Consider the following 123,330-nt stretch of genomic DNA (forward strand, 5'->3'; position numbering starts at 1 on the left):
GAAGCGAACGCAGCTCGTAAATTTAAGTTCTCTTTTTTTTAGTGTGTTTTTTTAAAGATTTTTTTGGAGTGAGTGTGTGTGTGTGTGTGTGTGTGTGTGTATGTGTTTTGTGTGTGATACAGCTGCGCACTCTGGTGGCGGGCGGGTGGTGTTACAGCGTGACACACACACAGACAGACAGACAGACATGTTCTGCTAGGTCTGATAGTTAGTGCTCACTGCATTCGCAATCACTGCGTTCGCAATAATACTTCTATCTTCACCGGGACCTTTTAAACATGTATGACAAACATTCTCCATCCATAAAGGAACAGAAAAACAGCTAAACTGAATGGAAAGCTGTTTGCCTCATAGCAATAGGTCAGCAATAGGTGTGGTTGAGTCCACAGACGGATAGTGATCATGTGGATTAAACTGTATTTAGCCACACTTGTCTCCTGGGGTTTTCCTTGGCTACGTGCGAGGCAGACAGCGAAGCCAAAGCCCTGCTTGCTATTTTGACAGCAGAGCCAGAAAAAACAAAAGCGTTTTTGCTTTTCCATTGAAAAAAAAAGTGAGAGAGAAAGAAATGAAGATGTAGTGAAGAGAAACGGTAGTCCCTCAGCCACTGCCTTACTCGATCCATATGCGAGGCTTAGAGGCAGGAAATACCCACAATTCAGTGTAATCAGGGTAGAGGCCAGCCTACCCCATTGGAGCAGACCTGGTGGAACTGATTGGGTGCCATTAGGGCCGGCAGGAGCAGAACACACAGCACACTCAGAAAAGTTAATTTTTTTAATACGTCCATAGACACAATCACGGTAATGTAAAGGAGCAAGTTCGATCTCCCATGAAAGTTTAAGTGGGAATGGATTTGTGAAGGTATTTACCGTATGAATTTTATGTTCACCTCTAATCTCTAATCTCTAAGCTATACGTGTTTTAAAACTACTACAAATTGCTGCTCGATGTTTTGTGGGGTTGCCTTATCAACACGCAATTGTGTTGGTGTGGAATGACACATTTCAAAATGTCAATGTTTGATCACTTCAAATAAAAATGTCCCAGAGTCTCATGCTGCACATTGTCAATTCATTTGAATCACAAAGGAACATTTGTACTTTGCTTGGTTCCCTTTACTTATTCACAAACTTGCACTTTTCTGCGGTCGCAACATTCAACCACAAGTACAGTAAGACTTCAACAGTGCAAACGACAATGTGCTTCCCAAAAGAAGGCAACGGTTGTTTGACAGGCCAGCGGCTTGGTTTCATGATGAGGGAGAACTGTTGGCATGTTAAACCATAATAACACTTCCACCAAAACTAGCGTGCTAGCTGTACCCCTGTGTCGAAAACCAGAGAGGGGTTTCCCAGTTATACAAACAGAGGCTGGTTGTCTTGTTGTCTGCTGCTTGATGTTTATAGAGTTTGAGAGGTCTGCTTGTTTACTGATAGTTGGTTTTGGTGTGTCCCCTTAGAAAAAAGAAGTAGGGAGGTGGAAAGAAGCAAGAAGAAGCAAGAAGAGTGACAGCTAAGTGGTTTGGTCAAAGGGAGAGCATCTGCCATTGATTTAAAGTGTGGCCCAATAAAGACCTGTGGCAATGGTGTAAACCCTCTTTCTGTTTGTCTCTCTATCAGCCTGTCTCTCTCATTCCTTCTTTCTCTCAGGCTCCTTCTCTCTCAGACACACACAGGGTTCAAATACTACTGTACATGTCTTATATATATTGTATATATTGAATTGAAATTGAATTGTATTAATTTTGAAGGACATTTAAGGATACATACAGACTGCTTAAAGCTACACTAGACTGAAAAGAGTGCGGTTTCCTTTTGTTGGATAGACCTGCAGCCTGTAAGCGTCTATCAACGTGTATTTGCATGTGCGTGCATGGCGCACGCACGAACACGCACGCGCACGCACACGCACACGCACACACGCACACGCACGCGCAAACGCACACGCATGCACGCACGCACACACAGTTTGTGAGTAGGAGAGAGAAGTGGTATAGTTAAATTCTTGATTTGTACCTCTCTAAACTCTCACAAGTCCCCTGTGCCCCTCCACCCCCGCTCTCCGCCTCCCACACAATTCCCAGGTCAACAGAGCGCTCAATATGAGGCGCGTCTGCGTGGTCTACTGTGACAGCATATGGTTATCCACTTAAGGTGTCCAGAGACACTTGTGCTTCATACATTTCCAATAAACAATCGACTTTAAGGGGCTTATCCAATCAAAGTGGGCACAAGATCGAGCTCTCCTCTTCTCTCAGGAAAAAAAATTAAAAAGATTTCACTCTTCACAGGAAATTCGGAAACAGTAACAGTCAACAGACTTTCTTTGATTTGTTTAGAAATGTATACATGTACGGTGATATAGTTGTTAGTGCCTAATTTGCATAGAATAATCTCTCTTTGTCTGTCTGTCTGTCTCTCTCTCTCTGTGTCTCTCTCTCTGTGAAAGTATCAGCGCTTAACAGTATTCTGTACATGCCTGGCAAAAAAATACTGTTTACACTCGCTCGCTCGCGCGCGCGCGCACGCACGCACGCACGCACGCACGCACGCACGCACGCACGCACGCACGCACGCACGCACGCACGCACGCACGCACGCACGCACGCACGCACGCACGCACGCACGCACGCACGCACGCACGCACGCACGCACGCACGCACGCACGCACGCACGCACGCACGCACGCACGCACGCACGCACGCACGCACGCACGCACGCACGCACGCACGCACACACACACACACACACACACACACACACACACACACACACACACACACACACACACACACACACACACACACACACACACACACACAGTCTGCAAGTGAAGCATAAAGACTCTATTAGATGGTGATTACATCATATTTTAATCATGCCCTAGAATTGTATCATATGATTGTTTTTCAGTTACATTTCAAATGGCACTACATTCACCATGGAGATTATGTTCACGTAGGCACAAAAAAAAGTCCCCCCATTCTGGTTTCCTAGAACTGTAATTATGAAAAGAATCACACCCGTGTGAACTGAGTGGTGCAAGGTCTTATATAGCCTGATCAGCTGTGGTCTGACGTAATGTCAGTGACCATAGTAACCATGCTCATTTTTTTGGTACGAACAAACACGGGTACAAAGCCAGTTGTTGGAGTGGTTTGCACCACTCAAAAATCATTAACATGGTGAAACACATCTTGATGACATCATCAAGATGTGTTTCACCATGTTAATGATTTTTTTCAGACCTCTAGTTCTAGGAAACACAGAATGGGGGAACTTTTTTATTATTTCCACACAACAGCTCTAATGTACATTAATGACATGTTGAAAATGAGTGGAATGCCCCTTTAAGTGCACAATGGTTTTGTACTGTAAACATATAGGGGAAATTTTGAACGATATGAACCCAGGGATGTAGCCATAATCCAGACGTCTGCAGACGATTACCACATCAACTACTTCGACCTCTGTGTGCAACAATAAGAAAAGGCGTCCATCCTTCTTTCCCAGATGTTGATATATAGAACAAAACTCTCTGACGTTATCATCAACCCCTCAGTCCTTTATCATACAGAATGCGCTCACCATCAGGCTCAGCTGTATGTTTCCATATTGCCAGAGTGTTTATGATATAGACAGATGCTCTCGCTCTCTAAGTTCCTGACCAGTGCGTGTATTGGCGTTGCATGGCGACAGGGCGGCAGGCGTGATGGGAGACGACTGTTCAGATTGATAGTATCTCTGAGAGGGGTTCTCCCCTGGGAGAGCAAGGGAGTTATCCCATTAGAGCTCCTCCTTTCCTATACACTCCTCCCTTCTGTCTGTACTCCACACCATGAGAGAGCGACCATCGTTGCCTGGTCTCTCTCTCTCTCTTGCAAGCGGAAAAGGCTAATGGCCCTCATTGCAGAATGCACAGCCTTCTCCTCGCAGTTGCTGGACTGTCTGACTCCTCCTGTCTTTCTACTGTGTCTCTCTCTCTCTCTCTCTCTCTCTCGCTCTCTCTCCGAGACAACTCTCTCCCCCTCGCTTCTTCCTCCACAACCTCTCCACACTGCAGCCTCACGACTGATTCCCAGGATCGATAGTGCTCAGTGTGTGACCCTACACCCCCTCCCCCACACCCCCAGCCCACCCCTCCAGCATAATAAATTACCTCCATGTTCCTCTTGCAGGAAGGATGCCTCAGCTAGACTGTACCATCTCCACCAGGCTCAGGTCGGGCGTAAAGGTGAGGACAGTTTAACTGGCTCTCCCCACAAAAACATGCGCTCATGGCATGCACCCCTACAAAGGAGATGGACCCTAATAGTTGTTGTTTCTTTGGCGCGGTGACTCGGGGGATGGAGTGCTGGAGGAATAAATAAGGCTGTAACATTAAGCTGTCACCCAGGGCCTTGAACAACACAGACGGACTCCCAACATGTGACGATCATTTAGAAACCGCACTGTGGAGCTCTTTCAGCCAACGGCAATGTTTTTGTTTTTTTTGTTTTTTTAAAGCAAAGCGTTACGGAGTCTCAATGAATGGAGCCCACTGGAACTTTCAAACTTCCTTGTTTTCATAAAATATTAAATCCCCTTTACTTTTAAGCATAAGGCATTGTTTATTTTGTTTCTAGATTTGATCTATCAGCAGATTGAAAATGTTTGGTCCTATGAATCTTATTTAACGTTCCGATGGTTTGTGACATTATGTATTGTTGGAATAGCTCTGTTTTCACTCTGGTGCAGTCACTTGGGGGGCTGCAACAGAGGAAACAACTAAACCGCCCTATTTTTTTAATACCATCACTTTTACCACTGGCATATGTAGACAGGCTGACATTCAAGCCGTGCTATCTCATTGTTTAAACCTCAAACCCTGCTGTTATGTCACTCGCGCTCCAAGTAGTCCTTCCACTGCATATCAGAAAAAACATTTCCTTTAACAGATCTGACTGTCAAATAAAACATTCTAACTGCACATATGTTTGATACTGAAAGTTGGGGGAAGAATCTTTGAAGATTTCAGGAGTGTGCATCTGGGCCCTCTCAGACTGTTGAACGCCTCCAGCAGAACGGAGCGTTATTTCCCCACGGCGTCTGACGGCAGCAGAAAGACATTGACCTAGGCCTCCATAAGGGCCCCCAGGCGACCATCGCTTCTCCCGGTGTCCATCTCCAGGCATGAGCGAGCACCGAAGTACCAGACATTTTTACACCCTAACTTATGCAACTCAACCATATCGGCAAGGGTGCGCTTTTCAGATGTTACAATAACGGACGTGAGGAGAGAACCATAAAAGAGGGTACAGCTGAAAAGGGGCTATAGTTCTTTTTAAGATCAGGGGGCCTACTGTAAGTTTGTCGACTGGGGCCTGCGTGAGGCTGAGGCTGCCCCATAGGTGGACTCAACAGTGGTTACACAGTGTTCCAGGGTTTTGAAGACATCAAAGGTGGTATGGAGAAGGCGAGTCACCCTCGGCGGGGGAGGCTGATATATGGGGCGAAGAGACGGCGAGCTGGGAGACAATAAGAGGCTCATTGAGGGACTTGTACGGAAACCTCCTGCACAAACTCTCAGTGCTCCTCTTGTGACCCATGCTCCTGAGTGCGCTAGGTACAAATCTTGTCAGTACAGGGGGAAAAATATTATTCTATGGGTTTTCCCTACAGAATAATGGTTAGAAACCATTTGCGATACAAGGTCAGACGATGGCGGCGGTTAACTCGAAGCATGAGTGCAACACATTAGACTGGGATCACATTCATTAAATCTTTCACTGTTCCACTGTGTAACCACATGTTTAAAAAGTCATCATTTTCAATGGGGCATGCACCAATTCTTGGAGCTTAAATCAACTTCTCTGCTATTATGTTGGTTTAGGAGATGAAGAGGGGAAGACCAGAGCAGAAACACGGGAGCGGCCCATAAGCGTGTGAGGTTTTCTTTCCGTATAGACAAATTATGTTTGAGTTAAAGGTATTTCTGGGAGAAGACTAATTACTGATAAGAACTCCATCCACAACAAAAGAGGCACTTTTAGTTTTAACTCTAAGAGATAGTCGCTCGAGACTATCATAGCACAGGTAGTCCATTATGTTTGCACATTGCGTTAAAGAATACACAGATAAGTGGAGACCCTTACCCAACAATGGCTTTCCTATTGCAAGTGTGGGTAATCGTCTTGTGGGGGGTGAGCAGGGGAGGGGGTTCGGGGGTTACTGTGTTTTGGCAAATTGCACCAGATTCATTTGGCTATAGGCGTCCCCCTTTCCTGAGCTCTCCTCGGGTTTCCTCCTCCCCCCGCCACAGTGCAGGCCCTTATCGTGCTGCCCACTCTCAATAGGCAGGGCCAACGCTAAGATTTCAGCATGCTGGCCCACCTCTCCGGAGGAACAGGTGTCCCTTCTGTCTGCCCGTGGTCGAGGTCCCGCAGTGGAAGCATGGGAAAGGGCAGACACCGCGGTGGTTCTACCCCAGCAGACAGGTAACAGTAGGCCTTTCAGCTCAGCCCTGAATTCAGCTAAATTGGCATCCTTTAAAGTAAGGAACCGGTGGAAGTCGTTGGAAGTGGAAAATAAAGAACGGAAATTCTCCCAACGATTCCCTGTTGGCTTGGGAGTATGGTGGACTAACAATGGGGAAAGGAGAGAAACTATTTTGATGTGTAAATGAGATAAGAAAAAAGAGAAAATACCTCAGCCAGGGCTTTTTGAGTGGTGTAAACCACTCCTACAACTGGCTTTGTTAGTCTGTCTGTCTGTGCTCAAAGAATGAGCACGGTTGCTATGGTCACCCAGTTCACACGGGTGTGATTTCATCGTGAGACCACAGCTGATCAGTCTATATAAGACCTTACACGACTCAGTTCACACGGGTGTGATTTTTTTACACAACGGACACACACGGTAACAGAATAACTCTAACCAGAAACTCTTAACGTATCCATTATATAAAAAAAAGATCTGAAAGATCTGAAACTATAAATATTGATAGGCCATTTATCCCTGTAAACAGTGATAAATATCCTTAAATACTAACAACGCTGATATTCATGAATTTCACTGCACATAAAAGGAGCTGTTCCTATAGAACAGTGGTTCCCAAAGTGGGGTCCGGGGACCCCCGGGGGTACTTGAGGGAGTTCCAGGGGGGACCCATGCTAAATGATAACCCTTATGGGTCTGTAACTCTGAGAGTGTACAGATGGAACCAAATGGGTCCATTTGGTTCCATTTGTACGCTCTCATAGTTAAATTAGCATTGATTTTACAATATAGATTGGGGGTCCCAGAGATAGAAATGTCATTAAATGGGGGTCCGTAGACTAATGCAGGTCATACTGAGGGGTCCTTGAAATTAAACAGGTTGAAAATCACTGCTAGAGCCATACAAATCTTCTCTTATGGGGGTCCCTGGCATATCTTTTCAAATGGGGGTCCGCGGGATAATTAGTGTCAATTTGGGGGTCCTTGACATGAAAAAGTTTGGGAACCACTGCTATAGAAGAACCAGATACAATTTCCTAATGAAATAACCTGTGATGGTAAGATCCAGAAACAAGGCAGGGAGGCGTGTGGCCCTGGTGATGAGCTGGTACTTCTTGTGACAGATCTTAATGAGTGTTACCCCTGGAGCATCCACCCTGTCAGCTCCAGCTCTGATCAATGGCGCAGGTGTGGAGGAGTAGACCAGGGCAAGTAAATATCTCCGAGGCTAACACCTTTAACTACTCTCTCTCTAGATGCAAACTAATTCGTATGAGATACGTCACTGGTCCAGGTTCAGGATAGCCAAACGTTAAACCATAAATCCAAATGATACCATGAGCCGGGCCCTGTCACAGAAAGGGTAATTTGAGGTCTTTCTATAATGTATTGAAGCAATTAATGGTAATACATTTTGCAATGTCGCCACAATTATGGATGTTCTTTTAAATGTTAACTCTCACTAAACTCTCCATACAGCATGCACTCTGATCCCTATACATTCATAAACCTCCAGCTAAATCATCCAGAGTCTATCTGTGCCTCTGGGAAGCTCAAGGGTCAGGAACAAAGACATTTTCAAATGTCATTATTAGTGACCTCTACTCTCGAAATGGATGTAGAGTGATAATATATTGATGGCTTTGTCATTTAAAAACAGTTTCAGGCTCCTCGTGGATTCATTTGCACTGACCCAGAATGCAGTATTTTCTTAACACAAGCAGCAGGCGGCTTTGATGTTATCTGCTTATCCAAACAGTGGAGGGCCGGGCCGCCCCTGCCCAGCCTGTGGCCGCCTCGGTCCCGCGGAGGACGGCTACGATTAATCATCGTGAAGCCTGCGAGAGCGCGCTCATAAATCGCCCCGCCGCTCCTTAAACAGGAGAGTCCCAGGGCGGACGCCGTCATTTATCAACACTCTCACACTCCGGATGCGGAGTAAATAAAACTCTGAATATGGAGGAGGAAAAGGGGGGGGGGGGGGGTCCTGTGATGTTGTTGAGCATATCAAGGGGGAACATAATGGCTTTATTCTGTGAGCGATGCATTTCTCTCCCAGCTTTGCCCTGCACTGAAATAAATACAGCCTATGCCATACTGTAGCTGCCCAACGTTTCCCTCAAGTGGAGATGGAAGTAAAATACATTTGCCTGGTCTTGTAGATGTGGTCCTGAACTTTAATCATCAACAATAGATGACGGGTCAAAGATGAATATTGCTGGTCAGATCCCAAAAGCACAGCTGGACGTGCTCGAGCGTGTCGTCTGGTCCCTTTTTGAGTGGTGCAACCACTCCAAGGAACAGCAATGTCCGTGACGTTCAACTATGTGTGTGACTATGTTTGTGTGTGTGTGTGAGACGTTAATGAGCACCAGTACCAATGAGTACCAAAAGTGGCGCTGTTGTGCCAGAAACAGAGAGAGAGAGATAGTGCTGCACTGTTGCCTGCTAATGAGAGAGAGAGAGAGAGAGAGAGAGAGAGAGAGAGAGAGAGAGAGAGAGGTGGGGGGGGGGGGATTTGCACCACTCAGTTCACACAGGTGTGATTTTTTAAGTAACAATGAAGACGAACACGATGGCCGAGAGAGATGAGAGAGCATGGATGAACTTTGACTTTTCTCTATCCAAGGCAGTCCGGTTCTCCAACACTTTACTACCTCATCATCTCTTCTATACGTCCTCATCTCCTCCGTCCAGAGCGGAGGAGTCTTCTAGAAAGGCCTGTGGTTCTTTTCAGATCCAGACGATGAGTCTTTCAAGTCTGCCAGGCAGCAAAGGCCAGTAGTGACAGATTTGAGTGGCTCCTCAGGACTGGAACAATAGAGCTGAACTGAATCAGGTTACACACACACACCTACACATGAGTTAGTTTTAGCTGCCTTGAGGTCTTCATGAGCTGGACCTCCCAAGGTCAGGGCAGTATCTTTGAACTGCCTTCAACTTTAACCTTTTGTGTGGATTATGTCTGTGTATATGCTCTTGTCTCTCGTCTCTCTTTGTCTCCAACGATTGCCAGTATACGATACAACAGTGCTGGAAGCCACAGTGACACAAGGACACGAGCGCGACATGAAGGAACGTACAACCCGTCCCGTGGCTCTGTAATATACTGCAGCATGTAGACAATCATTCACACGACGTCGCCATGAAAGGCCCCGGCAGTAATGAGGCAGGACGTTTGACATGCCGGGACATCTGAAGGCTCTCACGGCAGAACCGATGAGACATGGTCAGCTACGTCATCATTTTTCCCAGGATTTTCAGGGGTTGATGAGGGGGTTAACGAGGCTCCTTGTGTCTGGCAACATTGGAGTCCTGTGAGGTTCTGGGGAGAAGCAGGGGGCAGAAAGCAGTATCTCCATCATCAGTGCTCGCCGGGCCTGTCCTCACACTGGCAACCCCACAAAGCCTGCCCGGAGACAGATGACAGCGCCACAAAGACAACACAGGTGGCTGGCTGCAGACCACCTGGAGCAGAAAAGCCCCTGCCACACTAAGGCCTGTGGGAGACACATGGGAGAGGAGAGGATGGAAGCGGGGGATGGGATGTTGGGATGTTTTGAAGAGGGGAGAGAAATGGACGGACTGAAAAGAAGGTTGCTCCAGGCAACATTTCGCATATTGTCTATCATTTTGTTCTGAAATAATTAGGTTTAAGATGTAAAATCGTCTTCATAGCTTTAGTTTGATGCAATATTCCACATTCAATAATGTATCTTGTCAAGGGCAAGAATACATTACATTGTAATGATTTAATTTGACTGATAGCACATTTTTCACATGTTGCAAATGAAAAATATAATAAATAGAAGATATCTTATATTTGCTATAACAATAATTACAGCTTGATGGAATTGAAATAATAATAACAACCATGATAATAATTGATTTCAGCCTTTTTTGACATTTGATTTAATGATGGATAAGCTCATCAAAGCTTACTCTATCTATCACCAGCAACAGTTAAATCCTAGTCTCACGTTTCACAATAACACTGCTCAGTCCAGATTTGACCTCTCTGCCCCATTTCTTTTAACATTAACCGTTTAATAACGATATGGTTCGTTCCGCTCCAAAATACAATTTCATGCCCTCCTCTCAAAAGGTTTTCCTCTGACCAAGATGGATCTCTCCTCAGGACTCACATTTATGTCCACCTTTGAACTGGGAGAGATGCTTTAAGTGCCATGACCTCAATCCATTGCCATTAAAGCGAAGTGAACTTTTATCCAGACAGGACAATCCCTGGATCGAATTCTTCGACATGATGGAGAATTTCTGGAGCCAGTTGATCTTTACTGCAAAGATGGACTTCCAATGAGGTGGAGTGGACTTCACAGCCTCTTCAAACCTATCAGGTTTTCTTGTTGGACTCTGCAGGACCAGTAGTCAGTCTTTGGAAGAAAGAGAGCGAGAGAGAGCGGTGGGGTGGGGTGCAGCATCGGAGTGGGACTGATTGAAATCACAGGAGAGGCCTGTATTCCCAGCAGTGGGCCTAGTTCATTTTTTAACATACTGCTATTGTCTGTGCTTTAACATGGCAGTAACACCAGATTATGGCCATACCTGATGCTGCAAGGGCGGCCGTGAGCCATCATTAAAAGACAAGATACTGCAGATAAGCCCCCATTCTGTCACTGTGCTGAAAGCTGTGCTGGTAAAACAATGCCGAACACAGGTTTCCATGAAATAAACACTCACTCACAGGCCTGTTATTCCCCTATGGCTGTCAGATTTTAAAAAGAGGTATTCTAGTCCTCTTGGCATCCTTTCCACACATTCTTTCTCTTGCTCCACCATTTTCTACTCACTTTCTTTCTCTTTCTTCTCTCCCTTGTCATAGTCTTCCTCTGCCTCTTTCAATATGTGTTGTCTCATGAGTGTCTGTTTGTCCTTCCCCTGGGTCCTGACTGAGTTGAGTATGAGCCCTTCACGTCCAGTAGAAGGCCTGCCTGCCTGTCTGTCTGTCTGCAAGCCTCTTCAACAGCTGTCATAAAAGAAAACAGACATTCATAATTGGTGTTCCAGACCTGAGGAAACTGGACTAAAAATATTTGCATAATTTCACAGAGAATGGAGGAAATTGTTAAAACATGTGAGCCGGAGAGCTGCCCGCCCGTAACTCTACCCCTTGACCGAGTGGCTCTTGGGTGCCACCCAGCGCCAACCGTGCCAGGAGGGAGCTCACGGGGAGGGTGGGGTAGAGCGACCGAGGAGAGGGAGGCGAGGAGTGAAAAGGTCATTCTGACAGATCTTATCAGGGTGTCTCACCTTCTTACAGCGCTCAGAGCCAGAGAGGACCTGACACAGGCACAGCCAAGGCTCACAGTATCGTATGAACCCAACGCTGGGTGTTTCTACTTAGTCCAGACTACCACCCCCACCAACCCCTCGCCCCCCTTTTCTGAGGGGCGCTAGCCTATAAATGGACAGGTATCAGTCAAAAGGGAGACATTGAAGAGGAATGGATGGGGAAGGATCAACATAAGGAATGTCATAACAGGTCAGCTATGGAGATCTAAGGGTTTGAGGTCAGATGTAGAGTTGCTGGCCGGCTCAATATATGCAGATCTAGGTGAGGATCCAGTCTTCTCCATGACTGGATAGCCGTATGCGGCTATCCAGGGTTTGATGAGGTCAATGTGGTGATCTTCATATATGGAGATGGCCATATATGGTGGCGTGACGTGTCACGAGGCGTGATGTCATGAGGCGTGACCATATATGGAGGCGTGAGTGTCACAAGGTGTGACCATATATGGAGGCGTGATGTCACGAGAAGTAACCATATATGGAGGCGTGATGTCACGGGGCGTTACCATATTATGGAGGTCTGACTGACCAAACGACTTGGCGGGAAATACAGGTTTTTATAGTAAACTGCGACCTACAGTCGCAATAATACAAAGTGCTATTGCATCAAAGTTCCCAGCACCTCCAAAGCATTGAAGCGAGTGCAGTACTTAGTTTAGACAGTACTTGGTTTAGACTAGTCATTGGTTAGACCAGTCATTAGTCCTACAACTACAACCTCTCAAACCCTCACCCTAACCCTAACCTCCCACGGGGCAGCACACCGAAACCTAACCTTAACCCATGTCTAACCAATGACTAGTCTAAACTAAGTATGCACCCCATTGAAGCAGCACTATACTACATGGGGAGTTGAGCAGTTACTTCTGCCTCTGTCCTCTGCTCTCCTCCGCCCCGTTTCCCACACCACGAGAGAGAGTGGTGGGCGTCCGCAGCACGGCACCACAGCTGAAGGCAGTGTAATTAAACAGACTCTGGCCATGTGGAAAAGACATAGAAGCTTTGAAAGGAACCTCGTTGGAGATAACGTGAGTGCAGAGCTGATAGGTCACATGGGAGCACTCTGTTTATTGGGGATGCCAGCTGCAACAGAGACGCTGCCGGAGAGCTTTGTCACCTTGTAAATCAGCGGTTCCCAAACTTTTTAGCTTGAGAAATGTGATTGTCTCCCCGCCCCCGGGACCCAAACTATAGTGAAAATAGTCGATCTACAAGCTCCCGAGTTGCAATGTGACGCGTTGTGAGCTTGTAGATCTGCTATTTTCACTACTTTTTTAAAGGGCCACTTCACCCCTCTTCAACCAGATCTTATTTTAATGATGTTTAGTTTAGGACACAAGAAACACTTTCCTGTGGTTTTCATGTGTAATATGTGTTTTTCGATATTTTAGTAGTTCACAGGCACTCGTCTCACTTCCTTCCTGGACGACATGTTGTCTCAGTAAGACATAACTACCCCTCTCCACAACTTGGAGGAGCAGTACACCAAATTCCTACAATGACCATAATGCTATGGTCATTGTTGGAATTCAGCAATCCAGTCAAACCAAGGCCCCAGTGAGGCTCTCCAACGTTGAGGCGCTCGGCCCTAGTGGTAAGAGGAGGGACTGCAGGCGGACCTGTGGAGTTATGACGAGGAAACCCCGTGCAGCTGGGCTTTAACGTTGAGCGTGTTTGCACTTCCGCATTTTTGTGGGAAACCAGACCAGAGGGACAGGGAGCCGAGGGAACTGCGCTTAACCTACTGTAGTTGTGAGCCTGTGCTGTGCTCAGTAAGCAGATCTACAAGCTCACAACGCGTCCTGAGTGTTGTGAGCTTTTATATAAGTAAGTAAAAATAGTAAGTAATAGTAAGTAAGTATAAATCAGGCTGTAAAGGGAGGGATTGCGTGAGATTGTGCTGGTGCGTTATAAACTTATAATAACATGTAGGTGAGCCTTGACGCTTGAAGTTGGTTGTCGCCGCATAGGGAGTCGCTGGGTCGCTTTGGTGGCGCAAAAAGTACATTTTAAAACAGTTTAAAATATTTTCCATGTCTAGGACGTCCAAATTCATAGCTTGCGAATCCCCATGTGAAAATGTATATTATACCAGTGATCGAGTGACCCCATATAAGGGAGGATTTTTATGGTGTGGGTCTATCTGCAGTGATTCTGAACCCTTTTAATTTCAAGGAACCCCACTTTGATATGCATTATGATTAGAGCATCAACCCCCATTTGATGTTTTTGAGGGGTGTCCAGCTTTGAGTGTTTGTGTAAACACAAACCTTGTGTAAACACAAACATTGAAGACAAAAGTGAGGACGCATATTGTGACTGATTGGCCGGAATGACATTTGTGATGATTTGATTGGTTGAGCACGGAATGTGATCTATGATGATAAGAGCACCCCTCACTTCACACGGGTGTGATTTTAGTTTATCTCTGGAACCTATCTATTCTACATTCTCTACATTCCCAGTGTTAATTTAACCAATTAATTTGTACACTCTCCGAGTTACAAGGGTTAATTTGGTTAACTACTGTATGAATCTGGAACTCCCCTCCCCCCACCCCCACTGTTTACGTTGAACATTTGTCATGTTGTTGTTTTTTCATCCCACTGGTTTCATAACGTAGATGCAAATGAGCCGTCACCTCAGCCTAGAGGAGGAGACGGTTCATTAGAAATTCACTGAGCTACAACTAATTAAGTATTATTAAAAACAACTGTGTATTAGGGGGGGGGGGGAGTGATTAGATCTAATCAACTCTGGAGATAAAGTGGGTAAACAGATGATTAAACATCCGTTTCTTTATGAATACAACATAATTATTAAATCATTACGGTGATCATACACCCACCAGTACAGGGTTGCTGTGTGTTTCTATTATCCCACAAATGAATCAATGCCACAGGCCCCAAACAGTGGGCTGTGTGGAGCACTGACAGCAGAGGAATACGCAGTGGTGGAAAGTACATTTACTCAAGTACTATACTTAAAGCTGCTATAAGCAATACTATGTCAACATTTTAATTACCTTTTTATTTTTTTGGTATTCAGACAGCCAGCAATGGGTAGAACGCTCCCAAAAAGAATTTAGTCTCTGTGACACATCTAGGGGCCACAATCTGCATTCAAAGATGTTCCTAGAAGCTTTGTCATTGGTCGAAAAAAACCTGGTCGCAGTGACTAACCAATCAGGAAGCTGACAGGCAAATCGACCAATGACAAAGCTTCTAGGAATTATTTTTAATGCAGATTGCGGCCCCTAGATGTGTCACAGAGACTAAATCTTTTTTGGGAGCGTTCTACCCATTGCTGGCTGTCTGAATACCAAGTGGTATAAGGCAGTGTTTCCCAACCAAACGGCACTTTACTGTGCCGTTTGATGTGTCCAGGTGTTCCGCCTGATTTGACCGAAAATAACACTAACCCTCCCCCGAAAGCAATATTATAGCTACTGGGCTGCAGGCTTCCTATTGTTGCGTCGTTGTTGTTGTCACACGTCTAACCATTAGACGTGCGATAACGACGGAACAATAGACTCTAACGACCCTCGGCCATTGAAATGTTAATGCAAAAGAGATGCATCCAGAAGACGCTACATTTCGCGCATATGCACGTAGACAGAAGACACATACAGTCCTACATGTCCCGACCCAAACACTGAGGAGGTAAAGTAAACGTGACGTTGTTGTGATTAAACATAATGTGCCACGAAAAATAGCTGTCCATACATGATCGCCTCGTTCGGCCAACACAATATATCTCCCTCCCTCCACAGAAGCGCAGTGATGCCTGATTTATTCTTCGTCGTACACGTGTTCCATGCTGAAAATGGCTGATTTACAAGCTCACAACGCGTTGCGACGCAACGCGTTGTGAGCTTGTCGATCAGCTATTTTCACTTTTCAGCACGTGGAAATATGCAGGCTGTGAGAACTGAGACCCTTCACAATAAAAGCATGCAGCTTTCACAAGTTGGCCCATAATAAAGACAAGGAAAAGGATTAAGAATTAGGTGGAATTTCACATTGCATATGAGCAATTTTTTCTCCAAAATGTATTTTTTTAAAGGAATTAATTAATTAAATCCCCCAAAGTTTTTTTATTCAATAAAGTCTGAGGTTCTATATGGCTATGGGCTGTGGTACTGTGGTAATAGTAATAATTCAAAAAAGAAAGAACGAAACAGAACTAAAATTGTTCATTTTTTGGAACCATGAACTTTAGTTCAAAATATTGAATGATGAATATATATATATATATATATATATATATACTGTATATATTATACACACATACATACACATATGTATGTATATGTATATAGATAGGCCTATACACCGTATATCTAGGTGTGCCCTGAGATTTTTAGGCTATGAAAAGTGTGCCCTGGGACAAAAAAGTTGGGAAACACTGATGTAAGGTATTATATAGCCTGATCAGCTGTGGTCTGACGTAATGTCTGACGTAATGAAATCACACCAGTGTGAACTGAGTGACCATAGCAACCATTCTCATTTTTTTGGTACGAACAAACACGTGGACACGTGGACACGTAAACTAACAAAGCCAGTTGTTGGAGTGGTTTACACCACTCAAAAAATAAAAAAATTAAAAGGTCATTCAAATGTTGACATATTATTGCTTATAGCAGCTTTAAAGGACGACTTCACCCATTTTCAACCTATCTTCATATAATGTCCTCACTAAAGCCCAAACCCCACCGGTAGGGACTCCTTGGGACAAAACCGTTTTAAGGTCAACCACACCGATGCAACTCATTGCAACTCAATGAGTTGCATTGGTGTGGTTGACCTTAACAAAAGAAACTTCGACATGAGCGCAGATGGGGCGGTCTTTGTGTTTGTTCGAAGGGGGATTTAGTATAGAGACTGGGATCTGTAAAGGCCCTGTGAGGCCTGCTATAGAGCGTTGCAGTCGCGTATTTATTTAAAGACGCGGACAAAGCCAACTCGAGTCGTGACAACTCATGACAACAAACACATTTTTTTGGGCCGAACAAATAATTAGACAGAAGAAAAAAACGGCAGGTTACAACACTTTTTTGGTTGTTTTTCTTCTTTGTAATTATTTGTTTGGTTGTTTGTTGTCATGAGTTGTCACGACTCGAGTTGGCTTTGTCCGCGGCGTAACCGTCTTTAAATAAATACTTTTTGAAATGTCTATGGGAAAAATGCATTGGGAATTATTTCCTGGACCTGGCGTCGTCATGAAAGGGGGCGGGACTGCGACGCTCTATAGCGCTTCGAACACTGTTTTCATCAGCAGGAGCCTTGGATTAAAGATTTATTACACACCGATCATGCCTATTTTATCTCGTTTTGATCCATAATGCCAATAAAGACAGCGTGCGTGCGTGCACGCTGGGATTTTGGATGTTTTTAGGTGGACGCTAATGGTGGTTAGCTAAACATGCTAAAAAGTGCTGTTTTATTTATTTATTTTTCAGATTAACGCAAATTACTCAAAAGCCGTCTGCACGTCTGTGGATACCTGGACAAAGGAAGATATACCTTGGCTATACTGTATGTCTTAGGCATCTAAGACGTACATCCAATAAAAGGCTTTCGCCTTTTATTTTTTACTAGTCCTTACCCGTTCTGAATATATGAACAGCAAATGATGTTCAGTGTGGTGTCGAAACAGCGCGTGTGTTCACGTTAACATGCCCCGTCCGAGTTGTTTTCTCCGTGTGGGTCTGTTACGCGGAATTTCCCAGTGTGGGTCTGTTACGCGGAAAACTGTGTCCCAGTATTAATCTGTGTCCGTCCCAACATGCATTTCACTGGTGACCCGGAAGCCGTCCCAACATGCATTTCACTGGTGACCCGGAATAGGACAGACACACAGCGATCAGTGAATTTAGTAATGATAGAGGGATATAGGTATACAGTAGGCTGACAGGAAATGGGGAGAGAGATGGGGGGGTGGCACGCAGAAAAGGCCCGATACACATTTACACAGCATTTGTTTTTTCACAATACAGTGGGGCGGCTGTGGCTCAGGAGGTAGAGCAGGTCGTCCAATGATCCATGGGTCGGCGGTTCGAATCCCGGCTCCTCCTGTCTACATGTCGAAGTGTCCTTGGGCAAGACACTGAAACCCAAATTGCTCCCGATGTGCTGGTTGGTACCTTGCATGGCTTCCGCTGCAATCGGTGTATGAATGTGTGTGTGAATGGGTGAATGTAATGCACAATCTATGTAAAGCGCCTTGGATAAAGGCGCTATATAAATGCACCATTTACCATTTTATGACATACTTAACTTTACCTATAATGTAAAGTGTTTCCAGTCAAATTGAGGGAATATTTGAACTACTGTGCTTCTAGCATGGACCAAACTTGGATCGTGGCCACTGGGCAATACATCAGTATTAAATTATCGTGAATGTGATATAACATTTCACGTAAAAGATATGATCCCACTTCACAATGTGTAGTATCATGGGAGTTGAACTACTTTCAATTTGGCACGGTAATACACATTTCAGAGCATCCAAATATCATCCAGATATTCAGGTTCGCTTCGTTATTAAAACGGTTTGCCACTTTAACAGTTCTACAGTTTCAGTATAGTTTATCCAACACTGGTTTTGCCGCCACTAGGGCTCATGGTTTTAGAACAGTGGTTCGATCTCAAGCTTGTACATCTGCATTTTTTAAATTTTTTCTAAGAATCTGTGTGTTGATTTTTTTAAACACAAATCTTCTCTTCTGGGGTCCCTGGCACAAAACATCCACTGGTCCGCTGCCAAATAAATCTAAATTTGAGTTCTTTGGCACGGAAAAGTTTGAGAACCACTGATTTAGAAGTCATTACAAGTAAGAGGCGCGAACGCGGGAAGCGAACACAGCTCGTAAATTGCAATAACAACAATTAGAATAAATTACGTACTTTAAGGTTATTTTTAAGTTCTCTTTTTTAGTGTAATTTTTTTAGTGTGTGTGCGTGTGTGATACAGCTGCGCCCTCTGGTGGCGGGCCGGTGGTGTTACAGCGTGACACACACACACACACACACAGACAGACAGTCAGTTTCGGCCAGCTTCTATAGTTAGTGCTCACTGCGTTCGCAATAATAAGGCTTCAGGTCTTAATAAGGCTTCAGGTCTTAATGGGTTTAAGACCAGGAAAATACAACACTGATGCCATATCACAATATTACGATATCCCAAATCCCATAAGATATACAATATTGCTATAATATTGATATGCTGCTTGATTGATTGAATGAATACTTTGACAGTTTGCAAAAGGTACAGAGGTACAGTTACACAATAATGCTAAAAAGGATAACACAAAAATCATTGAGGGCTTGTTTCCATTGTGTGCTGCTCAGCCCTACGAGTGATGTTGACAAAAGAGAGACAGTGTGAGAGAGACAGCAAGGAAGAGAGAGTATACTTGTATATATGTGTGATAGAATGTGACATATGTGACTGTAAGTTTTTCTCTGATAAAAAAGAGAGAGCTGTGTTTGTGCGTGTGTGCGTGCGTGCGTGCGTGCGTGCGTGTCTGTGAGTGTCTATGTTGACAGAACAAACGACCTTACTCTGTCATGCATGGCCTTGAGAAACCTCCATGGATTTAGGACCCGTCGGCCCAGGGGCTCTCGGGGCGTCCTTGGAGCTGCCCGTTTGTCTCTTTCCACACCACCGACTGGCCAAACAGCGGGGTCCTTCGCCTCTCCCACGGGTCACGTCCCCCTCAACCCCCGGCAAGCTTTGATCTGATGGACGAGAGAAAGAAGGACTTTGGGAACTTTGAGCTGTGTGCGCGTGTGTGTGTGTGTGTGTGTGCGTGCGTGTGTGTGTGTGTGTTCAGTTGAAGGATGGCTGCAGTAGGCTGAAAGGGGGATGGTCATAGGGTCAGGTGGGGTCAAAGGCCTGCGTCCATCCCTCCTGTTCACCGTTTACGCGAGAGCTGCTACCGCACACCGCACGCACGCAAGCATATAAGAATATACTAGACACATTCCACCATTAAATTGATTGAGATATATTAATTACATTAGAATTATTATGTTATACCTCAACATGCCTCTACGAATAATCAAAACCCATTTAACCACATAAACCCTAGTGTCCCTATGTTGGACATGTCAACACAAATAGGCAAACATTTTCAAAAAGCAGCAAAAATAATATTTCACTAACTGTTGTATGAAGCGACGTTATTCGAAAATAGCTGATCTAGAAGCTCACAATACATTGCGATGCAACACATTATGAGCTCTCTCTCTTTAGCGCGACCCACAAAACGTCAAAACATTTTGAAATTTCTTGAAAATAAAGTGAGTGTGAAAAATCACACTCGTGTGAATTGAGGGGCGCTCTTATCTTACATCATCATACAGTACATCATCACATTCCGGCCACTCACTTTTATCCTCACATTCCGTGTTCACTGTTCAGCTAATCAAATCATCGCTATGTGTTACACAGAAACACACAAAGCTGTGCATAGGAGGGACTAGCGCCCCTCATAAATGGTGGGACACCAGGGTGAAAGTGGTTCCAGCAATGTGTCACAATCAAATGTATTATTATTATTATTATTAGTGTTTTGTCAAATGATTGAAGAGCATAGTACCCAGGGGCTAATTCATATATATATATATGTGTGTGTGTGTGTGTGTGTGTGTGTGTGTGTGTGTGTGTGTGTGTGTGTGTGTGTGACCCATGTGCGTGCCCGTGCATGTACTACTAGACCTCCACGTGGGTCTCAGCTCTCCACGCCTCTTCCCCACAGACAGCTTCTCTCTGACCACCATAGAGCCATCAGCTCTCTCTCAGCCCTGCCCAGGACAGCCCATCTTCTGAAGGCTGAGTAATTAACGTGCCATCTGATACGCCATCCGGCCAAAGAGGCTCTCCACAGGGACATATACGCACATGCACGCATGCTCGTACAAATGCACGGACGCACACATGTCCACGTACCCTGCACCCCACGCACACACACCCACACGGTCTCTTACACACGCGCGCAGACACACAGGTGATCCATCAAACGGCGTTAACTGGCCCAGCATCGCTGTCAGCTGTCTCTCTGTGTATGGTGGTGACCCCAAGGCTTGCCCAAAGAGACCATAATGTGCCATAATGACAATCCCCACTTCAGCTAAGCTAAAGTAGAGGATCTACTGTGGAATTTGGATACTGTATATGTCAAGGCTTTCTCTATAAACGTGATGTCTGGTCGCACACAGCATAATTACCCTGAAGCAAGTTTTCTCCCGAGGTGCAAATAAAAGAAGAGGTGCAGAGGAAAAAACATTTAGTAGTATATTGGAATCTAGTTTTAAATGAACATCCTTACTTAGTTTGTGCTGTTTATCCGTATCCCTATACTCCGGTCAACTCTACCAAGTTGTAGTAATTTAGAAAACTATGAGATACCCATTGAAACAGGGAAAGCATCTGTGTGTTTTAGAGTTGGCTATTCGAAAATAGCACTGCTATTTTGGAAAAATCTTGAAAGTGTGAGAACTACTGATTTAGAAGGCATTTGTAGAATCAGCCTCAGGTCTCGAGTTAATACAAGATTAAAACTGATGAACATTATTTCACTGTCATGTGAAAGAATAGTTGATGTTGTGTGATTTAACATGGTAAGGTGTGGTTTCTCATATTCTACGATGCCTGACTCAGACTGGCAGTATTTAGTTATTCATGAAGGAGTGTAAATTAGACATGAGGGTTCACCTGAGTAACAAAAGTCTGCCGTGACTCAGAGACGAACGTTTGCCAGTAAAACAAATTAGTAACTGGGGTGACTGGGGTTTTTTTGTTCTCCAAGCATGCAGTTTGCAATATGGACTTACAGGAAGCATTCAACTGAAGTTACCATAAATAATACATTATTAAAGATTAACCCATTAAAACCGGGAAAGCATCTGTCATTTTAGTTAATATAGCATCACAATCATTTGAACAACTTGCTTTACACTAAAAAAAAAAAAAAGAGTAATCATGAAACATTTTGAATATATATTTTTAAAACAAACATTTTTAACTCAAATTCTTGCTTCTGGGGGTCCCTGGAACAAAATATTTTGAGATGGACTGAGATGAGGCCAGAAAACTGATTTAGAACACAATTTTAGAATGAATGGGTTAACATGAAGACATCGTTGTTAGTTGTAACTTGTTACATATTGTATTTTTATTCATATTGTATATTTTGACTATCTCTTTCAAAGGCCAAGACTTTCTTGTTGCACCTGTAGAGACCCGACCCCCAGTCTCAAGAAGCAATAAACAAAAAAAAGAGACCACATCTCAATAACTTTCTCCTTTCCACCAAACATTTTTAAAGACATCACGTTCAGCGTGATAGGCATGAAATCGCTCTGCTTTCTGATGTGGTCATAAGGAGTTCAAGCCTCTTAGAAAAACACCAGAGCGGGATTTCAGTTTTAGTTCTTTGTACGTGGCCATCAGAACCCCCTGGCAGACCATTTTTTTTCTCCACAAGGTTAAAGGTGATGCAGGCCTGTCAAAATAAGACTGATGTTTTGCACAGAAATACTTTCTGACATTTAGTTGGGATGTTGTGGTTCCCAACATCTCCAACATGAAATTGGATTGATTGAAATGAAGGATCTCTGTAAAATAGCATTAGCAGTTTAAATACTGGTAGAAAATAATTTGTTGTTCAATCATGAATTTGTTTCCTTAACCATATGAACCCACTTCTGGGTTGAACATTCAGCGGAAATAGCTGATCTACAGCTCACAACGTTTTGAACCACGACACATTGACACTTTGCAGATTGGCTATTTTCAGCAAAAATATTTGGTGTAGAGTTATAGAGCCCTGAGGACCCTGGACAGAAACGTATACTGTAGGGTTTAAATGGTTAAATGTAATGTCATGATTTTGTTGACTTTTTTTTGTCTTTACAGCTTCAGATTTTGGGTAGACCAGTAGGATACACTATCACAGGTAAACCTCTCTCTACACACTTACACACGCATGCACGCACGCACACACGCACGCACGCACGCACGCACGCACACACACCTTACAACTTCACAAGGTAAAACCACAACAGTGGTCTAAATGTATTCCTCACATTTCTCATTATAATATAATATGGCTCTGGGTGTTGGCCAGGAGAATCTACGTTTTTTTCTCTTCTTCTCCTTCTTCTTCTTTTTTAAGAACGCTCCTTTTGATGTGGTGGACACTGCCATGGGCCATGTGTCAGAAAGACACAAAGACGTAGACACAGAGGAGGAAAAAAAGAAAGAAAAAAAAAAGAGAGAAAAAACAGGTCAAAAAAGAAGAAGCAAGAAAAAAAAAGTTCTAATCCATAGTTGCAGGTGTGTTACACCTTTCTTACCCCAGAAGAAGTTCACAACAGAGTTGATGACAAAGGGCCGGGCCCCATGCAAGCCCATTGTGGCCTGGAGAACAATACGCAAGCCATGAATGGCTAATCCCTCTGGACTGCTGACAGGTTGGGCCTTTAAGCAACGTGGGGACTCATTTCTCTCACTGGGCCGGGCCCACTGGCTGACAGGGCTGGGAAAACCCAGGCGACGACTTACAGCGACTGAGCCCTTCGCCCAGAGCGGGGACTGGGAGCCATTGTGAAAGGGAAAATATTATCTCCATTGTCAGGCTGTGACCATCTTTGTAAAGTCAGATGATGATGAATTAGGGAAGAATATGCCACTGTGGGGCGGGGGGGAATGAAAGTGACTCAGACTGTGTGAAAATTCTTCTGACAGGGTCAGAAGAATTCACTTTTTACTGCTAAACAAATTCTTCTGACCTCACTGGTATAGGTATTGGGGCGGTGTCTGGCATCACCCTAGAAAATAATGCCTAATTTATACATCAGAAAATGTGTGCAACATCACTCTACAAATATATGGTATTAATATATTTACTGGTACTATATTTTTCAGTTGAAAATAAGATGTTTTCCACTTTTTCTCTAAAGTATGAATTAGAATTAGAAATGCTTTCATTCTAGGAAAAAAAAAAGGACTTTGTCACTGTACGACACCCCAACTTAGAACAATGAACAATGTCAATTATTTTAGAAATTTAAGCTTATTTAAATCTCACAAAATTGCTGTTATGTATTTCATCCAACACCAATCATCATGATCTTCAAGAAATGATTGTCAGAGAAATATATTACACAAACACTGTGTAATTAACTGTCACCTGGGCTTTTGTAGGTGTATATAAATGAATATGGTGTTTGGCGTACGTTTTGTGTTTGCAGGTATGTGTGTGTGTGTCTGTCTGTCTGTCTGTCTGTGTGTGTGTCTGTGTGTGTGTGTGCTCATGCGCGTGCGCTTCTGTGCGCATGCGCGCGCGTGTGTGCGAACATGTCCATGGACACACTTTTCCCCAGAAACTCGGGAGACAATAGAGAAATATGCAGTCAGCGTGGAGGAAAGACAAGCCTATTGAGAGAGCCTGTTGGTGTAAATCCCTTTGTTGAGGGAGACGGAATGGTTAGGGGAGGATAATGGGCCAGAGGCCGACGCCCATTGCTTGTAAACAGGGCGAGGATACCTCCGCATGCCCCGAGAGCAAAAACTAATATCTGTTTCTCCCAGGTTCTCCACTCGTTGGCAGCGTCGACACTGGGACACCACCCAGGCAGCGGCAGAGTGGCTGCTCAAGCAGCCAGCCAGCCAACACTGACATTCACCTCCTGTTCTGGTCTGTTCCAGCGCCTGGCTGGGGAAACAATGGGAAAGAGAGAGAGAGACGAGGGAGGCGAGAGAGAGAGAGAGAGAGAGGGAGGGAGGGAGGCGAGAGAGAGAGGGAGGGAGAGAGAGAGAGAGAGGACTGCAGGGCTTGGGATGGATGTTGTTTTGTCAACCTCTGACCCCCACCCTCCGTACCCAAAGCATCCTCACCCAACATAGCCCTCCTCAACAATTTATGCACCCTACCCTCTTGCCTCTTCTCTCTTTCTCTCTCTCCCCCCGCTATCTATCTCTCTCTCTCTCTCTCTCTCTCTCTGACTCGACCTTCCCCTTCAGAGCTTCCAGCTCATCCCGCCACAAAGAGGCTCCATTCTCTCCTGAGAGGAGGCTGCCACTCCCGCGCTGTAACCCAATCACCTGCCTAACAGAGGAGTGTGTCATCTCCACAGAGTAACAGGAAGTCTCACATACAAGTCAGATATCTCTCTCTCTCTCTGTCTCTCTCTCTCTCTCTCTCTCTGTCTCTGTCTCTGTCTCTCTCTCTCTCTCTATCGTTCATTTACAGTATACTACAGTATACTGAGTGAAAGTCACTCAACTGCTGTTTCTTTCTTAGCGTTTTTATATTTTGTAACCCATTTTTCACCCCGTGCCAATTGCCTAAGCTATTAATCCTGGGCGCTATACTCTCCCTCTGCCAACCTGGGGAGAGCCCCGAACTGACCTTATGCTTCCTTCAATGCATGAGGAGTGAGCAGGCCGCTTCTTACAACCTGACAGCTAGGGGGGAGTTTCCACGGTAGGACGTAGTGTGTGGAAGGAACACATTATTCCAACCAGTTCCTTTCCCCTCCTCCAGGGAGAGTCAGTATAGAGACCAGGATTACTGCATGTTTATGTGAGGGTATACGCTAGGGGACACAGGGACCCTCTGCGAATCGAACCCAGGACCTTCTAGCTGTGAGGCCACAGCGCTATACCGACACAAACATATTGCGAATTGCTAAAAATATACAGAATGATTGTGAATGCAGAGAGAAAGTTGCCTTGTTATGTTGCACACAAATCCACCTCTCAAACTCATGTCATGTAGGCCTAAGTGACCTTCTGTCAGGTCACACTCCTAAACTTTCCTCCGGCCCAAGCCCGGCTATGAGGCTCTCACAATTGGCTAAATTCTGCGGCTCCTGGCTTAGTTCATAGGGCACATTCTTGGAGATGTTCATTCTGGACGTCGTACGCATCAGCAAGTCGACCAAGTGTGTGTGACTATACAGCCAGTTTTCAAGAGAACACACATCCACATCCATACTATACTATACTCCAATACCACAGCAATAATGATATAATAACTGCAATTCAAAAAGGGGGAAAGCACAACTTTTAAATATGATTTTCTATTTTAGGATGACAGCCTCGACGGGTTCAAAGGTTAGAATTTTCATACCTGGAAAGAATGTAGTTGATAAACAAAGCCTGAGTACAGGACGGGAACTGATCTCCCCAGAGGGACGTGTATACATTAGCCAAACGTGATTGAAATAGTTTGGGATTTACATATCCCTTTTCTCATTAGTGCTATTGAGTGACTGGATATTGAATAACAAACATGCTGAAAGTGGGTTTGGAAAGCTCAAAGAATCCAGGCTGGACTCTTGCCGGCAGTAATGCCTAAAGTTAGTGCTTTTGGGGAAGCAACAAAGACAGCCTCAGTGAACCCCAATGTTGGCTTTGGACCTGTAGTTCCTTCCTGTTCATGGAAATTTTTCTACAAACGAAATATGTTTCAGTTGTAACAAAAATGTTGGATTGTGCTGAGCCTTGACGGCTGAGAGAGAATGCTCGTTCATATGAAAGGAAATGTATTCCACCTGAATAAAGTTAAGGTAAAAACACTTGGGAGTATCTCAAACTCTAATTAAAAGTAGGCATTAAAATAATTAGCAAAAACAATAAAAAGAAAATATTTCTGAAAGCGAAACACAATTAGGCGGAAAAGGTCCAGGTCATGGTTTATCCAGAAACCTCTGAACAATTCTATTTAATTTGAGTTGGAATGTAATCAGATCTATTCATAGCTGGTCACCAAATTAGGTAAGAAGACTGAGAATAAAAATGTTTAAGACCCAGACCTCCAAAATGATCCGGGCAGAGAATAGTTTGCCCTGCATATCATCATCATCACCAATTGTTTATATAAACCTATGCTGACCTCTGCTGGACAGACTCAGTCATAGCTACTGAAAATCCAGCAGTCACACAGCAGGAGCTAATCAATACTATGGCAGGAAGTGGGGATCAAAACCAAAGCGTGAGAAAAACAAAACAAAAATAAAATCAACAAGCTACTACAACAGGCTACTACACTAAATTATAATAGTTTAGCTGGCCTACTTACATTACGGAGTCGGACCCCACTCCAATGGCACTCCATGCTGATAAGAACTAGTGTTTGTAGTTTTGTAACTTACGCACAGCAGCATCATTCGTTATTTTACTGTAGCCTCGATATAATCAGTCGGTGAAACGGTGACATCCTCTTCATGCGCCACGCCCACATGCCCGTTTTCTTTCCCTTTCAGCTCCAGCTAGTCCACACCTCCACTCCTCTTTCTATGAGAATTCTGAATGACACGGTTTTGGTTTTGATTTGATAAAGATGACATGACGTTACGTTACTAGTTGCTTATTAGCTCTAGCTGGTCCATAGCTCTATGCCTTTGCAAAGGCATGATGTGTGTGATGGTTATTGGCGACGCTGGTCTTGGGCCAATGGGGGCGCGGACCGTGGGAATCAAAACAAACCAATCAAGTTCATAAAAAGTGACAACTGACAATTTTGACCAATGCTTAATTTGTGTCAGCTGACAAGTCAGTGAAGTCACAAGTCAAGTGCCACCTGTCTCTAGAAACTCTACCCCCCCTTCTACCCTTTTCTCTTCGCAGATGACTCAGTAAGCCTGGGACAGAGGCTACCTTTTCTACCACGGTAAGTTTGAGAAAAAATAAGCATTGCTTTTAGGCCTATATTAACCTGACTCCGCCAGATGGGGCAGCAGAGAGTACACTGGGTTCCCCCCCTCCCCAGTGTATTCTCTGCTGCCCCATCTGGCGGAGTCAGGTTAGGCCTATATGGCCCCCAAATTAATTTGGCCAGGAACCCCCATCTGAAAATATTTAGTATCGAGTATGGGCCCTTATATGTTTTTTTGTTGTTAAAATATTCAAAAATGTTCACCACATGGAAATTCAGTCAGAGTTGTCAGTGAGCGAAAACAAAAGATTTAGGCTAATTATCGTCGTGATGAAGTGCCTTAGGTCATCTTTCTTTATTTTCCAAAACTGATTGGATGAGTTAGCTACCTAAAGACAGCTTAGCATTAACATTTATGTGTGTGTGTGTGTGTGTGTGTGTGTGTGTGTGTGTGTGTGTGTGTGTGTGTGTGTGTGTGTGTGTGTGTGTGTGTGTGTGTGTGTGTGTGTGTGTGTGTGTGTGTGTGTGTGTGTGTGTGTGTGTGTGTGTGTGTGTGTGTGTGTGTGTTTTATGTAGATCTGCAGTTGAATTTTCTTTCTTTCTTTGCTTCACTACTTTCACCAGACCTAGACTATGCTGACGACATCTGACAACTGCTGATGACACCTGGTGCTCCTGACCAGAGTTTGTGTGCCATGGTTGGTCAGTGAAGGTTATCACCTATAACTCCCTCACAGACCATCCAACTGACTTTAAATCGTGGGACCGTGGGTCAACGCGACCTTAAAGTGAGGAAATCAAATGACTTTCATGGAGGGCTCTGAAGGGCATGTCCACTGTCTGTGTGGAAGTCCAACCTCCCGGAGTTCTTGAAAAGATGGTCCAGATGATATAGAGGCAAGCTACAGCCAGACTCGAGCCAAGGTCCAAACCTGCGACGGTGACACCAAAGAATTTGAGATTCTAGCGGGCGTCCTACAGGGTGACACTCTGGCCCCCTTCCTGTTCATTGTAGCGATGGACCAGGCACTAAGAATGCTACGAATGGCACTAGCTAGGTGTCACATGGATAATGGATGGACCGCATCAGTACCGGGAGCTCCCAGCAGGGGAATGTACTGGCGAAGCTAGCTAGCCAGATGTATGGAGGATGGTGATTACTGACACACAGCTGGAGGGCTCATCCGAAGATGAACTAGAGAGAGGGAGTTCTATCTCTCTATGATGAGTTCCAAAGTTTGACCCTGGCATCACTTATCCAACTGAGGAAGTCAAGTAGAAGACTGCTCAAGGTACTGTAGAACCTTGTTTTTGAGCTGTCTGTCTGTCTGAACACGGAATGTCTGTCTGTACCACAACCTATTGCCCGCTGCTGGCAGCTGCTGCTGATTGACTCCTGATTGACACACAGTCACACACACACACACACACACACACACACACACACACACACAGCACCTCTCAGTTCGCATGGGTGTGTTTTTTGTTTGTTTGCTGCTGCTGCTGCTGCTTGTGTTGTATGCTATGCTGTGTGTTACGGATGTAAGAGTCTAGGGATCGGGGATGGTTGTCTGTGTGTTGTATGTGTGTTGTATGTGTGCGCACAGCGCATGCTTCAGTAATATGTCTGTGTGTTGTCTGTGTGTTGTCTGTGTGTTGTATGTGTGCGCACAGCGCATGCTTCAGTAATATGCAGATGAATCATCCTCCAATCACCGTTCTGCCCGTCCCTTTAAAGTCAACCTGGATCCTTCATTCACGTCAGTTTTGGTGTGACTCTAGAGTAGAGTAGTGACGGCGTTCTTGTGTGTTCTTGCCTTAAAGGTATATTCAGTGATTTCGCTTCATTCAAATATCACTTATTTCTTCTTTTTTTTTTTGGATAATCCTCCCTACTATAGAGTGTGCTGACCATATAAGGAGTTCCTCCCTGTCCCCAGTGAGCCCCTGGGGTCAAAAAAATCCTAGTTTCAGTTTTGGTGGCGGGTGGCAAAGCCTTCATCCAATCAGGATGAGAGGGGACTTCCTCCAATCATGTGTGGGGGCGGGCCTTGGTGCACATGCTGTTGCACTTCCCCCCACTGTAGAGCGTGTGCATGTGCACATTTTGTTACCGGGCGGACTGGGTGGTTTTCCAAATCACCCAAATCACTGAATGCTCCTTTAAAGCCTGTCTTTTGAAGTTTTGTAAAGGTTGCTACTTATCCTTAAGTGCTAATTGTGTAATATCCAGGGCAGGTAGTATTGTAAGTATTTATTATATATTTATTCGTCACTTTGTTAGTTCACCAGGTAGAGGGCAGAATACAAAATACAGAGTAGTGGGACACTACTCTGGATTTTTGTTTGATTCCGGTAAGAATAGAGTAGAACAGCTTTCCTTTTATTGCTACTTTCGGGTATTAAGGAAAGGCACAGGGAGGATACTCGCTCAGAACGAGCTACTTCCGGTCGCCATTTTCCAGCCTCACTGTCACTGTGGCGACAGATAACGCGCACAACAACATTGACAGTTCTAGACTCACGACGTGAAATGAACGCAAACGCTACAACGGATTTATCGGGTTCATGATCCAATACAGCCACTCATCTAGCTTGACCTTACAAGGAAATGGCAAAAGAGCCACATTCAAATATATTAACTGTGTATTCACATCAGCATTCAATTAATTTCAGAAACAATTACAATTGAAACATGTTTCAATTGCAACCAGTTATTGGGTATCAGTTACAACAGCTTAAATCACATTACACACATGTTACGACCCACCGGTTCTAGTGGTGTAAAGGCGCAACAAAGTTAAGATGGTTTGTGCCAATAACGTAAGCTTGATTACAGAAATAGTTTGTACAATAGAGAGTATGTGCATGCTTAAAGTGAATGGCACATCGAGTGGCAAATCGAGTGGCAAAGCAACAGGCAAAGTGAGTTTAACATTGTTTAATGCAATCAGATATTACTTTTCTGTGTGGATGTATGGGCTGTCAAGGCCAGAAAGTAGTTTTTTGCCACTCAGTAGGCGTTCCTGCATAACTACCTGGTTTGATGATGATGTCACGCGCATACCCTCTATTTCAATTTGTGCAAAACAATGAATAGCAAGGTGCTACAAGTGCAAAAGGGAAACAGGGCTGAGCAGGAACCAAATCAGAGAAACTATCAAAATCACATAACACTTACCAAGACACTAGAAGCCCCCCCCCCCCCCCCCCCCCACATGGCTGGCTTGGTGGCAAAACCTATGTCTATGTATGCCTGTCATGACCATTTCTTTCTTAGTTTCTTTCCTTTTAGATCAGGAACCTATAGTATCTGTCTCTGCCAGGCCGACCGTCTGTGTACGCCTAATCTCTGGTACCTTTGGCCTGGCTCTTGGCTCTGCGTGAAACTGTACATGTAACACAAGGCCAGAGCAGAACCTGAGCCCCAATATGGCCTGTGTTAGATTTTGTCCAAACATCACACACATCGGTACACATAACTCTATAGTCATGTGATCAACACACATCTGTCATATTCCATCCTGATGGTCTAAGATTGTCTTTCAAAGTTTGCAGGAGTGGCTCATTTGGACCAAAATGCCTCAAATCATGAACCCAGACTTAGATTGCTGTGAAACTTTGCACGCACATTCACACTGGCTTATTATAGCGCCACCAGCATGCCAATTTTTGCAAACTTTTTTTTGTTTTGTTGCTCAAATCGGTACCCATTATATCTATAGTCATGTTCGATTTTCATATTTTATCCTGATTGGCTAAGATTGAGCTCTACTACCTGGCCTGGTGAAGACCTCTGCTCCAAAACTAAGAGCAAATGTTTCTACCTGTAGTTTATTTATTTGCTCAGCTGCTGCTTGTGTATACAATATCTATAGATGATTTAAGATTCTGTCCCTAATGGTACATAACTCGGACAGCGCTGAGTCGACTGAAAGTGACTTCGCAACTCTCGACACGGCTCGCTCCCGTAAGCTCGCTCGGCAGTGCCTCTCGTGGCTCAAGTCAACTTCAGTCGGTGCCTCCGTAGGTGAAACCGAGTGCACCTTTTTCAATCTGACTGGTTTATCAATCGTACTGTGACATATACGTTAGGGCATTAAGCAACTAGTCGACTAGTTTACTAGTCGACTAGTAAATCCACTAGTCGACCTTGCTGGTACTAGTCGACTAGTTGAAAAAAAAAAGTTCATATATTTTTTTTTTCCCCCGATTTTGTAGGCCTCAATATCAGGTAGATTATAGTTATAGTCACCAATGTACACAGTTTTTAAATGTACAAATATTTATTTCCAAAAAAGGTGGTTTAACAACTTGTCGACTAGGCAACTAGTCAACTAGTAAAAATGACTAGAAGTGAATGCCCTAATATACGTATATATATATCAAAAAGAGGACTCACTGCACATCCAAAATACCATGTGGGAGGTGCAAGTCTAGTTAGCAGTCTAGTTAACAGGCATATAAACTGTAAAAAAGTGATGGACCTTCCATAAGAAAGGGACTGCATTTTTTCTGACCATCTCTTTCCTCGCCACTAGATGTCAGTGATGGAACAAAAAGCAACTGATAGACACCAAATACAACTTGCCACCAACTGCTGTCATGTACTTTGTACATCATCGCTGTGGTTTGGCATTGGTTACATCATCTCTCTCTAGCAAAGCATAATTAATAAACAAATACCTTGTTAGGCTACCTTTGAAATGGGTGGTGCAAGAAATAAGAATCTTAGCTGAACTAGTGTGAGAAGCTGGCTCATTAGCTGGGCAGGACCTACAGTGGCTTGTTTCTCCCAAGAGAGCCTTTGAGAGTCCTGGGAAACTCACCAACAACCCAACAGCTGCAACTCTCCAGGAACCTGATGAAAAGTCTTCCATAAGTTCCTTCCCTCTGTTCTCCTCCGTCTACTCTATCAGTCTGTCCCACTGAACTTCCCAGACCAGGGGCTCTATCCATCTGTACGCACATCATTTTGGGGATTATTATGAATAAAACTTAAAAGTAATCACACATGAAGAGATCACTGCCATTGATTGTAACTTTCTTTGCTCATGTCATGTGTGCATAATGCACTTCCATTAACCCATTTTGGGCGGGAACCCTTTTTGGTGTTTTAAACATTGTTATAATTTAGCTATTGAAAAATAGCAGATCTACAAGCTCGCCACTCGGCTTGTAGGTCTGCTATTTTTGAAAAACCGTGAAATGTGCCTCAAATTTGGAATATTTTTTAACGTTTTTAACTCAAATCTTTGCTTCTGGAGGGTCCCTGGAACAACATATTTTCAGATAGGGGTCTCGGAGGCCAATTACAGATCATTTTTGGGGTCCTTGACATTAAATATTGAGTGATATAGGCCTAGAAACGGGTATTTCAGAAAACTGTCAGGATTTAGAAGACACCTTTTTCAGGCCTAAATGGGTTAATTCCTGAACCTTTGACCCATGCTTTGTGAAAAGCATATTGTCTCAAATGTACTGTAGGACAAACATCATTCTGTGTGGTAATGTCTGCAGGAATCCTTATACAGTTCTTGCCAGCGGATTAGATCTGTGACAACATGGCACAAATCTGATGTTTTGTGAAGAGGTTTTACTACAGTAGCTCCCTCACATTTTGAACTTGTGCCTAGTTTATGACATAAACCATGTTTCACTGTGGGCGGGAACCCCTTTTGGTGTTAGCATTATGTTATGCTTTAGCTATTGAAAAATAGCAGATCTACAAGCTCATAGCGCGCCACCGAGTGGCGTGCTACGAGCTTGTAGGTCTGCTATTTTTGAAAAATCGAAGAACGACTGACAGAAACATAGCTTTTTCAGAAAACTGTCAGGATGTAGAAGACATTTTTAGAATCTGATCTCAGGTCAAAATGGGTTAAACCAAAATGATCTACAGTAGTTTTTTCTTTTTTTGTATCATACATTCAGCTTTGTGGGTGCTGTGAAGTGAGAGGTTCGAGGACCCTGTAAATCAGATATGATTGCCTCACCATATAAAATACTCAACATAGAGAACATGATGTATATTGCATCCAATCCAATCCATCCATCACAAGGGAAGTACCTTAGTTGGCCAGTCATTTTGAAATACATTTTCAACCAAGCTACTGTAAATTAACAGAAGTCAGACGTGCGACCCATAAAAACCTTGGAACAAGTTCTCTTCATTAAAAGTTACACTCTAAATCAATATTGGAAATGTGAAAGGCTTATACTTTTGCTACAGTCAGGACATTTCTTCTGTACATTTCTATACAGTTCTATACGTTAACCCTGCATCTCATTCTCTGCATTTGATTTCACCTTTAAGGGGATGTTTAGTGATATTTTCCATTGTTAAAAAATGTTAAATAGCTCTATATCCCCCATCATAATCATTGCTATTTGTGACCAGATGTGACTGAGGGCCTGTCATCGTGCAACCTCCAGCATTTCACCAGAGGAGACAAACTGAATGTATTTATTTTTTATCCAAAATGTGTTAATAGCACAGGCAGGCTCTTACTAGAGCATGTCTGAAATAAATGAAGCTGAAATCGACATGTAAATATGACATAAATGCTTTAACATGTAGTAGTTAGGTGTAATGTTAGAGTCCACAGAAGTGAACCTTTCAAGCCTGTTTTCTCAACTCGCTGTTTTCTGCAAGACATTACTCTATAAGCCATATCTCCAAAACTGGTGGGTAAAACTGAACAAACAATATGTCAATTTGAATCTATGATTCCCTGCTTCCATAGGACGTGAAAAAACAAAAATGAATAATAATCCAATGACAGGCTCTCATTCACGGTGGGTCACATTTGTTCAGTAACAGGGCTCTCCCTGTCTCCTGTGCTCATTAGTAAACAATTACATCCAGTTAGGTGAGAACCCATAAACAATACAGTTGGAACGTTTGGAAGTGATGAAACAAAGAAATGAGCAGACACAATTATTTAGAATTGGATCAAACAAAATTGAAGCTGATAAACATGGGCTCTCTTTCCTGATTGGATGAAATTGGTGATCCACCTGAAAATGAAACTCAACTGCTGGAGATGGAGAGACCCCTGTTACTAAACAAACACTGATTACTATCAAAATATAGAGCTTTAATTGTTTAACAAATGTTTTTTTTAACAAATAAAATATCATATTTTAAGGTGACAAAATGCCCCACTTTACCTACATAAAACTCGCCCCCAAATACATCATATTATGTTGCAAACAATAAATGTGTCTTGCATATCCATATACAATGCTGTATATATTGGAAGATTAAATAAATGAAAGACAAACATATAGGGTGGCAACTAGTTCTTTGATAACAGTATACTATTGACACAAATGTATTCAGTCCATATAAAGTAATCTATACTAACAGACTCGCAGGAATCATAAAGATACAGTCATCAAAATAAATAATTGTACAAAATGTAGGCTAGAACTTTACACATATGGCCTATGGGTGATAGATTATGTCCAGGTGACATTAGATAACATTACTGCTGTGAGGTGATTATTAGGTACACTCAAAATTCACAGCTTTACATGGCCATTCAAGGGAAACGGTATTTCTAGAGCTTAAAAAATCTAATGCAGACAAACAAACAAAAATGCCTAATACCCACATCTCTCTCGATTTGAGTCATGATGATGGGACACTTAGTTTTCATCATACATTGTCAAATAATGGCACACACACAACTGGTAGTTCACAATGCCCAAAACAAAAATAATTAAACCGAAGAACCACAAATAGCCAAAGACAAGGCACTGATTCCAGTGTAAACATAGCGTCAAAGTTGCACAAATAAAAAAATCTCAATAGCTACAAGACAAACTTTAAAAACAGGTCTCTCTGCTCCTTGTAACTTGGAGTAGCCAATAGACTACACAGCAGGATGATAGGAGTTCATGTTAGACATTTAGAGGAAGAGATGGGGCCGGAGCAAGTCGGGCCGGGGCAATGTTCTGGACAGGGATTTAAAGGTCAACATCGGCAGACCTTTTGTCTGCACCAAACTTCAGAAAACAATTGTCTACAACATTGTTTCTCAAACTGTGGTCCGAGTTCCAGGGGGTCTCCAGTTAAAGTAGTTAATGTAGCAATCGCAATCATTTTAACCACTTTACTTCATCCATTTATTATACATTTGCTATTAAAAAAATCGCAGATCTAAAAGCACACAGAGCATTGCCTCGTGCTGCCCTGCGAGCTTGTACATCTGCTATTTTTGAAATGTTTTGAACAATATCGAAAATGTTTTGAAATTTTGATAAATAAACACAAATCTTCTCTTCTGGAGGTCCCTGGCAAACCGTTTTAAGATGAGGGTCTGCGGCCACATACACACAGACAGTATATCGGTTTGGGGGTTTCTTGACATATAAAAGTTTGAGAACCACATGGTCATGTGGATCCATGAGAGGAGTCCTATGCGGTTGCTCCACAAAGTCTGGCCGTTGAGGAGATGTCCTGGTTGTCCTCCGATCGCCCTGACATCACAAATGGCCACGTCTGGAATGAAAGACCGACATTGGTTTATGATTAACAGATTTCGAATTCGGAATCGGCATTACATGGAAGTATAGCCTAGTAATTAGTGAACGGTTTGTTGCAGGCCAAGTCAAATTTGAAAACAGTCACTTAATTTAACCCATTTTGACCTGAGATCAGATTCTAAAAATGTCTTCTACATCCTGACAGTTTTCTGAAAAAGCTATGTTTCTATGTCAGTCGTTCTTCGATTTTTCAAAAATAGCAGACCTACAAGCTCGTAGCGCGCCACTCGGTGGCACGCTATGAGCTTGTAGATCTGCTATTTTTAAATAGCTAAAGCATAACATAATGCTAACACCAAAATGGGTTAACAGATTTCGAGTTCGGAATCGGCATTACATGGAAGTAGCCTAGTAATTGGTGAACTGTTTGTTGCAGGCCAAGTCAAATTTAAGATAAGTGATTGTGCATTTTCCATTTTAGCGCATTAAACACCTTTTCCATGCATCACAGTCATTTGAAACACATTTTATTAACTTACCGTGGTGCAACATACAGTACATATTACATGACAAGCTAAAATGTAGTTCCTACCAGATTAACAGGGTGAACGAAGCTGTGCTCAAGTCTGTCATCCTGTAGAAGTTGCTTGAGGTGAGAGATATAGCTTGTGGCGAGTCTCAGCGTGTCCAGTTTAGATAGTTTGGTGTCTGCCGGTACCCACGGCAGGGTGGTTTTGAGTCTGGAGAAAGCTTTGCTCAGCACTCTCATCCGCGCCCTCTCCCGCGAGTTGGCCGCGTTCCTTGACGACGTCGTCTGCGTATCCTTCTGATGGGACCTGCTGGACATTTTGCGCTCTTGTTTGCTCTTCCCTTCGACGCTATCACAGAACTCCTCATCTGAATACTCGTTTGAATGGTAACAGGCAATACTCCGCCTGGTCTTCTCCAACGGGGCGGATGTCCTCCTGTGATAGATCTCAAAGTCTTCCGTGTCGCTTGCTACTGAACCAGTGGACATAACTGTTGCTGAGCAGCACCCAGGTGGCGTATCCTTTCTGGAAGTCTGTTACCACAAAAAACTGTCTTATCTTTTAGTCACAAATGATAGCCAAGGCCTCCTACATACATTACTTAAATTGATCCCCAAAGTACTGCTAGAACTACAGTAGTACAAGAACTGCAAGAATATATTCCAGTCCACTGCCTTTAAGATTTCATCCCTTGAATAATGGAATTAAGACAAATCCTTGAGGCTGACATAAGGCTGCTGCTCCCTCTAGAAGCTGAAAACTGCCCTCCTGCCGCCTAATTTAAGTGTTCTGGACTTGGCACGACCACTGCTCCCCATCCCCCCAGAACTTTTCCCCACCCACTTTTCTGCAGCCCACCGTGACCTCAGAACACGACCTCGACACACTGCCTCTGTTTGGACTTTGTTAATAACTCTGACAGGCACATAATCTGCAGCCTGATCGTGGCCACATTCAACACACGAGAGATTGTTTAGAAGAGCTAAGCCGGGGGATGTTAGTTCAAAACCAATAGGTGGACACTGACTCTACAAATGTAGTCCTTCCATGAAATTGAAATATTGGGATAATTATCAGCATGCACTGCCCCAGTAACCTGACTACAGTTGGCCTATATATGGCATACACTTCTGAAGTGTGTCTCTCTCACAGATGTGTCTTGGTAATAGAAATGTCTTGAGGACCTTATCAAAAGTGGCTAATCCTCTGCCAGTTTCACAGAGGGATAGGGTTTCTGCAGATGTAGCCGCCTTTCACACGCAGCCTGTGTGCATCAGCCCCAGCTGTTATCGTTTCCCACGACATCTGGAGGCGCTGGCATGGGCGTGGTGGGGCAGGGGGTGGTGGGGGGGGGGGGGGGGGGGGGCGCATCATCTTTATTCCCAGGGTGCCACAGTACTTCTCTTTCCATCGATCCTTTCCTTGTTTAATTTCCTCCCTCTTTTTTTTACTGACTTGAGAGCATCCCTTCCATATCTGATTTTGCTCTTATACCATGATAGGCTGTAGGGCCTCCCAAAGTGGGGTCCGGGGACCCCTAGGGGTACTTGAGGGAGTTCCAGGGTGTACCTAGCTCAATTAGAGATATAAGGAACTAAATGGACCCTTATGGGTCTGTAACTCTACAAGCTCATAGCGCGCCACCGAGTGGCGCGCTATGAGCTTGTAGATCTGCTATTTTTCAATAGCTAAAGCATAACATAATGCTAACACCAAAAGGGGTTCCCGCCCAAAATGGGTTAAATTCTTTATTAGGATTAATGATGACATGTCACTGACAGTAGCTCTCGTTCTGTAGACCTCTTTCTTCATGTTTCATTTACATGATAATTTCAACCAAAAATGCGGCAAAATGTATACCTGTTTGTGTTCATATACAGTATCATATGTTTGTGAACACACACACACACACACACACACACATTTGAAATGTTTATTAAGGAATACCTTGTACAAAGGACACAAACACTGCCAGTGCAGTTTGACAGTGGGAGAGCAGCCAGTTACAACGTGCATGGACGGCAAAGCATTGTTACATACAGTACAGCTGACATGTCGGACACAGGACAGCAGACATAAATCATGGATAAAGGACACACACACACACACACACACACACACACACACACACACACACACACACACTAGTTTTGCTATTTTTCCTAGTCTCATTATTTATGTAACTGCAAATTGAAGGTAGCTTGTGCAAAACATCATTTCAAACTCTTCTTTATAGCTGTAAACTTGTGGTGTATGTGTGATGTGACAAATGAAGGGAAGTTGAACAGGAGGCTGTCAACAGCCTCCTCCCAGGGCAGAGGGCAGGATATCATGGTGTGAGAACGGAGCAAGAAAAAAATAATGACGTTACCCAGTGAGGGAAACGGCTTCAGGTTGTTTGAAAGCTTCTTACAGTCTCTGCCACTGCAGGGTGAAGAGTGTTTGCTGAGATACAAGCATTCCTGGCACCTTTCACAGTGGAGGTTGATGCTTCTCATCCAGTCTGCTGCTGCTGCTTGTGAAGCCTGAATTATCCTTAGTTGCACGCCCGTGGCTGTGTTGCACACCAACTATAGCCGATCTACAAGCTCACAATGTGCAGCATGCATGATGTGCTGTGAGCTTGTAGATCTTCTGTTTTTGTTGTTGTGTGACACAAGATAATTTTTCAGCATTACAAATACAGTACAAATATTGCAAATACAGTTTAGGAGACACTAGGCTTCCACACCGTTCAGCAGCTGTCATGACACCTATACAGTATAGCTCTCACTTTAGATCTCTTTCCTCATGTTTCATTTACATGCTAAACTGTCAAATTTGGGGCAAAATGTATTTAATAAGTTAATAACCTGTCACTGTCACATACAGTATCTGAATCCAAACTCCAAATCGTGTGCTTAGAGTCTGTTGGAGCCAGTTGACAGTTTTATTTTTACCCATCTCTCTCTTTGCTGCTTTCTGTGAGAGGGACACACCCTGCAGTCTTCCTCAGCTCCGTATTTCTCAGATTTCCCTCCGTCATGGACCAGGAATGCTCCCTAATCCAAGGGCACATTCCCATGTGTCCCATAATCCTGTTCTTCCAAGTCCACTTTCACGAGAAAATCTGGCATCAGCTGAGCCATGGAGGGACCGCTCTGTTCCCGACACATCCTTGGAAGTGTCATCAGGCTGAGGTATTGAGCCTTCAGGCACAATGCTGTCGCATCCGTTGTCAGTGCATCTGTCAGGTCAGTGTATGGGGATGACTTGACAGTCTGAAAGGTGCGAGCTCTGGCATTGTGTTTGTTTGGCTTTATGCTTTATTTGAAAAGCTGTCATAATTTTTCATGTAAACATTAAACGGCTCTTGACACAATTCAAGCTGGTGCAATATTTGCTGTCAGAAAGAAGTGGGCTGAGAAAAACAAGTGTGTGTACAGTACATTCATTGTGTACATAATGGAAGTTGATTGATCAAGTATAAGCTGAGAGAACTGTCCAAAACATCCGTCTAATGGATGGGTTACATGCTTGTTGTATTTGCCACGGCAGTAATTACATTTGGGGCCGACGGTAATAAATATCAATTAAACCTTGACTTTGAAGGAACAACTTAGCATTTGTCTATCAGCATAGACTCTCAGGGGTCATGACCCCTATCAGTGCCCTTTCCTGGTTCACTAGTGTGCTGGAGAAACATTGGGACAGGTGCAAGCCCATGATGTCAGGGGACATTTCTTTGTTTCCCTCCCAGCATCCACCCTTTGGTTCCCATGGTCACCATGCACTGTGCCAGCTGCAGTACAACAACTAAAACATTTATCACTTTATTCCTCTCTTTATTGAGAGGAATTCCATGCGGTTTAATAGCCTCCTCTGTATCTATAGATACAAAAATATCTTTTTTTAAAATTGTACCTTAATCCATCTCGACCTTTCATTTTTAAATAATGAACCGTAGCAGTTTCATTGGACATGCATGCTCTCGGCACTGTTCTGCATGCCTGTAGCACTGCTGCCCATAGGCCCATACCTGGAAGCTGGCAAACAAAGAGAGTGACCAGCAGGGAGGCATTGGGTCCCATTTTTATAGTCTTTCGTATGACCTAGCTGGGAGATTGAACTCCGATCTCCCAATCTCAGGGCGGACACGCTAAACCACAAGGCCACTGACCTGGTATGGGTCACAGGCAAATCCTCAAAAAATAGTTAAAGAGGAGTCTTCCTATCTCCATATTTACCCCTCAACTTTACAGCATTTGATTTTTGTCTGATAGGATTGCATATTCAGCCAACACTACTTAGATTGGCACTTATCAATTCAAAAGGATATCCTGTACCACCATATAATCCAGTCCAAACCCATTACCAACACACAATGCCCATGGAGCACTATACTATACGTGCATTAAATAGCCAGGCTGACTGTGAGAAACCATAGTTTGACTACAGCGCCTGAGAGCCAGTTGTTTCAAGTTTGTCAAAGACCTCAGGGTGAGACGTTCTTGTTAGCCTGTTGTTTAATTACCTCTGGGACATAATGGCATGGTTCTCTGTACTGATCTCTGACAGATGTGGACCCTCTTCTTTTTATATAATTTGATTTAAAAGACAGTATTGTGAGCTGTTTCACATCCATGTGTATCTGCCCAAATACCTGCATCATGATTTGCTGACATACTGTAGTGATGCATGTGCTACAGAATAATGACCCTATTAAGATGACGACTTCCAGAGGCCAGTTTGAATTTACATGCTCATTCTTCCAGAGAGAGCGAGAGAGAGATGTATCTGAGGTCTTTGCAGTTGGGTTGGAGTTGTAAATTATCGTCAGCACCATTACTTAGTGTTGGAGAGTTGAAGGCTTTGCCATTTGAAATTTCCTGGAGATGAGTCATTTGTGTATTCAATCACTCCTTAATATCACTCCTTAATATTCATGTCCACCCTCTCATTAGAAACGGATACAGGTTTGCATGCTTGAGACCACAGACATAATGCAGCTACACACACACTGAGGTCATTGTATGTAGTTTTATATTGTAATAATCATTTCAGATAACTTATGCCTTCATTTTAGCTGAAGTTAAAAAAGACAAATGGCACAATTCCCCACACAACTGCACAAAGTACATGTATTCCATTTTACAGAAGATAGTGAACTGGAACAACAGAAATGGTGAGATGGGGATGTGTGCTACTGCAGTACAGAGATTCGACATGGGAGGCACAAACACAGTAGATACAGGTTAGTTAATTATACCGTAGTTACCCAACACAGTCTTAACAGTTAGTATGTCTGTCAATATGCCACAGACAAGTGTACAGTACACACAGTGCCACAGGATATACTGTGAGTATCACCTTTTTACTCAGCAGCCTGATAAATGTAAAGGTAAATACTGCACATCAACCAAACAATGGAACAGGAGCGCACAGCAGTAGTGAGGAGGAGGTGCCGACCATGGGAGAAATATAACTGTTGTAAAGAAAAGAGGTCGCACAGCTTGTAGCATTAGCAACGATGCAATAAGCCTTTTCATTTTATTTTACTGCTCATACAGTAGCTAACCTATTTTATTTTGTTCTTCTTCAGTGGGTGAAGAAGACCTATATTGTGTCGAAATTATGGTAAAATATTGTTTTTTTTAAAAGTTGCATTGTCGCTACGATCTGTGCGGTCTGTTTTCTTTTCAACAAACGCATCAACCAAACCTGACATGTTTCTGAAGCTGGATTTGTGCCAGTATCAATATATGTAATTACTTGTATTGTAATTACATGTTACATTCTCTTTCAGACTGTTTCTTGGCCTCAATAGCCTTCAACAACTTCCACTTAAATGAACTCTGTCCCCTTAATTGACTTTGCCATATTTGACTTTGTCTAAGTTCTGTCCACTTGCTACCTTTGACATCTGTGGGGCCGTCATACTCGTCTACCTCTGATGATATCTCCATCTTCTGGATGATCAGCTTAAGGAGATTGTGCTGTTTCTCGATCATGCTGGACATCTCCTTCAGTCTGGAAAAGAGGATGTAAGACTGTATGCCACTAATAATTTATGCCACTGAACATAATATTTAGCCATTTCTCAAGTCTTACCCAGGCGGTGGACTCCCTGAGTAAGGGCAAAACGGCCATATGTGAATATGGTGAATTTGGCTCAGATCCTGACTTATTCATAACCTGAGTAACCTCGGTACTCAGCCTTTTATTTTCATTCGCATTCAGCTATGTTTGTATAGTCCTGGTGTGTTGTATTGGATATATAGTGTTTACAATATGGATTATAATAATATGCTTACTTCATTTTATGTGAGCTTGGTAAGAAAACTGGCTCTTTTGTGCTTGCTTTGTATCCACTAGAGGCTGCTCACACATAAGAAAACACTGCTATTTATACGCTGTGTTTGACAATCAATCCTAACAGTACTTCTTAGACATTTATGCAGTGTGCCGTGTTTGTCAGAAAGACAGACTACTTTCTATTGCATTTACATGTTTACCCACATTTCTGATTTAAGGGAACATTAAAATGGTTATTATTACTGTATATCAAATGTGTATTTCAAAGTTACCAGTGTTCCATCTTGTCATTTAACCGCAAGTTTGTTTACCTGTATTTTTGCTTTTGGAGTTCCTTTTCCATCGGAGTGGTGGCCTGTGAACTGATCTGTATACGAGGTGCTTCATTCATGTCATCACACAAGTACGCGAATAGCCTGTAAAAGATCTGTATTCATAAGAATAAGATTAGAAGTGAAACAACTAACAATTGACTGGTTACTAAATGAGACTGATGGCCTGCAGAGTCAAATGCTTAACCATAAAGATACATCAGTAGCCTACTTTATTTTTCAGCATCAGTCCCGTTTTCTGTTGCAAAACACATAGAGTCTGTGCATACAGTACCTTAGAACACTTTCGGTTGGGGTAGACGATGACGGAGTCTTTGTCCACTCGTTTTATGAACCAATAAGGCAGTTTTTCTTCCAGGCCGGTGTGGAGCTCAATCTGAAGAGAGTGAGAGAATTTCTTATTCAAAGTTATAGGAACATTTGGAGAACAAACTTGTACAAATTACTATGTTGTAACAAGGACTGAGGATAAATATTTGGTGTCTATATCAATCAAACTATGCAAACTATGCATTTAAAATATACTAGGGCCTTACCCATTCTAATATATGAACAGGAAATTATGTATAGTGTGGGTAATGCGATATAATAGATCACATTGTTTGGGAGGGAATTATTAACGGATGATCTTGGGAAGTTGGGTTGAACTTGGGCACAAAATTAATGTTATTATATAAGATCGATATATTGTCATAGATAGATATCTGTAATTAACTGTCATTGCATCTCTGTATGTATTTATCATTTTATTTTACCGACGGCACGGGATGGTGGTCACAGTAATGTAACTTTGGGAGTGTAGCCAAATGGACCCGCTCATTCCATGTTGAAACACCGCATGGTGTGTTGGCGATAACGCACGTAACGTTGTGGCTGCTAATTCCCCCGCCCGGGCTGAATGGGACTCGAAAAACACTGTTGTATTTGTCTGGCACGGTGAACGAGGTGGTGGAGGAGAGGAGTGTTGTCACCCGCGTAGTTGAAAGTTAAATTGAGTGACGTGCGAGCAGTTTAAACTTTGCAAATAACTTTGGAGAGGAGTGTGTCACCCGCGTGTAGTTAAAAGTTTTGTCGAGTGACGTTCGAGCAGTTTAAACGTTGCAAAGAACGTTGGCATGGCTTTGTAGATTGCGGTGGTGGTAGAAAGAAGCAGGAGAGAAGTGGTAGGCTGCCTGTCTGCCACACACCCCCCAGAAATGTTCCCCGTGTGGCTCTGCTGCGAGATGCTGTCTAATTCCAAAAGTGGAGGTGTCAGGCAAGGGGAGTGTTGCACCGAACACGGTGACCCATACATTAATCTGTGTCCCTCCCAACATGCATTTCACTTGACGCGTGATCTGCTGGAAGATGGCGGGTGTAGGTGTTGTTTTTAGACTAAAATTAAAATAGTGGAAGCAAATGGTTGGTGCTTGCAAGCAGTGCTCATTGAGGCTGGAGGACAAGGCTGTGCAGCGCTAGGTTCCTTGAGGCTGTCCATGTGCTGTGGCGTCAGGGGCGATGTGAGTTGCAGGGCCCCAAAGCGAGCAGCAGTCTTGCTCTGTGCTATAGAAGTTTTTAGACACTTTTCGACACTTTTTTGTGACAGATTTTCATAGATTTAGAATAGATATCACCATCTGCATTGTTTAGAGGCCCCTCAATGTGTGATTTAGCCTCTCTCTCTCTCTCTCTTTCTCTCTCTCTCTCTGAGCTAATATTTCAAAACTATAATAACTCTGCTCTGCATGCCATTGGTTCAAACCACTTTGGTATGGGTGGGTGCAAGGAGCAACAAGGCTGCTAGAGCCCGCTAGCAGTGCTTTCAGAGTCTTGTTTGATGAGAAATTGGGCATTCTACGGACACAACATTGGGCAAGTGGTCCATATGATCTTTTTTTTTTTTAATCAAATCAAATTTCAGACACATATGCACATACCCACCTGCATTGCAATTCTTTTCAGGGATGCATTTCTTTGTACTTCAGCAATGTCTCCAACCACCAAACCAATCTGCAACATATTGCCAAAGTAACAATAAAAGCATACATTTTCACTGTGTTCACTGTTCAGCAAGTATCATAAAGTACCATTGACACCCCTCTTTCTGTAAAAGTGTAGGCGGCATCAACAATGAATCAGTTGATGGAGACAAAGCACTGAAATAACGTTCTTTCCTAATATGCCTTATTGAAATAATAATTAAATATGCATTTAGAAAACCATATGGTAGAACTATAGAATGAAAACATGCTTACCATTAGGTTCATCAGCAATATTGGTATGATAAAAATGAAGTTCACAAGAAGCAGATATGTCAATGGAGCAAATGCAAGCTCAACATCTAGGAAGTTGCTTTGGTAGTTCAGTTCCCCGACCATCATCACAAAGGTTTGCATCACTGAGAGAGGCAAAGTCGAAAATTCTTTCTGCCATGATAAAATAATAATAGTTAATTAAAAGATAATTTCTTAATAAAGCAATTTATTACATTCATACATTTAAAGAATGCAGTTGTCCTTCATGTGACCACCGCGCTCTGACTTTAGGTGCGTTACCCGAAGAATGCAGTTGTCAAAATCCAAAGAGCCATAACAATAATATACACACTGAGAATTCTTGGAATACTTTCCAAATAGTTGTGATCCCCTTGCACTTGTAATTGATTAATCAAATACCTAAAAACAGACTTGTCTGATATTATTCAAGTGTTTGTGTCTGGTCATGAAGCCTCTTGGTATTACTCCAAGGTCATTTCTCATGCAACAGCGATCACATGTACACTAAAATGTGTGTGCTTCTGAGTGAAAGGGAACTGAGACAAGATTTGTCACAATAAAACATAAGTCATGTCAAGGTATAGTAATTGAGAATCAGGCTAATTTTAAATTCTCAACTGTTTCTAATAGACAGTATTAGACACCTGGAAGAGGGACCAGAGCATCAAAGTTAGCACAAGCAGACTGAAGAAAGAATTTCTCTCACAGGCTGAAAAACTGCTATTAAACAAGCCTAAATGAACAATGAACATGTCCGTGGTATTACGGCCTTGTATGCTGATCTGAGTTCTTTTTTTTCTTTTCTTTTTTTTTAATGTTTTTTTTTGTGGCTTTCGCCTTTATTTTATATATTTTATGGAGGGACAGACAGTAGACTGACAGGAAATGGGGAGAGAGATGGGGGGGAAGACATGCAGTAAAGGCCGTCGGGATCGGGAGTCGAACCCGCGGCACACTGCCAGACTGGATTACCAGCCAAGGTGCCTGGACCGCTGAGCCATGGCCCAGGCGATCTAAGTTCTTTTAAACTTTTTTAAACCTTTTAGATAAGTTTAGTATTGTTATTTATTTACATGCATTTCACAATGCATGTACTTATCTCCCACCCTATCTTGCCTAACTTTTCTGCCCATTTCATTCTGATTTCCCCTTTTTCTATTCTGCCCTGTCTTGTCTTGCCCAGACCCAAACTGTCCATTACTTTCATTCTGTCCGTTTCCGTCTTACCCTTCCCTGTCCACCACCAATTTTTACCCTGTGTTGTTCTGCCCTAAGCCTGTCCAGTACTCTTGTTTTGCTAGTTTCTGTCCTGTCCTGCCCTGTTAGTCCAGTGTTCTGTCCTGTGCCCCAGTTTACCCCCTTGCCCGGCCTTTCCTTCTCCAGTCCCTGGACTGTCCTTGAACCTTGACCCAGCTGTGGCGAGACAACTAACGAGAAGCTCACTTGTGGTCTGGACTATACGTGAACAAGGCAAACTGTACTAAAGAGAAAGGTCATGTGGATGTCTCAGACGTTTCATACCCAGCCAGAACAAAAGCTAACTATCGCTGTTGGTATACGAACAGAATCTGCTTGGATTTTCATCTCTTACCTCTTTGAGCATCAGTGCATAGAAAAGCAAACCATAGGCTAACATCAGAATCCCAAACAGTAGTAAAATGTGGAACATTGTCTTCATGATCTCAAAGAGCATCACTACGTAAATCCCTGAATGTTCAAACCTGTGGAAACAGTAGAGGATACCTGTTAGTAGCCTAGCAATCCTGACAAATGAATCATGTCAGTTCATGGACCTGTTTCATGCATGGAAGTAAGAAACATAAAACTTGATTGTGTGCATTTAGGTGTTGCTGTACAGAAATTAAACGTACCCAGAATTTATACAAAAGAGTATACTGATAAGTTACTGTAATTTGATGGACTTTACCTCCGGAAATAAAAGACAAAGGTACCCCAGGATTGGAGAACTGCCACTGCCCCGAATTGCCAGTGAATGGAACCTTCAACATTTAAGAAGAGTGGAATGATGAAGCAAAGCGATCCGATAGCTGCCATCCAGTGAATCGGCCAAGGATCCTTGAAGTAATTCCAACGCTTTTACATGGAGGGTTTTTACAGAAAAAGAAAAGAAGACACAATTAGGCTCCTGGACTTCAGCACTATTAGACTGCATTTCTAATGAATAGTACTCAATATGCCACGTCTCTAACACAATTTCTTTGCCTTTAGTATCAGACTATCAGGTACCAGGTAATAGGATGTCATTTTTCTCTCGAATTTCCAGCAGGGCCAAGCAAGGCATGTGTTGTGTTGTGTTGTGTTAAAGAAAACCCCAATAAAAAAAGAAATTCTCACTGGCAACACACGGACGCATCCACTCCATCTGTGGAAGCCCGTGAGTTGTGTTGTTATGGACACCCATTATTGTTTTATATTTAAGGTACCAAGCCCAAAGGGACTTCTTGGTCCCTTATTGTATTTGTTTGCTTTTTTCTTCCTCCTCTTCTCCTTCCGCCAAAAATAGCAGTTCTGGCTTAACCGTGCAGTCGGGTTTTTACAAAACTTGGCAATATGGTAGAGGCCTACGCCAAACACAGAGACACTCAGATTTTGAGATACCCCTACCTAGTCTTTGCTATGACCTAGCTGGGAGATTGAACTCCGATCTCCCAATCTCAGGGCAGACACGCTAACCACAAGGACACTGACCTAGAAGTATGGGTCACAGGCAAATCCTCACAAATAATTAAAGAGGAGTCTTCCTATCTCCTACTCCTCAACTTTACAGCATTTGATTTTTATCTGATAGGATTGCATATTCACCCAACACTACTTACTGTAGATTGGCACTCAATTCAAAAGGATATCCTCTACCACCATATAACCCAGTCCAAACCCATTACCAACACACAATGCCCATGGAGCACTATATGTGCGTTAAATAATCAAGTCTGACTGAGATTGATGTGTGAGAAACCTGAGAATAGTTGTTAAGAGTTTGTCAAAGACCTCAGGGTGAGACTTTCCTATTAGCCTGTTGTTAACTTTACCTCTGGGACATAATGGCATGGTTCTCTGTACAGATCTCTGACAGATGTGGACCCTCATTTTTATATCATTTGACTCAAAAGACAGTATTGTGAGCTGTTTTACATCAGTGTGTCTCAGGTAATACAGAATGTCTGCATCATTGCTGACATAGTAATGCATGTGCTACAGAATAATGACCTTTATCGATATTCAGATGAAGACTTCCAGGGGCCAGTTTGAATTTACATGCTCATTCTTCCAGAGAGAGAGAGAGATGTGATGTATTCCCATGCTTTTCTTTACAGTTGGGTTGGAGTTGAAATGTCCTGGAGATGAGTCATCTGTGTATTATCCTCCTTAATATTCATGTCCACCCTCTCATTAAAAACCGATACATGTTTGCATGCTTGACCACAGACATAATGCAGGTACACAAACACTGAGGTCATTGTACAACACAGTGTGTAGTTTTATATTGTAATAATCATTTCAGATAACTATGCCTTTATTTTAGCTGAAGTTAAAAGACAAATGGCACAATTCCCCACACAACTGCACAAAGTACATGCATTCCATTTTCAGAAGATTGTGACTTGGGGATATGTGTGCTACTGCAGTACAGAGATTCGACATGGAGGCACAAATAGATACAGGTATCACAAGACAATGAATAAAGCAATGAATTATACCGTAGTTACCCAACACAGTCTTAATAGTTAGTATGCCAATATGCCACAGACAAGCGTATAGAACAGGGGTTCTCAACGTTTTTGGCCGGGGACCCCCGGAAATGCTTTGGCTATGTCTCGCGACCCCCGCCCTGCCCCCTCCCGACCCCCAATATAAAATAATTTTGATTATTAGTGATTTTAGTGATTTAGTTAATCTGTGATTAGCGCTCCTCTACTGTTCTATATGTACCATTTTCTGTCCTCTTTTTTACGTGGTTGCCTAAGTGGGGTTTCATATTATGTGTATTTAGTGATTAGTGATTTTTAGTGATTTAGTGATTTGTAGTGATTTGTAGTTATTTTAGTGATTTTTAGTGATTTAGTGATTTTTAGTGATTTAGTGATTTTAGTGATTTAGTGATTTAGTTAATCTGTGATTAGCGCTCTACTGTTCTTTATGTACCATTTTCTGTCCTCTCTTTTTTACGTGGTTTCATATTATGTGTATTTAGTGATTCGTGATTTAGTGATTAGTGATTTTTTTGTGATTTTACTGATTTAGTGATTTTTAGTGATTTTTAGTGATTAGTGATTTTAGTGATTTAGTTAATCTGTGATTAGCGCTCCTCTACTGTTCTATATGTACCATTTTCTGTCCTCTCTTTTTACGTGGTTGCCTAAGTGGGGTTTCATATTAAGTGTATTTAGTGATTAGTGATTTAGTGATTTTAGTGATTAGTGATTTTAGTGATTTAGTTAATCTGTGATTAGCGCTCCTCTACTGTTCTATATGTACCATTTTCTGTCCTCTCTTTTTTACGTGGTTGCCTAAGTGGGGTTTCATATTATGTGTATTTAGTGATTAGTGATTTAGTGATTTAGTGATTTCTTAGTGATTTTTGTGATTAGTGATTTTAGTGATTTGGTTAATCTGTGATTAGCGCTCCTCTACTGTTCTATATGTACCATTTTCTGTCCTCTCTTTTTTACGTGGTTGCCTAAGTGGGGTTGCATATTATGTGTATTTAGTGATTAGTGATTTTAGTGATTTAGTGATTTTTAGTGATTTAGTGATTTTTAGTGATTTTAGTGATTTTAGTGATTAGTGATTTAGTTAATCTGTGATTAGCGCTCCTCTACTGTTCTATAGGTACCATTTTCTGTCCTCTCTTTTTTACGTGGTTGCCTAAGTGGGGTTTCATATTATGTGTATTTAGTGATTTAGTGATTTTAGTGATTTAGTGATTTTTTTGTGATTTAGTGATTTTTTGGTGATTTTTGTGATTTAGTGATTTTTTTTGGTGATTTTAGTGATTAGTGATTTAGTTAATCTGTGATTAGCGCTCCTCTACTGTTCTATTTGTACCATTTTCTGTCCTCTCTTTTTTACGTGGTTGTCTAAGTGGGGTTTCATATTATGTGTATTTAGTGATTAGTGATTTTTTGTGATTTAGTGATTTTAGTGATTTTAGTGATTTTTTAAAAAAATAATAATTTGGGGACCCCCAAAAATAATTTGGCGACCCCCCGAGGGGTCGCGACCCATGGGTTGAGAACCCCTGGTATAGAACACAGTGCCACAGGATATACTGTGAGTATCATCTTTGTACTCAGCACCCTAAAGGTAAATACCAAACAATGGAACAGGAGCACACAGCAGTAGTGAGGAGGAGGTGCTGACCATGGGAGAAAATAGAAATATAACTGTTGTAAAGAAATGAGGTCGCACATATCATAGCCACGATCCAATAACCCTTTTTATTTTATTTTACCGCACAACTCGTAGCTAACCTTTTTTCTTTTCTTTTTAACCAACGTTTCGACACAATATAGGTCTTCTTGACTTCAGGGTGTGAAGAAGACCTATATTGTGTCAAAATGTTGGTAAAATACTTGCATTGTCGATCGCTATGATCTGTGTGATCTCTTTTCTTTGCAACAAACGCATCAACCAAACCTGACATGTTTCAAAAGCTGGACTGTCCTCATGCAGCTACATTCATATAGTGGAAAATACAGTACAGTAAACATTGTAAATGAATGTGTTCCACTGGCAGCTATATTTTTCATTGCATTGTTTTAGTAAGTAATATCAATGCATGTGCCATCAATATAAGTAATTCATTGTATTGTAATTACATGTTACATTCTCTTTCAGACTGTTTCTTGGCCTCAATAGCCTTCAACAACTTCCACTTAAATGAACTCGGTCCCCTTAATTGACTTTGCCATATTTGACTTTGTCTAAGTTCTGTCCACTTGCTACCTTTGACATCTGTGGGGCCGTCATACTCGTCTACCTCTGATGATATCTCCATCTTCTGGATGATCAGCTTAAGGAGATTGTGCTGTTTCTCGATCACGCTGGACATCTCCTTCAGTCTGGACAAGAGTATGTAAGACAGAATGTATGTCACTGAACATAATATTCAGCCATTTCTCAAGTCTTACCCATGCGGTGGGTGGACTCTCTGAGTAAGGGCAAAACGGCCATATGTGAATATGGTGAATTTTGCTCAGATCCTGACTTATTCATATCCTCCTGAGTAGTATTTTTATCCCCTTCCTTTTTTTGTATAGTCCTGGTGTGTTGTACTGGATAAATAGTGATTAAAGTAATATGCTTATTTCATTTTATGTGAGCCTGCTAAGAAAGCTCTTTGTTGTGCTTGCTTTGTATCCACTATACTAGAGGCTGCTGTGTTTGTCCGTCCTACCAGTACTTCTTAGACAATTATGCAGTGTGCCGTTTTTGTCAGAAAGACAGACTACTTTGTATTGTATTGTTTACACACATTTCTGATTTAAGGGAACATTAAAATGGTTATTATTACTGTATATCAAATGTGTATTTCAAAGTTACCAGTGTTCCATCTTGTCATTTAACCGCAAGTTTGTTTACCTGTATTTTTGCTTTTGGAGTTCCTTTTCCATTGGAGTGGTGGCCTGTGAACTGATCTGTATACGAGGTGCTTCATTCATGTCATCAAACAAGTACGCGAATAGCCTGTAATAGATCTGTATTCATAAGAATAAGATTAGAAGTGAAACAACTAACAATTATCTGGTTACTAAATGAGACTGATGGCCTGCAGAGTCAAATGCTGAACCCAAATGAGTATTAAAGATACATCATACTTTATTTTTCAGCATCAGTACAGTTTTCTGTTGCAAAACACATAGAGTCTGTGCATACAGTACCTTAGAACACTTGCGGTTGGGGTAGACGATGACGGAGTCTTTGTCCACTCGTTTTATGAACCAATAAGGCAGTTTTTCTTCCAGGCCGGTGTGGAGCTCAATCTGAAGAGAGCGAGAGAATTTCTTATTCAAAGTTACAGGAACATTTTGAGAACAAAAAATGAACAATCAAACTATGCAATTAAAATATATATCACCATCTGCATTGTTGTGAGGCCCCTCAGTGTGTGATTTAGCCTCTCTCTCTCTCTCTCTCTCTCTGTCTGTGTCTTTCTCTCTCTCTCTCTCTCTCTCTCTCTCTCTCTCTCTCTCTCTCTCTCTCTCTCTCTCTCTCTCTCTGAGATAATGAATATTTCAAAACTATAACAAGTAAGACGCGCGAACGCAGCTCGTAAATTGCAATAACAACAATTAGAATAAATTACGTACCTTTTTAAGGTTTTTTTTAAGTTCTATTTTTTTTTGTTTAAGATTTTTTTTAAGATTTTTTTTTAAGTTAAGTTTTTAACTTTTTTTTTGTTTTTTTTAAAGTTTTTTCTTTTTAACTTTTTTTTTAAGTTAAGTTTTTTTTAAGTTAAGTTGTGTGTGTGTGTGTGTGTGTGTGTGTGTGCGTGCATGTGTGTGTGTGTGTTTTTGTGTGCGATACAGCTGCGCCCTCTGGTGGTGGGCGGGTGGTGTTACAGCGTGACACACACAGACACACAGACATGATCTGCTGGGTCTCATAGTAAATGCTCACTGCATTCGCAATAACTGGGTGCAAGGAGCAACATGGCCATGTTTTTATTTTATTTTAAATAAGACATAATTTCAGACAGTTAATTTGCCACATACCCACCTGCATGGCAATTACTTGCACTGCTGCATTTCTTTGTACTTCAGCAATGTCTCCAACCGCCAAACCAACCTGCAACATATTGCCCAAGTGACAATAAAACCATACATTTTCACTGTTCACTGTTCAGCAAGTATCATAAAGTACCATTGACACCCCTCTTTCTGTAAAAGTGTAGGCATCAACAAGGAATCAGTTGATGGAGACAAAGCACTGAAATAACGTTCTTTCCTAATATGCTGTATTGAAATAACATAATTAAATATGCATTTAGAAAACCATATGGTAGAACTATAGAATGAAGACATGCTTACCATTAGGTTCATCACCAATATTGGCATGATAAAAATGAAGTGCACAAGCATCAGATATGTCAACGGAGCAAATGCAAGATCATTGGTGAAATAATCATCTAGGAAGTTGCTTTGGTAGTTCAGTTCCCCGACCATCATCACATAGGTTTGCATCACTGAGAGAGGCAAAGTCGAAAATTCCCTCTGCCATGATAAAAATAATAATTCTAATTCATAAATCATTTCTTAACAAAGCAATGTATTACAGTCATACATTTAAACAATGCAGTTATCAAAATCCAAACGGCCATAACAATAATATACACACTGAGAATTATTGGAATAATTGCCAAATATTGTAATTGATTAATCAATATTATACGTTGTACGTTCTTAAGATGTGAGGTTGTCTGATATTATTCAAGTGTTTGTGTCTGGTCATAAAGCCTCTTGGTATTACTCCAAGGTAATTTCTCATGCAACAGCGATCACCTGTACACTAAATTGTATGTGCCTCTGAGTGAAAGGGAACTGAGACAAGATTTGTTACAATAAAAAATAAATCATGTCAAGGTAATTGAGAATCAGTCTAATTTAAAATTCTCAACTGTTTCTAATGGACACCTGTTATACTGAAATGATAGGATTGAAGGACACAGCAGACTGCCAAGACGCCAATATACTGACCATACTGTTGCCCCCTCATGGAAGAGGTACCAGAGCATCAAAGCCAGCACAAGCAGACTGAAGAACAATTTTCTCCCCCAGGCTGTTAGACTGCTAAACAAGCCTAAATGAACAATGAACTTTTCTGTGGCATGTATTACGGCCTTGTATGCTGATCTGAGCCTTTTAGATAAGTTTTGTATTGTTTGTACTTTTATCTGGGACAAAATATTGAATCTTGAAAAATGTAATCTGTTTTTCCTGCCATGCAGTTAGCTGGCTCCCTTCCTATCTCGTCTAACTTTCCTGCCTGTTTCATGTCCACTATTCCCAGACGAGCCCGTTCGGATTTCCCCAGTCATTTTTCTATCCTGCCCTGTCTTGCCCAGACCTAAACTGTCCATTACTTTCGTTCTGTCCGTTTCCGTCTTACCCTTCCCTGCCGGCCAGTTCATTGTTTTTAACCTGACTTGTTCTGTCCTGTCCTGTCCTGTCAATCCAGTGTTCTGTCCTGTGCACTGGTTTACCCCTTGCCCAGCCATTCCTTCTCCAGTCCCTGGACTGTCCTTGAACCAGCTGTGGCGAGACAACTAACCAGAAGCTCACTTATGGTCTGAACTATACGTGAACCATAGGCATACTGTACTACTGTACACACAAAGGTCATGTCTCAGACGATTCACGCCCAGCCAGAACAAAAGCTAACTATCGCTGTTGGTATACGAACAGAGTCTGCTTCTCTTACCTCTTTGAGCATCAGTGCATAGAAAATCAAACCATAGGCCAACATCAGAAGCCCAAACAGTAGTAAGATTTTCCGCGCTGTCTTCATGATCCCAGCGAGCATCACTATGTAAATCCCTGAATGTTCAAACCTGTGGAAACACAGGAGGATACCTGTTAGTAGCCTAGCAATCCTGACAAATGAATCATGTACTGACATGATTCATGTGTGGTTCATGGACCCGTTTCATGCATGGAAGTAAAGAAACATAAAACTTGATTGTGTGCATTTAGGCGTTGCTGTACAGAAATTAAACATACCTAGAATTTATACAAAAGAGTACTGTATACTGATAAGTTACTGTAATTTGATGGACTTTACCTCCGGAAATAAAAGAGAAAGGCAATCCAGGAGTAGAAAACTGACACAGCCCCGACTTGCCAGTGAATGGAACCTTCAACATTTAAGAAGAGTGGAATGATGAAGCAAAGCGATCCGATAGCTGCACCCCAGACCGTCGGGTTGTAAGGATCCTTGAAGTAATTCCAACGCTTTTACATGGAGGGTTTTTACAGAAAAAGAAATGAAAATAGACACAATTAGGGTCCTGACTTCAGCACTATTTATTAGACTATTGCTGCCTTTCTAGTGAATAGTGCTCAAGATACACAATTTCTTTGCCTTTAGTATCAGGTACCATGCAGGTAATAGGATGTACTTTTCCCCTCGAAGTTCCAGCAGGGCCAAGCAAGTCAATGGCAAATGGTGATTTCTCTTTGTAAGAATTTTTTCACTGGCAACGTATCCACTCCATCCGTGGACGCCTGTGAGTTGAGTTGTTATGAACCACCATTATTGTTTTATATTTAAGGTCCCAAGCCCGAAGGGACTTCTTGGTCCCTTATTGTATTTGTCTGTTTTTTTCTTCCTCTTCTTCTCCTTCCGCCAAAAATAGCAGTTCTGGCTTAACCGTGCAGTCGGTTTTCGCGAAACTTGGCAATATAGAGGGCTACTGTATGCCAAAACGGTGTAGTCTAGCTTCAGAGGCAATCATATTTTGAGATACCCCATACCTGAGTTAGAATTAAACACAACCATGTTTTTTCTTATCTTTAGGGTCTCCCATTAATGAAATGGATTTTTGTGAAATTTTATTTTGGGGACAAATTCAGCTCTTTTGGCTATTTTTTCCAATCACTGAAAAAAGGACAGCCGAATAGGGCAAAAGGGACAAAAAAAGCCTATAACTTGAGAATGCCCACTCTTATCTTCATAACCTTAGCTGAGGTATGACCCAGGTGTCTACCCTACTTCACTAAAGAGTCAGAATGTAATTTACCTAAATATTGTCCTTTAAACATGGCACTTATCAATTCAAAAGGATATCCTGTATCACCATATAATCCAGTTACCCATTACCAACACATAATCCCCATGGAGCACTATGCTATATGTGCATTAAATAGCCAGGCTGACTGTGAGATTGATGTGTGAGAAACCATAGTAGTCTAGTAGCCAAAATGTGAAGCCGGACATGTTGAGTACACCAACGTTTTATGTTAGAAATGTTTAGTATGGGTCCCCAGCATGTAGAAACTGCCGGATGCTAACTTGCATATGTTGAGCAATTTTTGTCACATGCTTTATGTAGCATGTGACATGTCAATTTAGGGGGTTTTCATGATGCTGAATCCATTCCAAGCATTAGTTTTGCACAAAAAACACTCCTTTGGCTAAAACGGCCATAGCCGTCATCACAAATGTGATGATGTCAGCACATTTGGCAAGTGGCTATAGCCGTTTTAGCCCAATGAGTGTTTTTTTTGGCAAAACTAATGCTTGGAATGGATTCAGCATCATGAAAACCCCCTAGATTGACATGTTACATGCTACATAAAGCATGATGAATTTTTTTGCCTTCTATAGGTTGTTAATGGTATGGTCACATATTAGGCCAATTATGAAAATTGCTCAACATATGCAAGTTAGCATCCGGCAGTTTCTACATGCTGGGGACCCATACTCAACATTTCTAACATAAAACGTTGGTGTACTCAACATGTCCGGGTTCACAATGGGGCTCTATGGGCTGGCTACTAGACTATAGTGTGACTACAGAGCCTGAGAACAGTTGGAAGGAAGACACTGGAGCAAACTCGGACAGTCAAAGCCTTTATTCAACAGGGTGCAGGTAAAAACCACAACGTTTCGATGTAACCATAACATCTTACTCAGAGAACAGAGCTTGTCAAAGACCTCAGGGTGAGACTTTCCTGTTAGCCTGTTGTTTATACCTCTGGGACATAATGGCATGGTTCTCTGTACAGATCTCTGACAGATGTGGACCCTCTTTTTGAGTGGTGCAACCACTCAAAGGAACAGCAATGTCCGTGTTAACCTATGTGACAATGTCCGTGTTAACCTATGTGACTATGAGTACCAGTAGGGGCAAAAGTGGCGCTGTTGTGCCAGACACAGAGAGAGAGAGAGAGAGATAGTGCTGCACTGTTGCCTGATAATGAGAGAGAGAGAGGAGGGGGGAGAGGGGAGTTGCACCACTCAGTTCACACGGGTGTGATTTTTTACATCATTTGATTCAAAAGACAGTATTGTGAGCTGTTTTACATCAGTGTGTCTCAAGTACTATCTGCCCAAATTCAGAATGTCTGCATCATGATTTGCTGACATAGTAATGCATGTGCTGCAGAATAATGACCTTTATCAATATTCAGATGACTACTTCCAGGGGCCAGTTTGAATTTACATGCTCATTCTTCCAGAGAGAGCGAGAGAGAGAGAGAGATCAATGTATCTGAGGTCTTTACAGTTGGGTTGGAGTTGTAAATTTAGCGTTGGAGAGTTGAAGGCCTTGCCATTTGAAATGTCCTGGAGATGAGTAATTTGTGAATTGAATCACTCCTTAATATTCATGTCCACCCTCTCATTAGAATCTGATACACGTTTGCATGCTTGACCACGGATATAATGCATGAGGTACACAAACACTGAGATCATTGTACAGCACGGTATGTAGTTTTATATTGCAATAGTCATTTCAGATAACTATGCCTTCATTTTATCTGAAGTTAAAAGACAAATGGCACAATTCCCCACACAACTGCACAAAGTACTGTACATGTATTCCATTTTACAGATGGAACAACAGAACAGGTGAGATGAGGTTAGTTATATGTGACTTGAGTGAGGGACTGCCATTGGATTTTTTTGAATTTTCGTTTTTTTCATGTCATATGAAAGTAGGGAATCATAGCTTCAAATTGACATATTGGTTGTTCAGTTTGGCCCACCAGTTTTGGAGATATGGCTTATAGAGTAGGCTAATGTCTTGCAGAAAACAGCGAGTTGAGAAAACAGGCTTGAAAGGTTCACTTCTGTGGTCTCTAACATTACACCTAGCTACATGTTTAAGCATTTATTTCATATTCACATGTCGATTTCAGCTCTGACACTTATTTCAGACATGCTCTAGTATGTGAAGAGTCTGCCTGTGCTATTAACTCATTTTGAAAAAAAAAAAAAAGTTTTTCTCCTCTGGTGAAAAGCTGTAATTTGCGCGATGGCAGTCTCTCAGTCAAATCTGGTCACATATGTGTGCTACTGCAGTACAGAGATTCGACATGGAGGCACAAATAGATACAGGTATCACAAGACAATGAATGAAGCAATTATACCGTAGTTACCCAACACAGTCTTAACAGTTAGTATGCCAATATACCACAGACAAGCGTATAGAACACAGTGCCACAGGATATACTGTGAGTATCATCTTTTTACTTAGCCCTAATAAATATAAAGGTATACTGTACATCATATAGCCACAATCCAATAAAGCCTTTTATTTTATTTTACCGCACATCTCGTAGCTAACCTTTTTTATTTTATTTTTAACCAATGTTTTGACACAATAGGCCTATAGGTCTTCTTCAGGGTGTGAAGAAGTGTTGGTAAAATCATTTTAAAAGAAGTTGCATTGTCACTGTGATCTGTGCGATCTCTTTTCTTTGCAACAAATACATCAACCAAATCTGACATGTTTCAAAAGCCGGACTGACTAAATGTCCTCATGCAGCTACATTCATATAGTGGAACATACAGTAAACATTGTAAATGAATGTATTTTTCATTGCATTGTTTTAGTAAGTAATATCAATGCATGTGCCATCAATATATGTAATTCATTGTATTTGTAACTACATGTTACATTCTATTTTAGAATTCTTTTCATTTTTCTTGCCCTCAATAGCCTTCAACACAGGGGTCCACTTCGATGTACTCTGTCCCCGTAATCTGTCCCCGTAACTTTGTCTAAGTTCTGTCCACTTGCTACATTTGACATCTGTGGGGCCGTCGTACTCGTCTACCTCTGATGATATCTCCATCTTCTGGATGATCAGCTTCAGGAGATTGTGCTGTTTCTCGATCACGCTGGACATCTCCTTCAGTCTGGACAAGAGAATGTAAGACAGAATGTATGCCACTGAACATTAGCCTTGCATAGCCAGCCTTCATCTGCCTTTGCAATGCATATTGCCCCAGACAGATTAAAGTCCCCTCTCAATTGTGGGAGGACTTCACGGCTGAAATGGTGACGAGCCAAGCAGATTAGTCTGGAACCAGGCTATAACCAACCAGGGCCCAGTATGTAAATATGGGGCAGGACATTGCAGGAGAAACATCTAACACTGAGAGGGACGAGACTAATATCATTATATTAGTATCGCTACACCAGGCTAGCTGAACATAATATGGTCTCTCTGAGTAAGGGCAAAACGGCCATATGTGAATATGGTGAATTTGGCTCAGATCCTGACTTTGATTCATATCCTGGGTAGTATTTGTTAACCTGACTCCGCCAGATGGGGCAGCAGAGAGTACACTGGGTTCCCCCCTCCTGCTCCCATCTGGGAACTCTCAGGCAGACTTGATGACCGGCCACAAAACGGCATGGCCAATCAGCAGCAGCTCTCCCACCTCTAGCTGCTGCTGATTGGAACCCAGTGTACTCTCTGCTGCCCCATCTGGCGGAGTCAGGTTAAGTATTTGTATCCCCTTCATTCTTTTTGTATAGTCCTGGTGTGTTGTATTGGATATATATAGTGTTTACAATATGGATTACAATAATATGCTTATTTCATTTTATGTGAGCCTGGTAAGAAAACAGGCTCTTGGTGTGCTTGCTTTGTATCCACTAGAGGCTGCTCACACATAAGAAAACACTGTTTGTCCATCCATCCTAGGGTTATTAGTATATCAAATGATTTTGTAACCCATTTTTCACCCCTGTGTCAATTATCTAATGTGATCCTGGGCTCTACACACCCTCCGCCAACCTAGTCCCCATATATGGGGCACATGGGGAGAGCAACGGACTTGAACTCATGCTTCCTTCATGCCTGAGTGTCCAAGTTGCTCCTTTACACCTGACAGGGGGGAGTTTCCCTGGTTGGACGTGTGGAAGGAACACGTTATTCCAACCAGTTTCTTTTTCCCTCCATCAGGCGCCCTGGCTGGCCAGGGGGAGGCAGTTTAGAGACCAGGATTACTGCCTGTTTTTTGTTAGGGTACCTACCCTAGGGGACACGGGGAGAACATGCAAACTCCACACTGAATGTGTGTTCTATCATTTAACCCCACGTTTGTTTACCTGTATTTTTGCTTTTGGAGTTCCTTTTCCATCGGAGTGGTGGCCAGTGAACTGATCTGTATACGAGGTGCTTCATTCATGTCATCACTCGTGAATAGCCTGTAGTATGTGAATACCTTACCTAAGATCTGTATTCATAAGAATAAGATTAGAAGTGAAACAACAATTAACTGGTTACTAAATGAGACTGATGGCCTGCAGAGTCAAATGCTGAACCCAAATGAGTATTAAAGATACATCAGTAGCCTACTTTATTTTTCAGCATCAGTACAGTTTTTTGTTGCAAAACACATAGAGTCTGTGCATACAGTACCTTAGAAGACTTGCGGTTGGGGTAGACGATGACGGAGTCTTTGTCCACTCGTTTTATGAACCAATAAGGCAGTTTTTCTTCCAGGCCGGTGTGGAGCTCAATCTGAAGAGAGCAAGATAATTTCTTATTCAAAGTATAGGAACATTTGGAGAACAAAACTCATACAAATTAGTACTATGTTACAAGGACTGAGGATACATATTTAGTGTCTATATCAATCAAACTATGCCATTTAAAATATATATCACCATCTGCATCTGCACTGAGGCCCCTCAGTGTGTGATTTAGCCTCTCTCTCTCTCTCTCTCGTCTCTCTCTCATCACCTCTCTCCTCTCTCTCTTCTGTGTCTCTCTGTCTCTCTCTCTCTCTCTCTCTCTCTCTCTCTCTCCTCTCTTCTCTCTCTCTCTCTCTCTCTCTCTCTCTGTCTGTGTCTTTCTCTCTCTCTCTCTCTCTCTCTCTGTCCTGTCTTTCTCTCTCTCTCTATCTCTCCTCTCATCTCTCTCTCTGTCTCGTGTCTCTCTCTCTCTCTCTCTCTCTCTTCCTCTCTCTCTCTCTCTCTCTCTCTCTCTGTCTGTGTCTCTCTCTCTCTCTCTCTCTCCTCTCTCTCTCTCTCTCTCTCTCTCTCTCTCTCTGTCTGTGTCATCTCTCTCTCTCTCTCTCTGTCTGTGTCTCTCTCTCTCTCTCTCTCTCTGTCTGTCTGTCTGTCTGTGTCTCTCTCTCTCTCTCTCTCTCTCTCTCTCTCTCTGTCAGTGTCTCTCTCTCTCTCTCTGTCTGTGTCTCTCTCTCTCTCTCTCTCATCTCTGTCTGTGTCCTTTCTCTCTCTCTCTCTCTCTCTCTCTCTGTCTGTGTCTTTCTCTCTCTCTCTCTCTCTCTCTCTCTCTCTCTCTCCTCTCTCTCTCTCTCTCTCTCTCTCTCTCTTCTCTCTCTCTCTCTGTCTGTGTCTATAGAACAAGATTCCTTTACAGGATCTCCTCACTGGTCAACAAAAACACCTTGAAGACCTTAACAGGAGCCCTTGTACAGGGTTTCTTTGACTATGCATGCACCTCCTGGTACCACAGCACCTCAAAGGCCCTTAAAACCAGGCTCCAGACTTCCCAAAACAAACTGGTCAGGCTCCTACTTGACCTAGCCCCCCGAACCCACCTCCCCTGCCCACTTCGACAGGCTGGAATGGCTTAGGGTCGACGACAGAGTACAGCATCTTGCAATGGGTCTGGTCCACAAGATTCGATACACCACCAAGATACCCCATGTACCTGTCTAGATACTTCCTTAATGTTAACGAAGTCCACACCCACAACACCAGAGGGAGTGCAACGAACCATGTACAACCCAGGATTCGGCACAAACAAGGGACTAAATTCTTTTCGCTCCTATGCCACCAAAATGTGGAACGCCCTACCAACTGTCATTAAGACATGCGAATCCTTGACTCTTTCAAAACCGCTCTCAAAGGGCACCTACGGACGGCTGCAATTCGAAACTGGCCCCTGTAAAATCGGAATCCCTCAAACACGAACGCAAAGGACAACACTAGAGACGGTCGCGGCCACACAGCCAACTCAAGGTATGGCCACTGAGCCAACTTGGGGACCCAACGCAAGGACAACAAAAGAGACGGTCACGGCCACACAGCCAACTCAAGGTACGGCCACGGAGCCGACTTGGGGACCCAACGCAGCTCCTCCAAGGAAAACAAACAAATTAACGGTGCTGAACGTGAATCCCCCCCACCCCGCCCACCTTTTTTCCCCTCACTGGTATATGTTTATTTTCCTTTTTACCTCCTCTATGATGAATTCCTGTTCTGTCTATAGAAGTGTCTATTTGTACGTCTCTAAATGTTTTGATGATTTTGAACATGGTGGACCCTATTGGAAACAAGTGTAATGCTTAATTGGGTCGTCCACTCACTAGTTAACAGCCTTTGTATTGAGTTTGTGCTTGAAATGTACTGTAATGCTGCAAACTGTTAATAAATTCTTCAATCATCGAATCAATCAAAGTCTCTCTCTTTCTCTCTCTCTCTCTCTCAATCTCTCTCTCTCTCTCTGACTGTGTCTTTCTCTGTCTCTGTCTCTCTCTCTCTCTCTCTCTCTCTCTCTGTGTCTGTGTCTCTCTCTCTGTCTCTCTCTGTCTCTCTCTCTCTGTCTGTGTCTCTCTCTTTCTCTCTCTGTCTCTCTCTCTCTCTCTCTCTCTGTCTGTCTTTCTCTCTCTCTCTATCTCTCTCTCTCTCTCTCTCTGTCTGTGTCTCTCTCTCTCTCTCTCTCTCTCTCTCTCTCTCTCTCTCTCTCTCTCTCTCTCTGTCTGTGTCTCTCTCTCTCTCTCTCTCTCTCTCTCTCTCTCTCTCTCTCTCTCTCTCTCTCTCTCTCTCTGTCTGTGTCTCTCTCTCTCTCTCTCTCTGTCTGTGTCTCTCTCTCTCTCTCTCTCTCTGTCTGTCTGTCTGTCTGTGTCTCTCTCTCTCTCTCTCTCTCTCTCTCTCTGTCAGTGTCTCTCTCTCTCTCTCTGTCTGTGTCTCTCTCTCTCTCTCTCTCTCTCTGTCTGTGTCTTTCTCTCTCTCTCTCTCTCTCTCTCTCTCTGTCTGTGTCTTTCTCTCTCTCTCTCTCTCTCTCTCTCTCTCTCTCTCTCTCTCTCTCTCTCTCTCTCTCTCTCTCTCTCTCTCTCTCTCTCTCTGTCTGTGTCTATAGAACAAGATTCCTTTACAGGATCTCCTCACTGGTCAACAAAAACACCTTGAAGACCTTAACAGGAGCCCTTGTACAGGGTTTCTTTGACTATGCATGCACCTCCTGGTACCACAGCACCTCAAAGGCCCTTAAAACCAGGCTCCAGACTTCCCAAAACAAACTGGTCAGGCTCCTACTTGACCTAGCCCCCCGAACCCACCTCACCCCTGCCCACTTCGACAGGCTGGAATGGCTTAGGGTCGACGACAGAGTACAGCATCTTGCAATGGGTCTGGTCCACAAGATTCGATACACCACCAAGATACCCATGTACCTGTCTAGATACTTCCTTAATGTTAACGAAGTCCACACCCACAACACCAGAGGGAGTGCAACGAACCATGTACAACCCAGATTCGGCACAAACAAGGGACTAAATTCTTTTCGCTCCTATGCCACCAAAATGTGGAACGCCCTACCAACTGTCATTAAGACATGCGAATCCCTTGACTCTTTCAAAACCGCTCTCAAAGGGCACCTACGGACGGCTGCAATTCGAAACTGGCCCCTGTAAAATCGGAATCCCTCAAACACGAACGCAAAGGACAACACTAGAGACGGTCGCGGCCACACAGCCAACTCAAGGTATGGCCACTGAGCCAACTTGGGGACCCAACGCAAGGACAACAAAAGAGACGGTCACGGCCACACAGCCAACTCAAGGTACGGCCACGGAGCCGACTTGGGGACCCAACGCAGCTCCTCCAAGGAAAACAAACAAATTAACGGAGCTGAAGTGAATCCCCCCCACCGCCCACCCCTTTTTTCCCCTCACTGTATATGTTTATTTTCCCTTTTTACCTCCTCTATGATGAATTCCTGTTCTGTCTATAGAAGTGTCTATTTGTACGTCTCTAAATGTTTTGATGATTTGAACATGGTGGACCCTATTGGAAAACAAGTGTAATGCTTAATTGGGTCGTCCACTCACAGTTAACAGCCTTTGTATTGAGTTTGTGCTTGAAATGTACTGTAATTCTGCAAACTGTTAATAAATTCTTCAATCAATCAATCAATCAAAGTCTCTCTCTTTCTCTCTCTCTCTCTCTCTCTCTCTCTCTCTCTCTCTCTGTCTGTGTCTTTCTCTGTCTCTGTCTCTCTCTCTCTCTCTCTCTCTCTCTGTGTCTGTGTCTCTCTCTCTGTCTCTCTCTGTCTCTCTCTCTCTGTCTGTGTCTCTCTCTTTCTCTCTCTGTCTCTCTCTCTCTCTCTCTCTCTCTCTGTGTCTGTGTCTCTCTCTCTTTCTCTCTCTGTCTCTCTCTGTCTCTCTCTCCACATACCCACCTGCATGGCAATTCTTTTCAGGGCTGCATTTCTTTGTACTTCAGCAATGTCTCCAACCGCCAAACCAATCTGCAACATTGCCAAATGTTCCTAATATGCCTCATTGAAATAACATTAAATATGCATTTAGAAAACCATATGGTAGAACTATAGAATGAAGACATGCTTACCATTAGGTTCATCAGCAATATTGGCATGATAAAAATGAAGTTCACAAGAAGCACATATGTCAATGGAGCAAATGCAAGCTCAACATCTAGGAAGTTGCTTTGGTAGTTCAGTTCCCCGACCATCATCACAAAGGTTTGCATCACCGAGAGAGACAAAGTCGAAAATTCTTTCTGCCATGATAAAATAATAATGGTTAATTAATAGATAATTTCTTAACAAAGCAATTTATTACAGTCATACATTTAAACAATGCAGTTGTCAAATTCCAAAGAGCCATAACAATAATTTCATACAATAGTTTCATACCCAGCCAGAACAAAAGCTAACTATCGCTGTTGGTATACGAACAGAATCTGCTTGGATTTTCATCTCTTACCTTTTCGAGCATCAGTGCATAGAAAAGCAAACCATAGGCTAACGTCAGGAGCCCAAACAGTAGTAAAATGCGGAACATTGTCTTCATGATCTCAAAGAGCATCACTACGTAAATCCCTGAATGTTCAAACCTGTGGAAATAGTAGAGAATGTTAGTAGCCTATAGCAATCTTAACAAAGGAATCATGTCAGTTCATGGACCCGTTTCATGCATGGCAGTAAGAATCATAACATTTGATTATGTGCATTTAGGTGTTGCTGTACATACTAAACATACATAGAATTTATACAAAAGAGTACTGTATAATGATAAGCTACTGTAATTTCATGGAATTTACCTCCGGAAATAAGAGAGAAAGCCAAACCAGTACAGGAATACTGCCAATGCCCCAACTTGCCAGTGAATGGAACCTTCATTGTTTAAGAGGAGTGGAATGACGAAGCAAAGCGATCCGATAGCTGTACCCCAGTCCAGGTGGTTGCTAGGATCCTTTAAGTAATTCCAACGCTTTTACACAAAGAGAAAAGGTGTGATTTAAGTAAAGTAAACAGATACTACATAATGGTATAGGGGCATATCAGTTGCATCCGTGGTGTGAGGGCCAGGTCAGGCCCAAACTCTAGATGTGAGCCTCCCTCCAGTTATACATATTTGCATGTGTGGCAGGATGGACATGCAATGACACGACCCATCTCCCACCCTTGTTGGTGGATGGAGTAGTATCACAGGCCGTCCTCCACCCACTTATTAGTGGGTAGATTAGCGATCTCAGGAACCGGAGGCAGCACCAGTCAGTACAACTTATCCTGTCATTTCACGTAACTCTCTGTTGATCACACACACAACAGCATAACCGGGTGGTAGCACACACACACATACAACCGTCAATCACTCCCCAGTCCCGGAAGTCCCACCCCAAAGTCTCCCCTATTGGCTGAAGCCATAACCGGCCGTTACAGTATAAAGGCATGCAGCTGATCTCCCGTTTGGGTCAGCTGGTTGTCTCTCTCTGCTGTTCGTGGTGGCTGCCACACCAGGCTGGCAGGCTCTGTCAGCTGGTGTGTCCACACAGAATATGGCGTGTGTGTTGTTTATATTGGTGAAGGTATGTTTCTCCATATTGCTGTTTAAACGATCGGCTGCATTTTGTTGAACTTGACTAAACTCTGCGAGTGTCAAAATGAGTGTTCATTTAAACACTAGAGTTAAACACATTTTACTGTTTACTACTACTACTAATAATAATAAACTTTATTTATATTATAGCACTTTTCAAAATCGGTTTAAAAAGTGCTTCACATACAGTGCATAAACAGGCAATTCAATTCAGTGATAGAAATTCACAACAAAAGCAAATTAAGAGCAATACAAAAGTAGTAAGAGAAATGAAAAAAGAAAAAAGCATAAAGTAAACTAGATGTTCATTCATTCTAGTTAACACAATCTATGCCAACCATGAGATAGCTCGTGTTTAGCTATTAGACCCTGCTGTGCCAAACATGAGAACACGAGATTTGATAAGAGTATTAATCCAGAATTAATAATATCATTTTTACCGTATTTTAGCTTCCCATCGTTAGGCAATGCTTGCTTCCATGGTGTGGGTCAAAAACAATTGTCCCGAAATCCGAAATTTCGGGACATGTCGGGTATGTCTCAAAATCAAATGATCGAAACCGGATCGGGAGCAAAAAAACGTGATCGGGACATCCCTAATAAAGTATAATTGCACACCAGTGTTTTCATTCAAATCAGCGCAAGGCAAACCAGGACGGGGCTTGCCTTGTGCTGCTGGTGCACTCGGGTATTTTCGGAGTCGGGGGACCTGGTGAAGAGCTCTAGTGCACACAATCTTTAGTGGCTTTAGGGCTCAGATTGAGGTAAAGGACGATGTTAGGAGCTTAATTAAACATGAATCCGACCTCCCGGTTAGCATATTAGCATTTCTATCGCTAGATCACGGCAGCGACTCTGGCTCGAAAATGGCTGATTACTCCTTCCGATTCACAGGGGCAAATCGCGGGGTCTTCTTCACAGCCTTTTCCGTGCATTCTGTTGGCACTATAGCACCAGCTTCAAGGCACTGGTGGCGGAATGTAACCTTAAAATCCTTTCTATAACAATGACAGTCTCTTGAGCAGGCCTCCAACTGTGTTGGTCTTTATCTCAACGAGACGAAAACTGAATACGTAAACATATGCCAATCCAACAATAACCATAAAAACACTTAACAACACTCCTCTGAAACGGGTTGATGACTACAAGTATTTGGGTTCATATATATCCTCTTCCCAAAAGGACTTTCAAACTAGGAACGGTATGGCCTGGTCAGCCTGCAATGACATGCATATGATCTGGTCATCCCAGCTTAGTAAGATGTTAAAAGTAAAAATATTTAGGACGACCGTTGAGCCGATTCTACTCTATGGCTCCGAGACATGGACACTTTCAAAGAAATAAGAGAATCGGTTGGATGGCACTTACACCCTAACCTGTAAGTGCTAGAAGCTGCTGCTAGAAGCTGCTAGAAGCTGCTGCTGATTGGCCAGGCCGTTTTGTGGCCGGGCATCAAGTCTGCCTGAGAGTTCCCAGATGGGAGCAGGAGGGGGGAACCCAGTGTACTCTCTGCTGCGCTGCCCCATCTGGCGGAGTCAGGTTACTTACACCCGCCTTCTAATGAGAGCGTAAAATCTGTCTTGGAAGAGCCACCCATCGACTAATCTAATATACGGCAACCTTCCCGTGTTTCTTCACTGGTCCGATCCAGAAGAGCGCAGTTTTCCGGCCATTGCTACAGAGCTGACAATGAGGTTATATCTTCCCTTCTTCTCTGGAGTCCTGCCTCAGGGCGGACCAGAGGTAGAAAGCTGATGTCATCGCTAGGGACACATGCTTCAGTAGGCAGGAACTGGGGGTGGCAATGAAGGACCGGTGCTTCAGTAGGCAGGAACTGGGGGTGGCAATGAAGGATCGGTGCTTCAGTAGGCAGGAACTGGGGGTGGCAATGAAGGACCGGGAAGTCTGGCGTAGCATTGTGGAATCCGTGCTCTCGACCGCGGTCGAAAAATGATGATGATGATGATAACAATTACTTTTTGAGTGGTGCAACCACTCCCTTAAGGAGCTATGTGTCTGAGTGGGTGGGTGGCTGACTGGCTGGCTGGGTGGGTATGAGCACGAAAACAGCATGGTTGTTTTTCACCACCTGTGCACAACCTAACTCACACACAAACACACGTATTAACTGTATATATGATGCTTTCGGGTGTGCCAGTACAGTAGAGTAGAGTAGAGTAGAGTAGAGTAGAGTAGAGTAGAGTAGAGTAGAGTAGAGTAGAGTAGAGTAGAGTAGAGTAGAGTAGAGGGTACAGTAGAGGGACCGCCACACGGTAACTCTGTCATTTCTCAACCGTTTCGGACACGGGACGGCTCGCCGGAACCGGGCCGGCACCCTGGGCGCGTTCCTGTTGGTCTGGAACTCCCCCCCCCCCCCCGGGAACCCCCACACAGAGTTGCACCACTAACTTCACACAGGTGTGATTTTGAATAGTCATTTAAAAGTGGACACTGAAGTAGTTTCCAGCGGTAGTTGGTTCCACAGACATAGAGCCCTTCATGCTTTCCTGGGGCTTTACTGTACAGCCAGGGCCATAGTTTGAGATGCAGCTTTAGGGGAAATGTTGGCAGTTACAACAACAACATCAACACACTTACCTGTTGAAATATCTGGATCACTTCCTTCCCCATGGCAAAGATGTTCATGACCAGCACCAGCACCATAGAGATGGACAACAATGGGTCTTGCTGTTGAGTGAAGAAAGAAATGTCTCACACCCACACGCGGTGCAAAATGATAAAAGAAAGCAACTATTAAACAAGTATTAACTTCGGTGACCCTCTTTTAAATGTAACCGTTTTCTTGTGTGAATGTGTTTATTCAAATGTGATGTGGCATAATGTTGACGTAAAGCAAGTGACAAATGCCACAAAGGGCAATAATAATGTAAACAAGAGGATTGGCATTCTAACCTTGATGCCAGTGAGCAGTTCACAAGCAGAGAGTTAGTAACTGAACAATGACAAGGTTATTACGGTATCATTGCCATATTATATGGTAGCCCGACATATTAGTGACACAATCGTTCACTTTGTGGTACAAGCACCAAATTTTGCATGAAGTATCTTATCTTCTGGACCAACTTTTTCCAAAAAAGCCATTGGCCACGCAAAAACACCCCCCACCCTGTTCCCCCTATTAGCCATGCAAAAACACCAATATGACCACCATTTTCCAAAATGGCTGCCGGTGAAAGGCATTTTATGTGGTTTTTAACCTGGATTGTGATTGGATAATTCAATTGTAATTATCTTTGCATCAGCGTATAGTTTTGCCACTGTACAGCTTGGCTGGTCTCACTACCGTCTTATACATCTTCCGGCTCACTGGTACGGTACCCTTCTGTCACAAATAACTACTGAAACCTTCCTCCAGAGTAGTATAGAGTAAAGAGCTCTGGTCTGACACCTACTGTCAACCAACTGTATTACACAGTGGGTGAAAAAAAAGAAGGGTTAACCACACCCCTTAAGGCAAAACCACACCCCTCGGGGGAGTGGCCCCCAAAGGTACCTACGAGCCAGTGACATCCATAGGTACCTCTCTGGAAGGAACGGACAAAACCGCACTGTACATTCCCTCCAAGGACTCCTTCAATCTCCTCAACACACTCTCTTCGCTTTCTAGAACATCTCTATCTTTTACCTGTTTGTACATCCTCCCCATCTTGGTGCCTCTGTCTCTAGCCAATCATTATAAGTCATTTTCTCCCTCCTTGGTGACCTCTCATACAACTTAGTTCTCATAATCTTTTTCCTTGCCCTTGCCTGGTCTCCTTTTTCCTTATCCTTCATCTCCTGGGTCCATGGCTTGTAGGGGAGAGCCTGGACGGTTGACGCCCATTTTACTAATTCCCTCCCTGCACAGAGATTAATTAATTTCAAGTAACCAAACTTTTTTGTGAACAAGATACACTTGTCCTCTCCCATTACCCACAGTGTTTTTTAATTTTGGTGAAACGAGTCGGACGCAATCGGCAAGTAAAGTGATCTCGCGCTCACTTCCGCACAGCGCTTTTGGCAGGACGAAAGCTGCATAGGGACAGGGCGAAAGGCACCCTCACATAAATCGTCCTAAATAAAGCTATTAAGTCATGTTTCTGGCATCTAACGCTCATTTATGCTTCAATACAGCCTACAAAAAAATGAAAAGTGCCTATAGCCTACATAGGCCAGTGGTGGGGGTCCGTGGACTAAATGGGGGTCCGTAGACTAATGCATGTCAAACTGGGGGTCCTTGAAATGAAATCACTGCTATAGACCTGTAAAAAGAAATGTTCTCTGGCATATGACAAAAAAACAAAACAAAACATAAACAATGCGTAAAGGCGCAAGGATGCAGCTTTCGTCCTGCCCTCGTCTGTTTGTTATGTTTTGATAGCTAGCTCAAAGGCTAATGCATATTTTTCAATGGAATCTTCGCCTGGGGTTAGCATACAGATCAGCCTAACAGATGAAATCCATTAACAATCGTCAGCAAATAAATACATCCGTACAAACAGAAAACACTCAAAAAGGCGATTTTGTAGTTACAGCGTGCAAAAACACAAAAGAGTCTGTATCTTGGTCAATCTTGGGCAGAAATGAAAAAAAAAATTGTCTGCAGGGCTTTCGTGCGATGTGGAATCGAATGACATCACCGAAAATACGTGTCGAAAAAGTGTTGCATGGTATCCAGGCCGACGTGAAACCGTCCTACCCCACCAACCGACCAGGCTCTCCCTACTCCTGCCTCCTTTCTTCAACTCTCTGACTTTATCTCTTATCTACTCCCTGGGGCGCCACACTGCATTGTTCTTTCTTCATCTTCCACCATTTGATATTTTTTATGTCTTCACACCTGACAACAGCTCCAGGTACTAACACCGAGTTCATGGTGCCTGGGTTTGAACCATGACCTGTGGTCAAAAGGCGGGAGCTCTACCAACTGAGCTACCTGGGCACAAATGCTTGCCACTCTGTCTGACCTTATCTTCTTTCAATCTGAATTGCATGGAAGCAGAGGGCCTGTGATGCCATTCCACCTAAAAGGGGTGGGGAGGTATTCAAAATGGGATTATCCAATCTCAATCCAGGTTTAAAACTATATAAAATGTCTTTCACCGGCAACCATATTGTTTTCTGCATGGCTAACGGGGGGAGGGGGCAGGAGGGAGACAAAACTATAGGCCTACTCTGATGGCAAAATAATCAAAAAATAATTTTCCTATCACAATCCAGGTCAAAAACCACATAAAATGTATTTTGCCTACAGCCATTTTGGAAAATGGCGGCCATATTGTTTTTTATGGCTGATGGTTGGGAAGGGGGTTGGGGGATTATAGTCAAAACTATAATATGATGCCAAAATAATCAAAATTGTAATATCCAATCACAATCCAGGTCAAAAACCACATAAAATGGCTTTTACCGGCATCCATTTTGGAAAATGATGGCCATATTGGGGGTTTTCGGTGGCTAACGGAGGGGGGGGGGGGGTCAATTATTCTGATCCAAAATAATCAAAATTGGCGGCCATTTTCTTCTTTTTTTTTCTTTTCTTTTTTGCATGGCTAGCGTCTTTTTTTGGAAAATGTAGGTCCAGAAGATACTTTGTGCAAAATTTGGTGCTTGTAACACCGATTCTTCATCAAGATGGACTTAATATGCTGGGCTATGGGGCTGAGTAAGTCATTAAAGATAATAGGATATAAAATGGTCTAGACAAAGGAAAGCATGCAAAAAAATGAAAAGTGCCTATAGCCTACATAGGCCAGTGGTGGGGGTCCGTAGACGGTAGACTAATGCATGTCAAACTGGGGGTCCTTGAAATGAAATCACTGCTATAGACCTGTAAAAAGAAATCTTCTCTGGCATATAAAAAAAACATAAACAATGAGTAAAGGCGCAAGGATGCAGCTTTCGTCCTGCCCTCGTCTGTTTGTTATGTTTTGATAGCTAGCTCAAAGGCTAATGCATATTTTTCAATGGAATCTTCGCCTGGGGTTAGCATACAGATCAGCCTAACAGATGAAATCCATTAACAATCGTCAGCAAATAAATACATCCGTACAAACAGAAAACACTCAAAAAGGCGATTTTGTAGTTACAGCGTGCAAAAACACAAAAGAGTCTGTATCTTGGTCAATCTTGGGCAGAAATGAAAAAGAAAATTGTCTGCAGGGCTTTCGCGCGATGTGGAATCGAATGACATCGCCGAAAATACGTGTCGAAAAAGTGTTGCATGGTATCCAGGCCGACGTGAAACCGTCCTACCCCAACAACCGACCAGGCTCTCCCCTACTCCTGCCTCCTTTCTTCAACTCTCTGACTTTATCTCTTATCTACTCCCTGGGGTGCCACACTGCATTGTTCTTTCTTCATCTTCCACCATTTGATATTTTTTATGTCTTCACACCTGACAACAGCTCCAAGTACACCGAGTTCATGGTGCCTGGGTTTGAACCATGACCTGTGGTCAAAAGGCGGGAGCTCTACCAACTGAGCTACCTGGGCACAAATGCTTGCCACTCTGTCTGACCTTATCTTCTTTCAATCTGAATTGCATGGAAGCAGAGGGCCTGTGATGCCATTCCACCTAAAAGGGGTGGGGAGGTATTCAAAATGGGATTATCCAATCTCAATCCAGGTTTAAAACTATATAAAATGTCTTTCACCGGCAACCATATTGTTTTCTGCATGGCTAACGGGGGGAGGGGGCAGGAGGGAGACAAAACTATAGGCCTACTCTGATGGCAAAATAATAAAAAAATAATTTTCCTATCACAATCCAGGTCAAAAACCACATAAAATGTATTTTGCCTACAGCCATTTTGGAAAATGGCGGCCATATTGTTTTTTATGGCTGATGGTTGGGAAGGGGGTTGGGGGATTATAGTCAAAACTATAATATGATGCCAAAATAATCAAAATTGTAATATCCAATCACAATCCAGGTCAAAAACCACATAAAATGGCTTTTGCCGGCAGCCATTTTGGAAAATGATGGCCATATTGGGGTTTTTCTAACGGGGGGGGGTCAATTATTCTGATCCAAAATAATCAAAATTGGCGGCCATTTTCTTCTTTTTTTTTCTTTTCTTTTTTGCATGGCTAGCGGCTTTTTTTGGAAAATGTAGGTCCAGAAGATACTTTGTGCAAAATTTGGTGCTTGTAACACCGATTCTTCATCAAGATGGACTTAATATGCTGGGCTATGGGGCTGAGTAAGTCATTAAAGATAATAGGATGTAAAATGGTCTAGACAAAGGAAAGCATGCATCTGACCAACAACAAGGCCACATAAATCACTGGCTATTTCTAGCCTATAGATACATACAGCAAGTGAAAGACATTTGAATACATGTTGGATCGTTACAACTTACAAGAATGGATACAGTTATATTAGATTAGTTGCTACTGTGTACTCAGTAGGATGACATCCCCTATATCCACCCCAGTATATATATATGTATATTCTTCATGTAGTCATTAAAGTTGCCCCAATAAGCAATTACAGCCTTTTGGACCCAGAAACATTTTAGCCTTTGCCAACATAGATTTTCTTTAATTTATTCTTTTTTTGTAATGAAATAACATTATGCCCTCAACTAATAGAAGCATTTTAAGCACAAACTTGGCTCACTGCAGAGTGTGTGCCTGAAGGCTGAAGTAAAAGAGCTACTTCTCTTTTCTATACATTATACATTAACACCATCTCCAGCCGTACCTCAGTGAAGTGTATGGGCACCATTATGACCCTTTGGTTGCCTGTGTCGGTGGTGTTCAACGTGGGCTTCAGGTTCACTATCAGATATGTAAGGGGCAGCAGCCCTAACAGGTAAATCAACATGTTGAGCACATGAGCCATGCTCCCATAGGCCAACCTGGAGACGTGAAAAGAATAGAAAAGGCACATACAGCAGCAGTATAGCACTATAGCAATATAAAATGGTAAATGGTGCATTTATATAGCGCCTTTATCCAAGGCGCTTTACATAGATTGTGCATTACATTCACCCATTCACACACACATTCATACACCGATTGCGGCGGAAGCCATGCAAGGTACCAACCAGCACATCGGGAGCAATTTGGGGTTCAGTGTCTTGCCCAAGGACACTTCGACATGTAGACAGGAGGAGCCGGGATTCGAACCGCCGACCCATGGATCATTGGACGACCTGCTCTACCTCTTAAGCCACAGTCGCCCCGAATATAGCAACTACAGAGATGTGGAATGCCTTTCAGAGTTAACAACAAGGGATCGGTGGTGCCGTAGATTATTCTACTCTGATCTGTTGCAACATGTTAGAAGAATAAGAATAATCTTAGGTGTTATAGCGTGCTGAATACCAACCACTTCATTTCCAGGTATTTGTGGCAAACAGGGTGGGTGAGAAGCTCTATGCGTTTGTACTGCACCATTGCCTGTGGAGAAGGATTTGAGTGAGTATTTCTCATCGAGGTCCCCAGGGGAATGCAGACAGACATTCAGCAAGAAAGATAACTTTTTACATCTTATTGTGCTTAAAGGACCACTTCACCACTTTTCAACATCTCTTCATATAATTGGTCCTCACTAATGTTCATGATAAAACACCACCATTTTTTTCCTACTCATTCTGTGTCTCATAGGAGGGCTTTGGGCAGTTCGGACTAGCCTGGCTAATAAGCCAGACTCAAATCACACTGTCGTGTGGTATTTGAGTCTGGAGATGCTGTGTATGGATCTTGTTTCCCGGGGGGGCGGTTTCAAACATTTTCTCTTTGACGCAATTGGTCAGAGCTACTGTCAGTCAAAGGTTTCAAGCATTGAACGTCACTGTACCAAAGCCCGCCCATATTGCATACCGTGTCCCGATTGGCCACACCAGTTCTCTGGTGTAGGAAATGGGCGTACAATTGAGCCTCTCCAGACCGTAATCCGCCGGCAGGCAATTTTCTTTTGCCAACGGCTGATTCGGTCTGGCTTATTAGCCAGGCTAAATTCGGACACCCGTCCACCAGTGACATCATCATTTGGCAGATTATTTTTTAAACAAGATTTGTTTTAAAATATATTTAGATTTGTATTATCGTGAGAATGATGGCTTCAACTTTTGCATTGCAACTTTTCAGGAAAAGAAAGCCTGCCGTTTCTATTAGCTTGGATTCACCATCGATGATGTCACTGGTGGACGGGTTTCTGAACTGCCCACAGCCTTCCTATGAGACACAGACTGAGTAGGAAAAAAAATTGGTATTTTATCATGGACATTAGTTAGGACCAATTACAGGAAGAGTTTGACAGCTGGAGGGCTGTATGCTGAATACTGTATCAGTCAGCCATGGATTTAGCCATGGTTCACATGACGCTCGTCCTTCACGAGTGTCATGGCAGAGCGGTCTGTTTTGCGGGCCACGTATGTTACAATTTTGATCAGGCGGGTATTAGCACCCGTGCCTTCCGTATCGTTCAATAAAATCTGATCGGTGGCCATTTTCTCAAAAAGGTTATAATGTATCAGAGTGCAATACACCTCCCAACCGGGTCGCGTATAGTTGAATGCGTGAAAAAACGGAGAAAATGGCTGGCGATCAGATTAAACTGCTTTTTGTTGACCAATACGGAAGGCACGGTTGACAATACCTGCCCGAGCAAAATTGTAACATTCGTGGTCCTGGGGTGAGCACTTTATATTTGAAATCAGAACATTTATGTAGACGTTAATGTTGTAAATGTATAGCAAGTTGTGCAAAACATGGTGAAGTTGCTTCATGACTATCGGTCATGTTCCAGGACTAGTGTTCATTGGGCATTCTACCACAGTTAAATTTAGTTAAAATAGAGAGGACCGCTTACATTCAGTGCCTTTAGTGGTTGGACCCACAGAGTTTTGTCTGTTTTTGAATGCTTCTTCAGTGCAACAGGCGCCTGGAGCCAACAGAAGTTGTATTCGATCTACACCACAGAAATAAACATATTTTTGTTTTGCAGTTTCCGCATGCGTTACAACTCTGATATCAAGAACATGTGATAATGGGAATGCTTTGTTTTGATTATGTACATTGTGATCAGGGCTGCTGGAATCGTCACCGGACTCAATCACACAGCGGTCCAAGAGGTACTATGTGAGAAAAGGCAGATACATTTGAGTGTAGACCAGCGGTTCCCAAAACGTTTTGGCCATGCATCCCCTGTTACCCCCCCCCCCCCCCCCCCCCCCCACATGGAAATATAAATTGCATAAGTAGACATATATTATATATTATACACACATATATGAACCTGAATATGGCATAATATATGCAGCATAATGGACTAATATGCTCCATTATGCCAGGCCTGCAGCTTATGTCTATTTCTCAGGGGCGCCAGCCCCTCCTATGCCCAGCTTTGTGGGTCTGTGTGAACACAAACATTGGCTGATGATTGGCTGATCACCCCATCGCGATGATTTGATTGGCTGAGCAAAGTACATATTGAAGATAACATTGAGGGCAGAATAGTGAAGACGCCAAAAGTGATATTTGTGATGATTTCATTGACTGAGCACGGAATGTGATGTATGATGATGTATGATAATAAGAGCGCCCCTCATGCCTGGGCCATGGCTCAGTGGTCCAGGCACCTTGGCTGGTAATCCAGTCTGGCAGTGTGGTTCGACTCCCGATCCCGACGGCCTTTACTGCATGTCTTCCCCCCACCTCTCTCCCCATTTCCTGTCAGCCTACTGTCTGTCCCTCCATAAAAAAAATAAAATAAAATAAAGGCGAAAGCCACAAAGAAAAAAAAAAGAGCACCCCTCACTTCACAGAGGTGTGATTTAAAAAGAAATCTTCATACCTTGAACGTCTCAGGCAGAAACTCAATCATGTCCTCTACTGGACACCCCGATTCAGTGCCAGGGTTGAATGTAATCATGGCATCAGTTAATCTGTAAACACACATATGTAGTAAACAACACATGACATATTGAGCATGTAGACATGAGATGAACTGATTACTACAATGCCATCAGTCCTGTCTCTTTGTTTCCTAATTTGGGTATTATTTTCATAAAACTTGTAGGGATACTCTCAGTAGACTGCCTTAAAAACTTGCCTAATTCCAAGCCTTTTCCCATCTCAGAGGAGAGAAACCTCTGAGAAACATTAGGCAGGCAGATATCCTAATATATGACCTTAACCCTTAACCTTGGGTCCATAATGGTCAAAGTCAAGGTCATACTCTGATTCTGCAGATTTTCATTAAACTTGGTAGGGATGACCAGTACTGCTCTGGAGTGAGGATTTGGCTTGGGTTTGAAAATGTCAAATATCATGGTCAGTCAACATGACATGGAACAAAATATGTTGGTATGGGCAAGTTGGGCAACACATTACTGCACATTAGTTCAATTTATTATTTAACAACTCGGAGACAGTTGCATACATACCTGTCGCTGTCGATCAGAGCAATGACCACATCCTTTTTCCCGTTTTTCAATGCGTCATGTAGAAAAGAAGCGTCGTTCTTATTTAACAGTATCTCCGCCCCCCGGGTCAGAATGAGCATCACCACAGAAACGTGTCCTTCTCTGGCTGCGAGGTGGAGTGCTGTGTTCTGGTGTGACAACACATACAGTAAGGACATACTTATGTATGTGCAGTTTGCTGTACATTAGTACATGTATACGTCTATAAAATCGTCTAAAAATCCCTCCCATGTGAGGTCATTATTCATGAACAACATACATATGCAATGCATAAATACCCCTCATTTCCCACCCGTCCACCCGCTCACCCTCCCACTCTTCGGCAAAATAAATTTAGGCAAAGAGAGTTTTGTCTAGAGAGCACAATAAAGCAGCGGTTCTAGTATAGAGCCCTGGGGGACACCGGTCAACTACGTATAGGGTTTACTTTAAGTGGTTGATATATATATTCGACTTGAACAGTGTTAAATGATTTCCAGACCCCATCCTCCTCCTGTTGGTCCAGTAACTTCACGTTGGCTGACAGGAGAATGTTAATTGTCTGTGTGTATCCCTCTGAGGCAGCGTGGTGCAGACATGACCAGCCCTTGTAATCACTGCATACAAGAGACATATATATCCGTTACATGTGCCATGGAAACCTTATGTATGAAAACCTATATATGCCATTAAAAGGAAAGCTATATGTGTATAGTTTGTAAGTCCTTCAGCACTGCATGTATAGGCTGTGCCAAGGAGTAGCCCAATTGTTAATTCATTGATTTAACCCATTTTGGGCGGGAACCCCTTTTGGTGTTTTAACTAAGCATTATGTTATACTTTAGCTATTGAAAAATAGCAGATCATAGCTTGTGGGTCTGTTATTTTTGAAAAATCAATTATTAAAAAAACTAAAGATTTTCAAAAATAGCACAATTGACTTCTACAAGCTCACAACACGATTTTTGCATGATGCTGTATGAAATAGGATAGGTCATATACTGTTTAATTAATCAGACTAATCAATTTAGTTAATTTTGATTAATCGAGAAACATGTTAAACGTGCTTCTCGATTAATCAAAAACCAATTGATAGAATACCGGTAATTGCTAAAACACAATGACTGTAGCCCTACCAATGTGCACAGCAGCGAGTGAAGGTGCTGCGAGTGTGTTTTGCGTGGTTTACCAAAGAAACAGGGCCCCCTTTCGTAGAAGTAGTTCCACCACCTTGGTGTGTCCTCCTCCCGAGGCCAGGTGGAGTGGAGTCAGTCCACGCTTGTCCCCTTCGTTCAACAGACGAGAGTCTGTCATGGTCTCCAATAACCGGTGGCAGGTGTTGATGCGCCCATATCTGAGAGAGAAGCGGCCATACAGCCAAAATGATAAGAATGAGCTTTATTGTATTGTAACTTCATCACACGTTTACAGGTGTACACGAGTGAGTGAAAATCAAGTGAGTGAAAGTCCTTTTTGGTACAAGCTCCGTCAGTTTTTCAAGAAAGGGGAAGAAGAATAGAGAGAAGGGCAAGGGTAACGGAGTACACAAGGTGCATTAGTAGAGACAGTAATGGGCAGGGCCGGATCTACCATATTTGCACTGTGGGCACGTGCCCAGGGGCCCTTGGGCACCAGGGGCCCCTAAAAAAACAAAAAAGATATATTTATTTTTTTAGCTCCACAGAAAATTTCCCTGCTAATCCGAATGAAATAAATGGTGTCTAAAAAGATTAGTGTTTTATTGTTGGTGAGAAGGGCAGCTGAAAAGTGCAATTGTGTGTAAAGCAGCAACAATGCGCTAGATTGGCTGTCACTCTGGGGGGGGGGTAGACGACCGGAAATAGGCCAATATAACGGCATAAAACTGCCCCAAAACGGCTCCAAAACAGCTAAAATGTTGCGCGCGCCTGAAGGGGGGCCCTTCGAGCTTCAGTGCCCAGGGGCCCTCCGGCCCTGGTAATGGGACATATGCCCTAATGCAAATAGTCTCGTGTAGACATTCTTAAATAGAGAGAGAGGGTATGCGCATGCACAGAGTGAGTGGCAAATCGAGTGGCAAAGTGAGTTTAACGCCATTTAAAGTCGGGTTATGCAATCAGATTGGACTTTTCTGTTTGGATGTATAGGCTGTCGAGGCCAGAAAGTATTTTTTTGCTTAGAGTATATATGAATAGAGACGGCACCCGAGTTCTCCTCCCATCCACTTGCATTAAGTTGCTCAGAAGCGCATGAGGCGATTTCACTCCTCCTTCCGGTTAGGAACAGAGTGCATTCTGGGATGGATTGGGCCAAAGGCATGAACGCGCTGCCATTGCACTGAAACCGCGTTCACGTGTCATCATGAACGTGCGCAATGATAGTCAACGGACCAGCGCGTTCATGTTCTTGGCCCATCGCTGCAATACCAAATTCGGCCACTATGTCCATTGCGCCTCAGGGTTTCCTCCGGGTGCCGTCTCTATTCATATATACTCTAAGGTTTTTTGCCACTCAGGCGTTCCCGCATAACTTCCAGGTGTGATGATGATGTCACGCACATACCCGTATAGTAGAAATAGTGGAACATAAGGATGTTGTCCACATACGGAAAGTAATCCACATGGAAAATCAACAAGGAAATCCATCTACATGAAAGGAATGTAGTCCTACATAAGCAAAATTAGTCCAGTATAAAGAAATTCAGCTGCACCAAATTGTAAAAAAATATATATAATAATGTGATCAGATTTATTCTTTTATTTTTATTTTATTTATTTCCTCTGCATACTTTTTGTATGAAAAGATGATGAGTGGGTTTGTTGGGCAGAGAGTTGGAAGGGCAGAGTTGAATTGATAATGCTCTACTAAGTATACTTTGGTCCTTTGATGTTCCTGCAAGAGGACCGAACCATGATGTAAGAATATCAATGTTATATTACAGCAGCGAGAGCCTTCTCATTACCCCCTCGCTCCAATTCAGCCATCCAGTCATCCACACCATCCATGCTGCTTTATGTGCACTTATTTCATTCTTGTAACCATTTTCATTATACGGGATGTGCCTGATGATTACATTCTATTGTAGAGGAGAAATGCACTATATTGCAGTTGAATTATTGATTGGATGGTTATTGTATTGTTTTGGTCTTGTCATATATAAGCAATTCGTCCTGAAATGGCTTTTGTGTACAACAATGACGAGACAACATTTTAAGCTAGTTTCAAGGCTCATTCTTCATTTGTCTACAGAAATGCAATTTATGACCATAACTAGATAGTAGCTCAAAGAATTTGGAAAGGAAATTCGATTAAATATTTTTTTATACTCTATAGCACTGAGATCAATCAGAGTAAAACATTTGGTGTATTATGTTTGGGTGTATGTAGACAATAAATGCAAAGTTTATAGACTGAATCCATCCTCGAAGAGATTAACGTAATGTAGTGTGTAGCACCCATACGGCCGAGGTTAACCACTGGACTAGTTCTAGTTTACAAGTGGCATTATTCTCCTCAAGAATAGTTCCTGAAACAGCAGGACCTTGATCTAGGAATGTCCTACATTTTCTGTAGAAGGGTTCCTTCTGAAGCAGTTGCAGCACGGGATTTGTAAAAGGAGAAAACGACATTGAGAATGGTATTCATGACTTGTAGAGAGGCTGGGGAATTGGGAATTGGCTTTACTAAATTGGGACTTGAAGGGGAGAAAATGTTTTTCTTTTGTCTTGAAGGGGCATGTTTTGCACAATAACAGTCTTTTCATTATGTCTGCCCACGATCTCTGTGATTCATACAGTAGGCTACGTTTGTTTACCTCAGTCACTGATACTAAAATCTGATTTTGTATTTTTATTTTTTTCTATGAACCTGTGACTTGACACCCATACCGTTATAAAACGAAAATAAAAAAATATTTTGAAAAGAGAATGGTATTCATGGTACTCCATTATACAGTGTTGGGTAAGTGCACATGGCACATAAAAGAGATTAAATTAGCGAAACATAGCTGAGGATGCATGTCGTTCAAGTGACCGCATGCAGTGCACAGATAATCCGACACATTTCAGTTTGATTTGGTTTGGACTTTGGAGGCATGGAAATTGGGGTGGGGTATCCAACTCACTGGGCTGCAAAGTGGAGGGCAGACTTCTGGTCCTTGGACTTGTGTGCGAGGCAAAGCTGTCCTGAGAGGCCCAGCATGTTCTTCACCGACTCATGGACCCCCAGTCTGCAGGCGTAGTGCAGGGGGGTGCAGCCTTCGTTATCCTCGCTGCAGAGTAGCTCTTTCACACACTTACGCTAAAGGGATATACAGTGTATATAAGCACACCGATTTATGTATAGACAGGGTTTGATTTGTAAACAAAAATAGAGCCTATCTTTTAAATGAAATAAAACATTTCAGCTCACAACTATGCCACTCCGCCGATCCGACCAATATGCCCATTATGGAGATCTGTCAGTCCCTTTTATGCTCATGTATGGAGATATGCCCCCCTTTGTTCTAATAGGATCTGACCGATTAGTTTGTGCCTGATGCCATGAGCACTCATTAAGGTTAGACAACAAAACACATGAGGGATGCGTGTGTAACGTATGCCACCAGGCTTTAGGTAGGCTACACAACACAGGTGCGTACCTGTACTGAACAACAACAAGAGGACTGGGCTGGACTGGGACAAAAATTCGGCCCGGTCATTTTCGCGCCGATTTGGCCCCGACCAGCCCACCACAACCAGCGCGCAGATATCAGAAACTCTACCGCCCTAATACCACCACTTTTACAGAACAACATAAATGCCACAAATCAACAGACAACTACACAACCCTTTGTAGAGGGTTTATTTGTCACTCACTGATACAGGTACAGTGACATTATCATGATGGCACTGGCGGAATGGCAGCATACACGGACCTTTACTGGTGGCCTGCCGCCTATTGGCCTGCCTGCCTGTCAATTTATTAATGTTTTTTTTAAATATGATGGCGGCCCCCTGCAGTCGCGGCCCACCGGGAATATGCCCGGTACGTCCTATATGGCCAGTCCAGCCCTGATTACTTTTCACTCTCGTAATAGTATCAAACCACTGAGTCAGTTGAGAATGTATTAGCCTCATCTCATTCTTGTCTCATACTACGCACTGGAGATTTTGACATCGTTATACTGTAGCTTTCAGCTAAATGTCTGCATGTGTTGAATAACTATCATTTGGCTCGGTGAGTGCGTAATGAACTTCTCCAGCTGGCCTTGATCCAATGTAGAAAAGTCTCGGGGCAAATTGTTGAATAAATAAATATAGAATACACTTATTTTAACCCCATTCAACCTGGCGTCCCTATTTTGGGCAAAGGCAAAGTTATTAATACGTAACTAGTGAAACTAGCAGCTCTATAACATGTCATGATGTGATGCATTGTGAGCTTGTGGATCTGCTATACCTTCACAAGATGTCACATGATGCCGTATAGGGCTTAAAGATGTATAGTTCACCCAAAAGATGACTTATTTTCTATCATTTAATTACACACCCAATGAAGCCTTGAATTCATGGAGATTCTTTATTAATTTCTTTATTTTCCGCATCACACCAGTGAAGTCTCCGGTCCCACTGAGTCTCCTATACTGCCAAATGACCCATCACATTATTGGCTCAGGGATGCGACAAAAACTAAAGTCTCCATGAACTCAAGGCTTCTGTTCATGATAGAAAATATCATATTCTATCATGAATATAATATCATATCATATAATTTTTTGGGTGAACTACTCCTTTAAGTGGTTGAGGATACCTGTAGGACCTCCTCTGTTATGTTTTTTAGACCCTTGGGTTGCAGGATGGCAAGGTGAAGAAAGTTACGCCCAGCTCTGTCTTTCACATTCACGTTCGCCGCTGAAAGACAAAAATACATAATGTGGGCACAGGAATCCAAAGCAGAAAGCAGCCAACCGGAATTATTAAAGGGGAAAACCACCCATTTTCAACATTTTACTATGTCATTAATATACCTTAGAGCCCATTTTGTGTTTCAATAGAACTGTAATTATGAAACACATCTTGATGACATCATCAAGATGTGTTTCACCATGTTAATGATTTTTTTCAGACCTCTAGTTCCAGGAAACACAGCATGGGGGAACTTTTTTATTATTTCCACACAACAGCTCTGAGGTACATTAATGACATAGTAAAATGTTGAAAATGAGTGGAATGGGGCCCCTTTAAGTGACCTGTAAGTCAGTGTAAGTCAGCACTAGGTCGGAACCCATTTTTGGATCAAAGACCCATTTTTATGGGTCACGAGTAAATATCCCTTTTTCGTTTTCCTATTTTTCTTCTTCAAGTTATTGTTTCAAAACATTTAAAACATTTAAAACATTTAAAAACAAAAAAAAACATTAATTAATTAATTAAAAACATTAATTAATTAATTAAAAACATTTAAAACATTTAAAAACAAAAACAAAGCAAACATCGAAGAAATGCCATAAATGTATAATCCGTTATTTTTACTAGAGTGAAAATAGCTGATCTACATTGGTCAACTATCGGCTATTTTCATCAATAGTTTCACTAGTTTGAGTCACTGGGAGACTTTTGGGAACCACTGCTGTAACTGTTTGGAGCATGGGATGGGACCATAATAATCCAACCCCATTTCCCCACCCCCAGCCCTAAGTATGACACAGGAGCCATTCAATTGCTGGTGGTGTAGGCCAGGGGTTCTCAACGTTTTTGGCTGGGGACCCCCGGAAATGCTTTGGTCATGTCTCACGACGAAAATATATCATAAATGAATACTGAAACCAGAAAGGTTTGCATGCATACACTTCAGGAAAGTGTATGCATGTAGGCCTACTATGTAAACTATGTGTACTATGTAACTTCTTAATTTCCATTTTCCAACCATTCAGTTGCAAAAAATCAAATAAAAAAACCGAATTGAAAATAATTTGGGGACCCCCAAAATAATTGGGCGACCCCCCTACTGGTCGCGACCCACGGGTTGAGAACCCCTGGTGTAGGGCAGGCTACTGTAATACTGTACTGTAAAGCTTACCTTTTGATAGTAACAGTGCAACAGTTTTCCACGAACCACAGTTAGTCGCCAGCAGAAGGGGACAGTGGCCCTTACAATCAACGCTGTTAATGTCTCCACCCTAAACAAGGAATACGTACATAAATATGGAGATTCAGTCAAGCTCTTCCAGTTACTCAACATGTCTCGCTCTCTGAAGATACAATTACATTAGTAGCACCTGTGATACGTCCAGCAATTAAAATTTCTGACGACGATCAGACTTTTGCTGAATAAGCGAAAACAAATTATTGTGTTGTTATCGCTCATCCTATACCTCTCTCTACTTTTATTTTTATTCTCTTTTCCTTTCTTTTATTGTACCTTGCTGAATGTATGACCCTGTACTTGTTTTCAAACAAGTGTAATGTAGGTTTGTGAAAGCATCTCCTTCCCCCTTTTCCCTTCAGAGCTGCCCAGATGTTCGTCTTTAGTTTTTCTTGTTTGTTCGTTTGTTTTTGTTCCAGAAAAAAAAGAAAGAAAATGTTGTAACTTTGGTCACCATTAAGAACATGGGAAATATACCTTTATATATATATACACGATTGTAATGCACCTGATCTCATGATGTAGTTGTTCATTATGCTTGTACACGATGACCAAAATAAAAACATAATAAATAAATCTGACGAATACTAGAAGAATAAGAAGAAGCACCATTCCTGCATAGATTCTCGTTATGAGGAGACAGGAGAGTGTTGTGCAATGTCTGATGAGATCTCTCTCCCTCTGCCACTTACATTGGCTCATGTGGCAAATCCGTTATGTCAGACCTTCCATCAGTGGCGTTTTCAGGAATTACATTTTGGGCAGGCAAGAATTACATTTTGGGCAGGCAAGATGTGTTAATTGTCGTCTCCCCGCGCACAATCGTAGCACTAAAGGTTTTCAAAGAGATATACCAGACGAGTGGGATACAAAGGCTGAAAGGCATGCATTTACATTCCAATGGGTGATTGAGGGTCGCGCTCTACCGCAACGGCCAATCAGCTGTCCATTAATAGTTCTCAGGTCTTGTTTTTGTCCTCTTTTTTTCTCATTGTATGGATTTTGGCCAGGCCATAAATGAATTTGGACAGGCGGATGCCTGCCCTCGCCTTATTGTAGATACGCCTCTGGTGATACGTCCAGCAATTAAAATTTCTGACGAATACTAATAGAAGAATAAGAAGAAGCACCATTCCTGCATAGATTCTCGTTATGAGGAGAGTGTTGTGCAATGTCTGATGAGATCTCTCTCCCTCTGCCACTTACATTGGCTCATGTGGCAAACCCGTTATGGCAGACCTTCCACTCACTTGCAATGACTGTCCCCTTTATGCTGTCGTCCTCACTTTTCTGTCCTCACTTTTGTGTCCTTGCTTTTGGTCACTATTAAACTTATTAGTTAAGATTATTTTAAACATTTCATTTTGTTTTACAGGCATCTAAACACATGCTTAGGCTTTGGACCTGTGCGTAACAGAGTTCCTACTGTGTTGTACACAAGGGAGAAGACTGCAATTCAGTTGGCAACTATAGTAAACATGCACCTGTCATGTACCTCTGGTTGAAGCTGTTAGAGAGACGGCTGTTGTCCTATACTGTAGTTTGCTTCCTGAATTTTGATCATGTGAATATCATTATCAACATAATTTGGCTCTGTAGGCTGTAGGCTAGTGCAGTGGACTACTCGTCCTTTGTGTCTGAGACAGCAGTCAGTCGAATAACAATTAGATTGTTTACTGTATGTTCAAGTCTCATGTGGAGTATGATGGTTTAGCATGAAATGTGGTACAGTATATATTGCCCAAAGGCAGAAATGGTGGACTGAGAAATGCAAGAAAATGAGACAGCTCTGAGTCTGCACACTCTCAAAAAAGGCTTTAGAAACAAAGGGTCTCAATTAGAACCTTATTAAGCTACTACAGTAAGAGTTCTAGATCTAAGATATTCCTCTGGTCTTGTGTGACTTTATATCATTATTTTCAGGATATCAGATATGTTGTAGCGTATACAAACGGCATATATCAACAGTATATAGACTTTTTGTCTGAAAATATATTTGCCTTGATATGTTGAAAAAAACAACAACCTTAGGAATCTCCTTGGTGCATCAAAACATTGTCTGTGTGCGTAGCCCAGGGCTGGACTGGCCACCGGGCATACCGGGCATTTTCCCGGTGGGCCGCGACCGTAGGGGGCCGCCATGATTAAAAAAAAAAAAAAAAAAATTAAAACTTTTTTTTTTTCTTTTTTTTTTTGACAGGCAGGCAGGCCAATAGGCGGCAGGCCACCAGGTAGCGCCCCCCCTGACCCCCCCGGCGGTGCAGTGCAGGGGTGGGGCCACATAATATTATGTTGCTTAGGGCCACTACTGTTTGTATCATTTATGTTGTTCTGTAAAAGTAGTGGTATTAGGGCTTGTTTGTGTGTGTGCCTCGACGGAGTGGGTGGTAGAGTTTCTGCTATCTGCGCGCTGGTTGTGGTGGGCCGGTCTGGGCCAAATTCACGCGAAAATGCCCGGGCCGAATTTTTGTCCCAGTCCAGCCCTGGCGTAGCCTAGTGACGACGTTGTGGCTGTAAGCTCCATGCTGTCTCTGTTGACTGAGAAATGGTGCAATATGACTACTGTTGTGTGAAGAAATTCATTTCTTGAGCTCTATGCCCAGCTTTCCAGGTTTGTGTAAACACAAACATTGGCTTGTGATTGGCTGATCACCCCAGGCTGAAGTATATTGAATATAAAAGTGATGGCAGAAAAGTGAAGACGCCAAAAGTGATTGGCCGGAATGACTTTGGTGATGATTTGATTGGCTGAGCACGGAATGTGATGTATGATGATGATGTACACTGTAGGATGGTAAGAGCGCCCCTCACATTTTATTTTCTCTGAGACCTATTTAGTTTCTCTCAGACAAGTCTTCAACAAGTCACTCTCCAGAAATAAAAGCATGTCCAAAACTGTTACTTTTCAGGATAAAAACAAGAAGCAAAAAATAGCATCGCAACTTTTTTGCGTGACACTGTAGTAGAGTATGACGAAGTATAACGGAAGAAAACATAAAAAGTTAAAATATGGAGATGAGAGGCTGACAACAGTGAAGGTTATGTGTGGTGTACAGGAGACAATTTGACATCCTCTTCATGTGTACAATGACATGTCGTGCCCACAATTCATTTGCATTAGTCTGTGCACCGAATTTGACTTTGTCTCACCTTTAACGTGTGTGTGTGTGTGTGTGTGTGTGTGTGTGTGTGTGTGTGTGTGTGTGTGTGTGTGTGTGTGTGTGCGTGTGTGTGCGTGTGTGCGTGCGTGCGTGCGTGCGTGCGTGCGTGCGTGCGTGCGTGCGTTATATTTACCATAGAAATTAGGATCTCTGCCAATTCAGCATGGTCAAATATAGCAGCCCTGTAAAAGTAAACACAATCTGTTGTAAAGCAGCTTGTCTTTACATTGTTCTTCTGTGGCACACAGCCAGAGTTGGAAGTAACACATTAAAGGACGACTTCACCCATTTTCATCCTATCTTCATATAATTGTCCGCACTAATGCTCATTATAATATGGTACCATTTTTGTCTACTCCGTCTGTGTCTCAGAGGAGGGCCGTGGACAGTTCAGAAACGTGCCTACCAGTGACATCATCGATGGGGAATCCAAGCTAATAGAACGGTGCAGGCTTTCTATTTATGGAAAGTTAGCATGCTATAATAGAAGTAATATATTTATTATTAAAATATAATTGTAATATATTTTTTTTATAAAAATTGTAATATATTGTTTTAATCGTCAAAGCATGACATACTGTAATATGTATACTGGACACAAACAAAACGGTTTGATTCTATGCTTTGACTTTCATGAATTAATTCGGAGAGAGAGACTTAAGGGGTGGAAAGGACGATTTCCATGGTTGAGGACTAGAGGGGTACGTCTTCCAAGAGCTGATTATCCAGAAATAGCCACAGTCAACTGACCCTACCATGCAAAATCCTAACTCTATGAAAGCTGGACCAGTAAGGGTGTCCTATATGACTAAGGGAAGGATCGAGGGAGCATGGGTTTTAACTATAGCCTATACCATAGGGTGCAGCCACTCCAATGCCCAACAATGTCTGTCTGTATGTACAGTATGTATGTTTAGGATACCAACAGGTGACAAAGTGGCGCTGTTGAGCTTCACACTGTGCACAGTAGACAGTACAGTAGAGGGACCCCCTGGGGACCCCCACACGGTAACTCTGTCATTTCTCAACCATTTCGGACATGGGGCGGCTCGCCGGAACCGGGCCGCCCCCCTGGGCACATTGGGTCTGGATTTCCGGGGACCCCCACACGGTAGCTCTGTCATTTCTCGACTGTTTTGGATGCAGGCGGCTCGCCAGAACCGGTCCGGCACCCATGGCGCGTTCCTGTGGGTGTGGAACTTCCAGGGACCCCCCCGGGGACCCCCACACGGAGTTGCACCACTCACTTCACACAGGTGTGATTTTTTCTATAGTCCTACTAGACCCCAGGCCACAAATGATCACGGGATCTATTGAATGGGAAGGAGGATGTAATAACTAGGGGGCTCCCATACTAGTGTCAGGCTCAATCGTCGGTTTGTCACCTCGATCCTCCTTCACATTCAATAGATCCCGTGATCCTTTGTGGCCAGATGTAATTTCCTGGGGTCTAGTAGGACTATAGAGGTTGGATGTACATTAGATTCATAGTTGCTTGTGGAAAAATGTAATCAATATCAATTTCCCAATTCCTTGTATGATCACGTATTTCCATTCCTCTCTCTGCCAATACAAACAGGTTTTAGGATGATGGAGGGTGGAGAGGATATTTATTATATATGCGTACCTTTATTATCATTGCAAATTAATAGTCCAGCCCCAGGGTTTTACAGCATCATTTAGTAATTCTCTTTTGTGAGGGTGTTATGATGTTGATATTAGGTGGTGTGTATTGACTAAGGTCTGCACAGCCAGAGCTACAGTGGAGCTAATGACCATGGATTTGTCACTAAACCCCCAAAGTAAACCCATTGTGAAGAGCCAAGGGCAGCCTTAATGACAGTGGGAGACTGCGGATAAGTGTACTATAATGTGTTATTGAATAAGTGCTAACAACGGATACTCTGGGACTCCTCATAACCACAGAAATAATGTCCAAAGGCTAACATACATTTACAGTCTTATTATTACAAGTTCTGTACTTCTGTCAGCAGTCAGCGGCAGACCTTGAAGGACTGATAATGGGAGATACAGTATAGGGTGATGTATATACAGTATATGTGTGAATGAATGCATATAGTTCCTGACTCAAAGAATGTATGAAAGAAATCACTTGTACAAGGACGGATGATGGGAGGAATGTATGGATGAATAGCCAACCTATGCAGTGGGGTCTGACAAGCCCCATCGCGTATGTTGATGATGTCTTCTAAGGGACTGTAGGAGGACAGCATCAGTTGAACTGCCTCTGTTGCACCCTGGGTACAGGCGAAATGAAGGGCTGTGGACCTGTCAATCTGGATATCAAATAATAACAAACATGCACATATATGGTCATTTAAAGCCTTATCCATACTTCATCACACAACCTTTTGCAATGCAACACTGTCATGCAACAGAGCATAAACTTGTCTTAATAAATCACTCCGATTGCCCAAGGTTATTTAATCCATTAAATCATAGCGCCCGACGTCGATGATGTCCCACTGTTACGCAACATCAAATGTTGCGCAACAGGCGCTCCCAGGTTGTGGAGCGATGCGATCGGTTGTGATATCAATAACCTCTGTCTTTTTGATAAAACTTCGTCCTGGGCGCTGGGTGTTACTAATTGAAAGGACGGTGAACCTCGTCCTGGGCGATCGGGGTGTTAACACTCTTTTTCTGCTATGTACAAAGATAATGCATGTGCTGTGCCTGGAGCCCTGGATACACACATACACTAATGTGCACATACAGAATGCATGCCCTGGTGGAAAGTATAAGTACATTTACTAAAACTGTACACATTTTCAACCTACCTTCTTTCACCACTGAATGCATGCATGCAGTTGTACTGTATGTGGTCACATTCGTATGCACAAAAATACCGCACGCACGCACGCACGCACGCACGCACGCACGCACGCACGCACGCACGCACGCACGCACGCACGCACGGACAGACAGACAGACAGACACATCCTGTCCATGTGACATCCCCAGTGTAACATGAGAGGCATGAGCACTGTCTCCCAAGTCATCTCTGCAGTGGAGATGCAGGTCAGAAACGTAACATGAGCTTTAAATGAGATAACTAGCAGTGGCAGGAATAGCTCATGCAGTGATTGCCTCACTCAGCTCCACACTGTAAGTGGAGGTCATTTTTATCCATTTAACCATCTCAATCAATTACTACAGTCATGAGTCATGACTACTGTGTATAGAAATCACATCTAGCCGAAGGGACAGTGGTGACAGAGCAACAAGGGCAACTACCAGAGGGGACTGTGAAATGCCAATCAGACGTAGTGTGTTTGGTAAAACAGTCTTCTCTGTTAGAGCCTCCCATCACTGGAACAGTCTCCCCACAGAAGTAAGAGAGACCTCCAACTATCTGACCTTCAAATTCAACCTGAAAAGGTGGCTAAAAACAATTCAAATCTGTAATCATGAGTAACTATCAGCACTATTTAGTATTTCTCACCGGTGTCATTATTCACTTCACTATGTAGTTGTTCTGTCCCCTGTACCATGTTGATCTGTTCCTGTAGTGTACTGTATTGTATTGTGTTTGTGTATGGACATAGTGTTGGGTGCTAGCACACATGGCATCAACGCATGGTGTTGTGTGCTGGCACACTACACTCTGTCTTTCTTTATCTGTATTGTATACACAATGAGTGAGATTGTATTCACCCAGAAAATGATGCTTTACAGGTGTAGCCCAATGATTCCACCAAGCATGTGGTGATGGAATAATCATCAGGTACTAATAAGTCATGTGAACAACACTGAAATGTCAGATTATTTTTAATCTTCCATTGGCTAAGATTAACAACATCTAAATTCCGAACTTTGTTGGCCCACAATAACCTACCTGACCCGGCGGAGACATGTGCTCCGAAGAGCACTTTTTCTAGTTATTAGTGTGATTGCCAATAGGCAATCTTATCCTCTGATTAGACGACGATTACCCCCCCCTGCCTATAATTCCACACGATACACTTTTCCCCCCTCATATGATTGGACAATATATGCGGTGACATCACAATACTGTATGTAATATAAGATATAAGATAGGCAACAACACTCTCTTTAGTTACTATTATTGCTGCTGCAACGTTTGACGAAACCAGAACAAATACCTTTAACCTTGAATGTTTTGAACTGAATGTAAAGCAGGACAGTGCCTGATACAGCCTGCAATTCAGTGTTCATTCATTTTCCCTATCTTTGTTTATTAAATATTATAGGAGTGTGCAGCAGTGCACATAACACTGTCATAGAGCTTCAACTTACAATTTACAATTTACAATTTAGGCATTTAGCAGACGCTCTTAATCCAGAGCGACTTACATTAAGCAATAACAAAAGCATGACATACTGTACATCACATATATAAAAAGTAGTTATCATGAATCATGCCTAGACTAAGAACGTAACAGTGGAGTATCTATGTAAACTATACATACTATACTATATAATATATTATACATGTGTACTATAAAGTGCTATGACTACATAAAGTGCAATTCTAGAGCTGTCTACGTAACAAGCTATAAGTCTGTTTAAAATACTATCTAAGTCTACATAATGTGCTATCTAAGGGGCTAGGCTAGGGCAAGTGCTACGGGCCATGGTGGAGTCTTGACTTGACTTGACTTGACTTGACTTTTGTGAGGAAGGTACCTGTAGCTGGTCAATTTTGGCCCCCATAGCAATACAGAAGCGGATGGTATCGATGTTTCCTCCCCGTACAGCCAGATGAAGGGGACTGCAGCTGGACTTGTCCAGGTAGTTGATGTGGACTTCAGTTGATGTGCCCATTTCCTCTCCTGCCAGGAGAAAATGGATAAATAGCTTCTTTGTTATGAACAATATAATTGTCCTTATGAATGTACTAAGATACTATTTTCGTTCCGGGCAAGATGATCATGCCTATAGGGATAGCTATCTCTGTAGGCTGTCACATAGCTATTTTTTCTGTCTTAAATAAATCTAACAAATATTTGGTGCCTTTAACTAAACATTTCCCCAACTATGTATGATTCACCAGCAGACCTCCCACAGTGGCTAAACAACATGTCGGTACTGTGAGGTCTGTTTAGCGTAAAATCTCTCCTGCAAAAACAACCCTCTTCTGTTCATAACAATGAATTGATCTCCCTTGACGTAAGCGTTTAAAGGGCGTGCGATGTTCTTTCAGGTCACACGAAAAGCTGTGATTATTTTCAGCAATTCAATTCAATTAAATCGTTATTATTTCAGACCCAAGGGAGATCCATATCACAATAAAAACCCAACACAATAAAATAATCAACACAATCGGCACTATTATTGCATTCACACTGTGTTCATGTTTAAGTCATATTTGTTCACACACACAGCATATGGCAAAGCTGAAAGCATGAGTTACGCTTTAGGGTTAAAAAGTCACTATCAACTCAACGTACCAGCTTTTAGGATCACTTCCATGGCTTGCTTTGCACCGACAAAGGCAGCCGCATGAATAGCAAAATGGCCCAGCTTGTTCTGTCGGCACAGCCGTGCTCCATGCTTCAACTGAAGAGACAGATGGAGAGACAGAGAGAGAGAGAGACAGAAACAAGTCAAACTTTTAATAGCGCTTAAGCTGCAACGCGGCATCCATCAGTTTACAGCACAGTCTGGTGGGCCATTAATCGATGGGCCCATTGCTGCCCATAGACACTTTCAATTAAAATAAAAGTTTCATTTCCACTGTGGTTTGTTTGTAGCTAAGAGAGGCGGGTGGAACAGATTGACAGTATATCGTATGTAGTAGACCAGCACAGATGGACTGTAAAAAACTGAATGGATCTACATGCGAGGGCCCTGGCCCCTGATACATACCAACATGTTGACAGCCTCACAGTTACTGACGGATCAGCTAAATGGATCTACATGATGTGAGGGCCCTGATGCATGCCAACGTGTTGAGAACATCACAGTTTATTGATGGGGAAGGTAAATGGATCTTCGCGTGAGGGCCCTGATACATACCAAAATGTTGAGAACCCCACAGTTTATTGATGGGGCAGGTGAATGGATATACGTGTGAGTGCCCTGATGCATGCCAACGTGTTGAGAACATCACAGTTTATTGATGGGGCAGGTGAATGGATCTACGTGTGAGTGCCCTGATGCATGCCAACGTGTTGAGAACATCACAGTTTATTGATGGAGCAGGTAAATGGATCCACGCGTGAGGGCCCTGATACATACCAAAATGTTGAGAGCCTCACAGTTATTGATGGAGCAGGCGAGCATTGCTGGAGTGTTCCCAAGGTCTCCTTCCAAGTTGGAGTCCATAGAACTGCAGGAAAGCAGCAGCTGTAGGGGACAAGTGATGAATAATTTTACAGAGAGCTATAGGTACATTCAGTCCTTGCCACTCTCATATGTCCTTGGTGCCTGCAGCCTGCCACCTGTACCAGGCTGGAGCTGGGTGTGTGAGTGGCTAACAGCCAAGTGCCATGGGGCCTGCAGACCAAGGACTCTCCTTGCAGAAGGTTGAGTCGGGTTTAAGTATACATCACAACTCCGTTGGCTGATATGGAGCCAATTTAATGCTCTAGAATGCATCAGTTTCTCCAGGTGACAAGTTGATGGCTGCTTTAGCTACTTTATTTTCCTGACATTTGTCTATTTTTGTAGCTTCATACCCTCAACTTCATCATTATAACAGATTTGTATTATTTAAGGGACCGAAGGGACTTCTTGGTCCCTGACCCTTATGTATTTGTCTGTTTCTTTCTTCTTCTCCTTCTTTTTCTTCTACTTCTCCTTCCGCCAAAAATAGCAGTCGGTTTTCGTGAAACTTGGCAATATGGTAGAGGGCTATGCCAAATGCAAATGCTTTTTTTCTGCAAACTGTTAATAAAGTATTCGATCAAGTTTTATTGGTCAGGGCAGCTCAGGACATCTTGCCCTTTGTCGTGGGTGTTCTGGTGTATAGGTGAGGATCACCTCTCCTCTGCCAAGCTGTGGTTTGGCTAACAGTCAAGCAAATAAAAAAACCTTGACTGGAGACTGCTGGAGGGCCATGGTCCCCACTGTGAGCACTCTGTGACTGGTCAATGTCAGGTGCAGATATAGCAGAGAACAACTACGGCACTGTACATCACATACTGTACCACTGCTCCATATGGGTAGAGGTCTTTTCCACATGCCACGGCAATATGAATACGTTATTTATTGATTTATTTATATCATGTAGTAAATGTAAGCATTTGGATTGAAACGTGTCAGGGAATACTATAATTGGCTAGGTGGATTGATTCTTTTTTATGCCGCAGCATAATTCTGCAGTCAATTCTCTTTTATTTAAACTTTCTAATTTAATTTGCAGTTTGCTTACATTCCTTACATTACATTTCTTGTAGGTGACTGTTTCGAGCCCAAAAAAACCCCCCAAAACAACATGGACTGTAGATGCACAACACATGCAGCCACGGAGGTTAATTTCCTTGCGGGTTCCTGACCTCCACCAAGTTGTTGTGTTCCCATTTGACAGCCAGGTGCAAAGGGGACATGCAGGCCATGTTGAGGATGTTGGGGTCGGCGCCGAGGTCCAGAAGAGCTCTGCAGCTCTCGGCTTGGTTCCTCTCCACGGCCCAGTGCAGGGGCACACTGCCATGCTCATCACAGCTGTTCACCTCTGGGGAAGGGGATGTACAGTATATACTCCTTGATAACCCATGCACACAATGCATGAATATAGCGCGCGCAACTCACGAGAGAACACACACACACACACACACACACACACACACACACACACACACACACACACACACAGAGCCAAAGGCCTTTGTCATTGAGGAACGACTTTAACTAAAAGATATCTGTATGCACTACAGCCTTTTATCTGCTGCTATAAAATAAAACACAAATCCAGTGTTTCAAACCTCTACATTTCTTTCTGTGATGTATACACAGAAACAGCTCACCCCACAGACAGCGGTACAGCAGGAAAAGGAACACGTCTTTATACCTGAGCGAGACTCCTGCTATGATTGATCACTGAGGTATGCTCACCCTGCGAGTCGCCGACAGCGCTGATGAATTGAATGACGGTGACATGACCTCCTGCGGCTGCACGATGGAGCAGACTGCCTCCGGCTTCATCCCTCTCACTCAGGACCTCTGGGTTCTTCCTCACCAAGCTCTTCAGCAGCAGCAAATCCCCGCTCTCAGCCAACTTGAATAGAATATACATATTACTGATGTAAAGATACAGTAATGTACGGTAAACTTCACAAAAGAGTTAACAGATCTTGTCATTTAGGATTGCTGTCTGTATCCGTATTGGATATTGATGTGTTTACTCTGTTCACACTATATGTTAATGTTCAGGATAAGTTATTTATTTATTTGAAATTTATTTGGAGGATATAAAGCCCCTTGAGATGCATCATCTTGGTCCTCGGGCACAACACAGACAAAACAATGCATAAAACATGTCAACTTAATATAACAATCAACTTGACTACTGTACATCAACAAGGACATACACATAGGGGCTCTCCCATCACACGTCTGCAATAAAACACCTTAACACCTAAGTTAACAAAACTACAAACTGTTGTGAAGCTATATGGCGAATGACCAGTTTAGATCACTATAAATGTGCTACATGGGATCCATTGCTCTGAAACTCTTTTTGACTTCTTTTTGACTTTGACTTAAACGTTGGATTACTGGCTTTCAACACTCTACAGCAATGGAGCATGAATTAGACAACCAAGGAAGCTGACTATAGGCAGAAACAGTAAAAGATTGATATTGGCAGATATTTATCTTCATTATTGGTTATTCACATCAAGCATTGTCTCATCATGATTACCTCACCTTCTGACGTTTGGCAAAATACTTCAATTACCTCAATTCTTGACGTATTTCGGAAAAATATTACGTCATGGCGTGACTTAAGTGTAAAAAGGTCACGCTCTGACGTTTTTTATTTTTCTGTCTAAAATAATCTGAAGCTATATTATTATTCATGTCATGTTAGAGCAGGTCTGAAATAAATGTCAGAGCTGATATCGACATATAAATATGAAATAAATGCTTAAACATGTCACTATGTCTAATGTTATAACCATTGGGTTAACCAATGCTAACAGCTTCCCTGCTAAAGTATGCAAATTCCGCTAAAATCCGCCTTTTTGTACACAATCGTTTTGGAAGATAATACTAGTCTTTTACTAACTGGCTAACAGAAATAGCAGATAAAGAAGTATTAACACTGATAGTTTGTAAAAAGTGTGTTTATGTTGGTCCGCCTAAATAATGTAGCTATCGTTGCGGCGTTGCCAGTTTCTGCGAGAGAAATAAGCAACCCGCCCGGTATATGAAAACAAGCCCAAGCCCCCCAAAAACGCAACCTGCAAGGCTGCAACTACCAATAAGCTCAAAGTCGCTTATAATAAGAGCAACCCTCGCTACAGGAAGTTGGTCCTACATGTTTTTATTATTATTTATATTCACCGAGTAGTGTCAAATGACTTAACTTCCTGTTGCGAGGGTTGCCAAGTCCTCTTATTATAAGCGACTTTGAGCTTATTGGTAGTTGCAGCCTTGCAGGTTGCGTTTTTGGGGGGCTTGTTTCTAAAGTTTCCAGTGATTTTCACACATTTCCATGTCAAGGACCCCCCAGAATTATGTATTGCCCAAGAACCCTACATCAAAAAATGTATTTTGTGCCAGGGACTGGGACCCCATATCAGATTTGGACAAGATTTGTGTTGTTAATTGCTTGTAGATCGGCTATTTTCGCTTATTTTGGTCTTGTTTTCATATACCGGGCGGGTTGCTTATTTATCTCGCAGAAACTGGCAACGCCGCAACGATAGCCGTTAGCTACATTTAGCTAATATATTGATATCAATCCTGTAGCTAAACAAGTGCATTATCGCACTATATTACATATCGATGCGATCTGCGTTATTATGGCCTTAATTTTCATGGCAGGTACATTCCAAAGCAACTAATAATAACCACGTTATGGTGACATAATGTTACAATGTTTACACTAAATTCGTTCGAGTCTTCTTCTTCTGCTATTGGAAATAGGAAGCCATTTCCACATTTTCCACCAGTGCCCCCAGCTGGAACATTAGCATGAATTAGCTTTAGGCGGACCAAAATAAACACACTTTTTACAAACTATCAGTGTTAATACTTCTTTATCTGCTATTTCTGTTAGCCAGTTAGTAAAAGACTAGTATTATCTTCCAAAACGATTGTGTACAAAAAGGCGGATTTTAGCGGAATTTGCATACTTTAGCAGGGAAGCTGTTAGCATTGGTTAACCCAATGGTTATAACATTAGACATAGTGACATGTTTAAGCATTTATTTCAAATTTATATGTCGATATCAGCTCTGACATTTATTTCAGGCTCTAACATGACATGAATAATAATATAGCTTCAGATTATTTTAGACAGAAAAATAAAAAACGTCAGAGCGTGACCTTTTTACACTTAAGTCACGACATGACGTATTATTTTTCCGAAATACGTCAAGAATTGAGGTAATTGAAGTATTTTGCCAAACGTCAGAAGGCGAGGTAAAATTATGACATGTGTGAGAATGTGTTGCCCTAATTGACACTTTCTGCACCCCTCATGCCCTGCACTTCCTTTAAAATTATAAAAACACAGGATACTGTATCTATTCTGGAAGAGAATGAGACATTATGTTATGCATATACATTTGGTCATATTAACAATTCTGTTTCTTTCTATATTGTTTGCAATGTTTTTTGCCAAACACCACTGATGTCATAACTTGAAAAACTCTTGTCAGTTGAATAGTTCACAGTTCACGTGTATGGATGGAGTGCACGCACGGTTCTGGCAGAAACAGTATCCTTCAAAAGATCGCCAGCACGCGCTGAGGAAGGCTGTATAGGCCCAAACGTTAGTGAGCAATCAATCTGCTGCTGGGTGTCCTCAATAAATAAGAAGAGATCCTATAAGGACCAAGTGAGTGCTGGTGATCTTTTTCTAAAACACTGATGTCAGCCTCACCTGAAAAGCAAGGTAGGCCGCCGCCAGGCCAGGGACGTCATCTCCTATGATGTACGCGTAGGAGGCGGAGATGAAGTGATCCATCTAAGTTGATCAGTTCACTCACTGGATGCAATCACTGGAAGCACAGGGAAATGGAGACGGCCTGTTTTTTTTTTTTAAACAACACAATGTGTGTGTGTGTATGTGTATGTGTATGTGTGTGTGCGTGTGTATACAACTGCACAATTCACAAGCAAAAATACTGTAGTTCAAGTACATGAGTCTAGCTTTACCTGTAAAAAGGACATTGCTGATTGTGAGAGCGGGTAGCGACTTATAGCCAGAGGCCCATCTCACCAGCAGAAGCAAGGGGCACACATGACTTTGTTGTCACCAAGAGAGGGCATTCAATTCCTCTGAGCATTTGGAGGTTCAATTCCTTCTGTTGAGGAAAGCAATTAACTTCTCCACAGCTGGGGGCAGCTTGCTGGACTCTCTATGTTGTCCTTGGTAAAGGCCTGGGGTGGATAGGGATTGAAAAGAGACCGTGTAACTTTAATGTATGCCCATGCAGTACCGCTATTGTTTGGGTGCAGCTCATATTCTTGTTTACCATGTCTCGGTTACAAGTCAAAGCAACAGGTGAGTAGGCCTATTACAGTATGTAGGCCTATATGGATGACCTGTATGGATGGTGGTAATTTTGTGGAAATTACATTTTCTGGGTTGTTCACACATTATTCATTTACTGTGTATATATACCTTTGCATGCAAGGAAAGCTGACGGCAGCCCCTATAATGCATACATCAATGCAGTTGAATGCGAGTCCTACCAATGCCTTTTCCCTCTAGGGCTCCTTTATTGTGAGCAGAATGTCTCTTTTCTAGAAAAGGGATCAATAATCATTATAACCTTGTTGGCTGTGGTCACCACTGCAGTCAATTTAACTCACTCCTCCTCTGGCAGCACTCTGCAGCTTTGCAGTGACTTGACTTGACTTGACATTGGTTTGACTGGTGAATCAAGATAGAGCATAATAATAAAGTAACAATAATTTAGATAAAATAGCTGAAAACCAGGCTTTATTATTTGCTTTATTATTTGTTTATTCTTAAGACCTATACGACTTGTTTTTGGACGTTGGAATCAAACGGAAACAGATCCACTGTGGGAAAGGGAATTAGCCGAAACAACGGGAAAAAGTAGTGGGATCTTTGACTGTGGTTCTGAGCTGATTTTGCACTAGGGCTTAAAGATGGAAAGACCAAGGGGTTGCACAATGACATGTTTTTTAAACATTGCTGTGTGTGTATGCCATTTAACATTCCACTTTCCAAACTGCCAGTCGTTCCCCTTCTAAATACATTTTGTAGTGAGGCCCTGTATCTATAACGGGGAGGAGTAGGTAGTGGAAGGCTAGCATACTGGATATAAAATGAATACCCTTCGCAATATGTTCATATTTATAATGGACATATTTATTCCTAAGTATTTAAATGTAGAGACCTGAGGTATTTTTGTTTGCAGTCCTGGATACTACAGTAGGTAGCTGCCTTACCTAGGGGTAACCAGATTAACTGAGGCTAGCCCAGTCTCTAACACATTTTAAAACCCTCCTGAAGACCCATTTTTATAGCCTTTGCATCTCCCTGATTCTTATCTGTGTTTGTTATTTAGCATTTTTTACTGTTTTTTTCTTTTGCATCAGTGATGTATTCTGTTGTTATTGATGTCTGACTGTTCAAAGCACTTTGTAACTTTGTTTAAAAAAGTGCTATATGAATAAAGTTTTATTATTATTATTACTATTAAAAGGACACATTTCTTAAAATGTATTTTAATTATTAGCTTTCTGTGATTCTATAAAACATTTCCATCCAAGGTATTTATTATAAAAACAATAAGCATTTGCACATTTTATAAATAAATAAAGGCAAACCTCATGTCTCATTTGTAATGAATTAATCAATTAATTAACTAATTTATGAATTAATAATTCCATTGTGCTACTGTACAATCACATCCAGTAGAGCATAACTGAATTAACCCATTTTGGGCGGGAACCCCCTTTTGGTGTTTTAAACATTATGTTATAATTTAGCTATTGAAAAATAGCAGATCTACAAGCTCATAGCGTGCCACCGAGTGGCGTGCTACGAGCTTGTAGGTCTGCTATTTTTGAAAAATCGTGAACATTTATTTCAGAAAAGGATTTAGAAGATTTGTTTTTAATTTTGAGGTCAGGCCTAAATTAATTAAACCAATTACCATTGTACCACTGGCACTGTCCTTCCGCTCATTTCCAAGGAGCCACAGTGCTTGGTGACTATCAGTTTCACTAATGAGTGCCATTTGTAAAAGTGTACAAGATGTCATGATATACAGTAACAATGAAGAATTGGACGAGACATTTTCCAAGCAATTACAACAAGAACATCTGGCATATATACACTCTACAGTAGCCTCACTAAACAAACCATGATTACCATGATATTGACTTAGTAAATTAGCATCATGTTGGCTCCCTTGGGAGAGATGTTTATTTCCATAAGGTAAATGCCAAAACTAATTACTTTTTTTATTATCAAGTAATCAGGTCTATATTGATATATTGGTTCTTTAATATAAACACTGCAATTAAACAAGTGTCTTTTAATTAAATGTGTCATCAAAGATTATACAATTATGTTAATGCATGTTGAAATATAAAAGTGAATACAAACTGTCTGTCAAACTAGTTATTAATTAAGTTATTCTGACAGAACATTCTCAGAACATTCTCTGGGAGTTTGTTGCAAAACAATTTTACTTGCTACCGATTATGATATACACACACCACCTGTTTCCTCCAGTTTTCTACCATGTCTTTCATTTAGAATAGCTGATCCATCTTTACACTAGTTTTGACATAGAATCACAGAGGTGACACTGAAAAGAGAAAGTTAACCAAACTTCAATCTTGTACTGTACCTATACTGTAGTAGATCTGTTGATGTCTTTGCATCTGGCCCTCTGTGCAGCAGTCTGGAAGTGCTCCTCCTCTCGTCGCAAGAAATTGTTTAAATGGAGAAAATGCATTACGTCTCCTACATGGAGACTACAGTAAGCAGAACCCTGCCCCCTTTGAACACTGGGCTCTCCCATGAGTGACACTATCCCAGACAAGCCCATGTGGTAATGTGATATGGCAAAGGCAAATAAATCAAAGGGAACATAATATATCCAACAAAATTACTTCTGAAAGCATTGTTTTTGAGCAGTACTAACCGCTCCAACATGTGTACTGTAGCATTAGTCTATTACTGTGGTTACTGTGGGTCAATAAATCGTCATCATCATACATTGACATCATGATAAAAATTAAGCACCACTCACTTTACATGGGTGTGACTTTTAAATATACAAAACGACATTGTGAGGCAGGAAGCAGACTAGAATGTCCTACTCATGTTATGTACTCTGCCAACATGGGGAGAGCAACAGTCCAAAGTCCAAGCCAGTTTCCCTGGTTGGACAATGGACATATAGCGCATGAAAGGAACACGTTATTCCAACCAGTTCCTTTCCCCTCCATCAGGCGCCCCGGCTGGCCAAGGGGAGGCCGTTTTAGAGTCCAGATTACTGCATGTTTTTTGTGAGGGTACCTACCCTAGGGGACACGGGGAGAACGTGAGTGTGCGTGCGAGTCATGAACGAGCACTGTGCGTACGTGAGTGTGCGTGCGAGTCATGAACGAGCACCGCCACTATTGTGTATTGACTCGCGATGTGTTCATGTAAGGCCCAGTGTCACTCGAGCTGCAGTAGGCTATACCTATGAACGGCCAGCATGTCCATTTCGCTTCAATGCTTCCTCTCGGTGTCCGGGGCTTGGAACACGCCCCCAGCCCCCACAATGTCCCCCGAACCCAGGTGCCACCTAACTAACCTACTTTATCGGCCATAGAAGTAGTCTGCGGTTGTTGGCCGTGTGAAGTGAGGGACGCTCTTAGCATCATCATGACGTAACATGTCGATTTGCTTGTCCACATATGACGTACATTCTCCATTCATTGTCAATGGGAATTTATTGTTTGTGTAGGACAAAAATACAGATTTGCTCGCCCACTACTTCCTACTACTAGTAGCTGCCGGTGTAAAACAATCGCTGCCTAAAAACGCGTCACCTTCTGTTCATTCATTATTTGGTGGATTTAAAAAAAAATGAATTTTTCTTTAAATAAAAACAACAAATAAAAACGCGTCACCTACGGACACAATATTAGCGCACTGCAACTAGACCTAAATATTACATCTATCATCATCATCATTTTTCGACCGCGGTCGAGATCATGGATTTCACAATGCCACGCCAGACTTCCCGGTCCTTCATTGCCACACCCAGTTCCTGCTTACTGATGCATGTGTCCCTAGCGATGACATCAAGGAACGACAGTTTCCTACCTCTGGTCTGCTTTGAGGCAGGACTCCAGAGAAGAAGGGAAGATATAACCTCATTGTCAGCTCTGTAGCAGTGGCCGGCAAACTGTGTTCTTCTGGATTGGACTAGTGAAGAAACACGGGGAAGGTTGCCGTATATTAGATTAGTCGATGGGTGGCTCTTCCAAAACTAGTAAATGTTGTGCTTTTGAAGAGTACTCTGAGTAACATTTATTTAGTTACATAATGAGCACCATAAGGGCCATTGTGGCATCCTCACAATTTGCATATGTCTTAGCAACCAATTCCTCTCCAATTCACTGATTACATGCTCTCCAAAGAGCTTAGGAAGGTTTCTTTCATGTTTCAAATCCTACCTGGAATTTTAACCTGGGACCCGGGACAAATTTACTTTTGATCTTCAGACAGTGTTGGAAATATTTAAGATAAGACCAATTTGTTGCATATAAAATGTAGAAGGGACAATGAATGATTCACTAATGATAAAAAGGACTGTATAATACTGTATTACTGAGTTGCAACAGAGCTGAAACTATAAAAATACTTTTCTAAAGTAATCAGAGTATAAATAAATACTCTGCACCACAAATCTAGGCAGAGAGCCTCTAACAATTGGGAAAAATGGTTATTAAACCATTTCAGATGACAAAGTTAACAATTAGCTTTAACAGGAATACTATCCATATCCAAATGTTACCTTAAGCAGGAAATACTCTTTTAGAAAAATACCTTTAAATACCCAATAGAAAAGATGAGACCACCAGGAAGAAGTGAGTCCAGTCAGAGCAGATATGGTTTTGTCAGTTCATTTTCAGTTCGGAGAGAAGGACAGATCCCACATACAGCCAAATTACAAAATGTCTTTCCCCTGTGCCACAAAATGCACAGGGTATATATGGGATACTGTAATCAGATGAATACGCTACACAGAGCAACGTGTCAAACACAGAAGGGATTCACTGTCACTTCCTATCTAAACCAGGAAGCATAATGTATGGGATATGTAGTTTTTCATGTAAATGTAGTTCATAATTCTCAGTTAATGCCGACCAGTTAACGTAACTAGGAGACAACTTGTCTGCTCTGGCAAAGCACCAAGGCCGAATAACAGGGTGTTTTTCCACAGACACGCTGGGTGTTGTGGCAAACAGGAGAAAACAATACTTTTATCAGCACGCTGGCTGGGGGGAGAATTAATACTTATCTAAACACTGGGCTAGGGGAGAAGTGAAAACCGAAATCAGTGGGACAGTGTGACCTGAGGCACATGGCAAATACATGGGCAAGGGGCATAATGGAAACTTCCATCCACAAAATAACAGATCTACAATAACTCAAAATTATCCATCAGACAGTACCCCTTAACGTACAGTTCTTCCTGGTCAACAGTACAGTAGGACCGTTACGCCCATATATATAGGCATACATGGAGATTCAGTTGTCCAGTTGTCCATATATGCCGATCCAACCGATATACTGATGACAGCAGGGATCTCCATACGGTATATGCAGTACAACGAGTACTCTGACCATGGGTATGGGTATTGCATAACTGTGTGAGGCATGCATTAGCAATTTGCCTCGTTTTAACAAAAGAAAACCACTTACTCTACCTTCAACCTTGCTTTTCTTTTCTTTTTTTTCTCTCTTCATTGCTCTGTAAAGCACTTTGAGCTGCATTTCATGTCATGAAAGGTGCTATACAAATAAAGTTTTATTATTATTATTATTATTACATAATCGTAATAATATTTACGATATATATTTTTGAGGGGCGCTAGCCCCTCCTATACACAGGTTTAATGTTTGTCTTTAGTTCAATGTTTGTTTTGTAAACGCATTGACAATGAAGGGAAAATTCACGTCATAATGTGTCATTTAAGTCATATTGTCTCTTTATTGTTAATGGCGTTTTATGTTTGTGTTTGCATCGTTTCTTTCACCATTACATCACCTAATCAACATGAGATAGACTTTAATATGTTAGCGCCCCTCACTTCACACGGGTGTCAACAGTTACACGTAAAACATACCTGATTGTATTAAAGGACCACTTCACCACTTTTCAACCTATCTTCATATAATAGGTCCTCACTAATAATCATGTGGCGCAATTTTTTTCTACTCGGTCTGTGTCTCATAGGAGGGCTGTGGGCAGTTCAGAAACCGTCTTCCAGTGACATCATCGATGGGGAATACAAGCTAATAGAAACTGCAGGCTTTCTAGTCCTGAAAAGTTGCAATGCGAAAATGGAAGCCATCGTTCTCACGATAATGAAAATCTAAACATTTTTGTAAAAAAATCTTGTTTAAAAAATAATCTGCCTAATGATGATGTCACTGGAAGACGGTTTCTAAACTGCCCACAGCCCTCCTATGAGACACAGACTGAGTAGAAAAGAATCGTGCCATTTTATCATGATTATTAGTGAGGACCTATTATATGAAGATAGGTTGAAAAGTGGTGAAGTGGTCCTTTAAGTCTGAGTCGTTACTCAGGCACATACTATAATGTGCCCTTATTGGCTATTGATGATATCTTGTTTTAGTAAAAGGTACTGTGATAGGTGCAATGCGATCGAGTGATGGGAATGTATGTCAGGGTAATACTAGTAATAATAGTTCATAAGTTTCTGTCACCGTTTGTTTTACATCACCATTACATCGCCTAATCAACACGAGTTAGACTTTAATATATTAGCGCCCCTCACTTCACACGGGTGTGATTTTTGTAAACTCTGAAAAGGTACGTGCTCTCCCAGGTGAGCTACGTACTATACTGCTGCTGTGCATTCTTCAGCTGGCTGAGCTGCCTACAGTGGAAAGCTAATGGAAATCACGGTGCCACTGCTTCTAAACATCCTAATTACTTCCTGTCACATGATCAGCAGAGCAAGGGGAGAAACCTGACCAGTGTGACCACCTGCCGTCTATAATGTATCCAGCCAACAGAAAGATGTCCCTTCCACTCTTTGTTTAGAATGAGGCTCCTTCTGCTGCATTTTCTCAGAAAGTGAATGATTCTCGTGACGAGACGCAATGACAGTGACCTCCCAGAGCTCCTATTGATGAAAGGGATTAATGAATATTCCTCAGAGGGGAGGAAAATGGGGTTGGTATTAAGAGAAGGCGTATATTCTATCAGGCAGGATTATCAGATAAGGCATATCATTAACTAAGGATTATGTAAGCATTACACAGGCATAGTCAAGGGAATAAGAATTGCAGATTGTTTGCTCATTGTTGGCGATAGTCTAAGGTACATCATCTAACTGTCATGCTTGGCTTGCTGGTCATGCTGGTCCTTAATTATACCTGGAAGTTATGCGAGAATGCCTACTGAGGGGCAAAAAACTACTTTCTGGACTTGACAGCCCATACATCCAAACAGAATCTGATTGCATTAAACAACGTTAAATGACACTAAACTCACTTTATGCGATTTGCCACTCACTTTATGCATGCACACTATACCCTCTATAGCAGCTGCTAATAAACTTTCACCCACAGGCTACTAGTAGTAACATTACATTTGACATTTAATGTAATTTAATGTTTTTAATATGATTTTTGTTTGGGTGACTTTAACTTTATTTTGTAGACAGCACTATAATTGCATTGTATGTAGTCATAGCACGTCATAGTACATATGTATAGCTTAGTATAGCATATATGTATAGTTTCATTATATAGATATTCCACTGTTACGTTTCATGATAAATGCTTTTTATATATGTGATGTATTCCCATGCTTTTTGTTCTTGCTTAATGTAAATCGCTCTGGATTAAGAGCGTCTGCTAAATGCCTAAATTGTAAATTGTAAATTGTAACTTTTACTGGAGTCATTTTAAGGGGTTCTAGCCCCTCCTATAAACAGCTATAGTGTAGATTCTGTCTGAACACAACACACACATCAACATCAGATGCCTTTGACATCCGTGGTGGAGTGAAACAAGGCTGCGTCCTCGCCCCGACCCTGTTCGGGATCTTCTTCTCTCTCGTGCTGAAGCATGCATTCGGATCTGCCACAGAGGGCATCTATCTCCGGACCAGGACGGATGGGAAGCTCTTTAATCTCTCAAGATTAAGAGCAAAGTCCAAAGTTCAGTTGAAGTGCCTGCGAGAGTTCCTCTTCGCAGATGATGCAGCAATCACCACGACCTGGCTCAAGAGGTAGAGCAGGTCGTCCAATGATCCATGGGTCGGCGGTTCGAATTCCGGCTCCTCCTGTCTACATGTCGAAGTGTCCTTGGGCAAGACACTAAACCCCAAATTGCTCCCGATGTGCTGGTTGGTACCTTGCATGTGTGTGGATGGGTGAATGTAATGCACAATCTATGTAAAGCGCCTTGGATAAAGGCGCTATATAAATGCACCATTTACCATTTACCACTCAGCTGAAGAGTTACAGCAGCTCATGAGACGCTTCAGTGAGGCTTAATTGCCACAACTTCGGACTTACAATCAGCCTGAAGAAAACACAAATCATGGGACAGGGCGTGGACTCACCACCTAACATCAAGATCTCCAACTACGTATTGGAGGTCGTCCACGACTTTGTGTACCTGGGCTCAACAATCTCAGACTCCCTCTGTATTGACCAAGAGCTCAACAAGCGCATTGGCAAGGCAGCTACCACCATGTCCAGACTGACCAACAGGGTGTGGACCAACAGCAAGCTGACACAGCAAACTAAGATCCAGGTCTACAGAGCATGTGTCATGCAAACTCCACACAGAAAGGCCCTTTCGCCAACCCCACCTCGGGTATGGGCGCGGAGGAGGGAACACTTAATACACTTAATACTTAATACTTTGATGCACTGTTGTTGTTCTGCTATATGTATGCCTATCCGTTGGCCAGTTATATTGATTGATTTAAATATGTATTAACAGTTTGCAGAATTACAGTACATTTCAAGCACAAACTCAATACAAAGACTGTTAACTGTGAGTGGACAACCCAATTAAGCATTACACTTGTTTACAAGAGGGTCCACCATGTTCAATTCATCAAAACATTTAGAGTCGTACAAATAGACACTTCTATATAGTCAAAGAACAGAACAGGAATTCATCATAGAGGTAAAAAGGGAAAAGAAACATATACAATGAGGGGAAAAAAGGGGGGGGGGGGAGGGGGCGGTGGGGGGATTCAGATTTTTTACGGGGGCCAGTTTCGAATTGCAGCCGTCCGTAGGTGCCCTTTGAGCGCGGTTTTGAAGGAGTCACTATGAAGGAGTGACTTATCACCTTCAAAATGGCACACCCCCCTGAATTTGCATACCAAAGGTGCGAGGTTTGCATGCCTTATTATAACCCATAGAAGGACGTCTAATAGACGACTATTGCTCAGTGGGAGAGAAGTAGTCGAATCAGTTTGTTTTCGGAGGTCTTTAGTCTTTAGTGACATTGGTATGTTGGAGAACCAAGAGGTGCAAGCATAGTCAACGTGCCATTGAAGGAGAGCTCCGGCAAGAGTCCTGAGAGCACTTTCGTTGACAAAAGAGGAACATTTGCCCAATAATCATTATTTGATTAAAGGAGCATTCCACTCATTTTCAACATTTTACTATGTCATTAATATACCTTAGAGCTGTTGTGTGGAAATAATAAAAAGTCCCCCCATTCTGTGTTTCCTAGAATTGGAGGTCTGAAAAAAAATCATTAACATGGTGAATCACATCTTGATGATGTCATCAAGATGTGTTTCACCATGTTAATGATTTTTTTTCATAATTACAGTTCTAGGAAACACAGAATGGGGGGACTTTTTTATTATTATCACACAACTGCTCTAAGGTATATTAATGACATAGTAAAATGTTGAAAATGGGTGGTTTTCCCCTTTAACTTTTTTGATCACTTTTGATGCCATGCTTTCACTCGTCAGTTTGTTTTTCAAGAGTACAGCCCAAATAGGTAATCTCTTCTTTGCTTGAGATTACTATTATCAACTCTGACAATCATAATAAAAAAGAATAATTGTTTCTGTTTTACCAAGGTGTGATAACCCAAGGTCATGATGATGTTTGTTATTGAAAAGTACAGATTTGACTGAGTTCAGAACTGATAGCTTCCTCAACTTGCATGTTGTCCTCGCCCGAAACCAGGAGTGCTGAGTCATCAGCGAATATTTTCCTATTTTATACCAAGCTGTGTGCCAATGTTCCTTTTTCTGCTGTACCGCTGTCTGTGGGGTGAGCTGTTGTGTATATACATCACAGAAAGAAATGTATAGTGGTTTGAAACACTGGATTTGTATTGTATTGTATTTTATAGCAGCAGATAAAAGGCTGTAGTGCATACAGATATTTTTTATGACAGGCCTTTGGCTGTGTGTGTGTGTGTGTGTGTGTGTGTGCGTGTGTGTGTGTGCGTGTGCGTGTGCGTGTGCGTGTGTGCGTGCGTGTGCGTGCGTGCGTGTGTGTGTTCACTCATCCAGGCAACTGGATGAATTCCCTGGATGGGAATGAGTTATTAGAGAGACATGTATAATAATTAATAATAATAATTAGACAAATACACAATATTATTAGCTGTGTTTGTTCAGCCAACGAGGGCAGTACCTCGTGCCGTGCATATAGACAGACCATAAGAATAGGGAAATGGAAGGGTGTGACAGGCCAAGAATAGGGAAATGGATGGATGGATTCTGTGGTTATGTGGTACCTCGGTGTGTGTGTGATGGCAGTGTAATGAGGACATGATTTAAATGTTTTCCCCTGGAGGACCCACACAGTATATTCAGTAGCAGTGTGGTCACGACGATGACGCCTGACAGCACCTGTCTGTCCAATAGCTCTTTTTGACTACACGAAGGCCACACAAGCCACAAGCCTTGCATAAACCTGGATCCTGTCCAGAACCTGTGACGTTCTGTGATGGTGTTTCCGTTGACACGTTTCCATTAGAGCCAGTACGGGTACGGGGGGTGCGGTTCGCTTACTGCAGGTCTTGCAGTCAAGGAGAGCCCTGAACGAGATCACGACTAGTGCTGACTATAGCTGGTTACCTTGCGATGGCAGGGCGAAGGAGCCTGCTGGTGTCTGAATTATGCATTCATGTCATTATGCACAGCACACACTGCACACTCCATGAAGCCACCACTCCATGAAAAAAGATAATTCTCTTATATTTTTACATGCTCTCCCGCTCTTTGATCAGCCATGCATACACCTAATACCAATAAAAAAACGAGGAAAAAATAAGAAAAAAAACTTTATTGCCAGTTTTACACATTCACACTGATTTCCATATTGAGTGCTGGTAACCCCCGACCATCAGGGCCTCTCATTGGTTTATAAACTCTGGAGGAGGAGGGGTTAACACGTGTTGCTACGCTAAAGGTCTGACTGCAGCAATATGCAGAGTCCATTACCGCTTGAGCTGCCAATCAAAACTCTGTCCAAAGTGGTACACTATGTGCAATGCATGCAGCGTGTGTGTGTGTGTGTGTGTGTGTGCGCGTGCGTGCGTGCGTGCGTGCGTGCGTGCGTGTGACAGGTGATTGTTGGTGTTCCATCACTTATAGATGAGCGTACCTCTTAAAAGGCGGTAGTGCCCTTCAGCAATAGTAGTCCTGGCAGATTGCTTCTTGACACTGCATTTATCCCCTGGTCAGAAGTCGTCTCTATACTGTGACTTGTGTGACTTGTCGTCAACAGTGTTAATGCAGTTCTGTCAATACTGGAATTATAGGCTTGGGCCGTGGCTCAGCGGTCCAGGCACCTTGGCTGGTGATCCAGTCTGGCAGTGTGCCGCGGGTTCGACTCCCGATCCCGACAGCCTTTACTGCATGTCACAACCCCATCTCTCTCCCCATTTCCTGTCAGCCTACTGTCTGTCCCTCCATAAAATATATAAAAAAATAAAAATAAATAAAGGCGAAAGCCACAAAAAATAATAATAAATAAATAAATAAAAATATTTTTTTTAATAACTTTTTTTAATTATGCTCGACCTACAGTTAAAATACTGTATATTTTGTAGATCGTCAGTTTTTGGTGAAGGGAATTGGTGTAGGGGAGACAAAAGGAGTGGCCCAAGTTTATATAATAAGTTTATGGAAGTGTTTAAGTGACTTAAAGTTAAATTAGTATCAATATTCTACCAACACACCCTGCCTGTGTACGTGTAGTATTAGCATGTCTGTCAGCTATTTTAAATCACTGATACTAATAGCTTTAAATCTCTTTAGTCATACAGGGATTAGATACTTTCAAAGTGCACAAGTTCTCAAAGGCAAGCTTTTCTGGCTGTCACTTTGCTAATTAGTAAAGTAATGTTTCCTTTTTACTGAAGAATCTTGACGAAAAGTTGTTTTTAAGCCAATTCATGCAAATGTAAAATAGCTGTCTTCATTACAATATATTAACACTGTTATTGTACTCACACCAAGATCCCATTTACTTTTTTGTGTAGAAACAGGAACTCCACTTCCTCCCGGGTGCTTCTGTGTTTATTCCTATTAACAACACTACATGTTTATGGCAGTGGTGCTGCGGTGGTGGATTATACTCAAACAAACACTAAATCACTGATGTTTAGAATTTGACCACAGTCAATGTGCAAAGAAAACCCTCCAAAACTGCCATGTCGAGGATGGTGGAATCAAATCAGAACCGATGCCCACCCTCTAAGTATGGAGCTTTGAGGGTGCTGAGTTGGCAGAAGTGCAGGCTTGAGCAGCTGGCGCACCCAAGCGAGCAGTAAAGGTCAAATTAATAGACAAGCCACGAGGGTATATTGTCCGCATGATTTTGCCACCAACTCAGGTTTTCAGTATTTTTAATGGCAACACTGCCATGTTTTCAATGTTGAGTTCATGGTCTGCATTCTGTTATCTTCCCCTACCTACTCATCATATTTGACAGGTTGGTCAGGCCGGTGAGAATGTGTAGAATATATTCAGGTAACAAAATGTTGAGGCATCATTTGTGTTTAAAATGTTTGAAAGAAGGCTTAAGCACAGATGTGTGCATACTATGCACACTGTGCACTTAATGTGCAGGAGGCCCATTGTGTGCGAATACCGGAGAACTCAGCGGTTTACCAACTCGCTGCAGCGAAATGTCAAGTTCAATGTCTTCATCGTTATGCTAACATGCTGTCTTCATCAACTATAGTATGTCGAACCCACAGCTGTTATAGTTCATTTCCAAAGTGATCAAATTATTTTGTGCAATTAAATGGTCAGCTAGAAAAGGATAAAAAGGTGAGTATGTCAATACCAATGATAGTACCAGCATTCACTGGTACCATTTCAGGATATTGTTTACTAATGAATGACATTGTTTCGGTACCTTGGTGTTTAAACTTTAGCATTCCTACTTCATCTAGTGTAAACTCTAAACAACTATCCTTTCTCTCTCTCAATTCAATGCAATTTTTTATAAAGAAGTTGAAGTAAAACAAAAATGCACTAATGTCTGAAAACCCGCGAGGTCTCCGCGTTACCGTGTGGGCATCTCCTGTACTTAGTGTGCTGCTGTGCAAACTTTCATACATATGGCCCCTGGTTGCTCTACTTCTGCCACAAAAGAGATCAATGAATGGTACATCCGGCTCAAAGCAAGGTAGCAGTTTCTGAGTTCATCACTCTTTTCTCTCCCACATGTCTTTGCTTCTGTCTGTCTGCCTCTGTCTGACTGCCTATGTCCCTCTCTCTCTATTCTCCTTCCTATGACTGCCTATGTCCCTCTCTCTCTCTATTCTCCTTCCTATTTGAGCCAGCAGAGCTGAGCTGCGTTGAGCCAGACTGCAGGACTCCTTACGTCTGCCCCGAAACCTTTGAGGCTTAAATCCTTTATGATTATCTGTGGATCTGTGTGGATTCTCATGGGATGGATTGAAAAAACAATCGCAAGCTACTGGAGCTGCTGCCATGCAGCAGGGTCGGATGAGTAAGAAGAGGTGTTGTCGTTTCTGTATGCTACTGTATGCCATCTGCTCTGCTCAGCCTGCCAGGCCATGCCCTCACACTCTGGGCACCTGGCAGAGCGCAGTACTCGCTAGTATTACCAATCCACTTGTTTTTCAAATCATAGAAATATATCTAATATAAACAATACATACGCACGCACGCACGCACGCACGCACGCACGCACGCACGCACACACACACACACACACACACACACACACACACACACACACACACACACACACACACACACACACACACACACACACACACACACACACACACACACACACACACAAACACACACATTCAGACATGACCTTTAATCCTCTTTCCTAGCATTCAACCATTCAAAAAAGGATGTCTTGTAGGTTCAGCTGTGTTTTTAGTTTTACCTAAATGAGAAGAGCTATGGAAATATATTTCATAATATTCAATATTGTTTAATGGCTCATTCCCATCCCATGCACCATACCAAGTGAATGCTGGATAGCTAGCTATAGCTGCTGCTGTTAGGACTCCGTATTATGTCGGAGAAGGCTTCACTCTTTCTATCCCCCCCGGAAGTTGGTTTCTTGATCTGAGCATAACTTTGTCAGTGACACAATCTTGCACCCGAAGGGAAAATAGTTGAGATTAGGAATAAGTCTATCTAAATTAAATGCTACACTTGGTAATTGGGCAAACCAGCTACTAGGATTTCTCAGGTGGACTTCAAACACTGGGCTCATATGTGCAAGGCATGTGTGCAGGTCAGTCTACTATTAGTCCTTGGCCTTTCTTTTTTTTTGGGAAACTTTATTTTTATTCTTTTCTGTTTTTGTGAACAAGCAAGTTCTCTCGGGCATCACAGTACAGTATAATTGTTACATTTCAATTGTTAACATTCAGAATGCAACGAGTCATCCAGTCCAAATAGATTGAGGTCCTATGCTAAGATGGTGTCAATCTTTTCCAGTGTTTTCAAACCGAACATTCACTTTGGCAACGTCTGTTTTTCCGCACATTGATATTCTGTTGATTCATTACCATTAATATTTTCATGAATATAATCAGACCTTAATATGTGACAAGAAAATAGTCCCAACAATAGCCTTAACTAACATTACAGCAACGACAATAGTATGCCCTTATTAGTATGTCTTCACACAAGTTTAGTCTCACCTATTTTCCTTTCTCACACATACATCCAATGGTCATTCATCAAATATCTACTTCCGTGTATATTATCCGTTTTATCCAATTTAATTATTGGTTTTCTCTGTCAACTATCAATTTACTTATCTTAATTGGGTTCTGTAGCTCGTTAACATTAAGTCTAATCATCGTCTCATTATAATCTGTGCTATCCTATGTTGTACAAATATTGTCATTGTGAACCCAAGGCGGCCTTAACTTCTCATCATTATATACATTAATATAAAGCTTTAAATTAAGAAATAAAAAACATATAAACAAAGACAGGACTTCCAACTCGAGGTTTCTTTCATAAAGCAATACCTCATGAGCGGAAAGGTAATCTCCTGGGTCCCAGGAGGCCCTTCCAACACTAACTAACTGCTAAAGGTAATCTCCTGGGTCCCAGGAGGCCCTTCCAACACTAACTAACTGCTAAAAAACAGGAACTTAGTGTACAGTGATATGACATCTGTTGAGCCCCAGCTTGGTCTCCCAGACAACAGGTCTGTGCTAATATCGAATATCTGAGTATAAAACAACCTATCAGACAGGTATTTAGTATTCAGTCAAGTATGTCCAAACAAAGGTAGTATTGTAAAAAGGGGAAAATAAAATATAAAAACAAAGAGAGGTGAAAATTTTCCAGGTCTTATGTCCCATTATGAATTCAAAGACATCTCCCTATACTTCCCATGTACTTCTCCGTCGTAGATCAATCAGCGTTATGAGTTATGGTGATGTCGCAATCTGGTAGTGGGGGGGTTAGTGGAGGGGGAGTTGCGGTGCGGCGGAATTCCTTGAGCCTCTGTGTTGCCCTTCGCAGTGCGTCTCGGTCATGTGGTGTCCTCTTCCCCACCTTCACCCAAGATGTTTTCCTCAGCTTCGCCAGGTTATCTGCGGTAGTAGTTGTAGGGGTGGAGGTGGCGGTGGGTCGAAGGTTTTCCTCTTCCTCGGTGCTCATGATCCCCCTCTTCTTCAAATCCTCTCTTGCTTCCTCCATGCTGTTGTAAGTGGTGCTGGCTCCCGTGGGGCGACCGGCCCCATCGTAAAACACACATAGTTTTGTCAAGGGGGGGGTGTGGAAGGCGATTCCATTATTTTTTAGGAGCAGGCGGATCGGGGCATACGCGGCTCTCTTCTTCTGTATTTGTTGAGGGTAGTCATTATCAAAATAAGCTCTTTTGCCATTCAGTAGGACAGTTTTTTTCTTCCACGCTGTATTACGTACCAGCTCTTTGGTCTTGTCCTCCAGAAAGCACATGATGATTGAACGAGGGGTGGCGGTCGGTGGTGGCTTGGGAACGAGGGATCGGTGGCAGCGCTGTATGCCCAGGTCAATGTCCAGTGCTAATTCAGTTTTAATGAAGTTATTAATGAACCCCATCATGTCATTCCCCTCGCTGTTTTCTGCAACGTTGTATAAACGTAGGTTTTGGCGTTGAGACCTTGTTTCTAAGTTCAATACCTTCTCTTGCAGTCTCTCGTGGTCTTGTAGTAGTGAACTCATCATTTGTTTGGCGTCTGAGCTCCACTCCTCGACGCTCTCCACTCGCCGCTCCGCGCCGTCCACGGCGCCCCGCAAGTCGGTGACAAGCCCAGCCAGCTTGCTGTTGAATTCTTCTTTGAGGTCTGCCATGTCTTTGCGCATTTGCTCGAAAAGAGTTTCTTTAAAGCCCTCCAACTCCTTCCTAACTTCGGTCCTCATGGCTTTTATATCAGCGTGTATCGCCTCCATGCTTGCTTGTAGGCACGCCATGGCGTTTCGCCCTGGTGCGTTTAGCTCCGGGTCCACGTTGCCGTCGCAACTCTTCTCCGTTGTTTGTCTACCTTTCTTTTCTGATCTGGTGGTCGTTTTATCACTTTTAGTCTTTCTTTTGTCTCCCCCTTCCATGTTTGTGTTTATTTTTCGGAATATAGTTGTTTTTTAGGGGAAATAAAGTAGACCTTGCTGGGAGCTGTTGTTCTACGCTGCCGCTCTCTTTGGTGTCATACCGGAAGTCAGTCCTTGGACTTTCTAACATTAAACTCTTTAATTCAAGAAGGAAAGCTATGGTGATGTACCTGATGAAGGTGGTATGATCTGCATGGTGATGTACCTGATGAAGGTGGTATGATCTGCATGGTGATGTACCTGATGAAGGTGGTATGATCTGCATGGTGGCCTCCACTGTCCAGTGTGAGAATGTGTCAGTCAGGGCATACATTTCATGGAGGCCATGGCGGCTTGTTCCCTTCATTTGGCCTTCTATGTTCTGCCCCTCAGAAGATGCTATGCCCTGAAGCCACAGTGGCCTTGATGCCCCGGCGGCCCGGCCCGGCCCATGGCACTGAATCTGGCACTGAAAACAAAACGTCTTTACAATTATTGTGTGCATATGCAATGCTTTGGTCAGGCCTAAAACAAACCCCCACCAAACATCCCAAAATGTTTTTGTGAAGTGTCGGGCCAGACTTCCCCGTTTAGACTGTGTCGGGCCAAACTGGGTAAAAACCATGGGCAAATGGAAAAACATTTGGTGCCATTCTCAACCATCCTCCATTGGGCTCAGAACCGTTCCCTGCTATTATGGAAAGGTGCCTTAAGTTTGTAGGAGAAACTGTAAAGTGGGGCTTCAATTTATAAACCCCACAAGACCTATAAAACGTACGTAACTTCTCACCACAAAGTTTTGCAACCTTTCAAGCGTTCAAACATGTGATTAATGTGGCATGAGAATAAGAAGAATACAATAAATTAATTGAATTACAATAGGGCATCGCACTCAGAATTAAGGCCTTAATTCATTTTAATTATTGATTGATTATTTTACACTGAACGGCAGTAAGCCAATCAGGAGTAGTGGTTAGTTCCACTTGGATGGCACAGACAAGGCCTGTTCACTCTGACAGAAACGAGAGATTTCCACCAGGACAGTGTGTTAGTGGGAGGGGGGGGGGGGGGGTATGGTGCTTTAATAATTGGATTTTACAAGCCACTATGGTATAATTAGTCGTCCTATACGTTGGCTTGCTGCTATTGATTGTGTATTGACTGAAGAACTAAATTTAAATTGTTGTCCTATCGAGAAGAGTAGTACGGTATGTTTCTACTTTTGATTGGAATCCAATGTTTGCACATGCAGTATTGTGGACTGCTTGTACCGTATGAGTAGTGACAAATAAACCCTCTTGTGATTCTTGATTCAATGCCTACCAAGAGCAAGGGTTTGGTAGACGATAGAACAATGCAGACTTGCAGAAAGGTGGATGATTATGCTGAAAACTGAAAGTGACAAGGACAGATAAGAGATAGGAATGGTAGATGAGTCCTTGCCACTCTGGTCTGCCATGCTTCCTTGGCCTTATCATCTGGCACCTGGAGATGGCTGGATGACTGATCGTTAATGGACTGCCTTTCACGGATCCATCAGACTCTCATTTCGAAGGTCAATGGTTGTTAGGTTGTTAACAGCCGCCTCTGCTCGGCCTGATTCATCCAAAGCTTCTGTAATGAACGGCTGGCTTCTCCGTCTCGTTTAATTGGGATCCTCTCCACAGCAATTGGTTTCCACAGTCACATTTACGTAGCTCTTGAAACCAGAAGATGAGCAGCTAACAGTATTCCACAGTCAGGTTTAATAGGCTACAATATTATATTAGCTTATTACATTAGCAATATTACATCAGAATCTAAATAATTGTATCCCCTTTAGATGTTGTTGGGGTGTTGGCCACCAGGCCAAGACAGTGCTTTTGCACACACCTGGCCTTCAAAGGACTTGTCCTATAGGAGCAAGTGGCAAGTGCCCAGTGATTAGTTATAGGGTTGAGTGTCTTGCTAGAAATATGAATGCAATGTGGGAAGCTCTAATTTCAACAAAGAAAGCACACAGTGTGACACCCTGCAGGCAGGACCTGAAAATGACCCTAATGATCACACAACACCACCTTGTGGAGATCACATAGATCTCCGGCTGTGTGGGTCCAAGTTGCTAAACCACTCAATGTAGTTCATGCACACCATTCATGAACTGTTCCTCCTACAAAATATTGAGCTCAGTGTTAGATAAGAATTTCTTCAGCCGTTAAAGGACCACTTCACCACTTTTCAACCTATCTTCATATAATAGGTCCTCACTAATAATCATGAAAGAATGGCGCAATTCTTTTCTACTCGGTCTGTGTCTCATAGGAGGGCTGTGGGCAGTTCAGAAACCGTCTTCCAGTGACATCATCGATGGGGAATACAAGCTAATAGAAACTGCAGTCTTTCTAGTCCTGAAAAGTTGCAATGCAAAAATGGAAGCCATCGTTCTCACGATAATGAAAATCTAAACATTTTTGTAAAAAAATCTTGTTTAAAAAAAAATCTGCCTAATGATGATGTCACTGGAAGACGGTTTCTGAACTGCCCACAGTCCTCCTATGAGACACAACAAATGGTGCCATTTTATCATGATTATTAGTGAGGACCTATTATATGAAGATAGATTGAAAAGTGGTGAAGTGGTCCTTTAAGAATTTAACAGTATGACACATGTGTGAATAGATTATGGCGTGTACAGTGGAGTCCTGAGAGTATTCCTATTTTTTTTTAGATAGCACAGTGCAGAGAGACAGGAAAGTGAGGGCAGAGAGGAGGGCATGGCAACACAGAGGTCACCATCTGTAAAGTCTGCAAAGTTGATGTGATGTGATCAGCTTTTTCACTGTCTGGAACACCAAGGCACTCTGAAAGACCTTTGCTGTCATCATGTCATGCAGTAGCGACTCGGACTCACCTCATCTTATCTCCCCTTTCCGACCCTAAACTCCTAAACTCCTAAATCAGGGGACACTAATTTCAAGTCGTGCTTCAACTTCTGATGTGGCCGTTATCAAGTGCCACCCTTTACAAGCGGCTACAACAAATCAAATGCCCCCCCCCCCCTAGGCTCATCCCAAAAATCCAATCAGGACTGATACATCTGTAATTGATGATGAATCTTTATGAGCACCAGGCACTTACTCAGGTGATGAGGGGCCTGAGAGACGAGAGGAGACGGGCGATACGAGCGAGAGATGAGCGACTGGTATAGGGAGACAGAGCACCAGTAGATTTATGTTTGGTTGTGTCTGTGGAGCATATATACTGCTGAAACAGACTCATAAATGTTTTTGATGGTACACAAATAAATAACTCCCAGTATGTCTACTCAGCACACACTGTAAATAATCTTAAAAAAGTTTAATCATTCCCTGGCAACGGCCTATTTGTTTTGGGGATATTTAATTTATGCGAGCTCATAACTTTGCTCATATATAGGTGGAGTCTTATTCTATTGTTACGTTTTAACCCCCTTAACCCATTTTGACCTGAGATCAGATTCTAAAAATGTCTTTGATTTTTCAAAAATAGCAGATCTACAAGCTCGTAGCGCGCCACTCGGTGGCACGCTACGAGCTTGTAGATCTGCTATTTTTCAATAGCTAAAGCATAACATAATGCTAACACCAAAAGGGGTTCCCGCCCCAAAATGGGTTAAGTCATCTTTGAATCATCTGAGATTTTACTGACAAATTCCGTTTATGTAAACTAAGAAGAAGAATGTTACGCCAGCGATGTAGGAAATAACAGAAAACTGGAAAAACTCCATCTCTTGAGCTCACCACTGCACAGCATTGTATTTTCAGTGTAATTAGTTTCATTTTCATTTTCTGAGAGCTGTGTTCACCTTTGCACCGCTCTTCTCTCCCACAGCAAACAGCTTCCCACATACATTACACAGGTCAACACGCCCAAATGAAAAGGTGCCCTTTTTATAACTCACACAATGCACGCATTGTACAGCAATACAGAGATGTGTTTACTGTACAGTACATGTGTGCGTGTGTGCGTGCGTGTGTGTGTGCGTGCGTGCGTGCGTGCGTGCGTGCGTGTGAAAGAGAGAGACTGAGAGAGTGCGTTGCGTGGTGGAACTATCTGCATTTATATATTGTATGCTTGAAATGTGCCTAGGGATGCATATTGCTGTGTGAAGTATTATGAAATTTGAGTGCATGCAAATTCACGTGCACACAGGTTTTTATGTGCCGAGATGAAGCACATACAGTATGTGCGCGCGCGTGTGCGTGTGTGTGCGTGTGTGTGTGTGTGTGTGTGTGTGTGTGCGCGCGTGCGTGCATGTGCGTGTGAACGCGCGCGTGTATGTGCACACGTGCGTTTTATTTTTTATGGAAATGGAGAGAGAGCTGGGGGATGTTTTTTAGTAAATGCTTAAAAGACATTTAGTTGTACGTTTCAATATCTTCAAGTGAAGGGGAACCCCTTTACTTGTATGTTTTGTGGTAAAAGCTTTGCTCAAACTTTATTTTTTTTCCTGCCTTGATCTCCTTGGTCGTCTGGTCAGATTATTGGTTTGTTTTCCAAGGCCTCTCCTTTGATTCTATCATTCAGTTTCTTTCTGTCTCAGTGAACCTTGTCTCCACATTGTGTATTATTTTCGAACCCCAGAGCCTAACCTCATTGTAAAAAAATCTCTTATCGGACAGAGTCCAGCTGGCAATGTCAAACAAATGGCTTTATACCCTCTAGGGTTTCCATTCAGAATAAATTAGTCCAATAAAAACCAAGGGGGCACTTATAAAGCAAACAATTAAACACCTTGCACAGGACAGGTTCCAGCAGCTGTATTTCAAACTGAAATGCTTATACTGATAGATTTAGTCATTAAAAAAAGACAGCACTCAATGTCATTCCAACAAAGGATCAGGACCGCAAAGCTGGTTTAACCTTGAAATGTAATGGATCCGAATCAATGATTGTTCAAGCCAAGCCGCCGTACCACATGTTTGATGGATCATTGTTATACAAAGACTGCATTCATGTAGGCCTTTACATTAAAAAGCATGTGACCAAGAGCCTGTTTGCTTTTGGTTCAAAGAAATCATCCTTAAATATGATGAGATCATGATAAAGCTTTGACATCGGCCCCATTATGCACAGAGAATACATTAACTCTGTTTCATTTGTATTCTTGACAACACAGAGACATTTAGTGTGGTCTGTCTCAACTTCAATCTATTGCTATAATGGGAAGTATATATCGTTCCACCATGCGCAGGCTAATGACTTTAGAATCATTGTGCTTAAATCAAAGAGCAACAACAAGAAACATGATTTAAAATATATGTAAAGCAATGCCTAATCTATGTCATAATGTTGTGAGGGAAAGAAGTGTAGGAAATACATTTCCTCTGGTGATATCAAACAGATCAACTGGCCAGAATTCAACTAGCCATAGGCTTGTTGCTGTGGATGGTGTTTATTATTGACAGCTACTGGCAGTAGAATGCATTGCATTTGTACTGCCAGTGACCGAAGGATAATGATGAAACATTCATTGCATGCGCACTCAGCACAATTAAACTGTAGTAGCTTAATTAACTCTGTCTCTGTCACAGTAATCAAATAGATTGATTGGAAAGGAAAGCTACAAGCCAGAGACTTCCCCACAGGTGTGCGTTACCCCGGTATACCTGAGGGATAACATTTCAACTGTTGCCAAGAGTCTGTTCCGCATACCAAGGGCTCTGTTGTCACTCCATCAATGACAGTCAGAAAACGAGCCCAGGGCTTTCCTGTCGCAGCGAGAGACCGAAGACAGCAGGTCTATCTGTGCCCTCCAAACACCAGAACAAGGTATTCTTGGAACAATGATGCCATATTCCCTTGTGAAAGCTAGCAGGCGTCTCATCCATTCCTAGGAAGGTTAACCCATTTTGGGCGGGAACCCCTTTTGGTGAAAAATAGCAGATCTACAAGCTCATAGCGCGCGAGCTTGTAGGTCTGCTATTTTTTTTAAATCGTGAAAATGTGCCTCAAATTTGGAATATATGTTTTCAGAACAAACGTTTTTAACTCAAATCTTTGCTTCTGGGGAGGTCCCTGGAACAACATATTTTCAGATGGGGGTCGGAGGCCAATTACAGATCATTTTTGGGGTCCTTGACATGAAATATTGAGTGATATAGGCCCAGAAACATAGGTATTTCAGAAAACTGTCAGGATTTAGAAGACATTTTTTTAAGGCCTAAATGGGTTAATGTGGGAACAGTGAGATCTGTCTGTCCTCGGGGGCTTTCACCGTGATGGCGATGACCATTAGTCATCTCCATATTTCTCACAACTCACCTTTTGGACAAAGAGCTTGGACTGTCATGGGGAAGGGGAGAGAGGTGTGTTATGCCATGCGTGGCTGTCAGCCACACTGTATGATGAATGGAAGGAACTGACGGGCTCCCATTCAAGGACAAGGACATTAGTTCGGGAACCTTGTACAGTATGTTGCTTCTTTGTGAACAGCTATCACTCTTTAATGTCCCTTTAATGGAATATTTGGCCAACATCCCCTCAAGTGAATTAGCTGACCTTTTTAAACCAGGAGGACAATTGGCCTTTTTTCACCAGGGGATAAAATTGAATACTTTGACATCACATATTGTGTTTGTTGCTCATTTACCCCATTTTGACCTGAGATCAGATTCTAAAAATGTCTTCTACATCCTGACAGTTTTCTGAAAAAGCTATGTTTCTATGTCAGTCGTTCTTTGATTTTTCAAAAATAGCAGACCTACAAGCTCGTAGCGCGCCACTCGGTGGCGCGCTATGAGCTTGTAGATCTGC

The 123,330-nt window shown here is 42.4% G+C and overlaps 3 protein-coding genes and 1 long non-coding RNA gene across 8 annotated transcripts; all 4 read right to left on the reverse strand.

Annotated features, from left to right (window-relative positions):
* Positions 1–10,246: 10,246 nt before the first annotated feature.
* LOC306912981 lies at positions 10,247–27,357 on the reverse strand. 2 transcript variants are annotated; one of them, XR_013788459.1, is made up of 4 exons: positions 26,963–27,357; positions 19,361–19,537; positions 11,291–11,466; positions 10,247–10,873 (listed from the first exon to the last, which is right to left on the reverse strand). It is a non-coding gene; the product is annotated as an uncharacterized lncRNA (long non-coding RNA). The 2 variants fall into 2 exon arrangements; XR_013788460.1 differs by having other exon boundaries at positions 26,890–27,357.
* An 8,533-nt stretch (positions 27,358–35,890) lies between these two features.
* On the reverse strand, positions 35,891–36,976 carry msc (musculin (activated B-cell factor-1); the record flags this gene model as incomplete). The annotated part of the gene is made up of 2 exons (XM_079489299.1): positions 35,891–35,974; positions 36,551–36,976. 2 exons carry the CDS (start codon positions 36,974–36,976, stop codon positions 35,891–35,893), a joined length of 510 nt encoding a protein of 169 aa, XP_079345425.1.
* Positions 36,977–40,439: 3,463 nt separating this feature from the next.
* Positions 40,440–53,187, reverse strand: LOC306912845 (transient receptor potential cation channel subfamily A member 1-like; the record flags this gene model as incomplete). The annotated part of the gene is made up of 10 exons (XM_079489300.1): positions 40,440–40,513; positions 42,262–42,497; positions 43,094–43,209; positions 43,389–43,490; positions 45,035–45,103; positions 45,349–45,519; positions 46,961–47,076; positions 51,337–51,452; positions 52,267–52,373; positions 53,179–53,187. The coding sequence occupies 10 exons, from the start codon at positions 53,185–53,187 to the stop codon at positions 40,440–40,442; spliced, it is 1,116 nt and encodes a 371-aa protein (XP_079345426.1).
* Positions 53,188–57,114: 3,927 nt separating this feature from the next.
* trpa1b (transient receptor potential cation channel, subfamily A, member 1b) lies at positions 57,115–104,434 on the reverse strand. Of its 4 annotated transcripts, none has more exons than XM_079489121.1 (30): positions 104,323–104,434; positions 102,115–102,183; positions 99,437–99,661; positions 99,162–99,279; positions 96,164–96,326; positions 95,608–95,783; positions 94,349–94,456; positions 93,559–93,667; positions 92,795–92,940; positions 90,284–90,420; positions 88,257–88,305; positions 84,897–84,996; positions 83,628–83,728; positions 81,961–82,136; positions 79,048–79,212; positions 78,361–78,475; positions 77,841–78,007; positions 77,249–77,339; positions 76,470–76,529; positions 76,265–76,363; positions 74,780–74,850; positions 74,150–74,306; positions 69,040–69,129; positions 65,663–65,832; positions 65,326–65,455; positions 64,949–65,119; positions 64,779–64,868; positions 60,768–60,869; positions 60,455–60,582; positions 57,115–59,253 (listed from the first exon to the last, which is right to left on the reverse strand). In XM_079489121.1, exons 4-30 carry the CDS (start codon positions 99,243–99,245, stop codon positions 59,001–59,003), a joined length of 3,408 nt encoding a protein of 1,135 aa, XP_079345247.1. In that variant the 5' UTR covers positions 99,246–99,279; positions 99,437–99,661; positions 102,115–102,183; positions 104,323–104,434; the 3' UTR covers positions 57,115–59,000. The 4 variants fall into 4 exon arrangements, with proteins under 4 accessions (XP_079345247.1, XP_079345248.1, XP_079345245.1 ...); XM_079489122.1 differs by having other exon boundaries at positions 64,779–64,847; positions 104,313–104,422; XM_079489119.1 differs by having other exon boundaries at positions 104,313–104,422.
* Positions 104,435–123,330: the final 18,896 nt, after the last annotated feature.

This window comes from Electrona antarctica, assembly GCF_951216825.1.
Source record: "Electrona antarctica genome assembly, chromosome: 20".
Lineage (NCBI taxonomy): Eukaryota > Metazoa > Chordata > Actinopteri > Myctophiformes > Myctophidae > Electrona > Electrona antarctica.

Coding starts and splice junctions, on each gene's coding strand:
- trpa1b (XM_079489121.1), bottom strand. CDS start 99,245: ATGGATCACTTCATCTCCGCCTCCTACGCGTACATCATAGGAGATGAC. Junction 88,306..90,283: donor TGTCAGACCCCACTGCATAG/GTTGGCTATTCA, acceptor TTACTTTTACAG/GGCTGCTATATTTGACCATG. Junction 77,340..77,840: donor GCTCTGATCGACAGCGACAG/GTATGTATGCAA, acceptor GTGTGTTTACAG/ATTAACTGATGCCATGATTA.